This window comes from Notamacropus eugenii, chromosome 5 (assembly GCF_028372415.1).
Source record: "Notamacropus eugenii isolate mMacEug1 chromosome 5, mMacEug1.pri_v2, whole genome shotgun sequence".
Classification (NCBI taxonomy): domain Eukaryota; kingdom Metazoa; phylum Chordata; class Mammalia; order Diprotodontia; family Macropodidae; genus Notamacropus; species Notamacropus eugenii.
Window position 1 is genome coordinate 24,687,631 of NC_092876.1, and position 138,479 is coordinate 24,826,109.

At 45.0% G+C, this 138,479-nt stretch overlaps 10 protein-coding genes and 3 long non-coding RNA genes across 17 annotated transcripts in view; 5 read left to right on the forward strand and 8 right to left on the reverse strand.

Annotated features, from left to right (window-relative positions):
- Positions 1-6,986: 6,986 nt before the first annotated feature.
- On the forward strand, positions 6,987-8,305 carry LOC140507432 (myeloid cell surface antigen CD33-like). The gene is made up of 3 exons (XM_072615523.1): positions 6,987-7,035; positions 7,178-7,546; positions 7,998-8,305. Exons 1-3 carry the CDS (start codon positions 6,987-6,989, stop codon positions 8,303-8,305), a joined length of 726 nt encoding a protein of 241 aa, XP_072471624.1.
- Positions 8,306-9,284: 979 nt separating this feature from the next.
- On the forward strand, positions 9,285-13,532 carry LOC140508540 (uncharacterized). Its single transcript, XR_011968459.1, has 3 exons — positions 9,285-9,366; positions 9,727-9,820; positions 12,978-13,532. It is a non-coding gene; the product is annotated as an uncharacterized lncRNA (long non-coding RNA).
- A 7,378-nt stretch (positions 13,533-20,910) lies between these two features.
- IGLON5 (IgLON family member 5) lies at positions 20,911-35,885 on the forward strand. Its single transcript, XM_072607791.1, has 8 exons — positions 20,911-21,063; positions 27,325-27,403; positions 27,603-27,835; positions 29,071-29,190; positions 32,932-33,066; positions 33,276-33,396; positions 33,871-34,025; positions 34,616-35,885. Exons 1-8 carry the CDS (start codon positions 20,985-20,987, stop codon positions 34,705-34,707), a joined length of 1,014 nt encoding a protein of 337 aa, XP_072463892.1. The 5' UTR covers positions 20,911-20,984; the 3' UTR covers positions 34,708-35,885.
- A 225-nt stretch (positions 35,886-36,110) lies between these two features.
- VSIG10L (V-set and immunoglobulin domain containing 10 like) lies at positions 36,111-43,308 on the reverse strand. Of its 3 annotated transcripts, XM_072607788.1 has the most exons (10): positions 43,170-43,308; positions 42,075-42,653; positions 41,285-41,578; positions 40,715-40,999; positions 40,067-40,321; positions 39,286-39,564; positions 38,488-38,787; positions 38,291-38,404; positions 37,345-37,472; positions 36,111-36,674 (listed from the first exon to the last, which is right to left on the reverse strand). In XM_072607788.1, the coding sequence occupies exons 1-10, from the start codon at positions 43,219-43,221 to the stop codon at positions 36,597-36,599; spliced, it is 2,364 nt and encodes a 787-aa protein (XP_072463889.1). In that variant the 5' UTR covers positions 43,222-43,308; the 3' UTR covers positions 36,111-36,596. The 3 variants fall into 3 exon arrangements, with proteins under 3 accessions (XP_072463889.1, XP_072463890.1, XP_072463891.1); XM_072607789.1 differs by lacking the exon at positions 37,345-37,472; XM_072607790.1 differs by lacking the exons at positions 37,345-37,472; positions 38,291-38,404.
- On the reverse strand, positions 42,634-47,892 carry ETFB (electron transfer flavoprotein subunit beta). Its single transcript, XM_072607797.1, has 6 exons — positions 47,004-47,892; positions 46,325-46,483; positions 46,081-46,239; positions 45,601-45,663; positions 45,151-45,309; positions 42,634-43,946 (listed from the first exon to the last, which is right to left on the reverse strand). The coding sequence occupies exons 1-6, from the start codon at positions 47,058-47,060 to the stop codon at positions 43,776-43,778; spliced, it is 768 nt and encodes a 255-aa protein (XP_072463898.1). The 5' UTR covers positions 47,061-47,892; the 3' UTR covers positions 42,634-43,775.
- On the forward strand, positions 45,309-58,352 carry LOC140503649 (uncharacterized). Its single transcript, XR_011966840.1, has 3 exons — positions 45,309-45,703; positions 51,167-51,398; positions 56,547-58,352. It is a non-coding gene; the product is annotated as an uncharacterized lncRNA (long non-coding RNA).
- CLDND2 (claudin domain containing 2) lies at positions 47,765-49,341 on the reverse strand. The gene is made up of 4 exons (XM_072607799.1): positions 49,173-49,341; positions 48,739-48,891; positions 47,998-48,117; positions 47,765-47,892 (listed from the first exon to the last, which is right to left on the reverse strand). The coding sequence occupies exons 1-4, from the start codon at positions 49,339-49,341 to the stop codon at positions 47,819-47,821; spliced, it is 516 nt and encodes a 171-aa protein (XP_072463900.1). The 3' UTR covers positions 47,765-47,818.
- On the reverse strand, positions 50,641-51,828 carry LOC140503648 (protein NKG7-like). Its single transcript, XM_072607800.1, has 4 exons — positions 51,429-51,828; positions 51,197-51,352; positions 50,971-51,105; positions 50,641-50,732 (listed from the first exon to the last, which is right to left on the reverse strand). Exons 1-4 carry the CDS (start codon positions 51,580-51,582, stop codon positions 50,683-50,685), a joined length of 495 nt encoding a protein of 164 aa, XP_072463901.1. The 5' UTR covers positions 51,583-51,828; the 3' UTR covers positions 50,641-50,682.
- Positions 52,513-61,822, reverse strand: LOC140503643 (uncharacterized). Of its 3 annotated transcripts, XM_072607794.1 has the most exons (5): positions 56,468-56,551; positions 53,910-55,692; positions 53,419-53,565; positions 53,177-53,311; positions 52,513-53,006 (listed from the first exon to the last, which is right to left on the reverse strand). In XM_072607794.1, the coding sequence occupies exons 2-5, from the start codon at positions 54,112-54,114 to the stop codon at positions 52,909-52,911; spliced, it is 585 nt and encodes a 194-aa protein (XP_072463895.1). In that variant the 5' UTR covers positions 54,115-55,692; positions 56,468-56,551; the 3' UTR covers positions 52,513-52,908. The 3 variants fall into 3 exon arrangements, with proteins under 3 accessions (XP_072463895.1, XP_072463894.1, XP_072463893.1); XM_072607793.1 differs by lacking the exons at positions 52,513-53,006; positions 53,177-53,311; positions 53,419-53,565 and adding exons at positions 56,814-56,966; positions 61,555-61,822 and having other exon boundaries at positions 54,708-55,692; positions 56,376-56,605; XM_072607792.1 differs by lacking the exons at positions 52,513-53,006; positions 53,177-53,311; positions 53,419-53,565 and adding exons at positions 56,814-56,966; positions 61,555-61,821 and having other exon boundaries at positions 54,716-55,692; positions 56,468-56,605.
- Positions 61,823-62,094: 272 nt separating this feature from the next.
- On the reverse strand, positions 62,095-67,524 carry LIM2 (lens intrinsic membrane protein 2). Its single transcript, XM_072607798.1, has 4 exons — positions 67,350-67,524; positions 63,314-63,463; positions 62,672-62,806; positions 62,095-62,546 (listed from the first exon to the last, which is right to left on the reverse strand). The coding sequence occupies exons 1-4, from the start codon at positions 67,522-67,524 to the stop codon at positions 62,485-62,487; spliced, it is 522 nt and encodes a 173-aa protein (XP_072463899.1). The 3' UTR covers positions 62,095-62,484.
- Positions 63,816-69,142, forward strand: LOC140503650 (uncharacterized). Its single transcript, XR_011966841.1, has 2 exons — positions 63,816-65,071; positions 67,362-69,142. It is a non-coding gene; the product is annotated as an uncharacterized lncRNA (long non-coding RNA).
- On the reverse strand, positions 68,862-71,209 carry C5H19orf84 (chromosome 5 C19orf84 homolog). Its single transcript, XM_072607795.1, has 3 exons — positions 71,131-71,209; positions 69,499-70,202; positions 68,862-69,166 (listed from the first exon to the last, which is right to left on the reverse strand). The coding sequence occupies exons 1-3, from the start codon at positions 71,163-71,165 to the stop codon at positions 69,021-69,023; spliced, it is 885 nt and encodes a 294-aa protein (XP_072463896.1). The 5' UTR covers positions 71,166-71,209; the 3' UTR covers positions 68,862-69,020.
- A 53,122-nt stretch (positions 71,210-124,331) lies between these two features.
- LOC140503652 (transcription initiation factor TFIID subunit 1-like) overlaps positions 124,332-138,479 on the reverse strand; it is a 20,185-nt gene continuing 6,037 nt past the window's right edge. Inside the window, exons 8-24 of the mRNA XM_072607801.1 lie at positions 138,430-138,479; positions 136,740-136,913; positions 135,117-135,221; positions 134,386-134,586; positions 133,882-134,023; positions 133,511-133,641; positions 132,982-133,056; positions 132,081-132,209; positions 131,445-131,564; positions 130,471-130,652; positions 129,226-129,464; positions 128,790-128,946; positions 127,665-127,830; positions 127,004-127,209; positions 126,418-126,553; positions 124,887-125,474; positions 124,332-124,561 (exon numbers count right to left, since the gene is read on the reverse strand). The exon at positions 138,430-138,479 is cut by the window's right edge and continues 106 nt beyond it. Of these exons, the coding sequence (XP_072463902.1) occupies positions 124,418-124,561; positions 124,887-125,474; positions 126,418-126,553; positions 127,004-127,209; positions 127,665-127,830; positions 128,790-128,946; positions 129,226-129,464; positions 130,471-130,652; positions 131,445-131,564; positions 132,081-132,209; positions 132,982-133,056; positions 133,511-133,641; positions 133,882-134,023; positions 134,386-134,586; positions 135,117-135,221; positions 136,740-136,913; positions 138,430-138,479 (2,945 nt within the window). The 3' untranslated portion in view covers positions 124,332-124,417. The remainder of the gene's footprint in view (positions 124,562-124,886; positions 125,475-126,417; positions 126,554-127,003; positions 127,210-127,664; positions 127,831-128,789; positions 128,947-129,225; positions 129,465-130,470; positions 130,653-131,444; positions 131,565-132,080; positions 132,210-132,981; positions 133,057-133,510; positions 133,642-133,881; positions 134,024-134,385; positions 134,587-135,116; positions 135,222-136,739; positions 136,914-138,429) is intronic.

A 138,479-nucleotide genomic window follows, 5' to 3' on the forward strand; every position in this document is an offset into this window, starting at 1 on the left:
AGAAGAAATGGCAAAGTATTTTTGCTAAGAAAACCCCAAATGGGGTCATAAATAGTCTGACATGACTGAAAAACAACTTAACATTTTGTTAAATTCCTCCCTATGATAAACAAAACAACTTTCTGTTAAACTTAACGAAAAGTTCAGCTTACATACATGTCATATTACATTTCCACATACATGCATACTTTCTTTACTAATCAAATCAAACTCATTTAAAGATATTTCTGGATCAAAGTCACTTATTGCCATCTTTTCTCAATGGATAACAATTATGTGAGTCCCTGGGGTGGAAAAATTGAACATATAAATGTGGTACCAACTATTCCTGAAGTTTCATTTTCCAGGAAGGGAAACAAAAGCCCATAGAGGAAAAGTCAAGAAGTATTTATTAAGCACCTACTGTTTTCCAGACAGTGTTCCAGAGTTGGGGACACAAAAAAAAGGAGGAAAAAAGAAAAAAAAATTTTATTTTTACAAGTAGCTCAAAATCTAATAGTGAAGACAATATCTGATCAACAAGTTACATACAGGTTAAACTGGAGATAATGTCAGACAGAAGGCCCTACCTTTAAGGAGACCTGAGACAGATTTTTTCCGTTGGTGAGACCAAGGCTTGTCTGCACTGAGCTCCCACTCATAAATGTTCGGTCACCAGTGGGGTCTGGGCTACATGGTACTTACACTGGGCACAAATGGAGGGACAAAAGGGATCAAGAACCAACTGGCAAAGTGGAAGGAGTGGGAACAGTCAGGAGACTTGGTTTCAAGTCTGGTCTCTGATGTTCACACATTGGGCAGCCTTAGTTTAACCACTTTCACTCTATTAGAAGCTTATTTCTCTACCAGGTTATATGGGCATAATTGTGCCTGCTAGAGCAGCCTCAGACCCATGCACATACTTGGTAGGCCTCAAAGTACTACAGAAATGAGAGCTACTCTCATGTTTAGTGCATTGGCAATAAAGATTCCCCAACAAAGTAGAAATTGTCCTTGGGGAGGATTGTGGAATATTGTTAATGGAGCTGTTAATTAATACAGTCTATTGTAGAACAACAAATTACTTCTAGAAAGCAACTTGGAATTATGCACACATTAAGTGGCTAAAACACCCATACTTCCTAAGCCAGAGATTCTACTGGTAGGCACAGGACCCAAGGATGTCATTGATAAAAAGAAAGACCCCACATATATCAAAATATTGATTGCAACACATCCTGTGCTAACAAAAGACTGGGGAGAGGGGAGGAAAAAAGTGAGAGACAGTGCATTGAATGGCCAAAAAAATGGTGGTGCATGGATATAAGGAAATACTGTTGGGCTACAAGAAATGAAGAATATGATGAATACCAAAAAACATGAAAAGACTTACATAAACTGATGCAAAATGATGTAAAGCTAAGAAAAGTCAAGAAAATAATGCACAGAATGTCTCAATGGTCTTAGTGAAGTTTTGAGCTTCTTTTTTGCAGAAATTCTGTGCATGACAGCTGAAAAGATGACATGGAAAAAAAAACACCACCAAACAACTGAAAATTGTGTATTTTGTGCAATTTCTGAGAACAAGGTCCCTAGAGAAATTATGGAAGAAAAAAAATTGTCTCCTTTCTTTTGCAGAGGTAGGTTCACCACAGCCATAAAACAGTACAGAGAATGTCAAATTTTTTCAATGAATTGATTGATCTTTTTTAATTCTTTTTTTTTAATTTATGGAATAAAAAGGCATTTCCATAACATAAAAAGATAATTGCACATCAAACTGCAAATCTGTTACACACAACTTCCTATTGCTTTCAAATATACAATAAAATTATCATGCAAATTTTTTCTTTCCCTCTCCCCCACCCTAGAGATGGCTACCATTAGAAACAAAATAAATATGCAAAATTATTCTATACTTCAATTTATCAGTCATTTCTCTGGATGCAGATGGCATCCTTCTTCATATGTCCCTTATAGCTAGTTTGGGTATTAATAATAGTCAAAATAACCTACAGTCAGGATCACACAGGACCATACAGCTTCTACATTAAAAGACTGAAGGGATTGGAATATGAAATTCTGTAAGGCGAAGGAGCTAGGACTATAACCAACGATCAATTACCCAGCCAAATTGAGCATAATATTTCAGGTAAGGAGATGGATATTCAGTGAAATAAGAGATTTCCAGATCTTTCTAATGAAAAGGCCAGAGCTCGATAGAAAATTTGATTTTCAAAATACAAGGCTCAAAAGAGGCATAAAAAGATAAACAGGAGGAAAATAACTTGTTATTCAATATGAGCAAACAATTTATATCCCTATATGGGAGGACAATACTTGTTACTCTTGAGAATTGTATATTTATTATGAAATTTAAGAAGGATATACATAGATAGAAAGAATGGGTATAAATTAACTGATGTGATGATGAAAAAATGTGATTTAAGGGTGCGAAGGGATTGTAACAGGAGATGTGAAAAAGAGGAGGCAAAAAAGGTAAATTATATCACAGGAAGAGGTACAAAAATGTATTATAGTAGAGGGAGAGAGGGGAGGGAGATGAGCTCTGTTTGAGATTTACTCCCATCTGATTTGGTTCAAGGAGGGAACAACATATTCAGTTATGTAAAGAAATCTAACTTGCCCTATAGGCAGTGGGAGGGGAAAGGGGAATAAAAGGAAGGTGGGCTGATAGAAGGGAGGGAAGACTGAGGGAGGCTGTGGTCAAAAATTGAAATTCTATCGTGAATAGGAAGGGAGAATTAAAAGCATAAATGAGGGGAAATAGGATGGAGACAAAGACACAGATAGTAATCATACCTGTGAATGTGAATAGGATGAGCTCTCCCATAAAACTGATGTGGATAGCAGAATGAATTTAAAACCATAATCCAACAATATATTGTTTACAAGAAACACATTTGAAACAGGAAGATATATACAGTGTAAAGGTAAAAGATTGGAGAAGAATATATTATGTTTCAGCTGATATAAAAAAGCAGGGATAACAATCCTAATCTCAGGCAAACCAAAAGCAGAAATAGATCTAATCAAAAGAGATGAGGAAGGAAACTATATTCTTCTAAAAGGCACCATAGACAATGAAGCAACATCATTACTAAACATATATGTACCAATTGGTATAGCATCCAGATTCTTAGAGGAGAAGTTAAGGGAGTTACAGGAAAAAATAGACAGTGAAAGTATACTAGTGAGGGACCTCCTCCTCCCCCTCTCTGAAACTGATAAATCTAACCTCAAAATAAACAAGAAAGAAGTTAAGGAGGTGAATACAATTCTGGATAAGGTAGATATGATAGCTCTCTGGAAAAAATTGAATGAGGATAGAAAAGAATATACTTTTTTTAGCAGTATATGGCACATATACAAAAACTGAGCATGTATTAGGGCATAAAAACCTGACAATTCAGTGCACAAAGGCAGAGATAGTCAATGCATCCTTCTCAGATAATAATACTGTAAAAATTATATGTAAAAAAAAGCCAGGGATAGATAGACCAAAAATTAATTTGAAATTAAATAATCCAATCCTAAAGAATGAGTAGGTTAAACAACAAATCATAGAAACAATCAACAACTTCAATGAAGAGAATGACAATAATGAGACAACCTACCAAAACTTATGAGATGCTGCAAAAACAATTCTGAGGGGAAGATTTATATCATTGAATGCTAACATGAATAAAATAGAGAAAGAGGAGGTCAATGAATTGGGTATGCAGTTAAAAAGGCTAGAAAAAGAACAAATTGAAAAACCCCAAGTAAATACCAAATTAAAAATACCAAAAACCAAAAGAGAGATTAATAAAATTGAAATTAAGAAAACTATTGAACTAATAAATAAAATGAAGAGTTGGTTTTATGAAAAAACCAATAAAATTGATACACCACTTGATTAAAAAGAGAAAGAAGAAAATCAAATTACCAATGTCAAAAAAGAAAAGGATGAGCTCACCTTCAAAGAGGAGGAAATTAAAACAATAATTAGAAATTACTTTGTCCAATTGTATGCCCATAAATCTTACAATCCAAGAGAGATGAATGAATAGTTAAAAAATACAAATTGCCCAGATTAACAGAAGAGGAAATTAAATACTTAAATATCCCTATCTCAGATAAAGAAACTGAACAAGCCACCAATGAACTACCTAGGAAAAAATCTCCAGGGCCAGATGGATTTGCAAATGAATTCTATCAAGCACTATAGAACAGTTAATTCCAGTATTATATAGATTATTTGGTAAAATTGGCAAAGAAGGAGTCCTACCAAATTCTTTTTATGATACAAATATGGTTCTGATACCTAAACCAGGAAGAGACAAAACAGAAAAAGAAAATTGTAGACCAATTTCTCTAATGAATATAGGTGCATTAATTTTAAATAAGATGTTAGCAAAAAGAATACAGCAACTTATCATGAGAATAATACAGTGTGATCAGGTAGGATTTATACCAGGAATGCAGGGCTGGTTCAATATTAGGAAAACTATCAGTATTATTGATCATATCAACAACAAAACTATCAAAAACCATAGGATTATCTTAATAGATGCAGAAATAGTTTTTCACAAAATACAACTCTCATTCCTATTTAAAACATTGGAAAGCATAGGAATAAATGGAGTCTTCCTTAAAATAATAAGCTGTATCTACCTAAAACCATCAGCAAGCATTAATGTAATGGGGATAAGCTAGATGCATTTTCAATAAGATTAGGGATGAAACAAGGATGTCCATTATCACCACTGTTATTCATTATGGTATTAGAAATGTTAACTTTAGCAGTGAGAAGAAAAAGAAACTGAAGGAATCAGAATAGGCAAAGAAGAAACTAAGTTATCCCTCTATGCAGATGATATGACAGTGTACTTAGGGAATCCTAGAGAATCAAGTAAAAAACTACTTGAAATAATAAACAACTTTCACAAAGTTGCAACTTACAAAATAAACCCACATAAATCTGCTGCATTTCTATATATTACTAACAAAGCCCAACAGCAAGAGATAGAAGGAGAAATTCCATTTAGAGTTACAGTAGACATGATAAAATATCTGGGAGTCTACTTGCCAAAACAAACTCAGGGACTATATAACACAATTGACAAAACACTTTTTGCACAAATAAAATCAAACTTAAGCAATTGGAAAAGTATCAGTTGCTTGTGGGTAGGCCGATCTAATATAATAAAAATGACAATTCTACCTAAATTAATTTACTTATTCAGTGCCATACCAATCAAAATACCAGAAAATTATTTTCTAGAGCCAGAAATAATATCAAAATTCATCTGAAAGAACAAAATGTCCAGTATATCAAGGGAATTAATGAAAAGAAATGCTAGGGAAAATGGTGTTGCCTTATCAGATCTCAAATTGTATTATAAAACAGCAGTCATCAAAAACACTTGGTACTGGCTAAGAAATAGAGTAAATCATCTCACATAAAAGAGGCAAGAAAAAGCTTTTACAATGGAGGGGAAGAAGGGGGAGGTAAGAGGGAACGTGTGAACCTTACTCTCACTGGATTTGGCCTGTAGAGAGAATAACATACACACTTAACTGGGTATCTTACTCTATAGGAAAGTAGGAGGAAGGGGATAAGGGGGGGATGATAGAAGCAAGAACAGACTGGCAGGGGAGGTCATCAGAAGCAAACACTTTTGAAAACGGACAGGGTCAAAGGAGAGAATAGAATAAATAGGGAGTGGGATAGGATGGAGGGAAATATAGTCTTTCACAGCATGACTGTTATGGAAATGTTTTGTATAACTACATGTGTATAACCTGTTTTGAATGGCTTACCTTCTCATTGAGGGTGGGTAGAGAGGGAAGGGTGAGAATTTGGAACTCAAAGTTTTAAAAACAAATGTTAAAAATTGTGTTTACGTTCAACTGAGAAATAAGATACACAGGCAATGGAGTATAGAAATCTGTCTTGCCCTATAAGAAAGTGAGCAGGAGGGGGATAGAATGATAGAAGGGAGATCAGATTAGGGGAAAGAGTAATCAGAATGAAAGCCATCTTGGGGTGGGGGGAGGAGAGAGATGGGGAGAAAATCTGGAACTCAAAATCTTATGTTAATGTTGGCTAAAGTAAATAAATTAACACAAAAAATATCAAAAAGAAATGAGAATTACTGTCATCATCATAAAAAGACAATAATGAAGCTTTAGGGACATCAAGAAGGATCAAGAAGGACTGAGATTCTCACTGCAAGACAGATATTGAGTAGTGAGAACGTGTCAGGGGAAAGGGACTCAGCAAAAAAGACATATGGGGAGGGAATAGAATGGTGCAGTTAGGCACCAAGGGGCAGCTAGGTGGTATATGATAGAATGCTGGGTATGGAATCAGAAGTACATCAATTCAAATCCAGCCTCAGACATTTACTAGTTCTGTGACCGTGGGCAAGTCACCTAACTCTGTTTACCTCACTTTCATGATCTGTAAAATGAGCTGAAGAAGGAAATGGCAAAACAGTCCAGTATCTTTACCAAGAAAACCCCAAATGGAGTCACAGAGAGTCAGACATGATTGAAAAACGACTGAACAATGACAAGTTTGGTAACAGGGCTGAAGCAATGGAAAACTCACAGAAGTAGTGAGGGGCCTCTTGTCTAATGGTGATAAAGGAGTTTTTTTGACCTATCATTCAGTGAGCACAAGTAACAGGAGAAGGAGGAAGTGCTGGTCACTGCCCTCCTCCACCTGCATCCCTCATGCCATCTTCCATTTCTACACATCTGACTTCCCTCCTAGTGGGTTAGTGGTTTCTTTTGGGGCCCCTGCTCTGAGGATGAGCAGAAGGGAAAAACTGGTAGGACCAAACTCCCTGATGCTCTCAGAAGACCCCTCTCCTTTCCTCTGGCTCTGGTGTGTCTCTTCCCCTCTGCTTAGGATTCTTCCTCCCAGAAGTCTGTATGAATTGGTCTGAGGTTGCCCTCTAGATGGCTCTGGTCTCCTTTGATCTCTTCATCTCACCATGGACCTCCTCCTCCTCCTGTCACTGCTACTGCTCCAGTTCTGGGAAGGTAAGTGAGAATAGGACCAAAATAGAGGGTTCCTAAAGAAAGGCGAGAGGGTCTGGGGAATAAATTGGCTGTAAGGTCTGGAGGTGAGATCGAATGGAAAAACAAAGGAGGCTTTGGGCCGGGTCTTTCTTTTTTCCCATAGGATCCTTTTCTCAACAGAAGAAATTTGGGATTCGTGCCCAGAAGACAGTGATCGTTCAGGAGGGGCTGTGTGTCTCCATCCCCTGTTCTTTCTACTATCCCCCAGAATACAAGAATAATCACATAGGCCATGGATACTGGTACCACACGGAACTCTCAAACACACTAGTGGTCACCAATAACCCCCAAAAGGCTGTCCAGACCTGGACCAAGGGCCGGTTCTACTTTATTGGGAACCTTCAGATGGACAATTGCTCCCTAAGAATTACTGGGGTCAAAAGATGTGATCAGGGACATTATGAGTTCCGTATAGAGAAAGGAAATCTGAAATACAGTTTCAACGATGACAGAGTGTTCATCAAGGTAGAGGGTGAGTTCTCTGTCCCAGAGAATTGTTTGGGGTGATGAAAAGACAAGGACAGAAGGCAGTTTGAAATCCAGGGAAGGACATGCTGGTGATACATGAGGGAGTCTCGAGGACATAAGCTGGACTGTGACTCTTTCTGTAAAGAAACATGGTGCTAGGCAGGGGTGAGCATTCAGGATCTGGGTATCAAGGACAAAAGTGGGGAGGGGGTCTTCATAGCTGTATCAAAGGGACAGGCACACTAGTGAGAGGGCCTCTTCTTGAGGTACTAAAGCACTATGAACTGAGTATGATATGCAGCTACTGGGGATGGAGAGAGAAGAGACAGGAAATAAAAAGGAAAAGTCAGGGAAAGGACCTGCTAGCGACAAAACAGATTACCCCAAGGCCATCATTTGGCTGTACACTTTAAACCCCTCTTTCTTCCATCTAACTCACTCCCTCTGTCCTCTAGATCTGACCCAGAAGCCAGAGGTCCACATGCCAGAGATCTTGGAACCCAGGCAACAGGTGACCTTGACCTGCACGGCTCCTGGGGCCTGCAGAAATGAGACACCCATCACCTTTTTCTGGAATGGGACTGCCCTCTCTTCCCAGACATTGACCTCATCGAATACCAATTCCTCCAAACTCCTATTCACCCCCCAGCTACAGGATAATGGTACTAATCTCACCTGTTGGGTGACATTTCCAGAAGCCACAATGAGCACAGAGAGAACTGTGCAGCTCAGGGTTGCTGGTAAGTTTGAGGAGAGTGGGTGACTAGATGCTTGGTTTGCTCAGGGGAAGAAAAGTTAGGGAGAAGGTTAGAACCAGTGACACTGGATTCCTGGGTCATGAGACTATAGAGAGCAGAGCCCCTGAAAAAGTCATTCCTTGAGGATGTGGTATTGAAGGTCCCAGTCTCATTCAACTAATCTCACCTATCAGGTCAAGTCAGTTTGCAGTTGTTAAGGGCCTACTTTGTGCCAAATGCTATGCTAAGCTCTTGAGATACAAAAACAAGCAAGACCCTGTCTTCAAGAAAGTGATAGCATAAAGAGAGAGACAACAAGCTAACCATTATGTACAAAAAGATTTATATTGGATAAATGGGAGATAATTGATAAGGTAAAGGTAAAGACACTGAGAAGGCCTGAGAAAGACTTCCTGTAGAAGGTGGGACTTGAAGGAACCAGGGAAGTCAGTGGGTGGAAATGAGGAGGAAGAGAGTTCCAGACAGAGCAGACACCCATTGAAAATGGCCACAGTGTAGAGATGGAGTGTCTTGTTCATGGAGCAGCAATCACTGGATGGAGTGTATGGTGGAGAGTAAGGGGCAAGAAGATACTCTAGATGAAATATCATCATTCCTGGGGCCTTGGGAGAGTTGGGAGGGAGGGGTGAAGAACAAGAGAGTCTAGCTTCCTTCAGATTGTGTATATCCTCAGAGAGAGGCCCATGGAGTTCCAGTCTCTTTTTGGAAACTGTGATTCAAAGAGCCCCGGTTGTATTCATCTTGGCTGCTGTGCTCTTCCTCTGCCTGGTGGTTTGCCTGTGAGTTTTCAGCTTAGAAACCTGAGTGGGATACCTGAGAATATGGAACACTTAGAATAAGGAATGTCAGAGCTGAGAGGGCCCTTAGAACAAGGAATGTCAGAGCTGGAAGGGACCTTAGAACAGGGAACATCATAGCTAATAGTAATCTTAGAACACAGAATATAAGAGCTAGAAAAGTCCTTAGAATGGGAAAATATCAGAGCTGGGAGAGACTTAAGGACATGGACTGAGCTTAGAGGAAGAAAGGAAGAAAATGAATTTATTAAGTGCCTACTTTGTGACAGGTACTGTGCTAAGTGCTTTACAAATATTATCTCATCTCATCCTTCTAACAAATGGTGATGGGGATTAGGTAGTATCATTATTACCCCATTTTTCAATTGAGGAAGCTGAGGCAGGAAGAAGTTAAATGACTTGGTACATGGTAACACAGCAAGGAAGTATCTGAAGTCAGATTTGGACTCAGGCCTTTCTGACCCCAGGTCTTGTGCTTTATCCACTGTACCACTGAGTTGCCTCATATAGAACAGTGAACATAGACTGTAGGAAGTCAAATGTGAAAAGAAACCTAGAAGGTCACAGCTGGAAGGGATGTTAAATATCATGTAAAATGCTCATAACTGAACATGGCTGTTCTTCCTTAGAGTGAAAATGCTGAGAAGAAAACAGTCAGAAGGAGATGTGGGCACTTCAAGGTCTGGGATCAACACCAACCAGGTCTCCAATGGAATCCCACTGGTGAGTTATCCCAGACCCTTAACCTCCACCCCAATCAATATCACTTTACCAGACACTGGACAAATAGAAAGGATTGGGAAGAAGGAATTCTAATCCCCATCCACACCAACTTGGTGGGCTTCCAGGATGATGGGGGCTATCAACTTCCCTACTTTGAACAGTTCTGTCAAGTTGACAAGATAGTGCATTGCCCAGCAACATATGAAAGCTCATGATGTAGAGATATTGATGATTAACCCCACTAAGCTGACCCTAACTCATCCCTGGAGTGTTTATATGCAGAGGAAATTCCTCCTATGTGGAGTCAGGTTGTGAAAGACAGAGAGTACCTGACTTGGTAGAGAACCTGTAGTTTTGAAATATGGGGAAAAGGATCCTGAGTAGATTACTTTTCCTGGGACAAAGACTCATTTTCATTCATCAAATATTTGTTAACATCTGTGCACAATTATTTGGTCCAGTGCTAGAATCAATGGAAAGTTTAGATAAAACTGGATACCTGTCCTCATAATCCTTACAGTCTAACTGGAAGGAAGGAGAAGTAATACAGCTATGTATGTCAAATACCACTTTGAAACACATGGACATAGGGCTATGTGAGATAGGAGGATAAAGATTTTAAAAAAGGCACACCAACCAGCGTGCCTAGGAAAGATTTCTAGAGGATTGGCATTAGAGTGAGATTAAAAATGGAGTAGAAATTCATCAGATGGAGACTAGGATGAAGAGAGTGGGGGAGGGGAGCAGAAGCTGGGAACAAGCTGAAGAGGTCAAGGACAGGCTATATATCCTAGGGATAGCAAATCATGAAGTCTGGCTGGAGTTTAGAGTGCTTTGAGGAGAATAATAGGATTTGAAGCTGAAAAGATAGGATGATGGTAGACTGTGGATGACTGGAACTCCAGATAAACAAATTTGAACTTTACTGGAAAGACAATAGGGAGCTACTGAAAATTTTTTCAGCAAGGAAGTGATGTGTTCAAGTCTATGTATAATGGAACATTATCTAGTAGATTGTAGAGGATGAATTGGAGAAAAGAGAGAGATCCAAGGCTACAAAAGCTGTTAGACATTAGCAATGGTTAAAAGATTTGTAAACTTTGAGGTATAACAGAGACTTCAGTAGACATCTAGCTCAACTGGAGACTTCAATACAAGGCATCCTAAAATTCTTGGTGAAGTTCCAAGCTATTAAAGTTAACCCTGTATATATAACACACCCAAAAAATGGTTCTCTGTTCTCTGCTGGAACACACCAGTGAGGGAAAACCCACCTTCCAAAGAAACCCACTAAACTTTTAGATAGCTCTAATTGTTGGGATAAGTTTCCCAACGTTGGGTTTCATTTGGCCTCTTTGCGACTTCTACTCATTTCTCTTGGTTTTGCCCTCTAGGACTAATCTAGGCTCCATTGGACAGCCGTTTCCAAAACCTGAACACAGCTCTCATGCCCAAGTCACCCCCTGCTTCCAGTTCTCTTCTATAAGCTAAGCATCCCCACCTCCTTCAACCCATCCTCACATAACAAGAACCCAAACACTTGCACTAAAGTGATTGTCCATCTAGTGATGGTCCATTTCTTGTCAATGCATTTCCTCAACTGTGATGCCCAAACGTAAACACAAGGTGTGCTCAAACCCAATCACTGTAACAAAAAACTACTACATGGTTACTCTTGGAAACTCTTTCTCTTAGTGCAACCTAAAATATGATAGCTGTCTTGCCTACTATAGCATGTTATTGACTCAGTGAACTTGCAATCCATTCAGACACCAGGTCTTTTTCAGGAAAAGGCATTGTCATAGGATGCAGAGCTCATTTCATCTGATCCCCTTATTAACAGAGAAGGAAACTGAGGTCCCAAGGGACAAAGTGACTTTACCACCACTGTGGTGGTGGTAAATTAAAACAAGGATTTATGACTTGAAATCAAATGTTATTTATAACAGAGCAGCTCAGAGAGGAAGGGAAGGGAATAGTGTGAGATGCATCCAGAAAGGTAGCTTGAAGATAGATTATGGAGGGCCTCAAAAGCCAAGACAGAGAGTCCACCCTAAAGAAAGGATCACAGGGCTTAGAGCTAGCAGAGATATACCTTGGATCTATTCTATTCAGCCATCTCATTTGGCAGCTAAAGAAACAGAGGTTCAGAGAATGAAATTAATTTACCCAACGTCACACAGATAGTAAGTGGCTGAGCCCGGGTTTGAACACAGATTCTCTTGACTATAAATTGGTTTTTTTTCCACTACACCATGATGAATGGATATTGAATCAAGTGAGAGTTTTGTAAGGATGAGAAAACATAGGAGTGTTTGTAGGCAGTAGGGAAGCAGGCAAGCAGACAAGGAGAGATTGCAGAGTAACGAGGGTAGGAGATTATAGAGGGGGTTGTCTATTGGGGAAGACAAGATGGAATAGGATCTCTTGTGCACTTAGAAGAAGTTTTTCCTGGCAAGGAGAAGGACCATAAGACAAAGGTGAAGGAAAGAAAATGTCTGAATGATGTGAAATGAGGAAGGAAGATGAGGGAGATCTTGGCAAATGTCCTTAATTTCTTCAGCATAAAAATGAGACAAGATCATTCACTAACATGATGGAGGCAGGTTCCACAGGCGACTTGAAGAGAAAGTGAAAAAGTCTATGTTGTTTCACTACAGTTATAAGGGGAATAGTGACTTGATTAGAGAAGAAAAATAGGATTACCTTGCTATATAGTGAAAATCCAGATGAAATTATGTCATACAAATTTGCAGCGTCCCCAATCAGTTTGGTTCTTTGACTTCCTCCAGCTCTCTTCAGCAGCTCATGAGTAGAACTGAAGAAGGTAGATGATGACAGAATCCAAGGATGGGTCTTGACAAGGCGTGATTGGTGATAGGATAAACAGCTGAAAAATGTCAGGTTAGAGGATAATATTAAACTAGTTCACCCACATGGGTTAAGACCAGGGAAGGGAGGAGAAAGTAACCATTGGAAGGCCCAATAGAACATATGGCATGGAAGATTAGTGCTGGAAAGAATATTAGAACATGGAACCCAGAATGTCAGGGCAAAAAGGTAATGGAGAACAGTGACAGGCAGAGCTGAGACCTTAGGTATCTCCTAGTGATGCCATCTCTTCCTCAAACTCCCTTGACCTTTCTCTGCCTCACAGGATCAACATGAGAATTCTAGGCATCATGCCAGTTCAGAAATCACTCCCCAACTTCTGCTGACCCCCTGCTTACAAAAGACGGAGGATGAAGTACAATATGCCTCTATCTTCTTCCAAGCCCAGAGGTCCCAAAAGATCTTCAAATCTGAAGACACCAACACTGAGTACTCAGAGCTCAAGTTCCAATGAGGAAGCTAGAAGAAGGGGTTGAGAGGAGTGATGAAAAGTGTCTGGGATGAGAGATTGTCTGTAAGAAAGAAAATGATTAACAATGGTGCTGGATGTTATCTATTGAATCTATCAACAGATATTTACCCATATGAGGCATGATGGGGGGATGTAAGAAAAGGACAAGTCATGGTCTTCCATGGTCTTCTAAGATGAATTGGCACACAAAAAAAAACTAACAAGAGAACGGAGAATATAGAATGTAAAAGCTGGAAGGTTCTAGGCCACGGTCACACACATATTTATCTAAACTTGATCTTTCTCCTTGTGTCAGTCCCATATGACCAACTTTCTATTCGACATTTCTGCCTTGGTATTGCTTAGACATCTCAAACACAGAATGAATAAAACAGATGCTATTATCTATTTCCTGCCACGCCCCCAACCCGTCTTTCCTTCCGCCTCACCTAATTTGTTAGATCACACAGGTTCACAATTTGGGAGTCATCACCGACTCTTCACTCTCCTCCTTCCTCCTCCTCCTCCCCAATCCTCACTAAAATCCAATCAGTTGCCAAGTCTCACCCATTCTATTCCCATCTGTTCCCTGCTCTTCCCTCATATGGCCTCTTCCTTAATTCAGGCTCTAGCCCCTCTTGCCTAGATGGATATAATAACCTCCTTTTGAATTTCTTGCCCCCTCCAGTCCCCCCCTACACACACACACACCACTGCCAGCTTGATATTCCTAAAACACAAAACTGACTGTTCAAGAACCTTCTCTAGCTCTTTCTTCCCTCTAATGCAGAATATAGACTTCTTAACCTTGCATTTCAAGTCCTCCAATCCACCTCAGCCATCTCTCTTATCTTATCTCATATTGCTTCCTCTCACATACTGTCCATTTCTTTCAAATTGGTTTGAAAGTTGTTCTTCCACCACTCGCCCTTGGTACAAGCATTCTCTTACATCAGAAATGAAATATTTTCTCACTATTATCTTAGAGAATCTCTAATTTCTGTGAAGCAGAGATCAAAAAACACCATCTAAGGAAGACATTTCCTGACCTGCCCAGTATTAGCTTTTTCTGTCTCTTGAAATTACTTTGTATTATATTATATATCCATTGTGCTTACTTGAGTGTCCTTACCAAACAGAAAGACAGAAATTCCTTGAGAGGAGAAACTCTTGTTTTTGTCTTTGTATCACTAGTACCCAGCACACAGTAGGTCCTTAATAAACATTTATTGAATTAAACTGGATTGAATAGGACTTATAGGTGGAAGAGACCATGGAGATCATCTAATTCAATATTTTATTTTGGAGAAAAAGAAGCTAAAGCTCAGAGGCAAAGTCACTTCCATAAGGTCACACTCAATGTCAGACTCAGGCACTCTGACTCCAAATCCACAATACTCTCCAAATACTATGAAGTTTCTCATTGCTAGTTAGTTACCTCTTCACTTTGCCCTGTCGTTATTAGATCATAGCAAAATGACCAGGCCTTCTGGACTTGACCCATTCTATTTGGGTTTCCTAAGAACAGAGTACTAGAACTGGAGTGAGGTAGACCTGAACTCCAGTCCCACCCTGAACACTGGCTAGATACAAAATGCATCATTTCTCTAAGCATCTGTAAAACATGCATAACACTTCCAATAATTACCTCCAAGGAATACTATGTGCATGACATCTTATTTTAGTATGAATTTTTTCTTTATTTTATTTTCTATTTTATTTCTGTTCACTCTGGCAGGGGTAGGGGGTAGGGGAGAAGCATTAAAAATGACTATGTTCAAGTACCTGAGAATCAGTTGTTCTATTGATTATTCAGGACCAAGGAGAGCTTCTTAGATTCCCTCGTATCAGATGGTAAGGTTCTCGTTTTCCTCAGTCAATCAAGAGTCCTTGCCTAGAAGTAAGTAGACCTGGGTTTTATCAGTGCATACTATGCATTGATAGGTTGGAAGCTGCAATACATCATTTCAGGTTGCAAAAGAAGGACAAATTCAGGTGGCTGGAATTATATACCAAAGACTAGCTATCCTTTAGAAACTTATGTGGTTGTTGTTCAGTCATTTCAGTCGTGTCTGACTATTCATGACCCCATTTGAGGTTTTCTTGGTGAAGATACTGAAGTGGTTTGTATCCTCCAGTTCATTTTACAGATGAGGAAACTGAAGCAAACAGGGTGAAGTGACTTGCTCAGGATCGCACCTAATGATAGATACTCACACTATAAATACAAGTCTCAAAACATGCTTAGTTTATCCAGCAACTAAGATGACTGGCAAACTGGAGTAGCATTATTGACCATATTGTTCACCATAACTAGTCAAATATAACAAAGATCCATAATGTTTTCATTAGATGTTTCCCTACTCACATTCTCCAAAATATACAAAATGAAGAGTTTTCAAAATATAGTGTACTAGAAGGACAGGATAAGATAGATATAGTCCCCATTGGTGTTGGAACTGTTCTAAAAGATGCCAACAATAAGTCTATCACAAATGAGCTTACATGTTAATACTCACTTGATTACAAAAAGCAGGCGTTTTATTCACTTGTGAAATAGTCTTCAGAACATATAAAAACAATAACAGAAAGACAGAGACATTCTCAGGGTGATTCCTATCTAAATTCCATAAAAAAGCTGAAAAGAATGAGATATGACAACAATAATATATTTATAAGTCCAATGGTAACAAATGTAATTAGAAGTATAAGATTTCTAATTCATGGCAAGGAAAGAGACTAAAGTCTTCAAGACTGAAATGGAAGTCCCCATTAAACTAAAGAATAATGGCAGTATCTACTCATATTTTGATCTCTTTCAGTCAAGACATGTTGAGCATCAAGATGTCAAGAAGAAAGTTACTGTTCAATGTGCTAAGAGACTTACTGGCATCCTGAAATCAAAGTTGATTGGGAATGTGGGTGTGGAATATTACATGTACCAATTGATGTCAAGGTTTTTTTCTGCAAGAAAGGACCAAGTATGAAGAATTAACACCTATAAAATATCAGGCATCGTATGTATTTTGGGAACTGGTAAATGGAGATTTTGAAAGTATCATAATAATAAAAACCTATACGGTATTGATGAAACACAAATTCCATCATTCCTAGGCAACTACAGAAAAATAATATTTCATGTCCTCAAAAGGGAAACAGGATTGACAGTTATTCTTAATGCACAGAAAAAACTACAGAAATACTTTTGGAACAGACATCACTTCCCCCAAACAAAAGAGAAGAATAAAAGATGCATACCACTAGATTTATTAAATGTGCTTTATTTATGAATAGAAATTATGATGGCTGGGATCCAAGAATGGAGTTAAAGTGCTCCCCATTGGTAATAGTCACATGAATTCAGTCAGCAACATGGAGAGCAAAAGTGCCAAAAAAAAAAAAAAAGGTTATGTGGGGGAGGGGATGTTTATGAGAGAGAGAAAAGGGGTGGAATGTAAAGATTTACAATGACAATTCAGGAATAGGTCATTGCCACCACAAATTTTAAGTGTTACCCTTAAGCAGCCTTGTCTTAGTGATCACTGTAAATTATATAGAGGGGTAGAAACTGTGCGACACACCACCACAGGTTGTATAAATTTAGTGCCTACTGAACTCATAGCAATATATGATGAGCTGGCAAGAATCATGCATCAAAAGCTTACTATTTTTCATGGACTGATAGATATCAAATTCCCATACTATAAATGCATACCTCGGAATATTAATAAGAACTCTAGTACTGAACCAGACCATTATCCCAAATATAACATTGATCTATAAATACTTAAGAACCACAATTTAAACAGGTAGTGCCATACCAAAGTACTCATAACCACGAGGCTTTCTGGAACTAAAACGCCTTCAAAGTACAGAGACTTAGCAGAAGAAATCAAAATCGTGTGGAAACAGGATGAAGCCCACATTATACTTGCCATCATATCTGCAACTGCGGTTGCACAGAGAATGCTTTTAGTGAGCCTGCAGAAAATGAGCTCATTTCTTCATCCATTTATTCTACTACTAAACAGGTTTGCTTGGTTTTTTTAACCACTAGGTATAAAAGTATAATGGCAGGATGATGACTTGACCTAGGATTGTTTCTCTGTAAGACCAATTTTAAAAAATGAGAATGTCATTAATAAAGGTAATAAAAACATTCAGTACCACACCCTCAATGCTCATGGTCCATGTCATGAGGAAGGTTGCAATGACCAAGTAGGTGTATGGTAGCCTGGGTGATATCTATCAGGGGTTTTGTGTGCCTAGCAGCGATGCTCTTAAAAAAAAAAATCCACTCTGGCAACACAACTGATATATTATCATGGGGGTCAGAGGGATGCAAGTGCTCCCAAGAGACACAGAAATAGGCTGGTTCTACTCAGACCTGTCATACCGATCATCTTAATGTAGACAGTAGAGAAGTGAATGGCGCCCTTTCATTTTTCTAATACTACAAGAAGATAAGATACCCTGGGAAAAGGTGGTGCAGTAGATAGAGTGCTGGTTCTGTAGTCAGAAAGAGTTAACTTCAAATCCAGCCTCAGACACTTATTAGCTATGTGACCTTGGGAGAGTTATTTAGCCTCCGTCTGCCTCAGTTTCCTTAACTGTCAAATGGGGATAATAATAGCACCTCTCTCCTAGGATTATTGTGAGGATTGAATGAAATATTGCAAAGAACTTAGCATGGTGCCTGGAACATAGTAGGTACTATACAGGTAGCTATTATTATTATTATATACCTGTTAGATCACTAGAGCCAGCAAACCATAAGTGACTCCATGCCCTCTTTTGATCACCTGATACATGAGTGTTTTAGTATATGCCAGTACAAACTCATAACACAATTGGAAGCTGATCTTACCAACTATAGGCAAAGGCTTTATACTGCCTTTTGTCAACAGTACCTTGAGCCCTCGATTACACAACCATCAGTGAAGGGCAATCATATAAAAAAATTAGGGGAAAAACTTACTTCATTGGAGATGCTATTATTAAAATTAGAGACTAAAATCAAGTAGCTACAAAAATCAGGAGAGAAAGAAGCTAAAGACCCCCTAGTCCCTGAAAATCTTGACTTGAAGCAAATTCCAGAAATTCTATCTAATTATTTAACACAGGACAAAAACATCTTTCAAATGATTTTGAAATGGCAATAGGCATGCTTAGACTGAAATTTCAAAAAGCCTTTCCTGAGTTTTATGAAGCACTAGCAGATCAATCGTATGAAAAGAGTTACTAATTTTTAAAAAGCTGACACCTGCTATAACCCTCATGAATCATAACAGTTTCCTCTATAGCATTTTATCATTAAACAGAAACTTTTAAGACTGTTTCAAGAGACGCTCATAGCTGAAAATATCAGCCACTGCTGACTTAATAACCGCAGAAATGCGGGGCAGCTAGGTGGTGCAAAGGATACAGTTCTGAGACAAAACTAGAACTAGACACAGAGATAGAGGTGATAGGGATGTCTTATTGGGTCCAGATCCATGATTACTTCTGTGCAACCAACTTCCCAGTTAAAAAATTTCTCTATCAATGCAGATCAGCATCTCTGTTAAATTGCAAATCTTAAAGTTACTGGGAGCACTGAAAGGGTCAGGTAAGTGGCTTAGTGGATAGAGCCCTAGGCCTGTAGTTAGAAAGATCTGAGTTCAAATCCAGCTTCAGAGATGTGCTAGCTGTGTGACCTTTGATAAGTCACTTAACCTCAGACTGCCTCAGTTTCCCCAGCTGTAAAATGGGAATAATAATTGCACCTACTTATCAGGGTTATGATGAGGATCAAATGAGATAATATTTGTAAAGAAAAATAGGCAATTAGTGCCTTGCACATAGTAAACGTTCTATAAATGTTAGCTAGGGTCATGATTACTGTTGCTTGGCTATGGTCTCATAGCCAGTAGGTTTCAGAGGTGTCATCTTCCTGACTCCGATAGAGGTAAAGAGACAGAGCTAAAAATAGAGATAGACAGACAGACATACAGACATAGATAGATAGATAGATAGATAGATAGATAGATAGATAGATAGATGATAGATAGATAGATAGATAGATAGATAGATAGATAGATAGATAGATGTAACATAATACATAATTTTGATTTTCATTGGTAGAAAGGGATCCTGTATCAGGAGCTCTTTAGAATTAGAGATGCTTTCTGTATGAATATCTGTCTTTATATCAGAAAGCATTTCTCAAGACCCTACTATGCGCCAGGGACTGTGCAAAGCAGAAAGGTAGCCCAGTGGTTAAAGTTCTGGGCCTCAGAACCTGGAAGACCGGAGTTCCATTCTGACCTGAGACACTTACCAGATGTGTCACCCTAGGCAAGTCACCTGACTGCTGTCTGCCTCAGTTTACTCATCTGTAAAGTGGAGATAATAATAGCAACGACCTACAAAGTGTTCTATCAATGGTAGAACTATTATATATGCATATATGTGTGTAACTATTTACAGAGAGGCCCGAGACAGACAGTCTAGCAGCTAGTATCAGTTTCTAATTGCAAAGGCATCATGCCCAATTGCACTCTGACAAGTTCCTAAATGAACCTTTTATTCCCCAAATACTTCGGAGTAGCGTGTCACTTCACCATTCACAGAATCTTAGAATTTTAGAGAATTCTAGATCCAAGTCTTTGCTGAAACAACATAATAGTAAGTCAAATGACCTCAAGACTCCTTAGACTGTGTTGAAGGCAGAGAGGGCCATTCTGACAGACAGCCCTACCAGTTGTTGGCTGGCTTGCCAACGGGTCCGCGGGTCCTTAAGGGCTTTGTCTTATAGCCCAGGTAAAAGCCAACTAGCCTTGACTACAAAGACCAGAGACCCTTAAATAAGAATTCCTATCATCCCTTTTATCGCCAATAATTCCTGGTGGGGTTAGGGGATCTGGAGGCCAGGATACTCAAGGAAGTGAGGGGTGGAGAGTTCAGGTTGTCTGGGTCCCCAAATAAGTTGATGCTAGATGCCTGGATGCCTTCCGGGCAGGTTGGGGGACTATCAGGGCTCTTGTAGAAGAAGTGTGGGCTGAGGGATCCAAACCCCTGGGTCACTGGGTGAAGAGTCACACCTGGGTGTTTTAGGGGTAGGATACCTGCCTGGGAGCTTGCGTAGTGAAGCCCAGGGGTCACCTGAGAGCTGCAGGACTCGAGGGTTTCTGTGGAGAGTGGGGTGGGGCAGGGGCAGGGTGGGAGTCAGGATCCATGGCTCCTTGGGGGAGGTGATGGGGGGGCGAGGGGGACTAGAGGTCGAGTTTGGATCCTTGCCAGTGCGGGGTCTGGGACACCTGAACCCCTTGCCAGTGCAGGGCTCGCAGGTCGGGACTCCTGGGTCCTTGCCCGTGCGGGGCCTGCGAGTCAGGACACCTGAGTCCTTGCTGGAAGAAGAGGGGGGCAGGATGCTCGGGTCCCTGCGCGGTAGGCTTTAGGGCACTGGATGCTTGCCTTCTGGTACGGGCGGGGGCGGCTGGTGGGCAGGATGCCTGGGTCCCGATGGGGGCGGGGGTGAGGGAACTGGGGATTCGGAAGGGGGGTGGGCAGAGCCGCAGTAACAAAGGCCTCTCCATCCGTCAGGCAGCGCCCCCCCCTCCGCCCCGCCCCGCGGCCCCCCGCATCCCCTGATTGGCCGGTCCCCCTGCCCGTCAGCGCCGCCCCCTCCCCGGGTCTGCAGCAGGGCTCTCGCCGGCTCCTCGCGCCCCCCCCGCCCGGTGCCGCAGGCGGGGAGCCCCCCTCCCCCTCCCCCTTCCCCCCCGGGCCCCGCGCGCCCCGGACCGGCCCCCCCTTTCCCCCTCCCGCCCCCTGCGCGCCGCCATGCCCCCCCCCGCCCCCCGGGCCCGGCTCCGGCTCCTCGCCGCCGCCGCCCTGGCCGGGCTGGCCGTCATCAGCCGAGGTACTGCAGCGCTGGGGCCGGGGGCGGGGAGGCTGGAAGCTGGGATCCCTGCGGGGGGCGAGGAGCCAGGACGCCTGGGTCCTGGGCAGCGAAGAGGTTATCCTTGGGTTCGAGAGTTGGCAGTGACCTTAGGAATGTGTCTGGGAGGAAGGGAGGGACGGGTGCGGGAGCGGGGAGGGGCACTGGGGGATCGAGGCGCTGGGGTCCCCCTGGGGCTGGAGGCTGGACGCTGGGACAGCTGAGAGGAGGGCGCGGGGAGAAGGACTGCTGAGTCTCTAGGGGGTCCCAGCGATCCGACAAGGGGGTGACAGTCCCCAGGGGTCCTGGGGCCTCGGCTGCGTGCCTGGACCCCAGCCGGATGAGAGCAGTGGAGGGGACTGGCGGGAGTTGGGTGGAGTGGGGGTGGGGGGCAGAGACCTTAATCCTGAAGCTAGCTGGATGGGGGGGAAAGGGATGGGGGCAGGAGACTGAAGAAAACCGCTTCACCGGCCTGGGGAGGGGGAGGGATGGGGGTGGGGTCAAATCAATGGAAGAGTGTAGAGGTTTGGGGCGGAATAGGGGAGAAGGTGAAGTAGGTCACTTAGGGGTGTTTCAGGGGGACGGTGGGGCTTGGAGGCCAGACCTCGGCTCGGACGGGGCTGGGGAGGGGGGTTTCGGGGAGTAGACCTGTGTTGGAGGCTCAGGTGCCTGTGTCCCTGAGGAGGGTGGGTACTGAAGGATGGGGTCGTTTGGGTCATTGAGGAGGCAGAAGCTAAAGTGCCTGTGGGATAGGGAACAGGGGCAGGACAGTGGATCATCCAAGTGGCTGAAGGATTGGGGTGGCTATGGTGAAGAGGGGGGGATGGGAAGGAGGGCTAAAGCTGGCAGCGGTTTCTCCAGCTCCTGCCGGAAAGGTTAATGGACTAAAGAGATGCTGGACTAATTGTTTCCCTTGCCCAGGCCTATCTTGGGCCTCTCTAGCTTCTCCTAGCCAGAAATGGGTTAAGGGGGCCTAAGCCCAGTTCAACCTCTGACTCCCAGAGGAGATTGTCCCACAGTCAGGGACCCGGTCATCTCCTCCAGCCAGGCTGGGGGATAGGGGAAAGGTGGAGGGGACAGGGTTTGGAAAGGGCCAAAGCTCTCTCCTGCTCTGTCTGCCTGTCTGAACCTGTTCCTTTAACTTTGCCCTCCATAATGTCTTTCGGCTTTGTCTCTGACTCTTTCTGTGCCTCTGTTTCTCAGTTTTATTTAACTGTCTCTGTCTCTCTTTGAATCTTCTCCCTTTCCTGTAACTCTCCATCTCCCTTCTTTTATTCTTAATTTTCAATTTGTCTTCCCCTTTTGTCCATTTCTTCCCTATTCACTGTGTCTATATCTCATTCTCTCTCTTGATGGTCTCTCTATGTCTCTTCATGCCATCCTATTCTTTGTGTATGTTTCTGTCTGATGTCTTCTCTTTACCTGTCTCCATATCTGTCTCTGTCTCTGTCTCTCGTCTATTTCTGTCTCTCTGTGTCTCTGTCTCTGAATTTCTTCCTGTCTTTCTCTCTGTGTGTCTCCCTGTCCCTCTCTCTCTCTCTGTCTCTCTGTCTCTCTCTCTGTCTCTCTGTCTCTCTGTCTCTCTCTGTCTCTCTCTCTGTCTCTCTCTCTCTGTCTCTCTCTCTCTCTCTGTCTCTCTCTCTGTCTCTCTCTCTCTGTCTCTCTCTCTCTCTCTCTCTCTCTCTCTCTCTCTCTCTCTCTCTCTCTCTCTCTCTCTCTGCTCCTCTTTCTGTGTGTGTGTCTGTCTGTCTGTCTCTTTTTCTGTATGTGTGTGTCTCTTTCATGGTTTCTTTCTCTCCATGTTTGTCATTTGCCTGTTTCACAAAATCTCTCCAGGTCTCTCTCTTACTAAGTTTCCTTCGTGTAATTTCTAGCTCTTTTTTTCTGTTTCTCTCTGAATGGATTTCTGCTCCTGTTTCCCTCCTCATCTTCCCTCCTCTGCCCATCACTTCCAGTTCTAAGACCCTCCCTATGTATTTTCCTCCTCAAATACCTATCTTTTTTTCTTTTTAAACTCTGTTTCTACCTTGTCTCTGAGTGTCTGAATCTTTCCCTTTTTTTGTTATTCTGTCTGTATTTGGGGCTCTTTTATTTGTTTCCGTTTCAGTATTTTTCCGTGCCTGTCTCCTGATCTGCTTCCTTTATTTCTGTTGGTCTCTGCTTTTGCTTCCCTATCATTTCGTCCATTAACCAGAATAATGAAAATCTCTTAGCAATGGACTGGGAATCATTGACCTGGGTTTTAGTCCCAGCTTTTTCACTAATTTCATGTGACCTTTGGAGAGTCATTTCCCCTCTTTAAGTCTGTTTTGCAAGTATTCAATGAGAGAGTTAGACTATGTGGTTTCTAATATCTCTCCCAGTACTGACATTCTTTGTTTTAGGTTTTCAAATTCATTCAGTTCTTACATTCTGTTCTAAGTTCGCCTTCAACCTTAACATTCTCAGTTTTAGGCTCTAAAGTTACATATGAATCTGATATTCTATATTCTTTTCCTTCCAGGAAAAAAAAGGAATATATCACTTTCTGTTCTGAGTTCTCAGGGTACTAAGAAACTTCCTAATTTTGATATTTTGTTTTAACGTTTCTCTCAGCTCTGGTAATCTCCATCCTGTTTTCTTAAACCATTTCTATCCTAACATTATCTGTTCTAGTTCCAAAAGTTCCTTCTGGTTCTGACAGTCTTCATCCTGTTTCTTTAGATCAGTTCTACCCTAACATTCTCTGTTCTAGGTTCAAACGTTCCTTCTGGCTCTGACAATCTCCATTCATAAAGTCTGGTGCAACTTTGACATTCTCAAGTTCCTTCCAACTCTCACGTGTCAGTGTTATAGTGAACTTTTAAGGCCTCTTCCAGCTCTGACATTCCACATTTTAAGGGCACTCAAAGTTCTTAGATTTTATATTTAGTGATCATGTCTTCCTTTCATATTCTCTGTTCTAGATTCTAAAGTGCCTTCCAATTCTGCCTTTCTCCATTCAGAAAGTCCCTTTCTACTCTGACCTTCTCTGTTCTAAGTTCCAGGGACCCTCCCGTCTCTGCTGTTCTATCCTAAGGTCCCTCTCAGCTCTGGCATTCTCTGTTCTAAGTTCTAGGGACCCTCCCAGCTCTGATGTTCTATCCTAAGGTTCCTCTTATTCTGTTTTTAGGTTGATTCTTCCTTTCACACTATTCTTGAAGAAGGCAAGGGAGCAGGGCATTTTAGTTGCCACTGGGTTGAGGGCTAGCTCAGACACTTTATGTTCCCTGTCTGAAGAACCTTTACAACTCTGATTGAGATGTCCTCAGTTCCAATGGTTTTTGCAGCTCTCTGCCTCTGTGATTCTCAGACCCTTCCAGCTCCTTCCCCACAGCCTGAGCTTCTATCTGGGCAGCAGCTGCCCCAGCAAGAAGAAGCCCCTTCTACCCCTGGTCTCACCCCTTCTAGGGGAACTCATCTTTCCCTGGAAGAGCCAGGGCTGAAGTCTGAAAACAGACCACCTGACTCATGTCTGTTGGCAGACACAACTGAGGTGATAAGCTTTGTGCTTGTTTGTTTACTTGCCTGTTTGAGGGCTTCAGGTAGCAATGAAAGGACTGAGCTTCCTTCTGAAAAGCACTTGACTGGGGTAGACATGTGGGCTGCTGAGGCTGTGGGAGTCAGCCTTATTGCATGCACTTGAAGCAAGGGATGATGAGTACTTGATGAGAGAGATGAATGAGCTTCACCTAAACAACTGCCAGGTTCGTACTGAGGTGATAGATAACTTCTAAACCTGGTACCCCAAATAATCATTCTCCTCATTCAGGATGAAAAACCCAATATCTCATTCCCTTTCTCCCATGGAATAACCTACATCTCCTATCTCCTGTAAAAACAATTTCCATCACCATGTAATAATTCCAGCCAATAATTAACCCATGAGTTTGACTCTGGGGAGTCTGCACAACTGGGTCCCTCCAAGTACCTCTAGATCTGAAGAGCTAAGTCCCTGAAAGGGGTGTTCTGTGTGTGAATGTTTCCATGTCCCACACTCTTCTCCCAGTCCCTTGTGCTAACTCCTGCCAAGTCCTTGTAAAATGTTTTTTATACTGTCATTGTTCAATCATGGCCAACTCTACGTGACCCTGTGGACTTTTGTCCATGGAGTTTTCTTGGCGAAAGTACTGGAATGGTATTCCATTTCCTTCTCCAGCGTGGAGAGGAACTGAGGCAAAAATAGGGGTTAAGTGACTTGCCCAATGTCACACAGCTAGTAAATGTCTGAGGCCAGATTTGAATTCAGTTAATAAGAGTGAGAGCTGGAGTTTAGAATGGCAAAGCCAGGAGGAGCATTAGACCTCATTAGTCCAAGTTCCCTTCCCTCCCCTACCTCTCACAGCTTTCCTTCTGTGGTTCTCTCCAAACATCTTCTTGCCTAAGGAATTACAGATAGGAAGGGAAAGTCCTTTATTTCTTCATCTCTATTATTTCACTTTGTAGTCCCACCTGTTGGCTTGCTTCCATCCCTCCCATTGTATTGTACTGTAGTATCCTTCCCCAAGGAAGGACATTTAGTGATTATACCTGGTGATGGAAGTGGGACTTTAAATCAGGTGTGTGTGAAAGAGAGAACAGGGCGGGGGGCGGGGTGGAGACGTAGGGAGACAGAGATATACAGACAGGGAGGGAGGGAGAGACAGAGAGTGAAAAAGAGAAAGGAGGGGGAAAGAGAGAGAGACAGAAAAAGAGAGAGAGAGAGACTGGAAGAAAACTTCATTTCAAATAGTTTATGGTTACTGATTCACATGTATATGTATCTAAAGATCTGTGTCTCTATATGAAACAGTGTGTCTGTGATTTTGTATTTATATATCCATTATTGGTCTTATGTTTTGCATGTTTTTGTAAGAGACCGCACATCTTTAGGACTGTCTGTCTTTTTAGATAGCTGTGGATTTGTCTGTGGAGCTCTATGTTATTTGAATGTCTGCTTATCTGCATGTCTTTTCCATGTCTATCTCTATCCATGTGTCTGATTCTGTGGGTTCTTTTCCTTCCTGGAAGTGTGTGACTTTGTATCTCTATATTTGTGTGTGTGTGTGTGTGTGTGTGTGTGTGTGTATCCTTGAGATTACATGTCTGCCTGTTTGTGTATTGGTACATGGGAGATTGTTCAGTATGTGTCTCTCTGCTTCCTTCTGGTGTGTGTGTGTCCTTGGGAGTGCCCCTGCCCGGGTGTCTCCATCTGTGTTTCTCTTTCTGTGTGAGAGTGCGTGAGTGTCAGCATGTTGCATTCAAAGCTCTGTAGGGTCTATACTGGCAAAGCTGGAGGGATCATTGCTCCAGGGTCTGGGGAGGGGGGAGGGAAGGAGTTGGAGCTTAGAGTGGAGAGGTGCCCCCACCTTCCTATGTCACTGATTTGTGTGCCTCAAAGTTACCCCGATTCTCAGTGGGTCTTGCTCTCCCTGACCCTGTGTCTATTTTGACAAGATAGAATATTCTGAAAGTGGAGAAAGCCATAAGGACAAGATAGAATATTCTGAAAGTGGAGAAAGCCATAAGGAAGGGGGTGAGGAAAAGCTGCCTGTCCTGGTGGATGGGCGTGTCCTGTTATTTTGTGGTGGTTTGCCCCGTGTGTCTCAGTCTATCATAGGAACAGTAATTTCTCCACTAAATTTCTTTCCCTGGTGTTCCTTAATACAGGAAAAACTTGGGGAGGAGAGGGGAGCAGGGTGCCCAGAAGCAGGAGAATGGATGTGATCTCAGATAAGCTCTAGGGAGGCACCTGTTCCCCATCCATCCACTGCACACACATACACATATACCCAGAGTTTGGGGACAGAGATTCTGAGCAGGTCTTGGAGTAGCAATTGTCCCAGGATTAAAAAGGGACCTAGGTGAATTAGCCTTTCCCCTCCCTCTCCTCCTCATATTGCCTTGTGGGAGATTTGGGCAGAATCTTTTCTCACTTCGTCCCATCAGGGGTATTTGTAATCCAGTTTAGTCCCTCCCTGTCTCAACATTTTTGTCTCTTGATGTCACATTGTGTCTGTGTTCCTGGCTCTCTGTCTCTCTGCCCCATCCTTTCTGAATCTCTCTTTGCTGGGGGAGTTTACCAACCATAACCCACTAGAAAAAGGGATGACAAAGGCTGGCTTGTGTTTACAATGTCGCAGGGTGCCACAGATTGTGTGGGTGACATGCCAGCCCTGCCCCAGGTTTTGTGCCTGTGGGGGATGGGATGGAGATCATGTGTCCTACCCCCTCCCCCTCTCGCAGGGTTGCTATCCCAGAGCCTGGAGTTCAGCTCTCTGGCAGACAACTACACCGTATGCGAGGGAGACAACGCCACACTCAGGTACAGCCAATACCCCACCTTATGCACCCCTATACTTCTCCATGATGGTCCCTCCCCACAAGGTGCCCCTTCGTTCTCACTCAAGGTAGGTGCCCCATTCCCTCCCCCAGGGAGTTCCCTCCCCCAGGGTCCCCAGCCCCCTCCCCCTGGGGCCCGGTGCCCAGGCCGGTGCCAGCCAGAGCCTCCCCCGTGGCCGCAGCTGCTCCATCGACGAGCACGTGACCCGCGTGGCCTGGCTGAATCGCTCCAACATCCTGTATGCGGGCAATGACCGCTGGACCAGCGACCCGCGGGTGCGGCTGCTCACCAACTCTCCCGCCGAGTTCTCCATCCTCATCACCCGCGTGGGCCTGGGCGACGAGGGTCTCTACACTTGCTCCTTCCAGACCCGGCAGCAGCCGCACACAGCCCAGGTCTACCTCATCGTGCACGGTAAGAAACACAGGCCAGCTGCCCTAGTGAGAAGCAGGCACTGGGCACGGATAGGGGACCCAGAGAGGGGCCAAGGCAGAGAACTGGGGGAGGAGGAGGACATAGGCTCAGAGGGGTGGAGACGGAAACAGAGACCCAGGCAGAGACACCAAAAGGAGCAGGGACCTCGAGAGTGGCAGAAACAGGGGCACAGGGAGAGAGGAAAGGAGAAGAGAGAAAGAGAAGAGAGGGGAAGGAAAGGGAAAGAGAGGAGAGGAGGGGAGGGTAGAAATGAAAGAGAAAAAAGGGAGGAAGGGAGAGAGGGAGTGGAAGAGAGGCAGAGAGACAAAGTTAAAGGAAGGTGGAGGTGGAGAGATGGAGACCCAAACACTGAGGAAGGAACAGGAACAGGCCACGGAGAAACACAGAAGCAGGAACACGCACAGCTGTAGCAATCAAGGAGTGAAAGGCATGGCCCCAGAGACCCAGAGACAAACCTAAGGATGAAGAGACCCAGAGTGCTGACCTGCTCCTGAAGTCTGCAGTGCCACCAAAAGCCCCCAAGGGAGTGAGGAACATAGAAGAGACAGAAATGGAGACAGAGGAGAACATATTCAGGGAGAGACAAAAAAAGGGCATAAGAGTCAGAACCATACAAAGGGAAAAGCAGAGGAAGACAGACAGGACAGAGCCAGACAGGGACAGAGAGCAGAGAAAGAGTCAAAGAAAGGTATACAGATGCCCAAAGAAAATGCTGAGGCAGGCTTTTCTGCCCCAGCCCTGCCTCCTCCGTGCCCAATGGAAGCTAATATAATGGACTACCCCCATTTTAGGAGTCAGGAATCAGAAAGATCTGAAGCCTGAGTCCCTGAGGGATAAGGCTAGGGAGGACACCTGAGTCTCTAGGGGGCAGGGATTGAAAACTGGGATACTGGGGTTCTTCTGAATGAGGCAGGAGGCTCAGAGTGCTTAGCCTACTTCAGTAGGCAAGGCTAGGTGCCTGGATTACTGAAGGAAGAAGACACTGGAAGATAAAAATGCCTGGGTCCCTGGTGGGCACTGGGGGGAGGGTATTGAAAGGGGGTAGAAGTCCAAGATTCCCAGAATCCCCCCAGGGTCGGAGGGTGCTAGGGGATCAAGTTGTCTAAAGAGGGTCAGAGAAGTGGGATCAAGAAAGCTGGGACCCTCAGAGGGAAGAGCTGAAGGATTCTGACCTCTGGGTCACCTTCTGCCCCCCTTCCCCCATCTCTCTTCAGTCCCTGCCCGAATCGTGAACATCTCCTCTGCTGTGACAGTGAATGAGGGTGGGAATGTGAACCTGCTATGCCTGGCTGTAGGAAGACCAGAGCCCACAGTCACCTGGAGACAGCTCCGAGGTGAGGGCCCCCACTCCGACCTGCCACCCTGGGCCCTATGTTCCCATCTCAGCCCCCAGTCTCTCTTCCCAGACCCTGCACTGCTGCACTTGCTCTACTCCAGACCCTCCCCAAATTCCTTAAATCCTAACTCCCAGACCATGAAAGATCCCTATGGCTCCAGATCATATCATGGGTGGGGAAACTCCTCTTTTACCCCAAGACCACAGTTGTAAGATTTAAACTCCCAGAGTTAGAGTGCATTGAGTTTCAGGAGACATCCAGTCCAACCATTGCTTCTGCAGGAATTCAGCACCTCTTGGAACATCTCCAGTGATGGGGAGGTCACTGCCTTTCTCTTCCTTAATAGCAGAATCTCAGAGATAATAGGGATCTCAGAGTCTACCTTAGAGGCAGCTGGTGGCTCTAGATAGAGCACTGGGCTTGAGTCAAGAAGATCCAAACTCAAATTTGGCCTCAGATACTTCCTAACTGTGTGATCCTGGGCAAATCACATAACCTCTGTTGTCCTCAGTTTCCTCAATGAGAATCAAATGAGATAATCCTTTTAAGAGTGCTTAGCACAGTACCTGGCACATGGTAGGTACTATATAAATATTCATTCTGTTCCCTTTCCTGCCCATCTAATCCAACACACAACTGAATGGGAATCCCCTCTCCAACATCCCCAGCAAGTGGCCATATTGCTGTTGCTTGGAGACTTCAAATGATGGGGAACTCATTATAGTACTGTCCCAAATAGTCATTCATCATTTTAACAATCTTGGAAGTCATAAATGGGAGAGACTATGAAATATATAATGCCAGAACTGGGAAAGGCTTTACAACATAAAATGTCAAAGCTAACAGAGAGTTCAAATCCCATCTCTGACACTATCTTATGATCTTGGTCAATTTCTTAGCTTCTCTTGGCCTTAAAATTAAGGGACTGGACTCAGCAGCTTCTGAGGCCCCTTTGAGCTCTAGATCCATGAACTTTTGAGCACTCAGGAGGTTCAAAGCCCTATGTTAGGTATTAGTATTATGTGTAATAATAAATAAGACATGGTCCCTGCCCTCCAAAACCTGGCGGTCCAATAGAAGAGAGAGATGTGCATACCAATAAGTGATACAAAGGAAAATGAGGTGAGGGCAAAGGGACAGATCCGAAGCATATTGTAAGAAATTTGAGGGGAGAGAAATACATTTCATTGTGGGAGAGGGGTGTTTAAAAAAAGGTTTCATGGAGGAGATGCTATCTGACCTGGAACTTTAAGGAAAGGACTCCAACAAGGAACTGGGAAAAGACCTTCCAGGTATGGATGCACATGGAGGAAGTGGGATGGGATAAATTGGGCAAGGTATGCTTGCAACCTGTATTGTGGAGGGCAGTTGAATGCCAATATTGAGAGTCTACTCAAAAGACAATAGCAACCCCTGAAGGCTTTTGAGTAGGGGAGCGGCAGTATTACCACAGGAATTAGGAAGATGAGTCAGTACCAGTGTAGAGGATGGATTGGAGGGAGGGGAGGAAGGAGATTGGATACAGGAAGATGACTTTGCATGCTATTACAGAAGTCTGAACAAGGGGCAAAGAGGGCCTTCACCTTCTAGGACAGTGACCAGGTAAGTGGAGACATGGGGACAAATGCAAGTGATGTGATTGTGGTATGATGGGCAATACTTGGCAACTGATGAGATCTGGGAAGTCAAGGAAGAGGAAGGTACCCAGTATGACCCTAAGGTTATCCACCTTGGAGAGTAGGAGAATGGGGTGCCCTGGATAAAAAAGTATCATAGATGCACAGAGTTGGAAAGGACACATTAATTCAACACATACTTAAAAAGGAATTGTCTCTGCAATATCCCTGATATATGGTCCATAGGGTAATTCTCACCCCTACCTGTGGGTCTCAAGTTCATTACCTAAGGGCCTTCTCAGATCCACCAGTGTGTGATTCTAGGGTGAACTTGCTATAGTCTTCTCTAGCCTATCAGTCAAGCATTAAATATTTACTGGATAGGATCATGGAATAAAGGTACCTCTGAGCTACTGGGAACCTCAGAAGCCATCAAATCCCTCCTGTACCTGAGCATAAATCCCTCTGTCCACATCCAACCAGTGCCTAGCAAAAAGCCTGGCACTTAGACACAATACATTTTTGTAGAATCAAAGATCCCAGGATAATGGTGGCCATCCACTCTTCATTTGAAGTCCTCTGATGAGGAAGAGGAACTCATCCTATTCTCTTTGGGAGAGCTCCAATTGTTAGGAAACACACTCTTATGTCAAGCCAAAATTCGATCTCTGATCACTAGGCCTTCCATCTATGGTGGGAGAGACCCAGGACCCAATATACTGGATTCAATTCAGCAAAATTTGATTAAGCAGAGACTGTCCTATGTGATCCACACTGAAAGAGAAAGGAGAGCTTCAATATAAACTGTTCTCTCAAGTAGCTTATAATCTAATAGTTGCAAGGTAATTGTCTGGACTCACTTTGGACCTTAAGACAGAGGATGCTAGATCCTTAGAACATGGTCCCATATTCCTGAGGTAGAAAGAACCATGGAACATAGAAGAAACTAAACTTGGAATATCAGACCATGGAAGAATCTTAGGGGAAAAAGGAGAATAAAACCCCACCAATAATTGCAGTGACAACAGAACACTCCAGGGACCTGTGATTTCACTTAGCTGGCTAGGACTAACAGCCATGATGACCGCTAGCATTTGCATGACCCTTTTAAGGTTTTTAAAGCATTTTACAAATATGATCCTGACAGCAACTCTGGTGGGCGGTAGGCTCTATTATTAGTCCCATTTTACAGATGAGGAAACTGAGGCAGGCAATAGTGAAATGACTTGTCCAGGATCTCACAGCAAAGAATGTCTAGGGTTATATTTGACTTGGCTCTTCCTGACTCCTGACTCCAAGTCATTCTATCGGTGTATCACCCAGGTGCCTCAAAGGTTAAGTGACTTTTGTATGGTCATGAAGCCAGTCTGGGTCCAAGGCAAGACTTAAACCCAGATCTTTCCCACTCTAAGGAGCTGGCTCTCTCTATTCATTGTGGTGTACTGCATATCACATGAAACCATAAGGTTTGTAAGATACTGCACAACTTTTCCCATTTGATTCTTAGAACAGAGAATGTCGGAACTAGAAAGCTCCTTAAAGTATAGAATGTCAGAACTGAGAGGGTCCTTACAGCACCGAATATCAAAAGTAGAAGGGACCCTGCAATATGGAAGAGTTCTTAGAACAGACTGTGAGATCTGGGAGAGAGCTTAGAACAGAGACTGTCGGATCCAGTAGGTGCTTTGCACTTGGAACGCAGCCCACTGAATGCGCGGCTGAGAGGACCTTCACAGATCAATGTTCTAAGAGCGCATAGCTCCAATAAGTCTGAGTCATCTGGCTGTGATACTTTGTTACTAGGCCCAGAGCCCCTTGAAATCTCTCCAAGGCTAGCCTCCGGATCCCACTTCCCCATCACCGTATGCTCCAGGTTCCCAGGCATACTCTCCCTGGGTCTTCAGACCCCGTGTCTCCCCCCCCAGGCGATTACCTAGGTCTCTGACCCCGGTACCTCAATTGGTAGACGACGGCCTCCCACCCAATGATCCCCGGCCCCCAGGGTCCTGAGCCCCTGTTTGCCCCCTCCCCGCACTGTGCCCCTGCTGATGTGTGTCCGTGTTGTGCCCGTGTCGTCCCGTGTTTAAGTGTGTTTGTGTCCGCCCCACCCCTCCTCCCTCAGACGGCTTCACGTCGGAGGGTGAGATCCTGGAAATCTCGGACATCAGGCGAAGTCAGGCGGGGGACTACGAGTGCGTGACCCACAATGGCGTGGCGTCGGCCCCCGACAGCCGCCGCGTGCCAGTCACTGTCAACTGTGAGCCCCTTGTCGCCCTGGTCCCCGAAGAGGAAGGGCTAGGGGGAAGGCAAGACGCCTGAGTCCCCACGGGGGAGGGTCCCTGAGGAGGGAGGGACCCTTGGGTCCCTGAACTAGCAGGTCTGGGGCTGTGGAGAACAGCTAGGCTGGGAGTGGGGAGGGACGACGTCAGAACTGCATCTCCAGCCCCGTCCCCTACTCTGCCGCAGACCCTCCGACCATCACCGATGTGACGAGCGCCCGGACTGCAGTGGGGCGCACTGCGCTGCTCCGCTGCGAGGCTATGGCCGTGCCCCCCGCAGACTTCCAGTGGTTCAAAGACGACAAACAGTAAGGAAGGACGGAAGGGGGCGAGGCCTTCTAGGGGGCGGGCCCCAAAGTGATGAAGGGAGCGGCGGGCAGGTGAGGGGAGCGGAGTGAGTAGCACTGAGCGCTGAGCCTGTATCTTGGGTCAGAATGCGAGGGATGCGGCCTTCCTCTAAGGCTCAGAGAGAGGAATGGGGGCGGGGAAGAGGACGAGGACAGGGCCGGGGGGATGCCCCTGGTGGGCTGTGAACTGCCAGGCTGCGGGAGATTAAAGATACGGCCGCCAGTCCCTCCGCCCCACCCCACAGACGGAGTGCAGAGGCGGTGGGGTACCCAGTCCTGTGTCAGTGGGGGGTAATTCTCCAGGAACTGAACACGCACGCACACACACACACACACACACACACACACACACACACACACACACACACACACACACACACACGCCTGTGGGAGGCACAGAAGGAAGGAGAGAGGGACTGACCACCTTGTCCGCAGGCTGGGGGGTGGCGCGGCCGAGGGCCTGAAGGTGCAGACCGAGAGGACCCGATCCATGCTGCTATTCGCCAACGTGAGCGGCCGGCACTACGGGAACTACACCTGCCGAGCCGCTAACCGGCTTGGGGCCGCCAGCGCCTCCATGCGCCTTCTGCGTGAGTTCGCCCGGACTAGAGCTGGGGACATGGGGCCGCAATCCGGGAAGGAGAGCGCCAGACTTAAGGGGCAGAGGGGGGAGCCATGGGACCTGGAGAGAGCAAGCGAGGGGCACGGACAATGGGGGCAGAGGCGAAGGAACAAAAGTATGCAGGGCCGAGGACAGAAGGAGAAACACTGGGTGAGACGCAGAGACAGAGACGAGAAGCCACCGGTAAAGAAAAAGAAACTTGAGGGAAGAGACAGAGAATCAGAGAGAGTCCCACAGAGCCAGGCAAAGACGAGAGAAATGGCAAGGCATGAAGAGACCGCACAAGTGAAGAATCTGGGGTCAGAGAGGCTCCAGCTCGTGCAAACACAGGCAGGGGGCTGGGAGCCAGAGGGAGAACGGTCAGAGAAGGGCAAGAAACAGCGACCAAAAAGCAGAGACATTGGTAGGGGGGACAGAGATATGGAAAATCACACCTGGGGAAGAGAGAAGATTGAAGGTGTGATTGCAGACAAAGATGCTGAGGATGGGGGTGGGGGGCAGGGCAGAAGCACCTTCCTTCCTCCTGACTCTGTTTCTCCTCCTTCCTTCCGCCTCCAGGCCCAGGCTCCCTGGAGAATGCAGCCTCGAGGCCCCCTGGGCCCCTGGCTCTACTCTCTGCCCTGGGCTGGCTGTGGTGGGGAGGCATGTAGACGCCAAGGCTGACAGAGACCGAACCCTAGCAAGGGCGTGAGCCAGCAGCCTGGAGAGAGTGAGAGCCAGCGAGGAAGGCCCAGCGTCCTGGGCAGAGGAGGAGGAGGAGAAATCCTTAGAGAACCCATCACTGTGAGGGATAAACGCAAAATTATGCATCGTTTCTACAGCCATCGTCGTCACCCTTTCACGTGTCTGACTGTACCCCAGTTGCCCCTGACCCCCTCAGCCCTGGCCTCGACCCACTCTGGGTACCCCATCACCCCTGCCAGCCACAGGCTGCCTGTCACCTCTGCATGCCAGCTTTAGGTGGTTGCATTGGCTGCAGGAGTCCCTGGCCCCCACCACCAGGCTTAGCTGTAGCTTTCTCACGGTTGGGAGTGGCCCCATCCCCTTTTGTGGTGGATTTTGGCCTCCGTGAAGGGGAAAGTTGAGGGAGGCACTGTGTCATCTCTGGGCCTCTCCCAACCAAGGCTGCCTGTCACATTTCTGGGTGTCCTCCTGCCCTCCCTCCCCACCCCCCCACTTTCTGGCCTTTCCCCCAGGCCGACTGGTGCTTCCATCCTACTGTCAGGCTGGTGGCTGTGGCTTCCCCCTGCTTCAGCTGTCTGCCTCAGTGCTATGCCCCCACCCCTCTGCCACCCTTAGCTGCTTGCCTGTGTCCCTGGCCCCATCTACTGGCTGCCGGCTGTCTTAGCTCTCGCCACTCCAGTCTTGGCCTGAAGCCCAGTCAGCTGACTATACCTCACCCACATGTACCTGCACCCACCAGCGACTGTGATCAGCAATAGTCCCCCCTACCCCTACCCCGGCTCTATCTATCTTCTGCTCTGGGTTTGGCTCCCCTGGGGCCCAACCATAGTTTCTACCCCAGAGGTGGTGGTTTTGCAAAGGGACAGAAAGGATCTAACAGAAGGCCTGCTGCTATCTAGTCCCACTAGAGACCCCCAAACCCACCACTCAGACAGAGGGAGGGTGAGTCCTGGGCCCAGATACTTGTCCACTACATTAACATTTCCTCAGTGTCCATATCACTCAGAGCTGGCCAGGGCTAAGGAGGGTCTGGGGGGTGGGCTGGATCAGGGAGGGACAGGGACTGTACCTCAGAGGGGGGCATGGGCCCCATCCACATCGTCTTCCATTCCCAGGGTCCTGAGGGGAGTGGGGAGGGGAGGAGAGGTAGGGTGGGGGTGGGGGGAAGGACCCTGGGACCCAGTGTGTCCCAAACCATGGGGAGTGTTGAAACCGCCACACCAATAAACACCTTTTTCCAAAACTCTGTCTGTGGCATCCCTGTCCCAGATAACTGGGCTCCTGAGAGACCTTGGCATCTGGTCTCCTACCCTGTTTTGGTTGGGGATCCCCCATCCTTATCCCCAATTTCTCCCAAAACACCAAGAGGTCCATAAAGCTATTTTATTTGTCATTGGTGTCCACCAGAGGTACACTCACACACACCCAGCCCAGCTGAACCTCCAGAAAATTCCCACCAACTTAGAAGCAGTCACATGGGAAGTCCTACCCCTCCACCAGTCAAGTTAGGAAGTCCCACCCCACCATAGGCAATCTGCATGAGAAAGGCCTCTTCCTGCTCCAGCCAGGAACAAGACAAAATCTTGCCCTGTCAGATCCCTAAGCCAGTTCTTCAAGAAGGAAAAGGCAGAAAGCCCCACCCCCCCAGCTGGGCCAGGATAGGAAGTCTCCCCTATTGGGTTCTGGGTAGAATGATGAGACTTGAGATCCTGACTTTTTAACTGTGTAAACCAGAGTTCCAAGCTTGGTCATGCAAAGTTAAGACCCTTCATCCTCTGCTGGGGTCAAAGAGGAATTCCTACGCCCCCAGGGGTTTGGGCAATTTAATGTCCTCAGGGCTCACTGGCTGCTCTGTTCATACTTGTGTGGCTGACCGAACTGTTCCGTGGACTTCCTTGGGGCTGGCAGGAGTGACTTGGCTAGGAACTGAAACCTGGAAGGAAAGAAGTAAGAGGGGAGGGAGGCTGAACTCCAGGGTCTAGGGCAGGAAGAGGAGGTCATCTTATAGTCCATCAACCACCTGTCTACATCTCCATAGCGCACCTCTCCCCAAGTGTGTCCTGGCAGAGAGGGAGAGAAGAGACCATTCCAGCCCCATATGGGTAAACACAAATAGGAATTCTCCCTAAAGTCTTGTAAAGAAGGGGGAAACAGGAAGTCCCACCTCCACCTGGTGGGAAAAAGGAAGTCCTTCTCCTATCTTGTTAAAGTATGACTTCTCCCATCTTGTGAGAAAAAAAATGGCCACGCCTCCCTGAACTGAAAAGAAAATTCTTCCCTATCATGGGAAGAAACAACAAGTCCCATCTCATGCTGCTATTGTTTTTAAGGGAGCCTTAAAATCATGTGGGTTCATCAGTTCAACCCTCAAAACCCAGGGGAAGTGACTGGACCAAGGTCACACAGGTAGCAGAGTTGCCATTTGAATTCAGGTCCCATAACGGTAAATACCACCATCACCCCCTTTTTTTATGTCAGACAGTTCCCACCTTAACATACTTTTATGGTGGGGAGTCTTAGCCTTCCACCTTGTGCAGGGGAAATAATCCATCTCACTGTCCCCTTCTGAATAGTCAAGCACCTCTCACTGTATATCTACTCACAGGAGAAGCCCAGGTTGGACTGGGTTCTGTGGCAAAACCATGGAGGGAAGGTTGTGAGGCTCCCACAGAGGGGACACTCTGTGTCCTCTTCTCTGGGGGGAAATTCAGGGGCTTCTTTATTCTGTTTCCTACATTGAAAAAAGGAAAGGAGAGAGTATGTGACTGGCTAGCTGGACCTCCCACACCTTCTCCTCTCTGTCCATGAGTAAGTCTGACCTCACACTGGCCAAGAGAGGTCAAGAAATGGGGGGGATTGGGGAGTGAGACCAGGATCTTCAATGGCTCCCTTTTGGGTCCAACTGGCTTCCATATCCCATATCCCATATAGCATATCCATATGCCATAAGATATCCATTCCCTCTGTTCCTATTGGTGGGAAATCTCAGGTCCCTTTTAATCTTCCATATTCTTCTCTGTTCCTACTGTCCAAAAGTATGATCTAATCCAGGGGTGGGGAACTTGCTGCCTCAAAGCCACATGTGGCTTTCTAGGTCTTTGGATGCAGCCTTTTGACTGAGTTCAAGTTTTACAGAACAAATCTTTTTATTAAGGGAACTTGTTCTGTAAAGTTTGGATTCAGTCAAAGGGCTGCACTTGAAGATCTAGAGGGTCACATGTGGCCTCCCAGCCACAGGTTTCCCACCCCTGATCTAATCCAATCCTGATGGGCCCTAGTTCTGCTCTCCTTCTTTCCCAGTGGTCATCCTTCTTGCTACCTAAGGTTGTTACCTTCTCCTCTGCTCCCAGTCAAGAATTTTGTCCGTTCAGTCCCCACTGGCCATGGTTCTGCTCCCTCTTCATTAAACAAGCTTCTTATCTGTTTTCTCACTCTGGGCAGAGTTCTCATCTGCTCCCGCCCCATTGGCCTCTGCCCCCTCATTGCCTCACTGGTCACCATGACTTGTTCATCGTCAATTCAAAAGCTACGGACCCATCCCTGGCTCACCCCATAACCGACAGGCGCAGCATCCAAGCAGTACCAGCAGAGCTGCAAGGAGGGCCAAAGCCAGCAAGGAGCCAAGCACAATACCCGCAATGGCCCCGGGGCCCAGGACAGGACCTGGTTTAGAGAGGGAAACAGGACTAAGGAGGGTCTCCAGGCATCTGTGTTGTCCCCAGCCCCTCGTAGACTCCCAATCTCACCTGCCCTGTAGCTCCGGCTGGAGGAAGGAGTCCCAGGCTGACTGCCCAGAGTGGGCAGCACACGAAGCTTCCAAGGTCCTGGGGGCTGGGAGGGCAGGAGGACCACAGCCGAGCGTTCCTCAGGCCCCAGGCGCAGCAAGGACGTCCAGGCCCCTCCTCTCAGGCCTGCGGCCCCCGCTTCTGGCTTCTCTGTCCGTGCCTGCACCTCAAAGCCACTGACCACGCAGCCACGCTCCACGTCCCAGGTCAAGACAGCCGCCCCATCGGCAGGCTGCAGGCGCCAAGAGGAGATGGAAGGCCCTGTGTGAGGAGGGAGGGAGAAGGAAGGGATGGACCCAAGGGAGCAGGGCAGGGACGGGGATGAGGACCCTCCAAGGGCCTGGGCAGCGTGGGGACGAGGACCCTCCAAGGGCCTGGGCAGCGTGGGGACGAGGACCCTCCAAGGGCCTGGGCAGCGTGGGGACCAGGACCCTCCAAGGGCCTGGGCAGCGTGGGGACGAGGACCCTCCAAGGGCCTGGGCAGCGTGGGGACGAGGACCCTCCAAGGGCCTGGGCAGCGTGGTGGGGACGAGGACCCTCCAAGGGCCTGGGCAGCGTGGGGACCAGGACCCTCCAAGGGCCTGGGCAGCGTGGGGACCAGGACCCTCCAAGAGCCTGGGCAGCGTGGGGACCAGGACCCTCCAAGGGCCTGGGCAGCGTGGGGACGAGGACCCTCCAAGGGCCTGGGCAGCGTGGGGACGAGGACCCTCCAAGGGCCTGGGCAGCGTGGGGCAGGACGCTGGGTCACTCGGGACTGACCCGTCAGGGTGATCCGGCTCCCACCGGCCCCCAGCGCCCCGCTGCACAGCACAGAGTAGTTGCCCACGTCGCGCTCCAGGCTGAAGTTGCCGAGGTGCAGCTTGTGGCCGTCGGGGCTCAGCTTCAGGCGGCCCCCGCCCCCGGGGGCCAGCGGCCGTCCCTCCCGAGCCCAGGCCACCCTGGCCGGCGGGGGGCAGCCCGTGGCCTCCAGGGTCACCAGGGCCTCCCCCGACGCCGACGTCTCCGTGTCCAGCCTCAGCAGCACTTCCCGGGGGGCCTCTGAGGAGACAGGGCGGGGTCTAGAGAACTGCTCCCCGACAGCGAGCCTTTCAGCTTGGCAAAGCGGGGAGACCACCCCACTTCACACTTGGGGAAACTGAGGCACACAACTGGGCGGCGTCTGGGGCAGAATCTGACGTCAGGCCCGCAGTCCTATCCAGGCCAAGGGGAGAGGAAGTCCCAGCCTTCCTCCTGCGGTAGAAAGAAGGGCACCCCAAGGGGGAAGCCACCCCCTGTGGGGGGAAAGGCTGGTCCTGTCCCCCAGGGCCTAGCACCTGACTTATCCAAAGGAGGACGGAGGAGGTGCCCCCCCAGGCGGGGAAAACGGGGAACCCTCTAAGACTGGGAGGAAATCCTCCTCGACACAAGAGGACTTTTCCTCGCACTTGGGACGAGGCCCGCTCAGCTCATCCCAGACCCCGGGTCCTCCCGCCCCGCTTCCCAAAAGCGGAAGTCCCGCCCCTCCCGGGTCCCCCGCGCCACAAGTCCCGCCCCCGCTCACTGGGCGTGACGCTACAGCTCCTCGTGGCCGCGAGGTGGCGCCCGAGGCACGTGAAGGTGACTCCGCTGAGCTGCGGCCGCGCAGGGACCGAGACGAAATGCGAGGAGGACGCGGGGCCGGCGACGACGTCCGGGGGCAGCCCCGTCCACTGCACTGAGGCTGCGGGGACGCCCCCGGGCCACGTGCAGCCCAGGAGCAGGCTGCGGTCACCCGGGGAGCCTTGCAGGGAGCAGCGCGGGGAGCCAGGAGGCGGGGCTGCAGGATGGGCGGAGTCAGGACGGAGCTCCGCCCCTCCACCAACAGCCCAGCGCCAGCCCCGCCCCTCCGCACCACCACCCCCCCCCCCAGCTCAAGCCCCGCCCCTCCGCACCTCCCCCAGCGCCAGCCCCGCCCCTCCGCACCACCCCCAGCGCCAGCCCCGCCCCTCCACACCACCCCCAGCGCCAGCCCCGCCCCTCCACCCCACCACCTCCAGCGCCAGCCCCGCCCCTCCACCCCACCCCCAGCTCCAGCCCCGCCCCAGCCATCTTCTGCCCTGAGCTCCGAACTTCTCCCGCCTTTTGCACTTCCCTGCTCCTCTAGCTGAGAACCCCGCCCCCCCCCACCTCGGACCTCCCATCAGACCCCCCATCGGACCCGAGCCCGCACCGGCCACGGTGAGGTTGAGGAGCCCGCGGCGCCGGAGTCCTGTGCGTGGATTGGCCGCGAGGCAGGCGTAGGCTCCCGCGTGGGCTGGCCCCACGCGGGGCAGGAGGAGTCGAGGTCCCGCGGGCACAGCGGCCTCTCGTGGGTCCGCCAGGCTCCAGGAGAGCTCAGCGGGTGGCCTGGAAGCGGCCTGGCAGCGCAGGGTCACATTGCTGCCCACCGAGACATAGCGAACAGGGCTTGCGTCGCGGTCCGACGAGACTGTGATGACCGGAGGATCCGGGCCGTCTGCGGGCGGGCGAGGCATCAGCGTCCTCTCCGAAGCCACAACCCCCGTATCTAGGCGTCAGGACCCCCGACCCGGGCGGCTCAGTCCCCTGAACCGCACGCCACCTCCGGAGACCCCGGGCACCTGCCCTTCCTACTCCAAGTGTCCTCCGCCCCGCCCCCCGCCAGAGATCCAGGCACTCCCTCCCCTTCAGCTCCCACCTCTCTCTTCACCCTCTCCTTCCCTTTCGCCTTCCATTCCTCGGGAATCTAGATGTCAGATCCCCAGCTGTGCCCTCTGCTTACACAGGACGGTGACGGCCGCAGTGGCCTCACTGGCCCCGAAGGGGCTCTGCACGCGGCACGTGTAGTTGGCCTGGTCTGTCCTTTGCGGACGCGCGATGACCAGGTAGACTCCATCGGTCCTCAGCCGGGCCGGCCCGTCACCATCTCCGGGCCCCGCTTTCAGGAGCCGCCCTCCCTGGCTCCAACTCAGTTGGCCCTGACCCGGCCGGGCTCCCACGCAGCGCAGCCGCAGCTCTGGCGCCCCCTCCTCCGTCACTAGGTCCGTGGGTGCCACCGCTAATTGTGGCAGGGGTTCTGCGGAGGTTTGGCAGAGGGCGACCGGACTTAAGACGCCCCAGTCCTCCTCCCCTTCTCCCCCCATTCCCAGGGAGTCCTGATGTCGCCCCTCCTCCCTACTCAGGGTGACCGGGCCTAAGGGACAATCCTAGCACACTTGATAAATGTTTGTCGTTGATAAAAGGAAGATTTGGACTCATCTCCTGCCCTGCTCAATTACTGGGCAAGCTCAGAGTGTTTCTTCATGTGTAAGATTCTGATGAGAGCCTACCGTCACAAGGTTGAGGACCAAATGAAACAATGCGTATAAAGAGCTACGTAGAAGTGCCGGCTATTAGTAATCGGTAGAGCTGGAATAGGCCTTTGACAGCGTCTAGTCCGATGCTCTCCTTTTACACATAAGTCACCTGAAACCCAGCACCGGGAAGGCACCGAGGTCAGCTCCCCTTATCCCAAACTGTATCCACTACAGCCCACCAGGCCATTGGATCTCTGGACTCCTCTGCCCCCTCACCATATACGTAGACTGTGACCTCCCGGAGCTCCCGTTCCTGCCCTGCGTGAATCAGCTCCGCAGTATAGTGCCCACTGTCCGCCAGTTCTGCCTGCTCCAGATCCAGACCACCCGTCGCCTGGTCAAAGTGGAGCCGGTTCCGGTAGCCTGGGGCTAGGCTCGGTGGGGCGGCTTCGCTCCCCAGGGTGCCAGCCGCAAGCACTGTGGTTCCCCGACGCCAAACCACGACCAGACTTGGTGGGCCCAAGACTGGAGCCGGGGATAAGCGTAGGGAAATGGGAGAACCCACGAGCACGGACAAGGGACCCCCGGTAACCCTCGGGCTGGACCACCCAGAAGGGACTTGGAGAGACGACTCATTCAAATCTTTAAGTATAGGAGAGGGCGTTCTCTCTCCGGGGGCTCCAGGAGAGGAGGCATTCCCACCCATGGCTGGGGTAGGGAAAGCTTTTCCACTCAGAACTGTTGAGTTATCCCTGCTACCAAAGCTGCTGGGAAAGGAGACTCTCACGCCAAGAGAGGACACTGAAGGTGAAATTCTGCCAAGAGCTGCAGGAGATGATGTTCCCACGCCTGAAACTTTTATTTGAGAGAGACAGACAGAGACAAAGAGAGATGGGTGGTAGAAGAGATGGGTGATGATACTTTGAGGAAGCTGCCTAGGGATTGGGGAGAAGGCACTCCATGATTAGTAAGTCTGTAGAGAGGGGACTTCGGAAATGAGGACAAAGATCTTTCAAAGGCAAAAGAGAAAAAAGGACTAGGATAGGATCTCTAGGCTTCCCAACTCCTTTTCCCAAAGGATTGGAGAAAAAGCCTAAGGTTATGAAACCCTTACAGAAAAGGTTCAACTCAAGCCCTCCAGACGAAAGGTCTACCCAACTCTCTCACAGAGGTGCACTGAGTTGCCACAAAGTAGAGATGTCTTAGAGACAAGGGTCCTGGAAACAGGTACCTTGAAACAATTCCCCCAACAGTGAGGCCACCTCAAGAAAAATTCAAGTCTCCCATAGTGAAGGGTCACCCACAAGGGCCTAGGTAAAAGCTTTCCCATTTGCCAAGGAATTTAGGAGGTAGGTATGGAGGAATGCTCACCCAGAAATAGGAGTAGCAGCTGCTGGAGAGGCTGAGGCCCCTGGGTGGCCATGTTGTCAAAGGCAAAAAGCCAGAGGCAGGTCCCCTCCCAACCCTCCTAGAGGCAAGACGGGTCTGACAAGCCCAGTGGCTTCCAGGGTGGGGAGCCTGCACAGAAATGGGACACAGCCCATGGATTTATGAATAGAACCATGACGGATTCTCCTCTACAACCTTCCCTCTCCACACTCCCTCCATCCCATCTGAAAGCCTTCATGAGCCTGAAGGCATCAGTCCTGGCAACCTTGGAGGGTGGGGGGGTCCAGCCTTGGAAGAGGAAGCAGCTCTGGCTTCAGGGATTTCCCAGCTATTGAACAAAGCCCTAGTCTCCGGGAAGCCCTAGGGCCTTCTGGGAATTTTTAGTCCAAGAGATTGAGGGAGAAGAGAGTCACCCCTCTAGACGCTTATGAATCAGAGGCAAGATATGTGTAGAGGATGGAGTCAGGTTGAATTTCGAAGACTTCCTGAACCAAGTGTTTCCAAAGGGCAAGTCCACAGAGGCGGCAGAGAGAAGGTAAAGGGGAGGGGGGGAAGGGTGCCACGAATTTATTGGGGGGCAGGGGGAGTTCAAATATGCCCTGCCTCTTTCAATTTGGCTATGAGGTCCTCCGTGGTTTCCACCTTCACCCCTGCTGTGCGCTGTGCAGGATCCTCAACACTGATCACAGAAATGCGGGAGGACGTGTCCACCCCAAGGTCCCCAGGCTTCATCACTTCAATTTTCTTCTTTTTGGCTTTCTGGAGGAAAGTTCAGAGGGAAAGTCTTGGTTCTGCCATTCTGGGAGGGGCACAGCTGATGTTTCCACTCCCACCAAGGGGGCTCCCAACACCACCACCCCCAAAACCCGACCTTTGAAGGACCCTTTCCCAATGGCAGAAGGGCCCTAATATGTTGAGATAAGCACTACAGGGGCTCCCAGAAAGTGTGACCAGAGACCCTTGGAAGCTGGCAGGGCCACAGGAAACCCTGAGCCAACAGACTGGGAACCAGTAATCATTAGTCTAAGATTCACATTTTACAGATGATCAACAAGGCAGAGAAGGACAAGAGGAAATGCTCCAGGACCCTCTGGCTTAGCACAGAGACAGGCCCAAGGCTCCAGTGCATACTTCCTGATGCCATCTTCAGGGCTACCCAGTCAATCATTTTTTAACATCATATCCCTCCTCAGAGCATAAACATCGACAATGCATCCAGCAGAAATGGACCCACCTCACATTAGGAGGTGGTAGGAAGGGCAAGGAGAGGAGAGCAGTCAATGAGGGCTGACTTTAAGCAGGTGGTTGGATAGAATGTGTAGAGTACAGAATCTGGAGTCCCAGACTCAAGCTGTACCTTGGACATTTATCCTGCTGGGACTCCATGTGCTCATTTTAAAACAGGAATATAAACAGCCCTGACCTCAGAGAGCTGCTCTGAGGCTCAAACAAGATAATGAATCTAAAGTGCTTTGTAACCTTTGGTTGATAGGCCTGCAAATATGAGCTACTGCTAAATGTCTGAAGAACATAGAGATGAGACCTCTTCTGTTTGAGGGAGGGCAGCAAAGGGGGACAGCTGAAAAGAGGAGGATTCACAAGGATTCCAGAAACATGTTTTAAAAAATCCACACATCGCTATGTTGGGAGGCTTGAGGAGGCAAAAGCTGGATGACCACAGACAGGATGATGGAGGTTGGGTTTCATGGCTTCTTGGTCCCCTCTCTCAGGAGACGGAAGTGCATGCAAGTCTGAAAGGGCTGAGAAGGGAGGGAGTGTGTGAGTGTGTGTGAGTGTGTGTGAGTGTGTGTGAGTGTGTGTGAGTGGTGTGTGAGTGGTGTGTGTGTGTGTGTGTGTGTGTGTGTGTGTGTGTGTGTAAATCTGAAAAGGCTGAAAAGGATGGGTGTGGGTAGGGTGGCTCAGACTGGCCCAACCTGATTGGGAGTTGCCTGCCCCAGCTTACCATGATGTTGGGCAGAGTAGCATATCGGGGCTCATTCAGCCGAAGATCAGCAGTCACCACAGCAGGCAGCTTGAGGCGAACTGTCTCAAGCCCACCATCAATCTCTCGCTCCACTGTCAACTTGTCCCCCTCTAGTGAAACTTTTGAGGCAAATGTGCCCTGAAGAGTAGGAGGCAACATATGTTGAGACAGCTAAGGTATGAGTGTGTCTGGCGGGGCAGGGGGATTACAGGAGTCTGGAGGGAGCTGGGAGGAGGGAAGTCACAGGGATCGAGGAGCTGCCTGGAGTCAGGAAGAAGGGGACCAGGGTAGCAGAATGTACCCATAGTGTCCCAAAGAACTCAGACCGGGCTTCGATGCTCCTGAAGTGGAGGGCACCACACAGAGGTATAAAGGATGCTTCAGGGAATTTCACTCTTCCACATCTGCACTGTATTCCCAGAGGCTCACCTGAGGCCAGTCCAGCATGGCTGCGGTCATCTGTCCAGTCTGATTACAGTCATCATCGATAGCCTAGGAGGAGAGGAGATGTAGGAAGTTGCCAGGATATAAGGTAATACTAGAACATGGAACCTAAGGGTTGGGAGGGTCCTTAGAAGTCACTTTCTCCAACTTCCTTTTACAAATAGGGAAACTGAGGGACCAAGAGGGGAAGGAACTTGGCCAAGCCTACGCCACTCCTTCCCTCCACCCAGGGGTGAGCTCCCTGGAGTGCAAAGACTGAGGCTCCTCCATCCGCTACTCTAACGAGGGGGGTGCTGCACAGGACGGGCCCCACCTCAGACACTCGACCTGGGACTCTGGATGATTCCTAAGCCTGCAGAACTTGGCCTTGAAAGGGGGAGGGAAGAAAGAGACGGAGAGAAAGGAAGGGAAACTTGGGGCAAAGGCAGTGAGGGGAGAAGAGAAAGGCGGGGGAGGCTCTCCCACCTGCTTCCCCAGCAGAACCAGCCCGACTTTCTCTCTCTGGGCCAAAGCACTGAGCACCCGAGACACCTGGAGGGGCCCCAGGCGCTCCGCTTCCTGCTCCGGCACCTCCACGTGGATGCCTCGGTCAGCGCCCATGGCCAGGGCCGTGCGAAGGGTCTCCTGCGGGGAGATCACGGGGGACATCACGGGTCACGGCCAGCGCCCTCCGGCTCCCCCCCCGGGGTCAGAGGTCAGGGGTCGTCACCTGGCACTGCTTGGGGCCGCAGCTGACCGCGATCACCTCCTTGAGCAGCTTCTTCTCCTTGAGGCGCACGGCCTCCTCCACCGCGATCTCGCAGAAGGGGTTCATGGAGTGCTTCACCCCATCCGTCACCACGCCGGTCCGGTCCGGCTTCACTCGGATCTAGGAGGGTCAGGGGACGGGCAGCAGCCTGGCCACGGCCCCTCCCGCGGCCCCGCTCCCCAGCCCTCCTGCGGGGGCCCTCTCGGGGCCTCAGTTTACTCCCCTGTCATACCCCAGGATCTCTAAGCACGCCCCCTGGCGGCACGCCCCCTGGCGGCACGCCCCCTGGCGGCACGCCCCCTGGCGGCACGCCCCCTGGCGGCACGCCCCCTGGCGGCACGTCCCTCCCCGGCCCCACTGTGGGGGGAGGGGCGCACAATCTCTGGCCCGTGGCTCACTCACGCTGAGCCTCAGTGTTCTAGCCAGGGAAGGGGGTACAGGTCGCCCTCGTCTCACTCTAACCAGGTGTCAGGGGGTCAACCCCGGAAACCGAACGGGAAAGGGAGAGGTCGAGGTCAAAGGTCAGCCGCTCGACCTTTGCCCTGGCTTGGCCGTAAGGCCACCCTGCGCGTTCGCGCTCCTGCGTCTCTCAGGTACAGTCCAATAGAGGGGAGGGGATGAGGTCAGAGGTCGCGCTCACCTTCACAGCATAATCTATGACCCGTTTGACTCCAACCAGCGCGCGCAGCTCCGCCATCTTGACGCCGCCGCTGCTTCCGGGCCTAACGCTGCGGCTGCTTGGTGGGTGCGAGCTCGGGGGCTCGAGCGCTCCGCCCTCACAGCTCTCCACCAACCAGCAACCCTAGCCTCCGCCCCTTGACTTCGGCCTTCTCCAATCACTAGCCACTAACACGTCGTCTCTTTTCTCCCCGCCTCCGAAACTCAGCTCATTTTTACCCAACGCTCCTCCCCACACTGCCCCGCCCTCCACCAATCAGAAAAATGTCGGGAATTCGTCCCGCCCCCTCACAAGCCTCTGTCCTCCAATCAGCCACCCAATGCCTTGGAAGCTTGGGGAGGGGCGCGCGACCACGAGCCAATGAAGGGGGTGGGTGTGTGCGGGAAGCGAGGCTGGGACGCCAACGGCGGGCAAAGGGCACGCAGCTGATCGAGTGGACCTCCACGACAGAAACGAGGTCCGAGGACTGGAACCTCGCCCGTCTTTCCTCCCCCCTGTGCATTCGTTGCGCATGTGCGAAAGCGAGTCTAGAAGGATGTGCACGGGGGCGGAGCCAAAGGGCGGGCAGGGGTGGGACCGTGGGGAGAAGGCGGGGCCACAGAGAGGGGAGGGGCCTCCGTCTTTTCCTTCCCCTCCTTCCCTCTGTCTTTCCATCCCGACTGGCCCCCTCCCACCTGGGGTTTTGCTGGAAGGCTTCCAGGAGGAGGAAAATGCAGCAAGAGTGGGGGAGGGAAGCCCCTTTATTAGCCTAGGTCCTCGGCTCAGCCGCGCTGGGCTCACAGGCACACGGGGAAGCCGCTGATGGCGTCTGTGCTCTGCAGGATCATGTCCGCGAAGAGGAAGCAGAAACCTGGGGGACCAGGGAGCGGGGCTGAGGGCAGGGGCGCTGGGGCCCCAAGAGAAGGGAGGAGGGCCCCGAGTGGCTCAGGGTAGGACCCGAAGCGGGCCTCACTACCTGCGAGGATGGAGAAGGGCAGGGCTAGCCAGGCGGTGAAGTAGGACCAGGAGAAGAAGCTGTCCACCTTCCACGCGTCCCGCGCAGTGTAGCCCACCATGCCTGCCAGCAGGAGCAGCGCTGGCCGCACCAGACCCCCAGGGTTAGCGCAGGGAGCGGGCCGAAGTGTACACCGACTCCCCCAGGAAAGCTGCCGGCCCGCCCGCTCCCCTGAGCCCGGCCCCCTTCTCCGGCTCCGCCTCACCCTTGTGCCCCTGGCCCTACCGCATCCCCCGGGAATCTCTGTCCCGCTTAGGCTCAGCTCGGCCCGGCCCTCCCTGCGCGCTCCTCCTTCAGCCCTGGCTGGCCCCGCCTCACCCTTCCCTCTCCTCTCCAGGCTTCCACCTGCCCCTAGTTCCAGGCCAGCTCCTGCCCCTGGCCAGCCCTGGCTGGCCCCGCCTCACCCTTCCCTCTCCTCTGCAGGTTTCCACCTGCCCCTTGTTGCAGCCTTCCACCTGCCCCTTGTTCCAGGCCGGCTACTGCCCCTGGCCAGCCCTGGCTGGCCCCGCCTCACCCTTCCCTCTCCTCTGCAGGCTTCCACCTGCCCCTTGTTGCAGCCTTCCACCTGCCCCTTGTTCCAGGCTTCCACCTGCCCCTTGTTCCAGGCCGGCTCCTGCCCCTGGCCAGCCCTGGCCTGGCCCCCGAGCTCTGTTCCCCGCTCCCGCCCCGCCCGTGCCCGCGTCTTCTCCTCGGTCCTCTCACCGCTCAGGAAGAAGACTAGGCAGGCGTTCCGGCCCCGGGGTGGGATGAGGGTGCCGTCCCGGGACGCGTGCAGGACTCGGACGCCCAGCACCCAGGCCAACAGGCCCGCGCCTGCAGCCAAGACCAGGCAGGCCGCCGTCACCGCCAGCATGGCTGGGGAAGGGGGGGGGGGGGTGTCAGCAGACACACCTCCCCCAAGAGGCCCCGCGTCCCTAAGAGGCGGGGAGGGGAGGACATGGGATGCTGGGCGGACACTGCGGTCCGTCAGGGCCAGTGCCCAGCCCGGGACCTCTGCCCGGCAGGCAGTGCAGGGCGTGGTGGTGACCAGGGCTCAAAGACTTAGCGCTGGAAGGGACCCTGGTTAAGGAAGCTGGGCACGGGGCGCGGGCTGACGGGGCAGTGTGGACCCCGAGCAGGGCTGGGGGGCGCCTCACTCTCGCAGGGCGAGTTGGTGCAGTTGTTCTTTCGACACAGCCGCCACAGGCCGTTGTGGCCGTCCGAGAAGCGGCTCCAAAAGTCGGTGGAGGCGGCCAGCACGACCAGGACGTTGGCCAAGACGCCCAGGAACAGGCCGGCGCTCTGCAGGCTCCTCTTCACCCCCATCCAGGGGCTGCTGCAGGCCAGGGGGGGCGGCAAGGCATGGAGACCCTTCCCCTTGAGGGGAGCCCTCCCGCCACCTGCATGGCCCGCACCCAGCTCCGCCAGCCTGCTCAGGAGACCCTTCCCTTTGAGGGGAGCCCTCCCGCCACCTGCATGGCCCGCACCCAGCTCCGCCAGCCTGCTCAGGACACCCTTCCCTTTGAGGGGGGCCCCACCTGCCTGGCTCACTCCCAGCTCCGCCAGCCTGCTCAGGAGACCCTTCCCCTTGAGGGGAGCCCTCCCGCCACCTGCATGGCCCGCACCCAGCTCCGCCAGCCTGCTCAGGAGTCCCTTCCCTTTGAGGGGGGCCCCACCTGCCTGGCTCACTCCCAGCTCCGCCAGCCTGCTCAGGAGACCCTTCCCCTTGAGGGGAGCCCTCCCGCCACCTGCATGGCCCGCACCCAGCTCCGCCAGCCTGCTCAGGACACCCTTCCCTTTGAGGGGGGCCCCACCTGCCTGGCTCACTCCCAGCTCAGCCGTCCTGCTTCAGCACCTCCCGCCTGGGGTGGGGAGATGTCGGGTTAGTGGGGGAGGGGGACCAAGGTCTCTATGAGGAAGGAGTTCCAGAACCCCCCTACATCTCATTAAAGGGACACACACACACATCCCATTCCTTGAGGAATTTCATCCTAGATCATCATCAGGACAGAAGGAGGTTGGACGCAAGGACTCCTGGTTGGGAGGAGAGAAGGAGGGGAACAAGAGGGTTCTGGGAGCAGAGACAAAAGAAGGGGAAGGCTGGAGAAATGGAATAGGGAGAACTTTGGAAACAGTAGCCTGAGAAACTGGGAGGAGAGATGGGGAGAATGGAACGATGAAGAGGACAGACAGAAGGGAAAGGAGATGATGGGGGGACACTATGAAACAGGATGAGTGATGGTGGAGAAAAAAGGGTATCTGGGGAAGACTGGAAGAGGTGTGTTGGCATCAACAACATTGGGGGAAGACTAGGACATAGGGAGTACTGGGAAATTGGGAGGATGGATGACTGGAAAACTGACTAGAAGCAGAGGCTAGGAGATGGAGAGAAGGTGAAAGGCTGGGTGGCACTGGAAGGTGGGTATTCATGGGACACTAGATAACAGTGTTCTAGAGGGCAAGGAGTCAAGGGAGAGTGGGAAAGGATGTGTGGTTGGGAGGAGTGTTACTGGGAGAGGGTGAGAGATGGAAGGGGAAAGGAGACAGAGATGCAGGGTTCAGAGAGCCAAGCAGAGTGGGGACTCAGGGTTAGTTCTGGGAGTAATGAGACACAAATCAACCCGATGGGCAACTTTTGATTTATTCAGTGAATCTAGGACCGCTTTCTCAAGCTAAGGTCTCATAGTTGGGATGGTGTACAGCAAGACTCAGGACTCCTGTTGTGGTAAAGAGAGGCAGGCTTCAGAGAAGATTCATTTTGATCCCCTCTCCAGAAGCCCCCAGGTCTCATCATGTACCCCTCCCCACCCCATTCCTGCCATGTTCTCCGTCCTGATCTGGGGCTTCTCTAGAGGCTCAAGAGGTAAGGGCCACTTTGGTCAATCTGTCTCTCTTCCTGGGACAGGAGGCCTCTAGTCCTCCACACATTCCCCATACCTCACTTCCCCCACTCACCAGTAAAAAAGAAGAGGATGACAGAAATCCATCCCATGTAGAAGGACCAGCCAAAGGTGGTCTGAATCTGAGAATCACTTGGCTCATTCCATCGCTCTCCAGTGTAGACAGCCATTCCCACAGTGTTGCAGAGGGCTGTGAATGGAAGCTGTGAGGCCCTTCTCTCTTCTCCAATCTGCCAATTCTCCCCACTCAGCTTCTCTCCTTCCCCTGCCATGAGTCTTACCTGCAGCAAAGGCTGTGATGCAAGAAATCAAAGAGGCCAGGTGACTGAGGCTGAAGGTGAAGAGAGATGAAGTGATGACGAGGATCAGACAGGAGATAGACAGCAGACCCGCCAGTGCAGCCAGGATGATGAAGGCCCGGGTGGCCTGGATGAAATCTGCAATATGGGTGCTAGCAGCTCAGCCCAAACTGGATGTTCCAAGGTGAGCAAATCCCAGGGGCTGCCCTCTTACCTTTCACAGAATCCTTATCCGGATGCCAGAGGCCAGAGTGGGCCTGGTGTTTAGGGCCTACAGCTGTGATCCAGTTATCAGTACTCAGTGCAACTAGCAGGAGGGTCAGAGCAAGGCTCTCAGAGAGCAGGGCAAGCACCCAACGGAGGTGCATTCTTGACCCAGGTCCTCAGGAACTAAGGGTGCCTTCTTAGAAGTGGGCAGTAGCTGGAAGGCCAGTCACCTGGGTCCTTGGGCAGTGGAAGCCAGAGAAGAACAGAGAGCTGGGATCTTGTAAGCAGGGTAGGGAGAATTTGGGGGGCAGCCTGAATTCCTAGAAATTCTTACTGGTGTACCTGGGGACTGAGAAGTTACAGAGGACTGGAAGTCAAATGCTTGGGTTTCAGGGGCCTGGGAGGGGACTGACACCTGGCCAAGCGAGCAATAGGTTGGGGGCTCCAAATGTGGGTCCCGGAAAGGGAAGCGGTGGGGGATTTCACACCAGATTGATGACGCAGACCATCTTTATACTCCTTTTCTCAAGCCCTGAAGTCACTGTGGTCTGTGTGGGGCTGGTCAGGGCTGGGTGTAGGGAAAGACAAGTAAGGCTGACATAACACCAGGTAGTGAGGATTCTATGGGATATTAGGGGGAGAGGCTTCTCCCTCCTGTTGCCTGAAAGAGGAGGAAGTATCCTGGCGGTGGTATGAAGTTACTCTAGAGCATGCGAACACCCACACACACACACACACACACACACACACACACAGTGGTACTCACCAGGATGTGGGGAGGAGGGGATGTGGCTAGTAACAATGGCTTGGTAAAGCTGACTCACTAAGATTCTGTTCTGGGAAGGGGATGGTGTGACTAGATCCCTGAAGAGAATAGAGGCTGGAGGCAGGCACTTGGCTCCCCAAAGGGCTTGGCACTGGGAAGCCTAAGGCAATGTGGAACAGATACACAGTGGGGAACTTGGGAACTAGGACTCCTGGGGCCAAAGGTATTGTAAGATCCCAAGGAGCTGAGGAGGTTGAGATCCTGGAGACTTCATGGCTTTGGGACATGACATGTCTAGGATGCCAACCAAAGGTTCCGTTCATTTCCCAAAGATGCCACTGGTCAGACTCTATGTTTATCTGTTTACTTGGTTATTCACTGTTTTGGTTTATACAAATGATTTCTTAGCTGGAAATCTGGGGTGGCTTAGACACTGCTTCAGGACACTATTTCCTCCTTCCTCCCCGAGCATACACAGAGTGTAGAGCCAAGGGGATTCTGAGGGGAAGAGTGACAACAAAGAGGAAGAGGTCCTGAAAACAAAAATGTTAGAATGGATGAAAGGGGTCTGCAGAGACAAGCTCAGAGCCAAGACCTGAGAGGCTTTACACACACACATACACACACACACACACACACACACACACACACACTCTCTCACACACACACTCACACACACTCACACACACCCCTGCCCAGGTCCAGCCCAGAAAAGCAGCCTTCAGCTCATGGTTGACTTGGGTTCTTGGGTTGACGTGGTTGTAATTCTGCTTCTTGGCTTCACCTTTTTGGAGTGCCTCCTCACCAGTGTCAGAGAGCCTTTGAGAAGGGAGGCCTCTTACTTCCCATTCTCATCCCCTTCTCCAAACCCACCTCACCCATACCCCATCCGCATTCCCATGCTCATCTCCAGCCTCACCCTTATCTCGTTCTCCCTTCCCAATACTATCCCTATCCCCGGCCCTTTTCAGCCCCTATCACCAACTCACCACTCAGGAGGTACAGTGTGGAAGTACCCCAGCCTAGATAGAAGACCCATTCGAAGAAAAAGTGATTGGTGCTATGGATAGATATTACGTGCATGCTGACCATGAAGATGCTCTGGCCAACAAGGCACAGTAAGGCTGCAGGAAGAATTAGATGGTGTCATCACCCCCGAACAGCAAGTGTCCAGTCTCCCATCACCTCCTGACCAAGCCCTATAGGGATCCTTGGAGTCTAGATTTCTTACCAGTGACAAAGCTACACAGGGCAGAGAAAATGTAGAAGAATGTTCTATCATTCACTACATTGATCAATATCAGGAAGATGTCCAGAAAAGCCAGGAAGCCTGTTACAATGGCCATGCCCATCAGCACTTGGACTACCTTAATTAAGACTGGAGAAAGGCAGTGATAGTAATGGCTAATCACACACACATGCACACGCACGCACACACACACACACACACACACACACACACACACACACACACAGCCCTAGGTCCCCAAGATCAGTTTCTTGTGACTACATACCCACCCACAAGAAGAAACCTTCTAATGGACACCAAGCTTAAATCAGGTTCAGTAGACTTGGAGATCCCCTTTTCCCCTATCCTCTATCTTTAGCCCCATGTTCACCTTCTCTAGCCTCCATATTTATCCCTTCCCCATACATATTCACTACCTCCTTCCGTATGCTCATCCCCACTTTCTGTCCTTCCTTCTCCTTATCCCCATGTACCTGACTTCTGAATATCCTCACACATTTTATCCCCACAGGGCTTCCATAGGCCCAGGTAGAAATGGGTATGAGACACTTGAATCTTCAGCCAGTAGGGCAAGAACACGGTGAGAAGGAGAAGCATAAAGCAGAGGGTGTTTAGGGCCACTTTGAAGGTCACCAGGCCCGCAGAGTGGCTGAGTGAATTCCATTCCCGTTTCTTCATTTTCTCCTGAAGGCTGAAAGGCTTTGGAGTACAAGGAAGGCAAAGCCTAGCCCAGGCTTGTTCTGGGAGCCTGGCCTTGTCCTGCTTTGCTTTCTCCAGTCCCTAATGTTTGACCCCAGTTTCCCTTAATTTCTGCCGACCCCTCTGCTTTCATTCAGATGTCTCACTGTCCTCCACAGTTATTTTCCATCTTTTTAGTTCTTGATCTCTTCTCTTCTCCCATCAGGTTCCTCCCAGTCTCTTCAGTTCATTCCTTATCCCTTCAGTTCCCTCCTAGTCCCCTCAGATTTTCCCCTGGGAACAATAGTTGAGTTTCCCCTCCCCAGGCTTCTCTTATCTTCCCCACCCACTCAGGGACCCCAACTGCCATAGAACTTTCCACGACCCCACCACTGACATCTTCACCCCCTCCAGTTCACGGCAGACCAAGGGGGATGAAGTGAAGCTTGGGGTTAGGAGTGAAGATAAAGATAGGGAATGGGTATGGATTTAGGGGTGGGGTGACTTGGAGGTGGCCTGGGGAGGGTGGTGGAGTTGAAGTTGGGGGAAAGGCTAGAGGATGGGTTTAGGGTTGGGGTTAAAATAAGTGGATTTCGGAACGGAGTTGGGATGGACATCAGTGATCTTAGTGGGTTTAGAGATAGGGATGGTGGAGGAGGGGGTACAGATGAGGAGTGGGGTTAGAGATGGGGATTACAGGGACCAAAATGGGATTAAGTTGGTCATTGAGATGATGATGCAATACTGGGTTGGGGAAGAAATCCCAAACTTTCTTTAATGATAGCAACTCCATTAGGGAAATTGACATTCATCTCTCTTCATCCTTCCGTTGATATTCCTTGTTCTCCGGCTTTCCGTTTCTGCTGAACTTGGCTTCACCACACTCAATATGCAGGTTCCTGTCTACACCCTCATTTTCTCCAAGGACCCCAAGGGGTGGAGACAAATCTCACAGAGAGGGCAAATCTTACTTTGCTGGGAGAAGGGAAGTTATGATGTAGGAAAGGAGGAAATTGAAACACCTCCAACAGCATCAGGACCAGGGAAATGTTCCTGAAAGTCAATATTTTTTACCATCCAGAAGGAGAATTCTGACCATGGGGAGGGGGTAGTGGAGGGTGGGTGTCTTTGAGATATTGGGAGCAAAACTTTAGACATTTGTAGAAGTAGAAGAACTCTGACTATCAGAGTGGTCGTGATTTAAGGTACTCATAAAGAATGATTGAACCCTAAAGCCCAAAGGGTATGAGGAGGTTTTTAAATTTTGGGAGACCCAAGGCTGCTCAGTGACCCAGGATCTGTTAGACATCTGGGAAAAGGAGGCTCTAAATTTCTGGGGCTTTGGGGGACTCTCAGAAAGCTCTGGAAGTAAAGAAGCTTTTGGGGGCTTTGGGACCCAGAAGACCTCAAGTGCTCTGGGAGACACTGATGTTTGGGTCTGTAAGGTGTCAGGTTGCTTGGAGACCAGGGGAGCTGGATAAATCTGTGAGATTATTGGGTTTGGGGAAGGTGACTGCTTCTCCAAGGGATGTATCAGAGAGTTGGAGAGATGAAGATGATGATAGAAGATGAGGGACCCTGGGGAAAGCAGAGGTACCAGCTGTACTCCCAGGAGTAGGAGGCTCATGATCTTTATTTTCTTACATTGGCCTCCATGCTCCACCCCAAGATCTAGCCCACTCAGTATGACCACTCCATATCCCTTTTCCTTCTCTCCTCTTCCCCCATCACTATTGTTTGTCTGGTTCCTCCACCTCAGACTATATGACTAATACTCTTGCCTCAACACACTTCCCTATTTTCTCTTTCCCATCTGCCCTTCATAAAATAATAATAGTATTTACATGGTGCTTTTAAATTGGCAAAGCAGTTTATAAATATCTCATATGATCCTCACAACAACCCTGGGAGGAGGTGCTATTAATCCCCGTTTCACAGATGGGGAAACACTTAGAAAGGTAGTGACTTGCCTCAGGATTACACAGCTAGTAAGCGCCTGAAGTGAAATTTGAACTCAGGTCTTCCTAGCTTCCAGTCTACTGCACCAGCTAGCTGCCCCTGGGCGGTCCATACCTATCCCCTCTCCCCTCCTCTTTACTTCCGCCCACTCTACAAATGCTTTCTCTGCTTACCCCTCCACAGCTCCCTCTCTCCCTTCCCCCATTTCCCCCACATCCCTTTCCAACAGCTCTCTCCCTGGAGTACCTTCCCTGCCTACTGTAATTCCCTTTCCCACCTCTTCCCTCCCTCCACATCCTCACCTTCCCTCTCTCTCCTCCTTGTGGTCTCACCCTCTGCCCGCCCCCTTCCATCCCCTTCTTTCTCCTCCAGTCTCCCAGTTCCAGGGCCGCACCAGCCATGAAGTAGACGACTGAGGAGAACATGAGAAAATAGACCGGCCAGTTGAGCCACATACTGAATTCCCTTAATAGGAACTTGAGCTGGATCAGCAAGAGGCGGAAGAATAGGAAAGCGAGCAATTCAGTGCTACCTGCCGAGGGAGAGGATGGAGAGTCAAGGCTTGCCAGAGCTGGGGACCTGGGCCAGGAGCATGGAGGTGGGAGGGGACACCCGGCCTGGAGAGAGGATGGGACCAAGGATCCACCGAGGGAGGTTGGACAGACACCACGCTCAGAGCTTGCTCCACGCCCCCACCACCATCTTCCCCGCCCCCCCAGGGACCCCGACAGACCGCGCACCGATAATCAGGCACATGAGGCTTGTGTAGAAAGGCATGAGCCGTGCCAGGGGAGCGGACAGGATGCCAACGCACTGTGCAGGCACACTTAGCCCCAGCGGCAAGGACAGCAGCATCGACAGCAGCATCGTGACTTGACAGGCTTCTGCTTGTCCTGAACCCGAGGGGAAAGCGGGAGGGAGAGAGCCTCGTGAGAGTGTGACTGCAGAGGAGGGATAGCAGCCCCACCTGTGTATGGTGGGGTGCTTACTGTTACATTCACTCTTAGTGGAACTATGAACCGATTCAACCATTTTGGAGAGCAATCTGGAATTATGCCCAACGAGTTATAAAACTGTATATACTCTTTGACCCAACAATACCATTTTAGCTCTCTTTCCCAAGGTGATTGGGGGGAAAGGAAAGAACCTATATGTTCTAAAATATTGATAGTAATTGTCTTTGTGGTGGCAAAGAACTGTAAATTAAGGGGATGCCCATCAGTTGGGCAATGGCCAAACAAGTTGTGGTATATAATTGTGATGGAATACTACTGTGCTATAAGAAATGATGACCAGGTTGGTTTTAGGAAAATATTGGAAAGACTTGCATGAAATTATGAAGAGTGAAATGAACAAAACCAAAAGAACATTGTATACAGTAACAGCAAATTGTTTGAAGAACATCTATGGATGTTATTCTGAGTATAATAAATCCACTACAAAGGACCTATGAAGGAAGATTTTCTCCACCTCCAAAGAAAGAAGTGATAAATTGAAGTATGAATAGTATGTTTTTTTAATACGTCCTCTGGATAGACTTTATGCACAAAGAAAACTTTCCCTAATGAATATTGATACAAAAAATTAAGTAAAATACTAGCCAGGAGATTGTAGCCATATATCATAAGAATCATACACTATGACCAGATAGGATTTATACCAGGAATGCAAGATTCATTGAGTATTAGGAAAACTATCAGCATAATTGATTATATCAGTAATGAAACCAACAAAAAATATCATATGATGGTCTCAGTAAGTGCATAAAATGCTTTTGACAAAATATGGCACCTTTTCCTACTTAAAAACACTAGAGAACATAGGAATAAATGGAGCTTTCCTTAAAATGATAAGTAGCATAATGGAGTTAAGCTAGAAGCCTTCCCAATAAAATCAGTGATGAAGCAAGGATGTCCATTATTACCACTATTATTCAATATTGTACTAGAAATGTTAGCTATAAACAATAAGAAAACAAAAAGAAATGGAAGGAATTAAAATAGCCAATGAGGAAATAAAATTATCACTATTTGCAGATGATATGATTACATACTTAGAAGAATCAAAAATGTTTCCAGATATAAAATAAACTCATATAAATTATCAGCACTTCTCTATACTATCAACAAAGTTCATCAGCAAGAAATAGAAAAATTTCATTTAAAGTAAAAGTAGGCAATATAAAATACTTGGGGATCTACCTGCCAAGACAAACTCAGGGAATATGTAAACACAACTACAAAATGCTTTTCACACAAATAAAGTCAGATCTAAACAATTTGGAAAATATTAATGGCTTATGGATGGGCTGAGGCAATATAATAAAAATGACAATTCTACCCAAATTAATTTACTTATTCAGTGTCACATCAATCAAACTACCAAAAATTATTTCATAAAGTCAGAAAAAAATAATAACAAAATTCATCTGGAAGGACAAAAAGTGAAGAATATCTAGGGAATTAATTTTAAAAATATGAAGGTGGCCTACCCAAATCAGATCTCCAAATTGTATTATAAAGCAGTAATCATCATAACAATCTGGTATTGGCTAAGAAATAGTGTGGTGGATCAGTGGAATAGATTAGGTACAGAATACACAGTAGTCAATGACCACAGTAATCTTTGTTTGATAAACAGAAAGATCCAAACTTTGGGGACAAAAACTCACTATTTGACAAAAATAGTGTAAAGTAGTAAAAAAACTGTAAAGCAGTTTGACAGAAACTAGGTATAGACCAACATGCCATACCCTGTACCAAGATAAAGTCAAAATAGGTACATGACTTAGACATAGAGGGTGATATCACAGGCAAATAAGAGGAGCATGGAATAGTTTACTAGTCAGATCAATGGATAAGGGAAGAATTTATGGCTAAATGAGATAGAGAGCATTATGAGATGTAAAGTGAATAACTTTTATAATTTAAAAGTGTTTGCACAAACAAAACCAGTGCAGCCAAGATTAAAAGTAAAGCAGAAAGCTGGGGGGAAATTTTTATAGCAAGTGACTGATAAAGGCCTCATTTCTCAAATACATAGAGAATGGAGTCAAGTGTATGACAAGTCATTTCCCAATGGATAAATGGTTAAAGAATATGAACAGTCAGTATCAGAGGACAAAACTAAGGCTGTCTATAATCATTGAAACAATTCTCCAAATCACTATTGATTAGAGAAATGTAACTTAAAACAACTCTGAGTACCACCTCACATCTGTCATATTGGCTAACAGGACAGAAAAGGACACTGATAAATGTTGGGAGATATGGGAAAATTGGCACTCTGTTAGTGGAATTATGAACTTATCCAACCATTCTGGAGAGTTGGAACTATGCACAACAGACTGTTAAACTGTGCATACCCTTTGACTCAGCAATACCACTAGTAGGTCTATATCCCAAAGATATTTTTTAAAAAAGGGAAAATGACCAATTTATACATGAAATAATTATAACAGCTTTTATATGGTGGCAAAGAAATGGAAGTTGAGGAGATATTCAACTGGGGAATGGCTGGGCAACTTTTGGTATACAAATGCAATAAAACACTATTGTTTCATAAGAAATACTGGGCAGGAATGGAATACTATTGTGCTATAAGATGAGCTCATACGTATACATACATACATACACATATATATCTATATACACACACACAATACACACATACATATATGTGTTCAGAAAAACCTGGAAAGACTTACACAAACTGATGCAAAGTGAAGTGAGCACAACCAGGAGAGCATTGTATACAGTAACAGCAACATTTGTGTGATGATTGATCAACTAGGATTGACTTAGCTCTTCTCAACAAAACGATGTTCCAAAACAATCCCAACAGACCCAAGACGAAAAATGCTCTACACATCCAGAGAAACAACCGATAGAGTCTGAATGTGGATCAAAGCATACTATTTTTCACTTTGATTTTTTCATTTTTTTGTCTGTTTTCTTTCACAAACATGACCAATATGGATATGTGTTTTCCAGGATTGCACATGTCTAACTTATATTTAATTGCTTTTCATCTCAGGGAGGGGGCAGGAGGGAGGAGAAAGTGAATGAGAGTATTTGGAATTCAAAATTTTTAAAAATGTTAAAAATGTTTTACATGCAATTGAGAAAAAATAAAATATTATCTAAAATATAAAATTAAAAAAAGAAATAAAACTTGGTTTGGGGTCTAAAGATCTGGGTTCATATATTAGCTCTGCTACTTGTTACCTGTGTGACCTTAAGCATGTTACTTGATGGTACTATATAATTCACTTCTAGCTCAAAATCCTATATTCCTCTGCTCAGAAGCCTTCAGTGACTCCCATATGCTTCTAGGATAAGATATAAGCTGTTCAGCCTGGTCTTGAAAATCCTTTACAACAAGTTCCCACCTGACTTATTTCATACTCTTCTCCTTCATAAGTTCATCATTGTTCCTTGATCTTTTCCTGTGCTTGCTACATCCATGTAGTCCATCTCCTACAACAAAAATGTGTTCCCTTCCCATCTTTAAGTAACCCTTCCCCCTATCTCCCCATCTCCCCTCAATCAGAAGTATCCTTTTCTTCCTCAAATTTCCCCCAGAGCATTTAATTTTAATATCTCTTTTGGTGTTATTACTTTAGCTGCTAGAATTAAGCACTGGATAGAGAGCTGGACATAGAGTGAGGAAGAGCTGAATATAGATTTGACCCAGCACTCATTGGCTATGTGGCTTTGACCTAATCTTTCAGCCTCATAACCGCACTTCCCTTCAAAGTTATTGTGAGGTTCAAATAAAATTATATTTAGAAAATAATAAACACAGTGCCTGTCACTTAGTAGGTACTTAAGTGCTTGCTTCCCTCTTTTGTCTTCCCTTATATGTACTTAAACCTGGTCATGACAAGGAGATAACCCTGGATTCTTCAAAAGGCTGTAGTGACAGAACGAAAGCTCTCAGTTAGTGACTAGAGTTGGTGGGGAGTGGGGTGTGTCTCGGAGTTAGGAAGACTTGAGTTGGAAACTTGCCTCAACACTCCTCATCAAGGATCAACCCACCTCACCAATTACCTTTAGTTTTTCTTAGTACAATTAACCTTCATTTCATCCACTAACTCCTAGCTGATCCTCATCAATCCACCCGGCCACCTCTTTGGGCAAGGAAGATATGAATCAGGGGCCATTTGGGTCAATTATTGGAAGAAGTTATTGGAGAGGCATTAGACAATCAGCAGTCAGATAAGAAAGGCAAAGGGTCAGTCTGGAAGGGCAAGGATTAGCGCCTATCGCATACCACTTGTTGCAGGTTGGAAGCCACTCCTCATAGGTGAGATATTGAAAGTTGGAAGACATGTCTTCCAAGACATATATCAAGACTAGAGATTGCTCACACATGAGGGGAAGGGGAGGAAGGGAGTCATAGATCCAAGGTGACAGATTCAGAGGCAGAAGGAGGAGACTGAGAATGCAGACGTGAAGATGGGAGTCTGAGAGGCCTTACCGAGGTCCTTGATGAGTTTACACTGTTTTCTTAAACACAAGACCCATGGGCTGGCAAACATCAAATACTCATAGTGGTGGTGATAGAAAAGAGCCCAGTATGGGTAGAAGAACATTACGGCAAGGAGGGCCATACTCTTGAGGAAAAGGATAGCAGGCATGCTGGCCAGCAAGCTGAGATTCATCTTGGATGGCCTGGATCAGCACCACTTTGATAGTGTTCATGACCTCGAGGACACTTCCCTCAACTGCCACGGAACTCTTTTCCCCAGCCCCCACCCTTTCAGTGACCTGCGCAGCTCAGTCCCTCAATCCACCCCATCCTCATTCAGAGGCACAGATATCTTGATCCTCAGACCCCCTCTCAGAGACTCAGGCATCCTGAACCATATGCCTGCCCTGTCTGGCATCCAGATGTCCTGACTCCCAGATGCTAGCTCTCCTAGGGATTGGGGAATCTTCATCTTCTCAGCCTCACTTCCTCAGGGACCCCAATAGTCGCTGGTATAAATATTGACTCAGAGACCACAAGCCGGCTTCACAGTTGTTTTATTAGAGGTCAGAACAATCCTTTCCATCCTTCCCTCCCCCCTGCCTCAATCTAGCTCCCAGACATTCAGACTTCCATCCCAAAATTCTTTGGGAGCCCAGATATCCAGCTTCTGTGACTGGCCCATGGGGGGCTCAGATGTCTGAGCCCCAGCTCTCACCCCCTCCCAGAGATCCAGGTATCCTGACTCTGCTAGACCCAGCTCTACCCCCCTCAGAGTCTCAAGCATCTGGACCACCCTACCCCCACCCCCTCAGGGACCCAGACTTCCTGTTCCTTCAGCCTTCATTGAGGTCAGATCCCAGTGTGAATGGGAGAGGGAGGGGTGTTATTGGGGTCAAGGACAGGGAGTATCCAGGGCTCCATGGAGGATGTCAGGACTCAGCGAGGCCCAGATAGGCGGCGACATTCATGCATTCGGTAGGCACACATGTAAAATATTCCTACAAAAACAGAGGGGCTGAGGGAAGCCAGGCCAAGGATGTAAGGTCTCATCCCCACCAATTCACCACCGTGTCTCCCACAAACCCTGACTGATACCACCCCTTTCAGCCTGGTCTATCATTACCTGCAAAGAAGGTCATGAGTAGAGACACCCAACCCAGGATATAGGACCAGGAAAAACGCCAGTCACCAAAGCGCCGGCCCAGGAAGCTGACAGTGACTCCAGTATAAATGGCCATGGCAAGAAGGACGAAGAGAGCTGGGACATAAGACAGAGGCCCAGGGAAGGATGCAAACAGGAAATGTGAGGGTAGAAAGAGGGGTGGGAAAGGAGAATGAGGGCAGATATGGCCATAGGGACTGCGCTGGATTTGGGGATGTAGTTGGGATATAGTAAGGATGGGGTAGGGTAGGAGGTGAAGATGGAGATGGAGATGGGGATAGAGGATGAGGGCATGGACCTAGAGTCACTGACTCTATATCCATTGAGTTGGAGTTGGTGATTAAGAATGGGTATGGCAATGGGATTGGAGATAGGTTTATGGATAATGATAAAGGATGAAGAGTCGGGGCTACGATCTTGATTCTAGATTCAGGGATGGACTGGGGTGAGAGCTGGTGGAGGGCGATGGCATGTGAATTTAGGGTCATTGTTGTTCTTAGGGTTCCAACTGTTTTGAGTGGGTCCAGGCCCAGTTGGGGGAGGTCCTGAGTCCAGGCAAAGGCCAGGTGGGAAAGGGGAGGAGGGAGGAGGCTGGTCACTTACTGGAAATAAAGAACATGATGCCTGCTGAGAAGGGGCGTGTAAGGCGGTGGAAGGTGGGCAGCTGGGCAAAGGCCAGGATCCCAATGATGATACCCGCAAAGCAGCAGAGAGCAGCCAGTATCATGAAGGCTCGAGTCGCATTCCAATATGCTATTGAAGAGTTAACAGCTGCTCACTTCTTCCATTCTTGGGCTCCAGCAATAGAATGTTGGGGTCTTGCTGGGATGATATACAGACACTCTACTCCCCTACTCCCATATCTCTATCTCCCATCTTTTGTCTTGCTGTAATCCCCACTCTCCCGTGTACCCTATTGTGTCTTTAAGTCATTGATTCCTTCCTGCCATTGTCCATTTGTAACCTCTCTCCGCGCCCTCATACTCTTTCTCCTTCCCCTAGCATGATCTCCCCACCATCCATTCCCAACCTCAAATATAAATCTCGACTCACTCTGGCATCAGCAATCTGCATCCATTCCTACCAGCTCCTAAAATGACCTTTTTCCATGGTTACCAATGACCTCATTACTAAATCTAGTGGCTTTTTCTCTGCCCTCAGTCTCCAGAGCATTTGACAGAGCCTCTGTCCTCTCTTTTCTTCTTTCTTCACACATTTGTCAAAGTAATCTTCCTGATCTTTCCTCCCCTGCTCATAATCCTCCAGTGGCTCTTGTTACCTACAGGATAAAACACCGACTGCCCAGCCCAGTGCTTAATAAAGACAACAAAAAGTTAAAATCCTACAGAGTGCTCTCCATACACAAGACCATTTGATTTTCCCAGCAGCAGCAGGCGTGGGAATATACTTCAGAGGACTTCAAGTCCAACCCTCTCATTTTACAAATGAGGAAACTGAAGCCGAGAGAGGTTTCATGAATTCCTTGAAGTCTCATGTGGTTAAATGGCAGATCTGGAGTTCAAACCCAAGTCCTTTGGACTCTAGATTCTGTGTTCTTTCCCCAAGTCCCTGAGTTTTCCAGAGAAGCTATGTGATCTGTGTAGGGTCACACTGCTGGTCTGTGGCTCAGGCATGATAGGAATCCAGGTCCAGCTGCTTCCCTGCAGAACCAGCTTGGAGGGCTGCCCTTTTCTGCCTTTTTCCCCAATGCCCCTCCTACATTTCTATCTCCTTTGGGTGGGGAGAGCTTTCTTAACTTCTTCCAGATCATTACAAACCCATAGGTCATCCCCCAGGTCCTTGTGTGTGCCCTGCAGAAGCCTTCTCTTCCTTCCAAGCTCTGCATAGGCATAGCCTGTGGGGAAACCCTCCCCACTCCAGGATCAGTATTCTCTCCCTCTTCCAGTTTTCCCAAAGAACTTGGCCCCTTCTGGCCAACCTTTTGGTGACAAGCCTCTCAACACTCAGCCAAGTTGCTGCTGGGCTTGGGCTCAAGGCTTCAAAACCTGGCAGGATTGGTCAGATATTTTTTCAATCTCCTTTCATAGTCTCTTAGAAGACAAGGTCTTAAATGATTTTTAACTGCTATTCTCATTCCTGGCTCTGACACTAAATGGATGTGTGGCCTTTGTGAAGTCATATTTTTCTCAACAAATCAGATTAAAGGCAAAGATGACATGCATGTTGAATTTTCAGGGAAGGTATGGCCAGCACACAGCATGACACAGACAGCATCTAAAAAGATATTGACCAACTGGATCAATGTGGTTGAATCTCTACACTTGGGTTCAAGAAGCCAACTTCACCAGTAGAAGACAGAAGACGTTTGACTGAGTGAAAGTTTGTTTGAGAAGGATCCAGGTTGGATTTTTTTTTTATCATTTTCTCTGTCTCCATCTCAGTTTCCCTACGGTTGTTTTTTTCTGCCCTCCTCATCTCTGTCTCTATCTGTCTCTGTTTCTCTTTTCCCTCCTTCTTTTCCTTCCTCACCTCCCACCTCCCATTCCTCTCTCTCCCTCCTTTCCTCCTCCTTTCTTTTCTTCTTCTTCTCTTCCCTTTTTTCTCTCTCTCTCCCCCTTTCTTCCCTTTCTCTCTCTGTCTCTGTTTTTCCTGTCTCTTTCTCTTTTTTCTTCTCTCTGTCTCTCTTTCTGTGTCTGTCTCTCTGTCCCTCTCTGTCTCTGTCTCTCTTTCTGTCTCTGTCTCTCTCTTCCTGTCTCTCTGTCTCTGTCTCTCTGTCTCTGTCTCTGTCTCTCTCTCTCTCTCTCTCTCTCTCTCTCTCTCTCTCCCCCTCCCTCCTTCTCTCCCTCCCTCCCTCCCCATTACTTGATTTCTCTGTTTGTGTCTGCAGCCTGTCTTGGTTACTTCTCCCTCTCTCTCTCCCTATCTCTCTGTCTCTGTTTCTCTGAGTCTCTGTCTGTCTCTCTGTCTCCCTACCCTGCCTCCCTCCTGTCTGTTTCTATAGCTCTGTTTCCCTATCTCTACCTCGATGTTCTGGTTTCTGTTGCTATCTCTAATCTCTTCCTTTTTTATATCATTCTATCCCTCTTTCTATTTCTCTTTGGCTCTCACTCTTCCTATATCTTTTTCTCATGTTTTATTTCTTCTTCCTGGTTTTTATCTGCATCTCCATCTTTCAATAAATTCCAGTAGCATTCCTTAATTTAATGTACATGGATAAGCAGGCTACAAAGTAGATTGTGATGGTGGTAGATATGTAAGCAGAGATATATCCCAAATGTTTCAGGAAAATTTGAGAATGGATTTAATTTAATGGATTGTTGGGAAGAAAGAAAAAAGAAGGAAGGAAGGGAAGAAAGGAAGGGAAAGAAAGAAAGAGGAAGGGAGAGGGAAAGAGAAGGAATGAAGAAAAGAAAGGAAGGGAAAGAAGGAAGGAAGATCTCATCTTTTTAAAGAAGCTTTTCCCATTTCCCTTAATGCTAGGAAAGAAGGGATGAGAAAGGAAATAAGAATTTATTAAGCACCTACTATGTGCCTAGTACTATGCTATATGCTTTACAAATATCTTATCACTGCAACACTGTAGTTCACTATTATTATCTCCATTTTATAGATGAGGAAACCGAGGTAGACAGAAGTTGAGTGACTTGCCCAGGGTCACACAGCTAGCAAGTGTTTTAGTACAGTGAGCTCAGGTCTTCCTGACTCTGGGCTGAGCGTTCTTTCCACTGTACTACTAGACCCTAAGTTTGAGGGGTGGGAGAGAGGCAGCGATTTGAGGAGGCTCCATAAGGAGTTTCCAGATAAGGAGGGCATGTTCTCAAGGCATCGGGGGCAGCTTGTGCCATTTGCAGAGATGAAGGTTGGAACATCCTGGATGGCCATAGCTAGACTTGCCATTTGGCTGGAATGGCCAGCATGTGCGGTAGAATAGTGTAAAATTATCTGGGAAAGGTGGGTTGGTCGCAGGTTGCAGAGGGCTGTAAGGGGCAAATGGAGGAATTCATTTTGCCTTTTATGGACAATGGTGGAGATGGCAGCTGTGTGGGCAGGGGAGCAGTCGCCAGGTCACATCTGTGTTTGAAGAGGACTGGTCGACAGCTGGGGGACTGATCTACCCAATGCATGGGCATTAGTAGGGATGAGCAAGGCTTGCAGAGCCTTTGCCTCACAGGGCGGTGGGGATGGGAGCAGTTTTACAGAGAAAGAAACTGAGGCCCTGAGGACTAAAGTACTTTTCTGAGGCTGCACAGCCAGTGAATGTCTGAGTCAGGACTCGGTTTGCTACATCATTGCTTCAGGTTAAAAGACAGGACTGATAAATCTCTGAGTCTTCTCTCAGTTCTAGGTTTCATTCTCTGTTCTAAGGCCCCTCCTAGCCCTGACACTCCCTGTTCTAAGGTTCCTCTCATTCCTGGCATTTTCTCTTTTAAGGGTATTGCCCACTTTGACATTCTGTTCCGAGATTCCTCCTAGCTGAGATTCTCTAAGACCTGCCCAGTTCTGACAATCTGCACATCTCTGAATCTCCCCAGCCTGTGTGCCTGTCCACCCGTTCTGGTCTCTGGTGCCTGTCTTGCCTGCTCTATCCAGTCAGGGCCAAATGTCTGATGCCCCAGCAGGCTTCTGTGTGAGTCCCACAGGGGGATGCCCCCCACCTTACCAACCCCAACCCTCTTACCGATACTCTCAGTCTGCAGGTAACATTTGTTGCTGAGGCAATAGCGCCACAGCCCCTGATGAGCGAAGGCCCCAGACAGCCGATACTGCATCCAATGGTCTGTAGCAGTGGCAACCACGAGGAGGATGTTCCCCACCCAGGCACAGAAGAGGCCCCCACCCATGAAGCTGTACATGGTGTCCTGGGAGAGGTGGGAGCAGGAGGGGAAGAGGAAGAAAAGAGATGAGCTTGCCACAGAGATCAAGTGTTTGGCTGTGGGACTAGACTCACAACTTTGGGGACCTAAGAGGTCCGGATCCTCCAAAGGGCAGAGGCTGCATACCTGAGTCTTTGAGACTTGTTTGGAAGGTGGGAGATGGGAATTTTATGTCATAAGAATGCCAGGGTCCTTGTAGACCTGATTTGAGGGAGGCTGGGGTCTGGGGATAGACTCTGTGTCTCTGACAGTTTAGTGGCAGAGATCTGGGATGTCTGAGTCCTTCAGAGAGGTGAGAATGGAAAAGACAGGGAAACATCTAGTTCACCAAAACTTGAATGTTCTGGCTTGGGAGGAGGTGGGGTTGGCCACCTGAGTGTCCCAGAAGGTATAAAGACACATATCCTGGAGAGGATCTGATTTTCTAAGTCCTTGACAGGGTGGGAGTGGTGGAACCTGTGTATTTGGGTCCCTAGAGGGGCAGAGGCAGGGTCGGGGCAGAGTTTGGGGCATCAGGATGCCTGGTTTCTCAGGGAAAATGGGCTGGGTTCTAAGTCCCCTGGGCACATGAGCTATCAAGGTAGAGACCTTGGTGTCTCTGGGAGTCCAAAGATGTAAGACACCCAAATCTCCAAGTGAGGATGTTGGATACCTACAGTGGGTGGGGCTAGGGGGGTGCAGACACTCAAGTGCCTAGGGTTGAATTGTCAGGAGAATTGGTTATCTTGGCAGCCACCAGGGGAGCTGGACAGACTAGATGCTTGGGTCCCCAAGATGGTGGTGGTGGTGGGATTGGGGATATGAGTCTCTGAAGGAGCAGGAGCTGGGCATACTGGGAATTCAGGATCCTTGGACCCTCGATAGGGGTTGGGGCTGGGCTCTTAGTTGCCTATGTCTCCTAGTATAGGAGCTGATGCCTGGCTCCATACCTTGGTCGCAGAGATGGTGCTGAACCCTCCGATGATCACGTCCCCCTGGCACAGACTGAGTCCCAGTCCAGCCCCAGCCCTTCCTGAATGCCCTCCCCTGGGTGCCCCCAAATCCCTTAACCCCTCAGGACAATAGGCCCAGGCACCAGTAGCTTCTAGTGCCTATAGCTGCTGAGTTGACAAAGCAGGCCCTAAATAGGAATTGCTGAGACAAGTGATTTGGGGGGAAGGGTAGGCCCCCACACCCTGCTCCTCAGGGCTTCCCCCTGCCTTCCTTTGATCTTCCTCAGCTCATTTGTGAACCTCATAGTTACCTGGCCCCTCCCAGCTCCAAAATATTCTCCTCTCTTGGTTAACCCTCTGCTGCCAAGACTCAGGACAGAAAAATTATTGATCAGAACATTTTTATTAATGGACTGGGAGACCAGGATGCTTGGGTTTCTAGAGGCTCAAGAACTAAGGAATTAGGGTGCAGGGATCCCTGATGGGGATTAAAATGCTCGGGTCCTTTACTGGGAGCCAGAATAGGTATTAGAGTTCCTAAGGTCAGGTCCCCATTAAGTGTAAATTGTGAAGAGAGACAGGGCAAAGAAGAACTACCAGATACCTGGACCTGCCAGACAAATGGAAGATGGAGACCCATTCTTTGTTGGGAGAAGACCTCCAGCCAGGGTGAGAGTCACCGATGGGACCTAGTGTGGGAAATGGGAGTAAAGGTAGGAAAAGGGTTGTGGCTGTGTGGGTGGGAGTGTGATTGGAGATGGGAATGGATTTAGGACTAGGGATGTCCAGGTCTGCTTCAGAGTTGGGCCTCTGGAGGAGAGCAACTCCAGCCTTCATAGTCCAACTACAAAGCTGGGAAAGCACTCCAGATGCTGAGGGAAGGTGTCCCCTTAGGGCTGAGGGGCCTGAGCATCTGGGCTGCTCTCCTTATTCCCAGGGTCCGGGAGCACATTCTCAGAGCAGACTTTGGTGGCATCCTGGGGGCCTGGTGTGGTGGGACTGTGGGCTCCCTGGTACTCACTCTCCCAGTCCTCAGCAGGTGGGGTGGTGCCTGGAGTTGGGTCCCTTTGATGGTGGTACCTGCCCTCATAGTCCTCCTTCGGCTGAGGGGGAGGGGCAGAAGGCCTGCAGGGCTGGTATTCTCTCTCCCACTCATCTAGGGGTGTTGTGGTGGAGGTGGCAATGGCTTTTCGTTGGTGGTACTTGCTTACTCGCTCCTCCTTAGGCTTTGACAGAGGAGCAGAGGGTCTTCGGCGCTGGTATTCACTGCCCTGGTCCTTGATAGGAGGTCGCATGGGTGAAGGGCGCACCCTCTGGCTCTGCTTGGTGGTGCCCATAGGGACTCCCAGCCCTCTGCCACCCGTGCGCCCCACTTCCCCTGGCCAAAGAGCTTCCCTCTGGCTCTGGCCTCTGGCCCACTGCTGTTTGGGGGGATCCTGGGCTGCAGGCTGATCTGAGGCTAGTGGCCGGGCACAGCAAGGGTTAGGGTAGCAAGGACAAAGGGCTGGGCCAGGTCTGAGGCTGTAGGCTCCAAGCAGGGCACTGTGGAGAAGGTAGGAGAGGGCATCCAGTCGAATGGGGATGGTGAGAGCAGCCAGACCCTCAGGGAGCTGAGGCAGCACAGGCCCTGGTGCCATCACCAGCCCAGGTCCTGCCTGACTCGGGGCCAGGGTCTGGGGGGTAGGGATGGAGCCTGGTGACTTCTGGGGTTCAGAGACACCATTCCTGCAATAAGAGAAGGCCAGAGGTCATACTATTGCCATAAGGGAAAGGAACAAGTCATTATGGCTCCCTTCTGGGTGCTCCCCCAGCTAGGGCCCACTCATCCTGTCCTTGTCTGAGTCTCCTATCTTTAATCAGGTTCCTAGAACAGGGTATGTCAGAGATGGGAGGAGCCTTAGAACATGGGATGTCAGAGCTGGGAGGGGTCGTACAACAGGGAATGTCAGAGTTAGAGGGCACCTTAGAACCACAGTTCTCCATCTTTTTGGTCTTAGAACACCTTTTCACTCTAAAAAATTACGGAGGACACCCCCTCCACACACAAGAGCTTTTATTTATGTGGGTTATCTGCATCAATATCTACCATGCTAAAAATTACACAGTATCAATTAATATGTATTATATAATTAAGAATTAATTAAGCATTATTATGAAAATCATTTCCACCTTTCAGACTCTTTGAATGGATCTGGAGAACCACAATCTTAAGACACAGAAAATGGAATATCAGGGCTGGAAGGGTCCTTAGACAGTATTGAATTCAGCCTGCACCCTTCTCCCCACCCCCATTTTACAAATGGGAACACTGAAGTCCGGACAGAAGGAACAGTCAGTAGGGACTGTTTCATTCAGCTTATTCCTATCTCCAGCCTCTGGCTCAGTGCCTGGCACATAGTAGGCACTTAATCAGTGTGTGTTGATTTACTGATTAAGTTAATGACCCTGAGGGAGCTGAGGGCAGCACAGAACTGGAACCCAGGTCCCAGGGACCCAATCCAGGTCTCAGTTCTATATACCCCACCCCTATCCTTTACAAGCCTGTCTCTCAGAGCCCCTCTTTGTCGCTTATAGGTCATTCTGTTTCGGGGAATCTCTGACTCTCATGTCTGACCCTTTAAGTCTCCAGGTCTTTTTCTCGGGTTTCACTCACCCTCCGGACTCCACTCTCTCTCTCCACTGATCCATCTTGGGAAACAGGTCTCTTCTCCACCTCCAGCCCTGAACTGAAGAAAGGCGTAGACTGTAATCCCTCCGCGGGCACGTTGTGAGCAGGTCCCGAAGTAGGGACAGGGGTGCCGCCCATGGAAGATTTAGTCCCCCCATCCCCACCCCGCCTCCCAGATTCTCAGTCAGTCTCAATGAGGAACGCAGGCTTCAATCAACAGACGTCCATAAGTGCCTTTTGTTGGAGGATAGACAGGCAAAGACTTATGTGAAACCTTCCTTCAAAAAGCTTCCATTGTGAGGGGGAGACGCGTCCACATATTAGCACTATCCCTGGACTCTGCGCAATCGGAGAGCGCGGACTCTGTCTTTGCCTTTCTTTGCATGCGTAGGGTTTATTTAGCACAATGCTTGGCTCATACCGGGAGTTTAGTAAACTGAATATGTCCTAAAAACATATACAAGGTAATGGAGTTGAAAGGCCACATGTAGGCAGTGGTCGGTGATGTGAACTGGGAAGGAAGCTGGGATTCTGAAAGGTGGAGGTGAGGAAGGAGAGGATGCTAGACATGCAACATCACGAAAGAAAGGAGATGGAATTTTGGGGCCAAAGCACAGCAAGGAGTGCGGTTCGGCCGCCCTCTAGAATTTGGGGAGAGTAGCTTGTATTCATTAAGCAGGAAAGGGCATGAATGCCGAACAGATCAATTCAATGGCATTTGTCGAGGCTGTGCCTTCTAGGTAAGATACCATGTCAAAGCACTGAATATAGAAATTCAAAAATAAAACGTCCTTTTCCACGGATATCTTCAGATCTCTCAAGGGATACAAGTAACACAAATCAGTAGAAGATGATTTGACAAAGAATGAAACAGTTAACACCTAGGTGGATCTGGGAAGCCTTCCCAGAGAAGGTGGTACTTGAGCTTGTGTTCTGAAAAAAGATCACAATGTTGAGCAGTGGAGAGGAGTGGAAGAGGGATCCCCCTTTCCCCTTTCCAGCAACAAACTCCTTACAAAAACAGCAGGGTCCTGATTCTTCAACTCCTCACTTCCCCCATCAGGAGCTTGGGTTTCTGGGTTCCTGTACCCAGAATCCCTTCCACATGACCTCCTCTTCCTCCTCTTCCCTGACCCATAACCCAGAAGATTGAGAGGCTAGATGATGGATGAACTTCCTGATTTTTCCTGCTCATCACACCTCAAAACCTTTCCTGTCTCAGAGAATGAAATGACTCCTCCATTATCTTTGCCCAACCAAAGGTCTCTGTACCTTTCATACCATTCACTTTATCCAGTTCTGAGACTTTGGTCTATTCACCATCACTTCTGCTTTCCTTTCTATTGGCCCCTTTCATGGGCCCAAAGTGCCAACATGTTCAAGGCTGTCCTAATCTTAAGAAGTTATATTTTAGTGGTGGGAATTTTCAGAATTGTTACTAGCTAGTAGTACCCAAATAAACAGCACAGGATACAGATAGGACAACTGCAGTTAATTCTCTCAAGAATGTGACACATTCCATCAGAAGGTGATGGACACATGTCACATCATTCCACAAATGACACATAGGTATATATACATTATACACATATGCATGTATTTTATATATATATACGTATATACATATACGTATATATATATTCTTTCTTCCTGAGCTACCTGACCCAGAGAGAGTAGCAAAAGAGATGTGTTTCTTACAAAGTATTTTTCAGAAGAGAAGGTACTTATTACAACAAACACACAAGATGCTCAAATTGTGACAGGGAGAATGTCCTTGTTATCATAGTCATGTACACTAGTTCAAAGAAAAGAGGACCTTCTTTATCAGTTAGTCACCTAGCATTTGTCAAGAGCCTTGCTTATCAGATAGGAGATACTTCAATCAGATAGGATAAAGAGAAAGGGTAAAGATGACTTCCTTGAACTATGGAAATCCTCTGAGTTTTCTTTTTTAGTGTGGTGGAAGGGAGGTATTAAAGGAGATGGTATGTGCCAAAGAAGTATCACAGGGGAAGAAAAGAAACAAAGCAAATATAGGACAAAATAGCACAAAATCTATTTTCAAAACCCCTTCAACCTCCTCAAGTGACCCTCCCATCTCTCATCTCCCCTTCACTACTGCAGCACCTGGAGAGATACCCTCAACTTGTAAGTGGATGCCTCAGACAAGGCTACACCAGGTTTAAGATAGTTTTTGATATCTAATCCACTAAAAACCATAACTCATGAGCCCCTACCCATGCATGTATCTTGTTAGTCAGCCAGAGGACACAATTAATTCAAAGCAAAAGCATTTATTTAGTTGTAATAAAACATTTCCCCTAGAAGCCTAGGGTCCCCAGTCCCACAAATACACACACACACACACACACACACACACACACACACACACACACACACCGTCTGTGGACAGGAGTCAACCAAGATAAGAAATATCAGTATAGAGGTGTAGAGGCCCATATATAGGAAGCATTGGAGACCCAGGCACAAGAATGGTAGGGCAACTCCTGCCTCCAGTGCTTTGGGGCAGCCAATTCCTTCTTTTGAGGTCATTTTGCAGCCCTTCATCAGTCTTAGGCAGACCTGTATCCTTAGAAGGCCTTTGATCCCTGTTGCTTTAAAGTACCATGCAGTTTCTACCAAACATCCAGTATAGACCAGGCATTGCTCCCTGCTGGTCTTCCATGACTCCTCTTCAGCAGTACTTTGCTGACCCTGGAGTCATTTCTGGTCACTACTAGACAATACCTCACTGGGAATAAAACTGTAGAGCATTTCTGGGCTTCCAGATTGTAACTCAGTAGGAATCTTTGGCTGAGGGCTTCCTCATGGAAGGATGAGGAGACTCAACCATCAATCTTGTGGCTTAACACTTAAAGTCTTCACAATCTACTTATAAATTTCCTCCATTCTTTCAGGAAACTTAAGTCTGAAAGCACTCAAGTATCAGAATTCGTAGAGAAGGAACCCCCTGCTCAGTGCTTTTTTCCCTTAAGAAGAAGTCAGTCTAGAGGACTATAATAAATGGTACAATGAATAGAATGCTGGACTTATAGTTGGGAATTGCTGAGTTCCAATCCTATTTGACTTTTTGTTCTTACTGATGAATTTTGTTTTTTATCTGGTTCTATAAAATAGTCCTTTGGTGGTTTAGTTGATATGGCACTGATAAAACTGAGGGTTATATTAATTATCAATATATAATAATTAATTATATAATTAATATCCATTAATATTATAATTTTATTGTCTTGGCAATTAATATTTCTCTAATTATTTAGGCCTATTTTTATTTATAAAAGTTGGTGTTTTAAAATTGTGTGCCTGTAGTTTCTCTGTGTGTCTTGGCCATAGGCTCCCAAGTATTTTATGTCTCCTGGAGTTATTTTAAATGGAATTTCTCTTACTATCTCTTCCTGCTGGGTTTTACTGGTCATATGCAGAAATACTAATGAATTTCATATTTTGGAGCTTTGTTGAAGTTATTGTCTGTGTTCAATTTTTTTAGCTGATTCTTTAGGATCTTCTAAGTATACTATCATATCACCTGCATGCAAGCAGAAATAGTCTTATTTCCTCATTACCTTTGCTTACTCCTCCAATTTCTTTTTTTTTTTGTCTAATTACTGTCACCAGAATTTCTAGTGCAATATTGAATAGTAACAGTAATAATGAACATCTTTGTTTTAGTCCTGATCTTATTGGAAAAGTTTCTAGCTTATCTTCATTACATATAATGCTGGCTTTTGATTTTAAGTACTTAAGGAAAGCTCCATCTATCCCTATGCTTTCTAATGTGTTTTTTTTTTTAAAACAAGAATAGGTATTGCATTTTGTGGAAAGCTTTTTTGCTACATCTACTGAAATAATCATATGATATTTTGTGGGTTTTGTTTTAATGTGGCCTTTATTTTCATAATATGGTTTTCCTAATATTGCTGGGGGGGCGGCAGAAATAACCCACTTAACAGGGAGAAGTGGAGGTTTGCCTCTTACTACAAAGAAGCAGAGATGCAAAACTCAGAAGCAGTGGGCAAAATGGAAAGCAGCCAATGTGATGACATAACTAGGAAATATTAGTAGCTCTACGCTGTAAGAATCATGAGTCACCTCTCCATGCTTGTCTACTGGCTACTCATAGGCTCCGTGTGTGCATCCTCACCCCATAATTCCTGTACATATCCACTCCTCTCACTGGTATATTTGTGGAAAGAGGCCCATTTTGGGTTTGGGTGGCAGGCTGTGTGTGTTAGGAGGAGTGGTTAAAGAATTTAAATTGTAACTTTCTTACTATATTATTTCATTGAATGTTTTTGCTTCAAATTAGTCTTGCCTTCTGGCAAACTAGTAAAAGGAAGCACATCACTTGGGGCTCATAAGCTATGACTTCATTTGGATGAGGACCCCTAGAATAATTTCAGCCCCTGGTAATTTTTCTGGTGGGCCCTTGTGAGAGAGCTCTCACACGTATAATCTGTCTCTTGCCACTCTCCTGATACTTCTTTCTGAGGTCACCAGAGTCTTTCTGATCACCAAAGGTGATATTTTCCAACCTGTTTGCCTCAACTAATGAATTGCCTCAGTAATCATTTTATTTTATTTTTAAAAGGTAAAGGAAGCTATAAGGAGACTAGTGCTTTGGATCAGATATTAGCCAATAAGAAGGAAATGGTAGCTCATGTAGAAATTATGGAAACTTGGGAAGAAGTAGACACTTCCACTTAGAATTTGTAGTATTGGAGAGGAAATTGGGGCAGAGTGTGACGTGCACACAAAATATGTGGAAAGCAAATTCACAAGGCAGGTGAGAAATTTGTGACCTAAAATTCAAGAAGGGAAGTTGGTTTAGGAAAGAGAAGGATCTCAAAAATTAGAGAGAAACAGTGTTTACATGGTGGAAAAGGAAGAGTTGTCCAAAGTGGTGCAGATGAACAAAGAACTCATCAACTAATTAAGATTTTTGAATGACACAGACCGAGCCGGAAACAAGAGCAGGTAGAGGAGAACCATAGCAGTAACTGATATCGATTTACCATTTATTTAATAATTAATTAATTAATATGAATTTAATAAATATTACCATGTTTATTTATTTATCTGTAATTTTTCTAGAGCATCTCACATTTATTCTCTCATTTGAGCCTCACAACAAAACTGGAAGGAAACATAGGTATTAATATACAGACTGGAAATTGAGATTAAGTGGCTCGCCCTTGCTCACACGGACTTGAACCCAGTCAGATCTGAAGGCTTTATTATTATTAATATATTAATTATTATTAAGGAAATTACAAACTAGAGAAGGAAATGATAAATTACTCCAATATCTTTGCCAAAAAAAACCCAAATGGGGTCACAATGAGTTTACAGACTGAAATGACACCACCACACCTGCCAGGTTCCATGCTAAGTGCAGGGGAGTGGGGGGCAGGTGTACAAAAAAAGGCAAAAATATGGCAAGTACTGTACCCTGTTGTAGTTCACTAAGATCAGATGCATGGCATGGTCCTGTAAAGAATCTCAGAATGAGAATAAGCTGAAACCATTGAAGCACATGTATTACAGCAATATGTTGGGGTTTTTTAATCTGTTGATTACAACAGTAAAGGCCACATGAACCTGTATGGAGAATTGAAGGGAGGTGAAGGTGATGATGGACAAATGAGAGAAGGGAAATCCATTCATTACTTTTTTTAAGTCTGTTTTCTCTGTCCAGGACAATACTCTTTGGACTGGTAAAGAGAAAATAGATATAGAGGACAAAGTATCTGAGCAAAGCCTAGATGACTGCTGATTATATTATGTGTCAAGGAGATTCTCAGGCAGCCGATGACTGGACTGGGTGGCCTCTGTGGTCAATACCGACATTTTGGTATTCTGTGAGTGTTAAACCCAGCCAGACAAGTGAGAAAATGATGAGAAAACCACAACTTCCTTAGAGGATTTCAAGCCTAGACCTAGAAAAACATCCTAGGACAACTGAAAGAACGGGCCATTGTCTATGGGGAAACCAAAGTGCAGGATTGCATCTGCTCCTGATGTAGGGAATGCAAGGAAAGAATCACACAAAGACTGAGTGATCAGTCCAAGCTTTATTAGGGAATTGACTTATAGGAGCCTCTGTAACAGCACCTTGAGATGGACAGCAAGCATCAGTGGATATGTTTTTTTGCTTTCGTTTTGTTCTTGTTTTACTGAAGCTGCTTGGGGAGGGGAGTAGGGGATGGGTTGGAGCATGTAGGATATCGCCAAAGTAGCAGAACTTGTGAATGTTCAACCAAGATGGAACTGGCTGATAGTATATATGAGTTTCTTGCCCCTAATAGCTACCATGATCCATTTAATCCATAATGCTCCTAACTATGACTGTCATCCACTTAACCCACAATCCACCGCTTCACAGTTGGCCCCAATAATTGCTGACCTGTTCTGCAATGCCCCTTGGGTGAGGGAAGATGTAATAGAGGCATGAGGGCTTTGGTTACCATGCTATTTGTAAATCAGAAGCATAGAGCACACCTTATGCATGGCATACAGGAAAAACTTTAGTTAGAGCGTATTGCATGTTCTGAATTTCATTAACAAAAATCTCTAGGTCACAAGAGTCATTGCCTCTCAGTGGTTCTACCTCTCCAAGATGCTCCTCCATGACCACGGGCAGACACAGCCATGCAGATCCAGTGGGAGCAATGTTCTTCACTGGCCACATGGTACAACTAATCTATGGACTGGTTCTCATGTTCCCAATGGGGTCAGATGACAATAAATGCAATAGCCAGGATGACAAACTGAATATTCAAGAGCAAAAAGAGTGTGGTTAGTGACCATTCTGCACTTAAAGAGTTATTTGACAGAAGGCTCCCTTTCACCAACTTTTAATTTATGCCATTTAATTAGGGTCCAACTTTGTGCCAGAGAGGAAGTGGGTTTTGGCAAACAATTATCAATCCACCCCTTTATGGGTGACCAGAACCCAAAGGGCTACTGTATTTTAGGTTGGGGTGCTGGCACGGGATCCAACCAAATCCCTTATTAGATGGACCAGCATCTCATTATTATGGGAGACTGCAGTCTGCAGAACAATCTCATGCCACTAATGCCTAGGTTTTAGTGAAGGCAGATTGTTGGTTATCACCCTACTCTCACTCTGTTTCTTTCCTAACAATGGCATACAGTGGCTATGAGCATCAGGCAAGCTGGAAGATAAAGTCTCTCCAATATCCCTATGAGCCCCAATAGTAGGGAGATTTTCTTCAACAGGAGGAATAGATCAAGCTGGAATTTTGCTCATTACAGCCTTGGGAATAACCCATGTTTTACCTTACCATATCACACCCAGGAACTTAACTTTGCTAGGGTTTACTGTTCATCCCCTTATGAAGAGAATATTTTGAAGTTGCCAAAATATTGCTGTAGTAAAGGCAAATCATCAGATGTTAACATAATATCATCAATCTGATGTTCAGGGGCTGAGATGGCATCCAACTCACTGTTGTCCATCCTGCATGAGCACAGTATGTTTTTGCGATTCCTCCGCTACATCCAGTACAACGTGTCATTGCCCCACTTTTCTGGTCAGTTTTTCTAAAATAGCAACTGTGTCTGGGACAGCAGCATATAATGGGGGACAGACTTTATATAATTCACCATAACCTACGGTCATTCTCCAAGTAAAGTTGGATTTTCTTCATAGACCACACTAGGTTACCAGAAGGGCTCTGGGTTTTCCTTAACATTTATTTTAGCCAATTCCAGAATGGTTTCTTATCTTTCTTGGGGTCTTCCTTGCAGCATGTATAGTCTAATACTCATCATCCTCTGTGGTAGAGAGGGAGAAAAGCAAAGGGAGGTTTGGCAAAACCCCAAAAGCTTGATTACTGGCACCCATAACTGGAATTCCCCCACAGTAAGACTACCCTATAATTAGAATTTTATTCCTTTAATATTTGTAGTGATTGGTGAAATATGCACAGTGTTTTCTTAGGTTGGAAAATGCCTAATTTATAACACAACCTTGGTACTTTTTCCTGGAACTGCAGTACCCCTATAACCATCAAAGTAACCATGGAGCCAAGGAATCTATGTGGATTTCCATGAATAAGAATGCATTCAACCCCAGTATCTACCAAGGTGAGGACTGTCTAATTATTATGTCATGACTAATGTCAGATTACCTCCACATGTGACCTATGGGCTCCTTCAATTCACCTTACTCTTGGGGAGGTTCCCCACCTCTATCTCCTTATAGATTTGGGTGACTTTCAGGCAGTGGGGTTTTTGTCTCCTTCCTCATGTCTAGGGTTTTCTTTTCTTCAAGAGGAACTGATAGGGTCTTTAATTTATGTGGCTATAAGGTTTGACCATCCTCCACCTCTTTAATACTGCTTCATCGGGTTGCCTATCTATTTCTTCTTGTGGCCTGTATCAAATCAAGCCACATTTGCTTCCCTCTTTGGCCCATTGATTGTGGGAGTCTCTCTATGACTTCCCTTGTGTGGGTCTTACTCTGATGAGCTTTAGGTCTTGGATCTCAGTTAAATCAGTCAATCCTTCCTCCTAATCATTGACTGATGCCCCTTCCAGGGATGCTAAAACAGCTAACAGAGGTACCTTCCAATGAGCAGGAGTTAACCTTAAAAGTTTGCTCCTCCTCTCAGCTGTATCCAAGTTGCATCAGGCCAGCGTAACTCAGGGCCACAGACAACAGATTACGTGACCATTTACCTAATGGTGGCCTACATTTCCTCCACACTCCTGCAGGCAGTCCATTCTACTGGTATATGAGTGGGGCCCAGCCAAGAATCCCTACAGGTTCTAATAATCTATATAATCTAATAATCTATTCTAAAATGGTTTCCCTGAATCCATCTTGAGTGCAATCTCTGTCATAAGGCTGAGTGTGTGGTAATAACCCTTATTTTCTCAGTTTTGGACCCAAATAACTTCATTCCACTTGCTCCACTCTCCCATAACCAAACTATTCACCCAGGAATGGATTCCTTTTGTTTCTAGTGGGATCTGGCTACCAAATCTATTGGCTCTCCTGGAATATAGTCTCTGAGCCTCAGGATGGATTGTGCTGGAGGTAAAGGGCCTTGGTCATTCCCAATACTCCCCTGCTTTGTCTGGCTAATACCAGTCTAACTTGATGTGATTGCAAAGGACCTGCATCCTCTATCTCCCCCTCAAACCTCCCACCCTCATCTGAATACATTTTCTCAAGGGGCTCATGTCCTAGGGTCCCAATTCTTAGCTGTTAGCAGAGCTCTACTATTAACTCCTGATAACTGACATTCTCTAACCCTTGAAAAATGACATTCTAAAGTAGAGAGGTATTTTTCTCCTCTTTCATTCTATTGAGAGATTGTGATCTTCATACTTTTTTTTCTAATTCACACAGCTGAGCCTCAGCAGCTAACCGTCACTTGGTGATATAACGCAAAGCAATGAACAATAACCATGCTTCTCTTTAAATTGCTGGCCTAGCTCTTTTTCAACCTCTGGCGATTTCATCTTGGCTAGCAGAGTACTCTGCCCTTGTTGGTCTTGGGGGCATTCTCCCTCCCCTTACTGCCTAAGGGGCCCTCACGAATCTATCATTCATATGACTGATAGCCACATTGCTGTAGATGGCCATTGGGCATCTTCTTGGAATATTTCTCCCTTCCCCAGTCCATTTCCTGGGAATCCTGCTGACTATACCAAACGTTATGGACCAGGACACTGAGTTGCCCAATTATATCTGGTTTGGGTACAGGTGTTCCAAGGGAAAAGCAAGGCAGCAGGTGACAGGAGATTTGTTCATGCCATGGCTTTCTTCATTAGGCTTTTACATATCTTCTACTGAAACTGCTTGGGGGGAGGTGGTAATGGACTAAAATATGCAGGATGTGGCCAAAGTAGCAAGACAGAGTTAGTTGCTGGCCTGCCGCACACCATTTTCAACTTAGTAAGAATATGGATGAGTTTTATTCCCCTGACTGCACCAAGACTGCATTTAGCTCCTAATCTTGCCTAGAGTAACCATGATCCAATTGACTCCACACTGTCATTGTTGGTCATCTTTAGGACTTCTATCTTGAGAGGGACCCAAGCCATATCACCTCACTCTACTCTTGACTCAGCTCTCTGTCCCTCCACATTGATGCCCTATCCCACCCCACCCACTTTTCAGCAGCCTATTCTAGTGGAGAAGACAGTAGTTACCTGGAGACTAAATATTCGACTGTGATACTAGAAATGTTCACTATAAACCTATCACATCCTTTGGGATGACTGTCCTGATTCTCCCTCACACAGAGAAGCAGTCTCAAGAGCAAAGTTTATATATCCCTCCTAAAAGTTTTAGGGATAACTCTTAGGGCTTGGGATGGTTTTTAGTATTTTATGACTTAGGGGCTCCACTGATGTGTTTTCCCTCTACGATCTGAGGTTGATTATCAATTAGTCAGCCAGATTTAATCAGCTTTTAGAAAGAAATATTTACTAAACTTGTATAGTAGATACACTTGATAAAAAAATAACCTCCTTCAAACAAGGCAGATTCTCTCAACCATACTCACAGAATCCTGGGGAAAGTGGATTCAGGTTTAGACAAGTGTGGCAGAGGATAACTCACAGCTTCTGGAAAATTGTCTTTCTTTCTCAAAGCAGATGTCACTGTCGGGTGTTTCAGAGACACTACTGTTATTTACAAAGGAAGATGGGGAGTACTCAGGCCCCCTAATAGTGTGGAATGGAAAGTGATCTCCACTGAGGGTTAAGGTGAGGTACTCTCCTTCCCCTCTCATGGATTTCCTTACCCTCCCACACCCCTTTTCCATTTCATCCCATCTTATCCCCAAATAATTCCTTCTGGTTTGAGCTCACTCTCAATTCTCAGGCCTGAAACTGATATTTTATAGAAAACCTCTGGAGTTTGAGTATGTTTACTCCCTCAGTTGGAACACTCAGTGCAATATCACTTACTTGATCAAAGATTAATTTCAAATTTATCCTCAAGACTTAGATTGATTGGTTGTTGTGCTGAGACATGTTCTCTCCTTGTTAAGCTGTGACTTTAAGTGGGGGAGGGTGATTTGATTCTTTCATTCGATTGAGCTCCCATCTTTGCATAGCAATACATTTTTTAAAAAAGGAAAATAAGGCAATAAGCACCTGAAAGACAATGCAAAATGATTTCTATTTGAGGGAGAATGGTTTATTTAGAAAACTTTAGAAAATCAATGAAAACATCTAGTTGAGACAATTTTTTTTAAAGTTGCAGGACACACATATCTCTAGCAGATCTTTCTAGCAATGACATTTCATCTCTGTGGGAGCTGAGATGACTCAGAAATTTCCCTTAAAAGGAAACAAATTATGAGACCCTAGAATGTGATGAAAAATGTAAGCATGTGTAGAGAATTTAGCCTCCTTATTCCCTCTTACTTTGCCCTTGAGAGAGATTTCTTGTCAGCTATTCAGAGTCAGAGTGAGACTTCCTGCCCTGCATCAGGATGAGGAAGGCATAGATTGTGGAAGGACGGTTGGATTGTTGGCTACTGTTGCTTGGAACCTTATCTAAGGCAATGGGACTGGAAGCCAGAGAGCCGATGGGAAGGGCTAAGCACTTTTTCTAAATATTATTTTATATTTTTATATTTTTCTAAATATTATTTCATTTGATCTGAGACTGATAATGGACTTAAGGCCAGGAGGCCATAGACCAACCCTCTACTGACTGTGACCAATATTATGAATGATTCAAGATCTGGAACAGAAACAGGGACCAAATATGAGGAGGGTCTGAAAACCATCACTGTCAGCTGCCTCCAAGTCCAGTAGATCTGTAAGTCAGACATATGGAAATAGACTTGGTTCTCCATGCCTCCAAAGTCTTCCTTGTTTAAACTCTGAGATATAGAACTGGGACCATGGATGTCCCTTCCCTCCTCTTCACACGCGCACACACACACACACACACACACACACACACACACACACACACACACACACACACACACCCCTTATTCTCGCTCTGCGATCTTTAGGCAACTACATTTTGGAAATGGTCTCCAGTCCACCTGAGAGAGGGGAAGGCAGATATAAGGAATCCAAGGAGATCCCCTAGAGAGAGAGTTACATGTGGTCATAGTTTAGTTTCTGTTTCTTTTCTTTTTGCTACATCTAATGAACTTTGTAGCTTATGATGTACTGATTACCTGAGTCCAGTGAGTGTAGGTTTTGTTTGGAAATAACAATATGGGGTGGAAATGGAAATGGGATGGAAGCAGATGTGGGGTGGAGGTAGAAATGAGAATTTCTAATCAATATGAGTGTGAGATGGAGGAAGAAATAGGAATTCCTAATCCATATAAACCATGCTCTCTATTCAAAATTCAGAATCTGAACAGCATGAGTTTTAACTTTCCAAAGCACTCAGAACTGAGCTGTGTATCCTCCTAGGAGATCCTGAAGCACACTGCTTGACACATAGTAGGCATATTTTAAATCATCTAGCAACATCTGAGACTGATGAAATACTTAGCTGGTGACTTGATCATAATGCCATCTAGTGGATAATTCAAATAATACACCTTCTTACTGAACAATTCATTGGCAAACAAGAGTTTTTCTCTGAGTTTAAAATCTTTATATTGTCCATAGAGTCCTAAATTCCAAAAATCGTCAGCATTTCTTATGATTACTAACAAGAGGTAGAAAGAAAAAAAGAAATTCTATTAGGAGTAACCATGAGACACAAATAGCATTTGGAATTTTACATAATGGTGTTCAAAGAATTGAAACCATCAGATATGATATAACATACCATTATAAGGATATCCAATGTCCATGTCCAGACTGTGTCATATAATAAAAATTAGGACATTGTCCAAATTATTCTGCCAACTTCATGCTATCTCAATCCAATTACCAGGGAGTTAAGAGGAAAAATAATAACTCAATTTTTTTGGAGGAACAAAAGGTAAGGACTAGGGAAAGTGGAAAAGATGGAAGACATCAAAGAATCAGCAGATCTCAAATCACATTATAAAGTTATGATGATCAAAAACATGTGGTACTGGTTAAAAATTATACAATAGGAGAAAAATGAGGGCTGACTCCGTATTCTGATCAAACTAGAGAAATAAACAAGCATAGCAGAAAATTATCAACCAAACGCAAAGCAGAAACTAGAGGCGAGAGAAGAGACTCTTTCTTTGGTGTTTTATAAAACCAGACCTGTGATTTTATCAGCATAAGAAGTTTTTAGGGAGGAGCTTCCTCTACCAAGGCAAATTAGACCATTTCTTCTGGGGAAACTAAGCAGCAACCTCATAGAAATTAGGGTAAAGACCAGCTAGTAAGTGTCTAAGGATGAGGTTGAAGCTACTCCATTTGGCTCTTATTCTTTAACTAGGAACAAACCTTTTTGGGACTGAATCAACCAAACAGAACTTACACTTCCTGAAATTAATCAAATCCGTTGTGTGAGAAGCTGGATCATTCTCTAAGCACTTTGTGTATCACAGAATTGAGGAAGTAGAGATTCTGAGTACCCAGATTCCATCAGTCAAAGCAGAATGAATCAAAGGGAGAATTGAGAAGTGAGTTGTCCAGGTAAATGCTTGGCCGGGATGAGCATGGAAGAAAGGAGGGTACAGGCTGAGAGAAGTCTCAAGGAAAGATTGACTCTCCCTAATTTCCTCTCCAGACGCCTATCTGCAACACTATAATACAATCTACTTTTTCTCTACTCAAATTTTTCCCATCAGCTAAATTTTGCCTCAGCTACAGAGGTTAGTGCATACAATTCCTGTCCAGGTGTTAGGAATTTTTCTTAATGGGGGGCTCAGAACAGTAGTGACTGAACTCAAAACTTTTCATCTAAAATAAGCTCTCTAAAGCCAAAAAAGGAAAAGAAGAGGATGTTAGGGGCCATTATATTTCCCCTTAGACTTAAAATAATCTAATTATTTTAAATGAAATATTTAAAATGTAAATTTTAATATTTTTAAATTAAATTTAAAATAATCAAGTTATTTTATCAGAGTATTACATTTACAGAGGAAGTATCAGGTAATTTCAGGGATGATAGACTCTAATGGCTGTAGGTATCAAGAAACGCCTCATGTAGTAGAATGTTGTTGAATTTGGCACTGAAAAAAGTTAGGGATTCTAAGAGATCCAGGTAAAGAGAGTTCATTCCAGGCATAGGAGGCATTCCCTACCCTACAATATATTTCATACTCACATCTGCCATATAGAATCCTTCTTTTATCATGGTAATGGCTAGCATTTATATAGTAATATATTGTAAAGCACTTTACAAATATTATCTCCTTTGATCCTCACTACAATAATGTATAAGTATATAATACAAATATAGAAAATAGAAAATAGAAACGTAATAATATAAATGCTATAATAATAGCATTTTGCAGGTAAGGATACTGAGGCAAAGAGAGATTAAGTGACCTGCCCAGGGTCGGACAGATAAGTGTCTGGAGCTCAATACTTCTCAACTTCACGTTCAGCTTTCTATCCCCTGTATAATCTCTACATCTTGTTCATTATTTGTTTTGGAAGAAAACCAAAATAGCACCATGGGTGATATCTTGACTTTCATGCGAATTAGATTCAAATGAAGCAGAAATGCACAAAGCGGTCAACCTCACTCTGCCTTCTAGATAACATCAAAGTCAAGTGGTAAGACAAAAGTGAAGATGTCTGGCAATGGCCAGGATGCTGTGGGTGACCTTGGCATCATCAGTGTCTAAGTTCTAAGTGCTCCAGAACATCTGCTTTAGCTGCCTTCATGGTTATTGAAACAAATTGTTTTCATCCTCTCATTCTATGGAGAGAAGTCTTCACGTGCTTGGAGTAGACAAATCCCTAACTTACCGACAGATTTGGGACCCTTCAATTACCCTCATCCTGGTTTAACCCGTCTGCTGAGATGGTTTTACTAGGGTGTGGTCACTGCATATGCCATGGCATGGTGAGAGTTGGATGACAAGTGGGTACCAAGGGTGGAGAAACAACCCCGAAAAGGGCTTGGCAGCCCTCACACCAGAGGTGCCAGTCCCCCTGAACACCCCATACACCCCACTTTCTACGTAAAGCCATTCCTGATTCTCCAAACTACAAGGGCTCTCCATAGTTACCTTGTGTTTACTGTCTTTACTGTGTAGCTACAACTTGTCTCCCTTGTGATGTAAGCTTAGAGCAAGTAGGGATTATTTCATTCTTTGTATGGAAGTCCTCTGGGAGATGATAATACACCAAGATAGCAAGAGAAAGATCAATTGAATTCAAAATGATTCCCTACACCAAATATCCGAATCAATCTGACATGACACACTCAAGACATTAAAAATAGAATTTTTAAAAACACTCTATAGAAATAAAGGAAGACAAGTAATTGGAGACATATCAATTACTTACACTGAGAAGGAGGCAATTTAATGAAAAAATAATGATACTTCCTAAGTTAATTTGAAGATTTATTGTTGAACAATCAACTACCAATGGCTTACTTTATAGAGAAGGACAACATGTTAACAAAAGTCAGTTAGGGAAACAACAGCCTCTAGAATCTCAAGTAAAATTAGGTTTAATAACAAGAATGAAAGGGCCTCAAAGTATATTATAAAACATTAATTATCAACCCTATTTGGTACTGATTTTTTTTAAATGGAAAAGTATATCAGTGCCTCAAAGCAGTAATTTCTATTTATGTCAGCAAATTCCACCTCATATTGCCACCCCAATCTCCCCTTTGGAGTATAAAAAAACCTTTAGTACAAGAGGAACAACCTTCCCTTTGACCTGAAGTCTTCTGTCTCCTGCTGCACTTGCTCCAAAAGGGAAGAAGTAGAAGAAGAGGAAAATTGTTGGGGAGCAGGGGAATTAATTATTTTACTATGTAGGTTTGATGTCCAATCCCTATTATTTCTTTTCTACATGCTCTCCATCATTCAGAGAGAAGAGAAATAGTGAAGCAGGGCCTCCAAGCTAACCATCCAACCATGTGCCTCTCATCTTGGCTCCAGAATGAACTCCAATATCCTTCGGGAAAAGAAATGGCACCTCCATGCAACGATGAACATTCTCATCCCTGGTCATACTCTTCACATCCTGATACTTCTTAATTCCTATAGATCATCATTCCAAACTCAATCTACACTCCCATTATCTGATTCCTCATTCACATCTCCCCAACCTCCCCACCCCAAAGTTTCAACAAAACACAACCCAGCCCTACCACTGTGCCCTCTGGAATGCCTGTTCCATAGGCAACAAACTTTGTTTTGTGCTAAATCTTTTCCTCATCCGCTCTTTCCATCTACTAGCTGTTGCTGAAACCTGGTTCCTCATGTGACACAGTCTTCCTGGCCACCTTTTACAGGATTGGCTATACTTTGACTAATTCCTCTTGGTTCACTGGTCAAGGCAGGGAAGTTAGAATATGACTTGCTTCTCATTGCCGCTTTCAAGTTCACTACCTTCCTCACACAGTAGCTTTTCCTCCTTTGAGGTTCATGATGGTCAAATCTATCCCAGTGACAATTCTGGTAACAATTATCTATAAATCTCCCCTTTCTTTCTCAATGAGTTCAAGACATGACTAATTTTTTCTCTCTTCCCCAACTCCTGCTTCTCATATGAGGGTATGTTGAAGCATATATATTGACTCTGCCTCAAACACCCTAACTCAGTTGCTCAACCAACTCACTTCCCATGATCTACTTCTCCATTTCACTTCAGTCAAACACTTAACACAGTATCAGGCATATAGTAGAACCTTAATAAATCCTTATTTACTGACTGTCTTACTAAATAAATAGTTTGTAAGGCACAGGAAGTTAAAAGAAAAAACAGTCTAAAAGTTAAGAAAAAAAATTGACCATAAAATAAGTTGGTAAAGTGAATTAATCAATGTGCCAAGAGTTTGTAGTCCCAATGTCCATGTTACCTACTCGTTACCAAATTAATTCTCAACATCTCAAGTTCTAAGGTAATCAATGGCCATGCTTGAATATTTCCCTATTTTTAAAGAAAATTGCTATATCTTTCTCATCAAATGGTCAGTTATATAATAAATTGTTTATATTTTTATAATATACATATTATACATATAATTATGTAATAAGCCTCCTCAGTTTATTAAAAATGAACATTACCTATTCTATTAAATGTAGAAATATTTTAAAATTACCTGTTTTTAAAACTGAACATATCTCTTTTCTCATAAGTAGTTGTTCGTATCTTTTATGTATCAAAGTCCCTAATCACCGAGGCTTGAATAAACATCAAAATCACTGACTATACAATTTAACAATATTCAAGTAATTATTCAAAATTAAGTCAAGTAATTATTCAAAACTAAGCCAAGATAGATAATAATTTCCATAACAACTCCTAGCCACCACTTCTATTTTCACTTCTCTTTTCTGAAACAAAGTTTCATCGCTCCACTTCGCCAGATAGCTACCAAGTCTCTCAAGAATTCTTTTCTTATTAATTTGCAATCTGAGGATTAAACTAATTTTCCATAAGGAATCAGTTTTTCTTTTGTCTTCTCACCTTTTCTCTGAAGATATCACTCTTAAGTCTCTCCCAAACATGAGTTACACCTAGATTTCCTACATATAATAGTTAAAAGTCATTCTCTTTACAAGTGATAATCAAAACTTTTTTTTAATAAAGGACAGTTCCAACTTAAACCCTTTATACATGGCAGTTAAAAGTCATCATATCCTCACAAATCATATTCTCACAAATTCCTTATAGATCAAAGTTAAGACTCATACATACATGCATCGTTGACTTCTCAAGGAATGGTAGTTAAACTGGTCCAAAGTCTTGTAATGATAAATGGTTTACCATCCCTGAGGGAAAGACTATTGAAGTTGGTACTACATTGAAAAAAATGAGTCAAATTAAAAGAGTTAACGGGGAGAACGGGAAGGATAAAAAATCTAGCTCTAAAGTCTTTAAGAGAAAGACAAGGAAGCAGAGATTTTCTAGGTGATAAGAAATGATAAAAGCCTGCAAATACCATAATTGGTGTTTAAAAAAGGGATATATGAATTATCAACAGTTTTTTTTTAAAGGCTGAGAATTTCCATTGGTCTGGAGTGTAAAGTCCATTTTGCAGTGTAGTTTGGTATTTGTGCCAGGGACGAGTGACTGCTGTCTTCTAAGCAGAGATTTTCTTTATCGGAAAGGAGACAAAGTGACTCCCAGTTAAATCTCCCTGCACTCCAGATTAGAGGCAAGAAGAATCTTTCTACTTTCATTGCCTGAATTTTATCTGATATTTCTTTACCTCCCCCTCCCAGAGATCCATTCAATATATCAAATAGTATTTGTTTCAAGAAAAAGGGAAAACCAGTGAGCAAAACTGATACATTTGGTGTGCAAACCCTGTCCAGTCTTCTTATGTCTTACACACACACACACACACACACACACACACACATACACACACACACATACACACACACACGCACACACACACATACACACACACACACGCACACACACACACATACACACACACGCACACACACACACACACACACACACACACACACACACACCCCTTCATGATCCACTGATGCTGCCCTCTTTGCTGCTACTCAAACAAGACACTCTCTTCCAAAACCAGGCATCCTCACTGGCTACTCCCTATCAAGGGAATATTCTCCTTCCTTATCTTTGCCTCTTGTCTTCTTTCAAGTCCTAGTTTAAATTCAGTCTTCTACCAGGAATAATTTCCTGATCTCTCTTAATTTGAGTGCCATCTGTCTATTGATTATTTCTAATTTATTTTATGTAAAGCCTATTTGTCCATAGCTGTTTGCATGTTGCTTCTCCCATTAGACTGTGCACTCCTTGAGCGCTTGGACCATCTTTTAGTTTTCTTTGTATTGTCATTACTTAACACAGTGTCTGGCAGGTAGTGAATGCTTAATAAGTGTTGGTTGACTGATTCATCAATACACTGAAAGAAATTTGAAAATATCGGCAATGTTATATGTCTCCACACCTCCCATCTCTGCAAGGGGTCCAGGGCAGGGGAGTGTATATTCTCGTTTGTCTTGTTGGGGACATGGCTGCTCTTTGCCACAGTGAAACATTCGCTTTCCATTATTTTGTGATGGTTCTTCCATTTACAGGTTTACAGTCATTGTGTATGTTGTATTCTTGGTTCTACATGCTTCATTCTGCATGAGATCATGTAAATCTTCCCATGCTTCACGGTATTTATATCTGTCATTTCTAATAGCACAGGAATATTCCACTGGAATATTCCCATACCACAATTTATTTAGCCATTCTCTATTCAATGGGCATCTACTTTGTTTCCAGTTCTTTGGTATCACAAATGTGTTGTTATCAATATTATAGAGTATATGGTGACTTTCTCCTTTTCAAGAATTCCTTGGGATATAAGCCTAGCAGTGGAATCTCTGGGTCAAAATGTATGGACATTTATGTTACAGTTCAATTCAATTCAGTAAACATTTATTAAGTACCTACTATGTGCCAAGCACTGTGCTAAGCACTGGTGACACAAATAAGAGATGGTTCTCACCTTTACAGAGCTTTCAAGTTAATGGGGGATAAGAGAACAAAGCTGAGACACTAGGAAATGACTGGAGGGAGAGATGAGATGGGGCACATCTTGTTCTGAGGAACTGAAATCAAGCAGAGCTGCAGATGGAAAGTAGAGGGAACTGGAAGTACAAATTCTGCTCTCTATAAAAGAAACTTTTGAGAATAACTTAGTGCTCCACGCTCCAGCCCTCCAATCAGAGAAGAGCTGAGGCTGAAGGAAGTAAAGTCTTGTGTGTCCAAGGCTGAGTTAGCAGCAGGGTGATGAGATTCGAAGTGATCAAATTTTTAAATCACTTTATCTACATAATTTCAAATAGCTTTCCAAAATGGTTACACTGTTTCACAGCTCCACCAACAATGCACTAGTATTACAGTATTCTCGCAACTTCTCCAACATTAACTATTCCCACCATTTATCTTCAACAGTTTTCTGGATATGAGGTACAACCTCTGGGTTGCTTTGATTTGAATTTCTCTCATTATTTGTGATTCGGTGCATTCTTGAATATGCTTGTATTTGTTGATAGCTGGCAATTCTTTTTTGAGAACTGTTTGCTCATAACCTTTTTCCTCCTGGGGAATGACTTTGAGTGTGTGTGTGTGTGTGTGTGTGTGTGTGCGCGCACGCGTTGTCTAGATGGATACCATATCCTTGTCTGAAAAATTCCAATTAAAGATTTTTTTCATTCAAATTACCTCCTTCTTATGCTAGATGCATTAATTTTGTTTGTGCAGAGCTTTTCACTCTCACATAATCAAAACTGTGTATTTTACCTTTTGTACTTGACACTTATCTATCCCTCATTTGGCTAAAAGCATATCTCCCACAAATGGCTACATCATGAAAGATGTATGATTTCTTTATGATTTTTTAATGGTTTGATCTTTAAAATTCAGGTGATGAATACATTTTAAATGTATTGCTGGGTATGGTACAATACAATGATGTCAGCACGACTGAGTGGTCTAAAATATCAGACTCCAAGTTCTGCCTTCCTTTTGGGTGTTCTGATCTCCATATGGAGGTGGGGTTCAAAGATCACTTCTGAAGCATCACATCAACTTGGGGGCAGGTAGGTGGTACAGTGGATAGAATACTGGTCCTAGAGTCAGGAAGATCCATCTGATTCAGTTCAAATCTGGTCTCAGACACTTACTAGCTACTTACCCTAGGGTAAGCCATTTTACTTTGTTCGCCCATTTTTCTCATCTGTAAAATGAGCTGGAGAAGGAAAGGGCAAACCCCTGCAGTATCTCTGCCAAGAAAACCCCAAATGGGATCACAAAGAGATGCACACAACTGAAAATGACTGAATAACAACAAAATTGGTTAAAGCCTAATTTCTGCAGATTTAGATTTTCCAATAATACTTGCTTAATCACATTCCTACATGACCCTAAAGATTTTTTTCTTTTTTTGAATAATATTTTATTTTTCTAAATTATATGTAAAAATGATTTTTTACATTTGTATTTTTTTTAATTTTGAGTTCCAAATTCTCTCCCTCCCTCCTTCCTCTCTCTCCCTTATCTGAGATGGCAAGCAATTTGATGTGGGTTATACATGCGTTGGTTGCAAAACATATTTCCATATCAGTCATGTTTTAAAACAAAACAGACCAATTTTTAAACAGCACAAAAAAATTAAGTGAAAAATAGTATGCTTTGAGCTACATTCAGACTCCATCAGTTATTTTTCTGGAGGCAGATAGCATTTTTCATCATGAGTGCTTTGGGATTCTCGCAGATTATTATATTACTGAGAATAGTTAAGTCATTGATCATTATACAATATTGCAGTTGCTGTGTACATACAATGTTCTCCTGGTGCTGCTCACTTCACTCTGCATCAGTTCATGTAAGTCTTTCAGATTTTTCTGAAATCATCCTACTTATCATTTCTTAGAGCACAATAGTATTCCTTCACAATCATTTACCCTAATTTGTTCAGCCAGTCCCCAACTGATAGACATCTCCTTGATTTCCAATTCTTTGCCACCACAAAAAGAGCTGCTATAATATAGGACCAAACAAGATATAGAAAGCATAAAGAAATGTAAAACTGATATTTTTATTATATTATAATTTTTGTACAAACCAATGCTATCAAGATTAGGAGCGAAGCAGAAAACTGAGGAGAAATTTTTACAGCCAGTGTCTCTGATAAAAATCTCATTTCTCAAATATATGGAGAACTAAGCCAAATTTACTTGAGTACGTCATTCCCCAATTGATAAATGGTCAAAGGATATGAACAGGCAGTTTTCAGAAAAAGAAATCAAAGGTATCTATTGTCAAGTGAAAAAATTCTCTAAATCACTGTTGATTAGAGAAATGCAAATTAAAGCAACTCTGAGGTACCATTTTACACCCATAAGACTAGTTAGAATAACAAAAAAGGAAAATGATAAATATTGGAAGTAATGGTTGGTTGTTGTCCTTCATTTTCAAAGAGGACCAAAATGACATCACCATAATAAAGTGAAGTTTCAGTGTGTCCGATTGTGGCTGATCAGACCAATATGATCTCGGAATGCTCTACCACAGGCTGGGCACAGATAGTCCGTGTGAATTTTGGGGGTGCATACTCCAAATTTGCACATCCTATGTTTACTTTCTGCTATCTCAATTCTGCTTTGCTTATAGAGCACAGAACCCTTTCTGATATGGGCACGTCATGCTGAGCGGTCCTGTGCCAGTGTCTCCCATGTTTCACAGTCAAATCCAAAGTCCTTGAGAGAGACCTTGAGAATGTCCTTGTATCACTTCTTCTGACCACCATGTGATCACCTGCCCCATATGAGTTCTCTGTAAAATAATCATTTTGGCAAGCATATATTTTGCATTCAAACAACGTGGCCAACCCATTGGAGTTGTGCTCTCTGAAGCATAGGTTGAATGCTTGGCAGTTCAGCTCAAGCAAGGACTTCAGTGTCTGGTACCTTATCCTGCCAGGTGATCCTCAGAATCTTCCTAAGACGGTTCAAATGGGAGCGGTTCAGTTTCCTGGCATGGTACTGGTAGACTGTCCATGTTTCACAGGCATACAACAATGAGGTCAGCACAATGGCTCTGTAGAACCTCAGTTTGATAGTCTTCTCTCCCAAACTTTTTTTGGAGCCTCCCAAACACTGAGCTAGCTCTGGCAATGCTTGCATCAACCTCATTGTCAATGTGTACATCCCTGGAAAGCACATTACCAAGGGAAGTTAACTTATCCAAAGCATTCAGAACTTCTCCATTTGTTATAACTAATGGTTCCAAGTATGGATGTTATGGTGATGGCTGATGGAGCACCTGTGTTTTCTAGGTGTTAATTATTAGCCAAAATTAGCACAGGCAGCAGAGAATAGATCCATATTTTGTTGCATCTCAACTTCAGAGGCAGCATTGAGTACACAATCATCTGCAAACAGAAAATCCTGCACCAACACTCCTTCCACTTTGGTCTTGGCTTGTAGCCTTTTTCAAATTGAAGAACTTACCATCAGTACAGTAGTTGACCTTGATGCTATGTTCAACTTCTTTGAAAGTATTTGACAACATGACTGAAAACATCATGCTAAAAAGCATGGGAGCAAGCACATAGCCTTGTTTGACTGCATTAGTGACTGGGAAGGCACTTCCATTGTCCACTATCCAAAACCCGGGCAAACATGCCATCATGAAATTGATGTACAATACTGATAAACTTCTCAGAGCAACAAAATTTTGACATAATTTTCCATAAGCCCTCATGACTAACAGTGTCAAAGACCTTGGTCAGATCTACAAATGCTGTGTACAGACCTCTGTTCTGCTCCTGGCATTTCTGCTGGAGTTGTTGGATATCAAACACCATATCAACACCATGCCACTGCTCGTACAAAAGCTGACTGAAATTTTCCAGGTTATATGGCAAGAGGAAGTTATCCCCCAGGAATTCAAGGATGCCTCCATTGTCCATCTCTATAAAAGTAAAGGGAATAGATTGTCCTGAGACAATCACGGGGGGGGGGGGGGTCTCTCTCTTAGTCATTTCTGACAAAATTCTTGCTAGAGGCCTCCTTAATAGGCTGATCCTTCACCTGGAAGATGGTCATATACCTGAGAGCCAGTGTGACTTCAGAAAGGCCGAGGAACAGTCGATTGGAGGGGATATGGGAAAACTGGAACACTAACACACTGTTGGTGGAGTTGTGAACTGATCCAACCGTTCTGGACAACAATTTGAAATTCTGTCCAATGAGTAATCAAACTGTGCATACCCTTTGATGCAGTGATACAACTCCTAGGTCTGTATCCCTCCCAAAAATAATTTTAAAGTGAAAAAACCTATTTGTACAAAAATATTTATAGCAATTCTTTTTGTGGTGGCTTATTTGGAAATTAAGGGGATGCCCCTCAGTTAGGAAATGGCTGAAAGAGAAGTGGTATATGATTATAAAGGAATACTATTACAGTGTAAGAAATGATGAATACAATGATTTTAGAAAAATCTGGAAAGACTTACATGAGCTGAAAACAAAGTGAAGCAAGCATAATCAGGAGACCATTGCACACAGTAACAGCAGAATAATATGATGAACAACCGTGAATGACTTAGCTATTCTCAGTAATACAATGAGCCAAGACAATTCCAAAGGACTTATGATGGATAAATGCTATCCACATCCAGAGAGAGAATTGACGGAGTCTGAATATAGACTGAAGTATACTGTTTTCTCTTTCTTAGCTTCCTTCCTTTCTTTCTGTCTTTCTTCCTTGATTTTTCTAACACAAAATGACTAATGTGGAAATGTTTTACATGACTGAACATGTATAACCTATATCAGATTGCTTACTATCTCAGGGAGAAGGAAGGCAAGTGAGGAAGGAATAGATTTGAAACTTAAAACTTACTAAAAAAATAAATATTAAAAAAATTTTTACATGTAATTTAGGGAAAAAATAAAAATATTATTTTTTTAAAGCTACTATAAATATTTTCATACAAATAGGTCTTTTCCCATTTTTTGTATGTCTTTGGTATATAGACTTAGCAGTGGTATTGCTGGGTCAATGGGTATACAGAGTTTTATAGCCCTTTGGGCATAGTTCCAAATTGCTATCCAGATGGGTGGATTAGCTCACAGGAAGTGTTTTTTCTAAGTAATTTAGGTTTTCTGGTTTATTCAACACTGGGTTATTGAACTCTGATTCTCCTTTGTCTAGGCTATTCCTTTGATCTTCTCTATTTTAAAAAAAAATACCAGTTTTAATGACTACTGCTGTATAGTATAGTTTGACATATGGAAATACTGCTCTTGGTGGAAAGAGGTTAGAGAATGGGAATATGTCATCAAGAGGAGGATGGTAAAGAAACAAAAAATTGTACAATTGAAGTCAATAAGCAAATTTTTCTCCTTCCATCCACCCAAGCTAGGTAGTTGGGTGAACATTTTTTCCTCCCTTTTATTCTTTGTCATTATAATGGATCGCTGAATGGGGAGGATTGGGGAAAATACTGAGACATCTAAATGTTGATTTAAAAAAAGATAGGAATACAAATTTGGTTTTTAAATCATAATGGTGGACTAGAATGGCCCATAAGTGGTCTCAGGTGTTTGCTGAGTGATTTTGGCTTTGTCCTTAGCCTGTATGATTTCCGCTGCAAGAAAAGATTTGAATGGATAGGCAGAAGGACCTTCCATGAATTCTGAATGAGTTCTCAATCCTGAGAATTAGAGATGATACTTTTCTCATTAGCCTCAAGCTTATTCGCATTGCTGTAGAGGTGTGATTCTGCCTTGGTGAGAAGGTATAAAATTGAACTTTAGAGAAAAGACTGACTGAATGCAGCCATTTTCTTTTCAGACCTTCCTCAAAACAGAAAGGCTTCTGAATTATTCCTCTTCAACTTCTATGTAAGGAGAGAGTAGTATTGAAGTTCCTCAAACCTCTCTGGAAGAAGAGAGGGAGAAAAATTCAAGACACCATAATCCAAAGTCTCCTGTCTCTCCAACTGAGAGTCCAAGGGTTAAGAACCTCAATTAGCTAGGCAGGGTCATGAAAGGGGAAGGGCAACCTGGAATAAGAGCTCTTTCAGAACTACTAGAAAGCAATCCAGCTTTCCCTTTGACCTTCCCCCAGAACCAGTCAGGAAGACCCTCTGGATCTCTTTGTTGATCTACTGACCTGATTTTGCCCTTTCCAAGTCCTAGAACCATAGACTGGAATTTGAGATGTGATGACAGCTTCTGGGCTCCATTCTGAGGAGAGTAGGAAGGGAACTGAGTCCTGAGGGTCAGAAAGAGAGAAGAGAAGGTGTCTGACCTAAGGGAGCTCTTTGTTTTGATGTGGAACAGAGAAATAGTCTAGGATTGGCACAAATAAGGACAGCTCAGGACACAAGATCAGAAGATTTGGAAATGGAAGGGATCTTTGAGAAGTGAATTCTATCCCAGACCTAATACGTGACCATTTACTTCTCTAAGCATCAGTTTCCACATCTTCAAAATTATGAAGTTTGTCATCTCTAAGATGTGCCTCCACTCTGACAAGCTCCATTTTTAAGTCCCTCTCAGCCCTGACATCCCCTGTTCTAAGGCCCCTCCCAACTCTTCTATGTTCAAAGATCCCTTTAGGCTTAGATCCTCTAGTACAATATGAAAGTTAATACCCACAAGTAGCAATCTCATCTCACTTGCCTAGTGATATCAAAGCCTCTGATCTTCCTAACTTGTCATCTATCCCTTCTGAGGGCAAGGGGTAGATAACAATCCTGAGATCCTTCTAACTCTGAGATTCTATAATCCATGCCAAAAGGATGATAAGTGTTTGCTGAATGAATGTGAAAGCCCTTTTCTAGTCACTGGCTTTCACCTTGACATAATGGACTGTCCACCTCCCAGAGAGTAAAAGAAGTACCAAGCCATCTCCATCAGTGTCCACATGACTCCATACGGATGATAAGAAGCTAAGTAAGGGAGTCAGGGGTGTGAATGAACATCAAAGGGTTCAGAATCCTAAAGTTCATTTCCACATCTTAGGCAGATGGGAGAACTGAGACTGAGACTCAAGATCTCAAGAGATCTGGTCCTCCCTCCCCTAAGTCCCCAGTCCTGCACCTCGAGTACTGTGTCTTTTACTGCAAATGTTACAGTTAAAGAAACTGAGGCATAGGAAATAGAAGTCAGGCCTAGAGTCAGGAAGACTCATCTTCCTGAGTTCCAATCCGGCCTCAGACGCTTACTTAGCTGTATGACCCTGGGTGAGTCACTTAACCCTGTTTGCTTCAGTTTCCTCTTCTGTAAAATGGAGACACTGGAGAAGGAATGACAAACCACTCCAATATCTCTAACGAGGAAAATCCAAATGGGATCACAAAGAATCAGATGTGACAGAAAAATAACTGAACAACGACAGGGAATTAAAAGGCTTGAAAAGTGGGCAGGGCCCATGGAAACTCTTCTGTTTTCCCAAACAGAGTCCTGAGCACCAAGGTGGGTCTTTAGACACTCAGTGTGGGCCCAGATCTGATCTCAGCTTCTAAGGAATGGGAGCTGGTCATGAATGTCCTCAGAGGGACTGGTGCTATGACTGTTCGAGGAGAAACGTTCGAGCCTGAGGAGGTTTTCAAGGAGCCTTGGGGACTAGGGAAAGCAAAGGGAGCTTCCCACAGGAGGACTCACCTGCTAGGCCCTGGTGCACAGAGCAAGGGGAGGAGAGCTGGGAGCAAACTCCCCATCTCTATCCCTGTTTGTCCATCCCACCATGGCCTGCCCCCAAAGTCTTGTCTTCCCAAATCTTTGTCAACTCCTGTGTGACCTTGGGCAAATCATTTCCCATTCCTCAGTTTCCTCATGCTGTAAAATGATGAGGATTTCTAATCCTTTCTGGTTGAAAGTCTATGATCCCATAATCAAACCCAGCCACAAGGGCTTTAAGATCCACCTTGCTGAAGAGCAGACGTTCAAAAGGAAAATTAGGTGACCCAGGGCAGACCCCAGGACATTTGGGAAGGGCAGGGGTGATAAATGTTTGCTGACTGACTAGATGTGAAGGTCTATTTCAGGGGCTCCTTCTTTGGGGCTGAGTCAGTGCTGACTTGCCCCACCCTCACTGAGGGTAGTGACCTTCTGTGGTTTGAGAGCCACCTCCAGGACTCAGGCTCTCATAGTAGACAGGGATGAGTGAGCAGGGAATCTGAGGAGAGGTGGGAATACAGTTGCATTCTCCCATCATTCATTGAAGTCACCGTCATCTCAGAGATCCTATCTCTGAGGATAAAGAGGAAGCTGAAACAATCCCTGCCTTCATGGTGCTTCTTTTCTACTAAATTGGGAAAGGAACACTCCGAACCTGTCTCCTTGGTAAAGGCCAGGGTAGTGGATGGGGAACCCCAGTCCAAGATCTTTCTTTTTTATTATCATATACAACTTGCTTTTCCTTTTATCTTTTATAATTTTTTTTCAAAATTAGTTATTTGTTTTCAGTTTTCAACAATTACTTTCATAAGTTTTAAATTTTATTTCCCTCCCACCTCCCTCCCCAAGAAGGCATACAGTCTTATATGAGCTCTACACATACATTCTTATTAAGCACATTTTCACATTAGTCTTGTTGCATAGAAGAATTTAAATGAATGGGAGAAACCACGAGATAAAAAACATAACAGGAGAAAATAGAAAATAGTCTGCTTCATTCTATGTTCCAATTCCTTTCTTTCTCTTGATGTGGATGGCATTTTGCATCATGAGTCCTTTCTTTAATGCAGGATCCCAAATGGAGAAAGAAGACACAGCCCTCCTCTCCAGAGACAGAGATACCTCTTCCCTGGAGGTCTCGCCTGTGGATTTCAGCAGCTCTGATGATGGAGACACACAAGCAGGATGGACAGGAGCATGGGGAACCCTGGGGAGTCAGCCCAAGGGGCAGCAACATACCTACAGTCACAGAGCTCTGGTCACAATTTAGGCATGGAAAGGTAGGTGGGACCACATTCTGGGAAGGGGAGGAGAAGGGACAGAGGCAGACATTCAAACAGAAGCGAGCACCAAGACATTGAGATAGCCCCAAAGAGGATGCCAGAGTTGCAGATATTCTGAGACAGACAGAAAGTCTAGAGCTGGGTAAATAGAAGGACCCTGGGTTAGGAAAATAGAGACAGGGACAGAGACTCCAAAGACGATCAGTTTTCTTGAGGGACCTTGCAGACATCTGAAGTCCTGGTGAATTTTTGCAGCAACAGGAGCCAAGGGAGCATGCGAATTGCCTTTCTTCACCCTAGAGAGAAGGCAGCTGTCTACCTGAAGAATTAACCAATAAGAAAGTGTAGTTTATGAGTTGTCCACAAGGCGACAACATATTCAAACCACCAGCCAAGTGATACAGTCTCCAGTTGAGTCCTGGGAGCCTCCCAGGTGACTCTGCAGCATCACTCTAAGTACCTTGGAAAGTTAAAGTCCATTCTGGCTGAGTTGTGAATTTAGACTGGGGGCAGTTTGTACTTTCCCCTCCCCTCTAATGTACATGGCTCCAGCAAGGCAGCAGCCATGTCTGCGGGTGGAAGCTGCATCCAGATGCCCAGCTGGGTCATCCAGGTCACCTGGAGGGTGGCACTCAGTAACGGGGCACAGGTGTTCCATGAAAATTACAGCACCACCCCAGGAGACAGTGTCGTCCGCATCATTCCCAGGAGGCACCAGGATTGTCTATGACCGAAAGTTTTCGTTGCAATGTTGCCATTCTCCTGTGGCTAAAACACTTTCTTGGGGTCACTATTCCCTCTTCCTCAGGGATGAGCCCACCTGAAAGGAAACCAAACCATCTGCCCAACATGCATGAGGACGAGCCAGGAAGTGATGAGGAATCACAGTTAGAGGTGGACTTTTAAAGGGCTGGCCACTAGAAGCAAGGGTAGTGGATTTCAAGATCCACCAGTCCCACTCAGGTAAGGAGACACACCAGCCAATTACTTACAGAGGTGGCTTTTTTCCAGAGCAAGTGCTGGGGACCAGGCTACACATTTCACTCCCTTTCCACCAGTTGAAACAATTCCTTTCTCCCAGAGCCAACACCAGTATATACTTCCAATAATACTAAAAGCTGCTACAAAAACCAAGACCCCTGCTTCAGAGGGGTCTAAGGAAAGGGCGAGACAACTCTTGTGAACTTGTCCAGGTCTTCAGGTCTCATCCTCGGTGAATGGGCCCACCCCTTTTATATTTCAGCCCTGTGACCCACATATAAAATCAAAGTAATGTCCCTTTGGAAAGAAAGTAAAAGTTGATTGGCCAACTCTAGACCCAGGGCTAAGAACTGGGAGGAAAATGCATATATATGTGCTACCATCCCACATTAGGAATTTCCAAACAATCCCTACATTCATTGGATTCAGATACTTAGCACACCGTGACATCATAGTCTGTTAGACACAACAGCAAAAAAAAAAGTGTGATCATATGCTGCTCTCTGCCCATCTGTCTCCTGAGACTCCTTCCAACTGTCCTTTCCTCCCTCAGATGGGACTTGGGGTGATTTCCAAACTTTACCTCCTCACAGGTCATGGAGAAGAAGAAATGGGTGGAAGGTGTGTGTGTGTGTGTGTGTGTGTGTGTGTGTGTGTGTGTGTGTGTGTGTGTGTGTGTGTGTGCAGGGCCCTAGTTTCGTACTTGAGATTGTAAACTGAAGAAACATGGAGAGCAATTTCTCTATCTCTGCCCTGACTTGGCAGTCTTGTTCTCGATTCGTTTCAGTCATAGCTGACTCTCCATGACCCCATTTGGGATTTTCTTGGCAGAGATACTGGAGTGGTTTGACATTTCCTTCTCCAGTCCATTTTACAGATGGGGAAACTGACACAAACTGCCCAGGATCACACAGCTAAAAACTGTGAGATCAGACTTGAACTCAGGAAGATGAGTCTTCCTGATTTCAAGCCCAGTGCTCTACCCACTGTATAACCTAGCTGCCTGGTTGTCAGTCTCCATAGCAAATAATCAATATGTTTTATTCTCAGAGTTTGAAGTAACTGTTGAGGTCATGTAGCTGCCACAAGCTTTCCTAGAATATCAGAGGTGGCAGGGGGCTCAGAACATAGACTATCAGCTCTGTGAGGCTCCTAAAGATGGACCATGGTAGAGATGGAAGGAACCATAGACTGACAAGATAAGAAGGAAGGGCCTTAATACATAAAATATAACATTTGAGAGGACATTAAAATATAGAACATCGGAGCTGGGAAGGATTTCTGAACACAGAACATGCCGCTAGGAAGGGACCTAAAAGACAATTCTAGTCTAACACCATCTTTTCTTTTTTGTTTAGCAGACTTTTTTTCATTAAATTTTATGTAGAATGAGTAGCATTGGACCAAATGTTTATACTCCTCTTCCCGTTTTCTGGTGGGCTTTACTACCATGAGCTCATGGATGCACAATAGTAAGAGTGAGAAAAAGGACAAGCTTCCCTTTCCGCCTCTCCAGTAGGATGGCCAGGGGATGGGAAGTGCAGGTAGTCATGGGGATACTCTGAGGATATGACTCTTACTGCCTAGTTTTATAGCAGGAGGAAAAGGCATCCCCAGAAGAAAGGAGAGAGGTGGGTGGGTATAAGGACCTATTTTACCTCTCCCTGAAGAAATTCCAGCAGGTGGTGTGATGATGTGCAAGATCTCAGGTGAGGGAGTGAGTGAGGGCTTAGGCTGGGAGGAGCTGTGAACTCAGGGGTTATCCCTCTCAGCCTTAGTTCATACAGACTCTTCTGTCCTCACTTATAGGTACTTAGCATGTTCTGTTGGGCAGATCAGGAGTAGCCTTGGGGAACTGGTTCTTCCACTTATGCTGAAAAATGCTATCCATTTCCAGAGAAAGAACTCATGGAATTAAATGCAGATTGAAGCACAGTTTTTCCTTATTTTTTTTTTCATTTTTTGTTTTTGTTTTCTTCCACAGCAGGACTAATGTGGAAATGTTTTACATGACTGTATAAGTATAACGTATATCAAATTCTTTACCTTCTCCATGAGGAGGAGATGGTAGAGAGAGTGGGAGAGAATTTGGAATTCAAGACTTTTTTTTAAAAGAATGTTAAAAAGTGTTTGTACAATGTAATTGGAAATTAAAATACTAATTTTAAAAGAGAAGTGATCCTTTCTGACACAAAATACTATGGTATTTTGGAGACATGGTCCTTATCTATTGTTCCCTACATGCAAATGAAACCCCAGAAATCAGCATTTTACCTTCCCTACCAACAACTCCCCCTGTAAGGATTCCGACACTCAAAACTTCAGGAAGTTTATGTGTTATTTATACAAGCCAAAAGAACACAGAAAGTGCTGGTCTAAAGAGTCAAGACTCTTGCACAGAGATATCTGCAGACCCTGGTACTGCTCCTTCCTCAAAAGAAAAGGGGAAGCAATGCCCCTGCATCATTACTGGACCCCAAAGAGGTGGGACATGGATATTTGGAGAACTGAAATGAACAGGACCCTTTCCTGGGCCCTCTGGGCCACCTGGAGATGAGAGACTAGGGACTGATTCTGACCTTGAGAATAGTTTCCTTCTTCCCTCATCCCCAGCATCTCCCACCCTAACCTTTGTTAAAGAGACTTCAAACCCAGGTTGGAACCTAATCCACAAAATATGGAAAATTAGAAAAAAGCCTGCAGGTGCAGAGAGAAAGGGGGAAAGCATCTTCCACGGTTCCATTCTCTCTCGGTGAGGCTGGGTGAAGCATGGGAAAAATAGGGTCCTAGGAGATCTTGGGGAAATAAGAGTCAGAGACAGAAAGTAAATCTATGGCACTGCCTCTTTCAGAAAGCCCTCCGAGTTGGTCCTTCCTTATTATCAACCCCTCCCCTTCCTTCTTCAACTCTAAAGTTCTAAGGGACATCAGAGTTCCCCTTGTTCAAACCTCCCTTCCCTTAGCACAGAAGGTCACCAAGGTCTTGAGAGTCCAAATATTCTGTCCAATTCCATAGAGTTAGGGATGGCTAAGGATGCACAGAGTACCAGGCTGGGATTCAGGAAGACCTGAGTTCAAACCCTGCCTCAGACACTTACTAGCTAGGCGACCCTGTTTGCCTCAGTTTCCTCATCTGTAAAATGGGGATAACAGCACCCACTTCCCAGGGTAGTTGTGAGAATAAAACGAGATAGTAACTGTAAAATGCCTGGCACATAGTAAGCATTATATAAAATGAGTTTTTATTGCTGTTACTGTTATGCAGATAGCCTGGATCTGACGCCAGATCTTTGGATTCTGAAGACAAGATATGTTGATGGCAGACCCCTGACCACGTTGACTTTCCAGAATTATTTCTTGTCCCCTTTTTCTCGCTGCTCCAAAACTTTCTGTCCCATTATCCCCTAAGGAAAAGGAAAGGGCCCCCATGGCTAGGGCTGGTTCACGCTGTCCTTGTTTGGTTGAAAGTGTCCCACCTGAGGCCTGCGACTCCTCTCCTGGAGAAAAAAGCTCATTCTCCTTGCTTTTTTCATTAGGGGTGCAAATGGTGTCTTTGGAGCCCGATGAGCTGACTTTACTGGTTGCGTTCCCACTGGGTGACGGCGAGCAGCTTTTACAGGAGGCATTGTGACAGTAGTATTCGATATAACTTGCGAAGACTGGGCTGGCAGAGAGGGCGATTTCAAAGGTATCTTCCTGGTTGGCTGGTGGGGAAGATCAGACCAACAAGGACGCTGGAAGCAAATCAAACATAACATCAGTTCTTCTGAAAGACAGATCCCTATCCCACTCTCCTCCCTCTCTTGACCACTGGGAGTGGAGACAGATATATTTAGGAGCTAGGGCTCTGCACCTGGAGAGGTGTGGAGCCAGGACCCCTCTCCTCCCAAAGTCAATGAAGATACCCAGCCCAATGCCAGAACCACAAATTGGATCATCTCAGCTCATAGAACCAAGAGCCTGAGCTTTCAGAACTGGGCTGAAGCAGATATGCAGATGTCCCTGCTCTTTCTCCAGTTGAGTTAACAGAAAAGGAGTGATAGAATCATTCTCATGAATGAGAACATCTCTGTAGAATTGTGAAGTTAGATCTAAAGTAAATGACTGTGAGATGTAGACTGAATGATCAGGGCTGCGGTTTCCTAGTCCAAGAAAGCATTTCTAAGGGCACTTCTGACAACGATTGCCCATGTGCAAAGGGTCCTCCCCAAATCCCTAGCTTCTGATTCTCTGGTCATACTTACCCTGATACATGCAGAGGAGTCATTGATTTGGATACAATCGAGTTCTTTTTTCCCGGGTGAGCATTGTTCTTCCTCTTTCTCTTCCGGAACCTCCTTTTGCACCCCCAAAGGGCTGTAAAAGAGAATACCATGTCAATACCAGCCAAACACACAATGTTTTCCATCTCCCCATCCCAAAGCCTCTCACCTTTCTCCCGCTTTCAGTTACAACCCCCCTCCAATAAACAGTTGTTAGGGAACTCTACTAAGTCACCCTGAAGACAGAGTGGATAGGGCGTTGGACCTGGAGTCAGGAAAACCTCAATTCAAATCCAACCTCAGGAATTTATTTGACATGTGACCCTGCCCTAGTCAATTTTCCTCTGCCTGCCTCAGTTTCCTCAACTGTAAAAATGGGGCAACAATTATACCTATCTCAATAGGTTTATTATATATGAAAAACATTCTATAAACAATAGAAAAAGAAAGTGTAAGAATCAAAGACCATAGTCAAGATCACATAAGACTTAGTAGCAATAACTTTAAAATAGGGGGAGAGATGAAATACCATGTTCCAAAAGGCAAAAAATAAAGGTCTATAACCAAGAATAACTCTCTGCCAAATTGAATATAATCATGCATGAGGAAAATTAGACCTTTAACTTTCAAACGCTGCTGAAGAAAAGTCCAGAGCTCAGTAGAAACTTAGAAATGTAAACACAGGAATCAAGAGAAACATAGAAAAGAAAATACATTTTAGAAGAAAATACATTAGACCTGGAAAGGTCTAAACAATAAATTATATGTTTACATATGGAAAAAATAAAGAAAAAAGAAAAGAAGGTATCCCTAGCACCAAGGCCTCTTTCCCCATGGTTTGGGTTTTTGGGGGGTTTTTTTGTATTCATCTCTCCCTCCTGGGAAAAACCCCAACCTTTGTTTACAAGGGATGCCTGGTGACTGATAGCAACACCAGGCTCCCTTGCCAGTTTTATCTAGGTTCTTTCTTACCTAATTTTTGACCTCTTAAGTGTGACTTTGAGTTCCTCTATTCTGACCACACTATACTGGTAGATGATTGCCTGAAGATCCATCTTCTAGAAACCTTAGTCCACAAAGGAGGTAGAAGCCAAAGCACCTGAATGAAAGAAAATGTCATTGGTCATCGTATTCAGAGCTTCATGGGACCTGGGAATCACCCCAAACTACCCCTTTCTTGGACAGATTTAGGAATTTCTATCCTTGAAAGACAAAATAAGTTCCACATGGGCACACAACCAATCATTTCAATGAAGTGGGACTCAGACAAAGTAATTCTGATGTTCAGTCCAGTGTTCTTTCCACTAGATAAGTATTCCTTGGATTGAAAGAGAAATGTCAGAACCAGCTTATCCCCGGGGATCCAGGGCTTCCCACTGGGAACAATGGCTATTCATACCCTACTGGAATGAGGAGCTCCCCTTTATTTCATCTTGATCTTCATGGCCTAACATGGGCTCTGTCTTTCATGTTTTCACAAAGACTTCACAATTCCCTTGGGCTGTGCCAGGATCCCAATCTTTTTGGGTCTGAATGTTTGCCCTCCACAGCCTATCAATGACCCTTCTAAATGAATCTTTCATACTCAACATTTCTCCCTCCTTTTAAATCCCCCACTTTATTCCATGAGCGCCTCTTCTAGGGAGGCTTGAGGAACACTCAAGGATCCTTGCACCCCCAATATTGTTCCATAAGCACTTACCTGTAAGTAAGGGGGTCAAGTCAGGAGGAGAAGTCAGATAGGTCTGTCCTGGAGAGAGCTGTAAGTGGAACTGTTATTCCACAGTTGGACTCATATATACCTGTCAGATCCAGGGTTGACACCTGTTCCCAGAGAGGATTCACACCTCAAGAGAGGTATGAACTTGACACCTGCCCGGTCAGCTGACCCCTCTGAGACTTAGGATTTTCCTAGGTCACTCAGATAGTGATGGCAAGAGTAGAGTCTTTATTTCACTTCTGAAGTTTCCAGGTTTTATCTGCACCTTTATCCCTCAAAACCTCACTATGGTGTTGAGAAAAAGAGGTTCTGAATTCCCCAACTGCTCTATTTCCCTACTCTGAGATCTTGATTACATTACTCCAAAGGTCAGTGTTTCCAAATGCTATCTTGATACCATAATCAGGAATAGGTTAAAAAAGAGAGATAAAACTGTGCACCAACATCCCTAATGAGAATGTATATGAAAATTTCAAATAAAATATTATCGAGTAAGTAATGGCAACATGTAAAACATGTTTGACCAAAAAGGAGGGTTGATTCAACATCAGGAACCCTATGATAATCATTTGTAACACAGAAAAATAAAACTGTATGATTATATAATAAAGGTTGAAAAGTCTTTGACAAATCTAAGGCAGCTAGATGGTGCAATGGATAGAGTACCAGGCCTAAAGTCAGGAAGAGCCATCCTCATGAATTCAAATCTAGCCTCAGGTTCTTACTAGTTGTGTGACACAATCTCTGCTGCCTCACTTTCCTCTACTATAGACTGGGGAGTCATAATAGCACCTACACCTCAGGGTTGTTGTTAGGATCAAAAGACATAATATTTGTAAAGTCCTTAGAGCAGAGTCCGGCATGTAATAAATGCTTGTTTCATTCCTTCTTAAACTCAAACTGTCCAGCAGCCTCAACCCCTTGAGAGAAACTATTATTATACTATTATGTTAATAACTAATTATTAAGTTGTGATCCACCCTTTTCCTCTCATTTCTGTTAATACTGAACTCCTAAAAAGATCAGTCTCTGAAGGGTATGATTGAGTGATTAGAATGTCATTTCTAGCCCTTAAGGCACATACTCATTAAGCAGGTTGGTCTCACCTAACTGGGAAACCTGATTTCTGTTTAGAGTATAAACAGAATCCAGAGGAAGCAAGCCTCCTGACAGAAGAAACCCCTCTCCTTCCAATAGAATTTAGGGCCACCTAGCTCATGAAGGAAAAAACTAGCTACGGAGATCTGGATGGAATCGGCTTACCCAGTCCAGATGCTTTGAAACCACTGGGTCTCATTAATCAAGCCCACTTCCTCATTGACATATCCACAGTTAGGGTTGAGTTTCATTTGTCAGGGGAGTTCCCAGTCAGACGGTACATGATGTAACATAACTCAGGGCCTCCCTTTGGTTATGGAAGAAATCATTGATCATTAATTTATTGATTACAGACTAGTCTAATTAATAAATTGGTTATTAATTATCCAGAAACTGGGGGTGGGGGAGGAGTATATTATGCACCACAGTTGTCAACCTACACCAGATTCTCATCAGAACACTCCCCCATATCTTTTTGGAGCCAAGTGGAAACCGTGTCCACACACAGGAACTTTCTGTTAGCAACTGGCTATGGATTGACTTTCTTCCTACTATCAACAATTAAATCTTCTCCAGGTAAGAACATGTTCTGTGTCTGTTCTGAACATTCTCTATGTGCTGCTGTTTCAGTCTAGGGGTCTTGGGAACCCCAAAATGCGTGGACAAAGGGCTTGGGTCTGCCTTGAAAGAATTGGACCACTCAAGCTTTCTTTCAGTCAAGTAGTTTATTAAAACACTGCCTGGGGTAAATGAGATTCCTAGTGAGTCTGTGCTATTTGTGACACCAACAAGCAGAATCTGAACAATTTAACGAGGGAAAGATTGACACTTTAATACAGAAGGACTATGGGAAGATCTGGGTGGGATCTAGGGATGACAAGTAGTCTGACAAGTAGACAAGCAGACAATGAGGGTAGTTAAAAGGATTATTGAGTGAGAAGGCCTGGGTACCCCAACAAACGCCAGAGATCTGGGTTCAGGGGCTTTGGGGTCCCGGTGCTAAAGACATGGTCTTTTCCTTTGAGGGGTCCAGTTCAAATCTCATCCCCATCACTACAGCTTTTAATAATTGGTCACTCTCACAGTGGGACTGTCAATAGAATGTGTTCTAGTTGATAGAAGTCTCCTAAAGTATACTAGGGAGATAAAAGTGCAATTTTTGGCTATCTCAGGATGTAAGGTGTCATGGGTCTCTATCTACAAATTCCAAGCTACTTAATAGTGTATCCCAAATCTTTGCAGGACATTGGGCTTGAAAAGTGAAGTCTAGGCCAAAGATTTTGAGAGAATAAAGTTGAAAATTACTTTAAACCAATAAGTCTGAGTCAGGTCTCTGTGTAGAGACAGATTAAGTGCTTCAGCACAGAACTTAAAAAAAAATACCAGTTACCAGCTAGGCATCAGTGTGCAAACAAAAATTTCCTTGAGCAGAGGAAATAATTTTTAAAAGCAGTTTTTATTTCTAGTCATCTAGACTATCCCCTGGGTGGTTTTTTTCTGTCTTTGTGTCTTTTTATCTTTGTGTCTATAGTGTAATACATGAAGATCTGCACCTATTTTTTTCTGATGGGCAAAAGGAGAGAGAAAACTTTTTTTTTTTAAATCTCTGTCTTGTTTGTGGCCAAAATTGAGAGAGAAAGGGATCTTTTCCTCAATTTATCATAAACTAATTGGAAATTAGTGAGGTTTCTCTAAAGTGTGGCTTATACGCTAAAATTGTTGTGAAATTCAAAATGGCATTCTTTGAAATTCGTTTTAAGAAAGTAAAAACATATAGGCAGATTTGAAAGTAGTATGAAAGAATTTCAAGGGATTTTTCGTCTCCTCTGTAAAGAAAAACCAAGCCACTTTTCCGCTCTTCTGCACGATCAGTGAAGGAGAGAAGTGCTAACAGCAGCACCCTTGTCTATGGCTCTAAAGATGCTCAGTGTCGCTAGCAGGACAGCACCCTTTAATTCGTTTGGAGAAGCTCTCCAGGGGCACCTCCCCCTGTTCTTCTTTCCCATTAGTTCATGAACTGGTGTCCCTTTGGAAGAGTTGATGACGTGAACCCAGTCATAGAATGCAAGTGCTGATGAGGGCAATCTCCGTTTCCTGGGGAGGTTTGTTGGGTCTCAAAATTCTTAAAGATCACAGGTCTCAACTGGGATTAATTGATGGTCTCCCAGGTGCACTCAGTTACGTGACCCGAAGGGGGGAGAGGGGCTGTTATTCCAAAAGACTGAGTTAGAAGTTAAACTGAAAGATTTAAGAATAACAAAAACCGTATGGCCAAAGAAATTCCCTCAAATGGGTCAGAAAAAAAAAAAGCAGAAAATGTATCCAACAACTCTCTTTTGTCTAATCTGAGTAATACTGTCTTAAGAGACAGAGGGATGTTAGAAGTCAAAAGTGGAATGTCTGTAAGGGTTCCCTAAGGAACAATAATGCTCAAAGGGGGAGGGGTAAGGGCTGTGGATCTCAAAGATAGGTTTTCTTTTCTTCCAGACCCCAAGATCCCAGCCCTTACTTTTCTACAAGTGTTCCCTTCACCCCCTTCCCCCTACAAATCTTAGAAGTTGAATAACTACTTTTTCTATTGATAAGGTATCCAGTAGAGACATAACTGACTAACTAAAGCTGAGTATGGAAAGAAATATGTTGTGTTAACTCTGAAGCAGCCTCTAGAAGGTAAGTTTTTCTCCTACTTTTAATGCTAAAATTATCATTGGAAAAAATGATCTTGAATTCTAAAAGTTTGTAAACCCAAGTCTAATTGTATCCCCAAATCAAAGTTTATAGATAATGTTCAGTTTAAATTCTGGAAACTGTCTGACTGTAACACTCTGTTCCCTATGATTGCCCACCTAATATTTCACACCCCAGTGATGTGTTTAAAACTACAAAAGGAGAGGAGGGAGGAGAGAGGGTGGTCCTTTAAGGTACACTTTACTTTTTTTTTTACTTATTTATTTTTTAATTTTCATATTAGTCATGTTGTAAAGAAGAATTAGTGATGAGGACTGGAAGGGGAGTAAGACCCCCACAAAGACTGGAGAACCAGGGGCAGGTTGCCTGGAAGGAATTTGAGGACTCAAGCATTGTTGAGGTCAAGGTAAAGATTTATTATGTTTTTCAGCAGGCTACAGTTCTTAGGGAACCTGCACCTTTAGAGGGGTACAGGTAAAGTTTATATAGGATATTCTATAGTAAAATATGTGCCAAATATGCTAGCTAGGTGTTTTGGGCTGGGATTAGGGAGTGGTTATTTCTTAAAGGAACACACACTTTTGGTATCTACTGTGCAGGTGTTTTACCCAGAGTTCATCAGCAAATAGCCCAAGGTGGGATGCTATGTGGAGGTATGATTTTAGGTCTGAAACATCACTAAGTCAACTACCAGTCAGGACTGGCTCAGTAATATCAGGTTGCTCTCATCAATGTCTTGTTAGACAAAATAAATGTAAGGGAGTATATGTATATCTCAGTCTAGAATACATATGATTGATCAGTGAGTAGTAACTATCGTTATGACCCAGTGCACAGCCTGTTCAGTCAATTCACAGCTGGTTCAGACTAATAAGTTCTATAGGTACAGCTGGCTTACTGTAGCAAGAAAGGAGATAATGGTTGTTGCTGGGGCAGGCTGTGTCTTTGGGCTGGGGAGAAACTGCCAAGTATAGTGTTTTGAGGCTAGGGAGAAATGTGATTTTTAGAGAGAAATGTAATTTTAGAATTGTGGTTCAAGCACCCTATCATTAGGACCAATGGGAGGAGCACAAGAAAGGAGAAACAAAGCCACAAAAAGAGAGCAAATAATATGCTTTCATCTTCATTCAGACTCTATAGGTCTTTCTCTGAATGTGGACAGAATGTTCCATTATGAGTCTTTTGGAATTGTCTTAGATCCTTGTATTGCTAAGAAGAGCCAAGTTTGTGAAAGTTGGTCACCGTACAATGTTGCTGTTACTGTGTACAATGTTCTCCTGGTTCTACTTACTTCATTCAACATCAGTTCATGTAAGTCTTTCCAGGTTTTTTTGAAGTCCACAAAACACACTTTAACCAAGGTTTCTTATGATTTTAAATGCAATCAATTTAGAATTTTTAGCAATTAATGTTTAGAAATTTAGTTACCCTTGTTAAACTGTATAAGGAATATTGTTAAGAATTGAAACATACAACTCTCTTGACTTGTGAATTGTAAAATATTAACTCTTTCCAGATCTTGATAAAAAAGGTCTGGGGTAGTTATAGGTCACCTGGAACACATTCAAGCCATCTTCCAGTCAAGACACAGTTTACTGTAATGCCAATATAATTGGGTAAAGTCCTTTGGGGGAATTTGAAACCTGATGGGGGTGGGGAGATTTAGAGCTTATACAGAAAAGGGGAATAGGAAAGGAATGCCAGGGATGCAAATTGGGTACTGCAAAAGGTACTGGTGTCTTGGGAGCTATGGATGGGAAAGTGTAGGGCATTTGCAGATATAATTTTGTTAATACTAGACATTGAGGGGGTATCAGAGGCATAGACTTGGGGATCTGGCTAAGGGAGAGTCCTTGGGCCAGCCAGGGACAAAAATCCTTGGACCAGTATCCCTGTATCTGCTCTGATAAAGGAATTACAGAGTTAGACTGCAACAAGGGAAACTTTCTCACAGGGTGAGAGGGTTAGGTTACTTTCAGAGATATGGTCTTAGGTATTTTGGGGGGTACAGTTCCCCACCACTCCATCACTGAAAAGTGAAGAATAAGTAAGCAGAAAATTTGAAATTTTTATTTGAAATAAGCTTTGAGATGTGTTTTGTAGACAACATAACAAACTTTAATGGTTAATTGGGCAGTCTATGGTTTTAGAGGCTGTTAACAAGAGCTGGGACAACCCAAAACCCTATTGGTGTATTTCAACAGTGTGAGGAATGATTAAAATTTTTTTCCTACAAAAATTATGTAATACATGACTTATGAAATTTAGAGGATCCATATATACCAGAAGGTTTTCTGACTTGCAGCAAATGCAGGAAAATAAATTGATTGTACAAGATAGCAGTGGGAGATGTTGATTAAACATTTTCACCCACCAGGCTAATAAGTGTATCTAAGAGCAAGCATTCTATCCTTTGTTCTCTAAATATATCCAAGAGTTGCCTCTCTTTTGTCAACAATAAGGGCCAGATGCAGCTAAGAGCATTTCTCTGCCTGTGGCTATTAAGGATGAGGCCAGGGACACTATCAGCATAGATTAGTACTAGATTATCTTCTAGCAGAAAAAGAGGGAAATTGAAAGATATAATGGAGAAATTTGTTTCCATAAGTACAGAATAACAATTAGTAAAATAAGGAAGGAGTTATGTCTCACACAGAAGATAACAGATAAAGCAAGCATCCAACTGGTCTTATCTTGTTTTGAGATTAGAAGTCAGCTAAGTAGAGTAGAAGTTAAGTCTTGCTTGGATGGCTTGTGCATGATAAGCTTATGAATATTAACTTCTTTTCTGGGAGGACTAAAGTTTCATTTTAATGGCCTTATAATGCATGTAGCTGAAGGTGGAGCATATCAAGAGGAACTGTGTAGTAGGCATATCAGAAAATTGGGGAGACAGGGGAGGGACTTTTTGGTCGGGCATAGGTTTTTAAGGTTTACTTTTGTTTCTGGGGGATGTGTCTATTTTTTGAGACACCCACCACTGCTGTCGTGTAATAAACTTATTTCTTTTATCCTCACCCCTCCCAAGCCTAAATGAGTTATTTCTCACAACAGGAACATATAAACCATGTAGGCTTTGTAAAAGTTTTTGTAGTTACTAAGAACATCTAAATTGGGTTTTTAAAAATAATTTGTCCCACAAATTTCTCCTGGGACTAGGAATAAACAGTGCAGATTTCTAGCTTCTTTTTGAGAGAATGAGAGAGATTTGGAGCTCTTTGATCTGTCACAGAATACTTGGGTTGTAATTAATCAAGCAACAGAGTACAATTGTGATAGGTAAATTAATGAGAAAATCACCTGGGCTAAAATTACTTGTATGGCTTGGGAAAGCAAGGTTGTAATAAGTTGTTGGGTTTAACAACTAAATAACTAAAATTATGAAGGAAATTATCAGTGGAATAAATATAGTCTGGGACATAGTTGAAATGTAGGATTTTAGTAAGCAAAGGAAGATTGGGTAGTCTGAATAAAGGGTTTTGAGAATTGAGAGAAATAAAGTCTTGAAGGAAGAAAGAGCAAGGTAGTACATAAGGTTTGGGTTTTCATACCACAAAGAGATGTATAAAAATGAAAAGGAGGTTTAAGCATGTTGAACAGGTTTGAGGAAGTTTGGTTTTGTTTAAGCGGAAAGGTTATGAGATATGGTAGTAAGAAAAATTGTTGTTTGTCCTTCATTTATAAAGGGGACCGATGACATTTAGGGGTGATGACTTGTGTGTGAAGTGCATTTCAGTGAGGCAGAGTTGCACTAACTTGTCAACCTCGCTCTCTTTTTCTGAGTCATCAAATTCCAATGACAGGACAAAAGTCAAGATGTCTGGCAATGACCTGGGATACAGTGGATGACTTTGGCATCCTCCATGTCTGACTGAGGTCTAATTATTTTACAGTACCAGCTTCAGCCAGCTTTGTAACTATTGAAATACGTTGCTCTCATACTCCTATCTCATTGACAGTTTACTCAGGTGTGGCCACTGCACATGCTACAGTCTCTTGGAGTCTCAGGCTAGAGTTGAGTGAAAGATAGACACCAAAAATGTTGGAGCAGCCCTGAAAAGAGCCTGACAGCCCTCACATCAGAGATGCTAGCTCTTCTGAATACCCCATACCCCAGTAATAAAGATTACAACTTGACTTGAAAGCTAATAGATAAAGTTATAGAGAGAGAGGAGTAAATTGATAAGAAAGGGGTTCTTTTTGAGATTGTAGAACCCAGTTTTTAGCTAAATTATGGTGTGTTCTTAAGTGTGATAATTGGGATAAATTAAAACCAAATATCAAGCTACCACTTTTAAAATCTTTGGCAGTGGATTGGCAGGAAATAGTGGACCCTATAATATTAAATGCTTAGAATAAATATCCCTTGTATAAAATATAATACTAAATTATTGAAATTATAAATTGAGATTCTTTATGATATCATTTGGAAATATAGTTCCTGATAGTCCTGATGGAACAGTTGTGATCAATCAGACTTTATTTTGTTATTTGACATTAAGACAAAATATTGGGAAAATAAATGGATATGAAAATTTGCTAGCTATATGATCTTAAGCCAAGTTACCACTGATGATCAATTATTAACTGTACGAAAATAGTGCCTAACATAAATGTGATTAGAAGTACAGTTTAGAGGGGTAGCATCAAGATGGTGGAGTAGAAGCACATACTTGCCCTGACTCTTCCCCCAAAGCCCTTAAATTAACTGTAAAAATGACTTGAAACAAATTCTAGTGCATCAGAAGCCACAAAATGACAAAGTGAAATAGATTTCCAGCCCAAGACAGCCTGGAAGGGTCTGTCACACCCAGCTTGGAGGGGAACACAGCCCAGCACGGGCCACACTGGCACAGATGGGACTGGAGCAGGTACCATGGCACTGAATGGCAGGCAGCTGCTGTGATTTCCAGATTTCTCAACCTATAAACACCAAAGACAGCTTCAAAAATCAGTAAGAAAGCTCTTTCTTCTAGATGAGAGGAGGGTATGGTCCAACTCTGATCTCAGGGCTGTGGCAGCTACTGTGGCAGCAGCATCCACTTTTGGAACTCTCAGCCTAAAGACCCTGGGGGAATCAAGGGGCTGATCTGGGATTCAGTCCTGACTGGCATTCATAGAGTGAGGAGGAGTACTGGCATTGTGGAGCTGGTGGTGGCTGTGGAGAGGGAATCCTACTTGCAGTTCCAGGGCATAAAAGAGTGCTTGTGGTTGCTCACAGATCAGAGTGAAGGCCAGGAGAGGAGTAAACACCTCCCCCTTGACTATGCCACTTTGGAGGAACTGAAAACTCACAGGTCTCTAGAGATATCTCAAAGAACAACTTCACAAAACCACTGAAACCTGGGGTAGTATACCTTCCACTTGACAGAAGACTCAAGAGTCAAGTAATTGGCTGGGAAAATGACCCAAAAGGGAAAAAATAAGACTATAGAAGGTTACTTTCTTGGTGAAAAGGTATTTTCTTTCTTCCTTTTGGATGAGGAAGAGCAAAGAATACAATCAGAGGAAGACCAAAGCATACAACTGCAGGAAGACAGCAAGGTCAAGGCTCCTATATCCAAAGTCTCCAAAAAAAAATACGAAATGGTCTCAGGCCATGGAGAAGCTCAAAAGGGATTTTGAAAGTCAAGTATGAGAGGTGGAGGAAAAATTGGGAAAAGAAATGAGAGCAATGCAAGAAAATCATGAAAACAAGTCAACAACTTGCTGGAGACCCCCAAAATACTGAAGAAAATAACACCTTTAATAATAGACTAACTCAAATGGCAAAAAGAGGTCCAAAAAGCCAATGAGGAGAGCTGGCCAAACAGAAAAGGAAATCCAAAAGCTCACTGAATAAAATAATTCTTTAAAAATTAGAATGGAGCAAGTGGAAGCTAATGATTTCATGAGAAATCAAGAAATTATAAAGCAAAAGAAAGAAAAAATAGAAGACAATGAGAAATATCTCATTGGAAGAACAACTGACCTGGAAAATAGATCCAGGAGAGAGAGAGGCTAGACATCATCTTCCAAGAAATTATCAAGGAAAACTGCCCTGATATCCTAGAACCAGAGGGTAAAATAGAAATGGAAAGAATTCACTGATCTTCTCCTCAAAGAGATCCCCAAAGGAAAATTCCTAGGAATATTGTAGTCAAATTCCAGCCAGAAAGAAACAATTCAAGCATTTGGAAATATAATCAAAATAACACAGGATTTAGCAGCTTCTACACTAAGGGATAGAAGGACTTAGAATATGATATTGCAGAGGTCAAAGGAGATAGAATCACCTACCCAGAAAAACTGAGTGTAATAATTCAGGGAAAAAATAGAATTTCAATGAAATAGAGGACTTCCAAACATTCTTGTTGAAAAGAATATTTTCTTTTCAACTGAATAGAACTGAATAGAAAATTTGACTTTCAAATACATGAATCAAGACAAAGATGTAAAAGTAAACAGGAAAGAGAAGAGAAGCCATAAGGGTCTTATTAAAGTTGAACTGTTTATATTCCTACATGGAAAGATGATATTTATAACTTTTGAGATCTTTTTCAGTATTGGAGTAGTTAAAGGGAATACACACACACACACATATAATCTTTATATATATGTAGGTGTGTGTGGGTATGTATGTGTGTGCATGTGTGTGTGTGTGTGTGTGTGTATACATATATATACATATATATATATATATATATAAAATGTATATACACATAGAAGGCATAAGGTAAACCAAATATGAAGGGAAAATACCTAAAAAATAAAATTTACTGTTGAGTGGAATGTGCTAGGAGTAACAGGAAGGGAAAGGTAGAATGTAGCAAATCTCACATAAAAGAGGCAAGAAAGAGCTTTTACAATGGAGGGGAAGAGGGGGGAGATGAAAGGAAATAAGTGAGCCTTACTCTCATTGGATTTGGCTTAAGGAGGGAAAAACACACTCAATTGGATATGGAAATCTATTTTACCCTGCAGGAAGGCAGGGGAAGGGGATAGCAGAGGGAAGATAATAGAAGGGACAGCAAATTGGGGAAACAGATAATCAGAAGCAAACACTGTTGTGGGAGGACTGGTCAAGGCAGAGAATGGAATAAATGTAGGACAGGACAGGACAGAGGGAAAAGTGGTTAGTCTTTTGCAGCTTAACTATCATCGAAGTGCTTTGCATGGCTACAGATATATGACCTCTACTGCTTGCTCTCTCAATGAGGATGGTTGGGGAGGGAGGAAGGGAGAGAATATGGAATTCAAAGCTTTAATGATGAATGTTAAAAATTGTTTTTGCAACTGAGAAATAACATGAACAGACAATGGGGTATAGAAATCTATTTTGCCTTACAGGAAAAGAGGGGAGGGTAATAGAAGGATAAAAGAAGGGGGGTAATAGAAGGGAGGACAGGCTGAAAGAAGGGATAGATGGGGTGCATACTGTCCTGGAGTGGAGGTGGGGAGTCATAGGGAGAAAATTGTGAATTCAAATTCTTGTGGGAGTGAATGTTGAAAACTGAAAAATAAACAAATTGTATATTTAAAAAGAAATATGGTTTCGAAAAAATAAGTTTTTCTTTGTTGGGAGGGTTACAGATTTAATTATTAAAAGACTGGTGTAAATATAGTTTTTAAAACCCTTTATAAATATAGAAGATAGTAATAATGGTTTTCTGTGAAGTTGACATAGCAAGGACCCCTTAAAACATCCTTATCTATGAGAAGCAGAATGCTAAGATCATACCAACTTTATGAACAATTTGAAGTAATTAGGTCTGAGATTTAATTTTAGTTGAGACATAGAAATTACAAAAGGAAAGGATTCAATCCCTACCCATTGCACCACACAATTCAGAAATTTTTTGAAGCTTTGCCTTTTTAGTCTCTTGCAAGTGAAGTCAAATAAGTGTATGGTGGTCATGCCCACCAACCTTTCAGGATGGTTTGTAGGAACCTCTTGTTCATAGAGTGGCTAGTCTCAGACCTTGTCCATATTATACATTGAACACTATAAAAATATTGATTATTGTGATCTGTGACTCTTATATAGGACCTTAAATGTTTCCTATATTGTTCAAATGGAGGTTTATTTAATTAACTCCTATGAAAACGTTTTGTGGTTCTGTCTAGGCACTTTAGGAGACAGTAGAGGACAGAAGGTCCCAATGTCCTAATTTCTCCTTTTCACCCCCGGGTTACCCATGCCCAATTAAGAATTGTAACTCCCAAAAGATCTTCAACTGGTTGTGAGTGAGGACTCACACTCATCTTTCTATCCCACAGTTCATGAGAACTTTATTATACTCTTATGTAATATTTCCAAGGAAATATCAAAGAGGGGAACTCTGGAAAACTATTTGACTGTAGATCTCAACTTGTAATGCCAAGACAATTCAAGCAGTTGCTATGAATATACATATATATTTCAAGGATTGAACCACAAAGTATAATAAGCTCTCTTTATTCAAAACCAAACTAGCACAACATTTATGCTGAGGCAAATATGTGTGTGTGTGTTCGTCCTTCATTGTCAAAGAAGACCATGCCATCAGAGAAATGATGACATGACTTGCACTTGACTTGGTTTTGAGTGAGGGAGGACTGTGTAGGTCACCAGCCTCACTTCTCCTCCAGAGTCATCTGAATCCAGTGACCAGATATTTGTCAGGATGACTCGAGATGACTCAGGATGTGGCAATTGGGGTTAAGTGACATGTCCAAGGTCACACAGCTAGTGAGTGTCAAGTGTCTGAGGTGAGATTTGAACTCAGGTCCTCCTAACTCCTGCACTGGTGCTCTATCCACTGCACCACCTAGTTGCCCCTCTGAGGCAAAACATCATTATTGAAATACAAAAAGGCAAAATTTAATAAAATAACAGAAATATTTATACACATCAACAGATAAGGAGCACTGACATCTTAAGCACACTTCCCATAAGAAAGCCTCCCCTTAGGCAAGTTCCTCCCCAAGGCAATATATATCTCCCTGAACACACATGTGTGTATATGTGTGTGTATGTCTGTATGCACATATAGAGTTTTCAAACAAAGACTTAGCACCAAAAAGCTTGATTGCCTACATACTTATTGCCTAACTGACTCAGCACCTGATGAACTCTATGTGACTCAGCATGGAATGTATCACAGCTGTGAACTGGGCCAGACTTCAAAGAAGCAAGACACCTGTGATTGAAATACCTGTGCCTCTGTTCCAAGGAGAAACAGGAACACATGTGGTCACATAGGCCTATAAATGAACAGGGAAGATCTTATATTCTCTTAACCTTTCACAGCTGTGGAGGTTACTCTTGTTATTCTACATTCAATACGTTGAAAAATGTACACATCCTCTTTCTTTGGTGTGGCAAGATAGCTTGTTTTAGAAACATTTCCTTGAGTTTAATCGCATCTACCTATTTCTGATTTTCTCTGATATACTCTTAAATTATTCTTGCTAACACTAAAAAATGCTGCCTGGAAGTGGTGTATAGGAAAAAAGTATATTTTCCCTCCGATCAGTGTATAGGATTTATCTAAGTGTCTCTCTCAGGCTAAACGAATAAGTATCTTTTTTTTGCTTTATCTCTGGACTCATGCTTACCAAACCTCATTCTCACCAATCCAATGAGATTCGTGAGCAATGACTCCTTTGGGTCAACTTCTAATTGAATTCCACCACGACTGTTTTGATTTTTAATTTTTAATAATGTAACAATCTTTACTTTGAAAAAAGCAACAAGATTAGACCGTTATCATTTGAGAATTAAGTTACATGTGATTGACTTCATGTGCTTTCCATTAAAAGCAATGTCAAAAGGTTAAGTAAACAAGATAGTTCTTGATTATTTTAATTTTGATCCTTCCAATAATAATAAATATCAAGAATGAAAAATAGAACAAAGTAATGAATTTCCTTCAGGTCTATTTGTATATACACTGATGAATTTTATTTACACAATGCCTAAATATGCAAACTTTTATTATGTTTTATTAATTGCCCATAAATTCCCAAATTGGATTAAGGAGTTTACATGAAATATTATTTTAATCACTGTAAGGAAATGCTTTAATCATGCTTCTCCCTATTTGAAACTTCTCTGAAAATCATGACAGATGGACTCATTTTACAAATCACTTGCTCAAGGATTCTTTTCAATATTTTTTCCTCTAGCACGTAAATCACATTATCCATAGCATACGGAGTATCTAGGCAAATTAGAAAGAACAAATAGTATATGACTATTAAGAACCCTCCAAACTTCCAATTAAATTACTAAGCTAATACTCTTCCTATAGCCTCGATGTTTAAAGGTTAATTCCATAAGATATTGACTTTCTCCATGTAACTAATTGCTTGAAGGCCAATATAATTAGATTTTGTCAGATTCTACTAAACTGTATTGTCTTACCCACTAGCCAGTTAAAGACAACTTCCTAGTAATCTTCCCCCATGACCTGGAACCTAGGAAGGAATCAAGGAAATACCTCTGCCTACTTTCCCTAGAAAAAAGGGGGGAAATTACCAATCCAGGTATTGGTAACAGCTAACGTCTTATTTGAAAATATCAAGTCCCTGAGTTCTCTCAAACTGTATAATTTGTGGACAGTGGGCAAGGACATGCCTTTTAACACAAAATTTCCAAGAGAAATCATTTACAAGAAGGAGATGACTTCATGAAGCAGGCATTCAAAATAAAGATAATAAAGAAACCTGTTTAAAGATGGATATTAAGAGGCATTTCCTTTATGTTTGCCCCCTCATTAGTTGTTTCAATTGTTCACTTCGTTGATGAAGAAGACCATGCCATCAGAGAAATAATGACATGACTTGCACTTGACTTTGTTTTGAGTGAGGGAGGGCTTTGCAGGTCACCAGCCTCGCTTCTCCTCCACAGCCCTCTGAATCCAGTGACCAGATATACGTCAGGATGACTGGAGATGACCCAGGATGAGACAGCTGAGGTTAAGTTTAGAGTATTCTAACCTTTGGGGAAGTTATTATGATGTTCCAACCGTACTAAGAGGTTTTGTTTCAACTATTTAAAAAATTGTATTACTTATCCCCCCTCAGATTTATAGTAGTACAATTGATTGATTTTATTGATTGATGTTTGATACTTAGTTTTAGGGAGAATATTCTAAATTTGTGTGCTTTGTTAGTATCATATTTTTGTTTTATAACAGCAAGAATCCAACTTTCAGCTAAATTGTCTCATTTGTCATATAAATAACTGACTTATTGTCTTATCCTTAAATTAGATGGCCCAAGATAATAGCTTCATGTAATGCAAAAGGAAAATTTTCAAAAGTTACTCCATTTTGTCCTGTATTCCTCATTTTGCTGTGTATTATAACTGCATGAATTGCAGAACTAGACGCTGTGTATTATAACTGCAATAGCGTCTCCCCTAATTGGCACAAAACATTCAAGTGCTTAAAAAAATGAGGGCTCCATGAGCCACTTGAATGCTCCCTCCCTTATCTACCCTGACAGGTAGTTCCTTTTGATTTAGTACAAATAGCTACACTAATAAAGACATCCTTTCTCGATCTTGTATATGCATTCTCTTTAACACACATTTTTTTCCCTTGAATGACCAACTGCATTATGAAGATCAATCCATTTTTGTCATATGTAATATGAAAATATTACTAGCTAAATTATGAATGAAACATATCTTTACCAAATGCTGATGTGGTGTGTCACACTCTGAATGTAATAAACTACAGTAAAAACCCATTTCTGAATCATTCTGGTTTATTGGCATCAACTAATTAAATGAATAAGAAAATTCAATACAAATAAAATCCTTTAATGAACACTGAAATACATAAAGCTTCAGAAATAGAACAGTTTTATTTATACTTTAAAAGATTTTACAGATACCAAGGGGTCATGCCTTCAGAGCCATTGTTTTATTGTTTACCATTCATTCCTGAAGAGGACCCAGGATGTCAGGAGGATGATGTCTTGACTTGCAAGTGAATTAGATTAAAGTGAGGTAGGGCTTTACAAAGACATCAGCCTCACTTTCTCCTGCAGTCACCACAGTCCAGCTGCAAGACATAGGTCAAGATGACTAACAATGGCCCCAGATGTAGCGGGAGACCTTGGCCTTTTTAAGCTGAGGTCTTTTTCAGGTCTCAGTTTTGTCTGAGGCAACACCCATTCAGTAATTAAAGGCTAGGTAACAAACAACTGAGGAAAAAAAGATAATCTGTATAACAACTGAGGTTCCCAAAAAAAAACAGTCTGAGAGGGGAAGACTTTTAGAATTTCTGGCCAGAAAAGAAACAGTAGCTATTTACACACACTTGGAGCCATCAAAACCCAAACAATAATCAAATGAGGCTTGTGCTGGGACCTATTACTGGCAATCAGTGAGAGCCAGAGAGATTTGGGTTTAAAAGCATAGTCAGTTAGCTCCATTTGAATTTCAAAGGACTTTATCAAAGCCTGGTTTTCCAGAGCTATACTTCAAGAAATCATAAATGAAAACTACATGAGAAGAGAGTTAATTGTCACAGTTTTGGGGAAAAAAACAATCAGAGGTATGAAGTAACAAGGTGATGCCTCCTCCCTATCCCATAAACTCTTTCAGGAGAATATATACGACTAGGGACTGCTCCTGGTACAGGCTAATCTTGAGTAGAACAGCCCCTTCTATATTAATTTCCCCTAAGCCCCAAGAACAGAGTAACTTCTCAGTCCGCAATTGTACACAATTTAACTGAGTAGAATGAAATCATCCCCTGAATGATAAGTGACAGAATCATAAGAAACCATTTGTAGTCTTGGCTCTGGATCTAGTCATATCCCCTCCCATTTTCCATTTCCTGCTCACAGGACCTATCCCCCCACAACACTAAGAATGGGGGTTAGAGACCAGGTGGTACAAAGGAGGGAGGCAAGGGTAACTTCTCCCCTGCAGTTCTCTCTATGGTCTCCCTGGGATGCAGTCTTGATCTTGGTCATCTTCTTTCTAGTGACCCAGTCCCTAATCTGTCTGAGGAAAATGCTGATCTTGGTGGGGCAGAGCCAAGATGGTGGAGTTAAAGCAGGGAATTGCTTGAGCTCTCCCCCAAATGCCTCCAAAAACCTGTATGCAAAATCTAGAGCAGCAGGGACAGAGTTGAAGAAGAGAATAGAATAAATGGAGGGTGGCACAGGATGGAGGGAAATATAGTTAGTCTTCTACAACATGACTGTTATGGAAGTGTTTTGCATGACTACCCATGTATACCAATTTGCTTCCCTTCTCAATGAGTGTGGGTGGGGAGGGAGGAAGGGAGAGGATATGGAACTCAGTTTTAAAAACAAATGTTAAAAATAGTTTTCACTTGCAAATGGAAAATAAGATATACAGACAATGGGGTATAGAAATTTATCTTACCCTACAGAAAGTAGAAGGGAAAGGCATAAGAGAACTGGGGGGGGGGGGGGGCAGGGGGGAGGGAATGATAGAAGAGAAGGCAAGTCTTGGAATGGGGGAAGGGAAGAAATGGGGAGAAAATTTGGAACTCAAAATCTTGTGGAAATGAACGTTGAAAACTAAAAATAAATTAACAAAGTCAAAAAAGTGCTGATCTTGATTCCATACAGCTCCTGAGAAAAAATAAAATTAACAGAGACCTCCCTCCTATAGGAAGACCTCAAGGGCTGACTCTAACTTATCTATAACCCCTCACCCCTCACCATTCCTCTAGTCTAGAACTAGAAGACCCTTAGAGAACATGTTACCCAATGCCACTGTCTTAGAGATGGATAGGAAAACTGAAGATCAGAACTGTTTAAAAGTCTAAGGCTTCATGTGTGGAAGATCCAGAACTTAAAATCAGATCCCATGGTCCTAAATAAAATGCTTTTTCCAATACAGCAGGGCTACAAGGTCTCTTCAAAATTACATCTTATCTGCCCTCCACCTGTCAGCATCCTTACATCCCTATATTTCGAGAGGGCAAAACCTTATACTCTTCGCGTTTCTTCATTTATGCAATACTTCCTCTTCCTCTTCCTCTTCATCCTCTTCATCTGTGTCAGAAACTTGGAGATCCTCATACAGAACACTAGCCTGATGCTTCTGGGTCAGGCCTTTTGGGGTTCTGTCCTGAGAAGGAGCCTGGTGTACCTGGGTTGTTGGAAGGGATGATAAAGATTCTATTAGTGATTAGGGACAGGGCACAATCACCAGTTGGATATTTTGGGGGAGGTGAGGCCCAACATGGGGAGGCTTGGGATTTCCCTTCCTCCTCCTATGAATGGGGTTATGGTCTTGGTAATAATCTTCCAATGTTCTTGATTTCCACAACATTCCCTCCCTTTCCAGTTGGGGCCCACTATCTCCATTCCACACTAGAGACAACACTAGGTTCTCCCTCCCACCTAACCCTGAGGAATTTTCCACTTTAAGCCCATGACCCCCAGTGACCATGTTCCTGACCCATGCTACTTACCCCTGTACCTGATTTCCATAGGAGGGCTGGCTGTTTATCTTTGTCCAATGGTGGTCTCTGAAGTGATGTGTCTAGTCCATTCTGAGGAATTTGTTTGGAAACAACTTTGGATTCCTGGGTCAATTCCTGGCCAGACTGGCACAGAGGGTTTTTGAACCTCTTGGACTGATGGCCTGATGAATCTTCAAACAGTGGCTTTGAACATGTTGGGGGATCTTGAGACTGTCTAGCAGGATGGGTCGGATGGCTTGGAAGAACTAAGCCTGCCTTGGGTGGAGGGATTGCTGGTTTCTGAGTCTGGGCCATGAACTCTGGCCTTTTTTGGCAGGGTTCAGTTAAATTTCTGTCTTTCTGCTTGAGACAGTTTTGGAGATTCCAATCTTTATGTTTGGGATATGAGAGGGTTTCAGTTTCGCTCTGAGCTAACTGGACTGGAGGTAGCAGAGTTTTCTGAGGGGATTTGGCTATGAATGGCACAGAAGGACTCTCAGTCTTTTCCAAAGGAACCTGGGGAGACATCATTGAATGAGAAGAAGATGTTGAATGTCCCCTGGATGGAGGGCAAGGAGCAGCAGGCTGGCATGGATGCTGCAGAGAAAATAAATATCACTTGGTTAGGTCTATGAGATGTGACCCATGCCCTATCTCCTTTCTGTTTCCTAGACTATTTGAAGGCTTGGAGGTGGGGAGGGAAGGTTCAGAGTTTGAGTCTCTGGACCAGGTCAGGAATGGAGAAAAGACGCCCTCCCATCTATCAAACGGAATCATGGAATCACTTGACATATTAAGCTACCCAGCACAATTACAGACATTAGCCTAGCTTGGTTTAATCTAGAACACTGGTTTTCAGCGCTGAGTAAAAAGACAAAAAATCCACTTCATTCTTCCCAGCGCTATCATTTCGAACATGGAGAAAAGAAAATGCTGAGAAGGAGCAGCCAATGAATTAGAGCATCTCTATGGAAACTTGTCAACCTCAGATTTGGAATAGGAGACTTACTCCTAAAGATGGGCCAGAAAGTGACAGTCCAGGGTCCCTAGAACCAGCTGATACATTCATCTTACTGTTTATGCTGAGATTTCTTAGAACCTGTTGATTTGGCAGCACTCAAGGACTAAAGGCACTGTGGATGATGTTCCACAAGTGTGAAGGACCTAGCCTGATGAGGGAGGAAAGTGAGTAAAGGCTGGGATCCAACAATGAGGAAGGGTCACACTGTGAGAACTACCTCACCTTATCCTTTCTGGTTCTTAACTGTCAGGGACTCAGTGAGCTCCTCCAGGAGACAGTGAGGAGAAACATGGGGGAATAGGCAGCATTTACATTTCTATAGTGGAACTCAGGAATTTGGGTCAGAATCCTGACCCAATCTCCAAATTTCTCATTTGGGGATCTTGGGTAAATCAATTCCCTCTTCTGGACCTTAGTTCTTCATCTAATAAATGCTCCCAAAGGCACTCCAAGCACAGATAGCTTATGTTCTAAGGAGCCTTCTAGTTCTCCAGCCCCTGGTTCTATGATCAGTCTTACCCGGACACAGCTTAAACTTTCATCAGAATCCACATGCACAGATGGTCTCTTCTGGGGAGGGCTGGACCAGCTCTTCCGGGGCAGGGTCCTTTTCTCAATTCTCACCTTCAGTGTCTCCCTTTGGACCTCACTCATGCTGCAAAAAGCATAGTCATGAGACCCCTTGACCACCCTGAGCTCCCCTCTTGTTCCAAATTTTCCCCCACCCCAACATGATTTCTCCAACTAATTCTGGGTCACTAAACTTCTCCACTATCAACAGTCTGGTATTAAGCCTCTGAGGGGAAGGAGACTGACCTTCATATCCACATTCCAAGCAACACTACACCTTCCCTTCCCATCTAGGATTCTCCTCACCATGCTTTGATGGTCCTTATTCCCAAGTGATTGGAGAGTAGCCCTAGGTCTCTCACAAAGAGACTCAAGCTCCCTGAACTCATGTCCCAGAATCCCATTCCTCTTGTTTGTACTCATGCCCCCCTCCCCCTCACCTTGTGCCCTGATATCTATCTTTAGGTAAACCATTAGGGAGGCCCACAGATGGATTCTAGCCACTTCTCCACTCCCTCTCCCTTGTCCTACTTACGTTTCAAATAGCTTTTTCTTCATGAACAGTTTGGTTTCTTGGACTTTGATAAGAGATTCCTGAGGGAGTCTTTTCGCCAGTTCCTTCTCCTCTTGCTCTTGGGTCATGACTCTGAGCCTGGGGGCCAGGCCCTTGGGTGGACGGTACTTAGGACACATCTTGTTTGTCTTAATGTGTCCATGAGATCCACAGGAACCACATATTAGCTGCAGAAAAAGGTATCAGAGATTGGACCACTTTGATATGTTGCCCTCTCGGAGGTCACAGGTCAGATTAAACTGGTTCATTAGCATCACCCATCATAGATATAAAATTTGGGGGCATTAGAAGTCAGGCTGCTACATAGTAGGTCGAAGTTTAGGCTTGGGAAATGTGGCTTATACCAAGACTCCAACTCCCAGGTAAAATCAGAATTCATGGTGCAAGACCAAGAAGAATAAGTGTAGACCAAGGCTTAGGAGAAAGGCCCAGTGCAGCTGGTCACTTCAATCAGATGTGACCTTCCTACTAAAATAGGGAGAACCCATTCTCCCTCACTGCCTCTGGAAGGGTGATGGTTGAGGACACCCCGGGGGGACCTCTTGAACCTTCATCCTGATATCTGACTCTCACCCAGAATTTTCTGCATTCCCAGAGGACCCAGGACAGTTCCTTTACTTACATTCAATTTGGAGGCCTCTGGCTTGGAAAGCTTCTTTGAGGAAAGGTGTCCCTTCTGCTCCTTCCTTTCCTTCGCTATGCGGATTCGGCGGAGTCTGTCTTGAAGTCTTTTCTTCTCTTTTCGCAATTCCTGCCGCTTCTTCTCATCAGACTGAAAGAACTGCCGGCTGTCCCAGCAAAGAGCCCAGAGGAGGCCCTTCAGAACCTATGTTCCAGGCTTAGCCTAGAGGCTACCTTCTAGGATGCAAGACCTGCCCATAACGCATCTTCAGAACCCGGCAGAGCTATATTCCTTGGGTACCTCCATACCTACCAGACCCATGTGCCTTGTAGCCAGACCTCATGGAACCACAGACCCCTTGGCCTCCCACCCAATCCCTAGACTGCCCCTTCCCTCAAGACTCTAAACCTCCTTATGACCAGTTCAGAGAGGCACAGTGAGCAAAGACTCTCACCCCCTTTTATGAGAAATAAAAGCAAAAAAAATTGGAGTAACTTGCAACAGTTGTGGCCACCCTTCCACTATAATTAACCCCATTATCTCCCCCCATTTTTATTATCATTTCAGTGACGTCCAACTCTCTGTGACCCCATTTGGGGTTTTCTTGGCAAAGATACTGGAGTGGTTTGTCATTTTCTTCTCCCATTCATTTTGCAGATGAGGAAATTGAGGTAAATAGAGTGAAGTGACTTGCCCAGGGTCACACAGCTAGGAAGTGTCTGAGGCCGGATTGGAATTCAGGTCTTCCTGACTCCAGACCCAGAGCTCCATCCACTGAGTCACGCAGTGGCCCTGAATTTTACAGAGGCAGAAATTAAGGTCCAGAGAGGAAACGATTTGCCCAACATTATATAGCAGACCAAAGGTTGCTGTGGAATCCTCTCCCCAAACCATAAAGTCTGGGGTCTTTTGATAACTGAGGATATAACCCTCCTGGGTAAACCTGTAGTCACTCTTGATAAATCTTTTGCTCAAATCAATAAGACTCTCTCCTCCTGACCTCTCCTTTAACATTAGTCAAACCCCCTCTCCCCACACAGCCCCGGCCTACTCTCAGGTGCCTCTCAACACCACCCACCCCCACCTCCATCCTCACCCTACCCTCAGTCATTCCCTTGACCTTACATGGAGTCCTCATCTTTGGTGGTCTTCACATGGATGTATGCTTTGATCACTGCTGGTTCCCGGACTATCTCACTCCGCACGTACTCCTTGCCAGACTCATCAACATACGTTCGATGGATAACCAGTGTTACAGGATTCGAGGTGGCCGAGCCCCGATCTGTGAGCAACAGAAAGAAAGTGAAACATGGAAACAGGTAGAAAATAAAGGATAATGAAGGTGAAAGACAGACAGACAAACAAAGAAAAACGTAGAGAAAAGGAGAGAGAAAAAAGGAAACGCGATGACATTTCAGAGGTGGTTGTAACAAGCTGTGGAATGTTGAACTTTCTATGCAGGAACCTTGTCCTGCTGCAACAAAAGATTTTAGCCATCCCACTTCCCACTTCCCCCATGGACATGGCCCCCTGGCATCCCACGTTTCCCTTTATCACATACCCTGCTTCTCTGTCTTGCCTTTTTCTGGGAGATGAGCACCTCCATCTCTTCTGAGCATCAGCTGCTGAAGTTCCCGACACTCTCGCTTTTCCTTCTGTCTCTTCAGCTTCTGAGGATTAGTCTTACCCTCCAGCAGGTCCTCAATATCACGACACATGCTGTCCATCATGTGCTTATTTTCTTCATCTGATGTGCTGCTGTCTGTATCTGTGGACAGCACATCAGTAGAAGACAGGACCCTGACAGGGACAGAGAAGGGTGGTTGGGTGGACTTGAGAAAGTAGCTTGAGCATCATGCCCCAAATCTGTCCTCCACCCATAAGCAATATACCTTCAGGTCAGATTTTCTGAAAAGCTTTCATCCAGAGGGGAAGATGGAGCAGGCTATAGCATTAGTCAGGCCATCACAGACACACCACAGAAGTATTACAGACTCTAGTGGGGTCCTGTGAGGGCCAAAGCCTAACTCCTAGATATCAGTCTGATCAGTGCCCTTGGGCCCTAGGACCAATCTCTCCCAGCAGGGAACAAAGGCACCTTGGGTCATGCAGGATCCAATGACATAGGTGGGTGGGGGAGAGGGAGAGACAGCCACCCAGAGATGTGCAGAGGGGAGGGAGCAGAAGCTGTGTCACATATGTGATCTTCTGGAACTCTGGGGACACTCAGAGAGACATTCATATTCACAGACACACTTCAGGAACCCCAGAGACCCAGAACTCTCCCCAAAAGAAACAGAGTCACACTCAGTTATCTTCAGAGAGACAGAGGGGAGGCACAGACACTGAGGCATGGGGAGACACAGAAGTCCACCGAGACCCTCCCTAGAGAGATACTGAAATTTTCATTGAGACAGATGCACCCAAAGAGTGCTAGAGACTCAGAAACACAGAAAAACAGTCTGGAAAACACAGCCATAGAGGTATACATAGAAACACACACACACACACAGATGCATCTGGAAAGTCCTGGAGACTTGCGACCACAGAAAAACAGGCTGGGAAACACATGCCGCCATGGAGATATATACAGAAATCCACAGAGACACAGACTCAAGAGATCCTCCCAGGGAGTCATAGAGACACAGCAAGACAAGGCTTGGCGGAAACCCAGAGGTCTTCCCATGAAGGTATGCAGAAAGAGACATGCATTGAGAGGCTCTTCATTTATAGTCCCTTCCTCCGGATCCCCTCCATAGCCCTAGACTCCATCCAGAATTGCTGCCTCCCAACAAATCCCCCATACCTGTTCTGGAGGTCAAAAATTGTTTGGACCTCTTGCTCAAAGCGTCTCTGCTGTTCTGCTGCTAAGGACTGGGACACTCTTGCAAATTTGGTAAGGTCTCTGGAATTGGTCCCTGAGTTTAGCTCCTTAGTAGACAGGGTTCGAACAGCTGCAATCACCTCCCAGCGAGAGAGCTTCTTAATCTGATGGAGAGACATGGGAGAAGACACTCATTCTGAGGTTACCCTGGGAGGGGACCTGCTTGGTGGCGGGTGGCTCCCAATCTTTCCTGAATGCCTCTGGCCCTCTTCTACCTCCTTAACCTCATTCAGACTGCCTGTCCCCTGACCCTTTCATGACTGGAATGGAATCTGGCCACATCTCTAGAGGTGGGAATAATTCTCTTCCCTCAAGCAAGGCATCATCACCACTTTAGACACTAAAGTCTTCATCTCCTCCACCATCTCCCACCTGCCTCTCGCCCACAACTAGAGGCAAGTCATCCCAGGCTCCCAAAATCCACCCATAGCCTTTCCTCCTCACTCTTAACATTTCTTAGAACCGATATGAATGGATGTCCTGGATGCCATTAGAATTTCAGCCACTGGCCCTATAGGATATGGTCATACCTGAGCTGAGATTGGAAGACAGCTCCTTGAATTAGACAGGTGGAAAGGCCTTGAAGACCACATGGCACAGAGGAGGAATGGAGAGTAAAGGAAAGGGGTGCTAAGACATCGGGCCTGACAGGGAGCTGGGGGCCAGATTGTGGAGACCTATAAATGCTTCATCTGAAATTCTGATGAGTGTAGAGGAGTCTTTCCCTGGGTCTGTAGCCCACCAAGAACCTGTAAACGCTAGGTGGCCTGGGCCAGAGACAAGGGGAAAGGGCCTGGCTGAGCCAAGCAGCCTCCTTGCTCCTTACCTCACCAAGGAACAGAGAGAGCCATGGCCCCTATGCCAATGCCTCTCTGACACCAGAGAGACCTACTCACCTCCTCCTCTGAGATCCCAAGTATCCTTAGCAACTTCTGGGCTTTCTTTAGGGTGAGACGTCGAAGGTCTGCATCAGTACCCATTAGCCTCCCTCCTTCCAAGCGGGTTTTGTTCTCCTGCTACAATATCAGACAGTGAGATCCAGACATCTGGGGTATGCCTCAACCACCTGAGGTACCTCCACATCCCCACTAAGTCTCCTTGCATCCTCCTCCAACTCACACCTTCCACACTCACCAGCCCAATAACTCAACATGGCACCATAGCCCACCAGACCCTCTCTACCACTTCAGTTGTTCATCTCTACATGCCTCTCCCCCAAATCCTTCATCCTTCACCCTCTAGTATTTTCTTTCTCAATCTCTTTTCATTCCTCCATCTCCTACCCCCAATCAGTTCATCCTTGATCTCTAGTACCTACCAGTGTCTTTGTTCCATCATCCATACACACCATATTTCTACATCTTCCTCAACCCATCATTCCTCTATTCCAAAGATTTGCTGTGTCCCCTGCCCCCAATCCCACCACCCTTACACCCAATGTCTTCTTCATTCTCTTCACATCTCTCTATCCCTTCCAACTTGATATCTCCCCCTGGCCCATCTTTCCTCTGCCCAAGGCCCATTGAGCTCACCTTGAGTTTGACATAGGAAATGGCCTCCCCACAGCCTGTGGGGTCAGCTGTTCCTCTCACCTCCAGCAGACACTGTCCCTTGGTGGCTGCCAGGAAGGCCCTAGTTGTATTCCATGGGGCAGCCTGGACCTAGTGTTCAAGGTAGAGGAGCCAAGTTAGTCTGAGTGGAGGGCTCAGCGTTGAGTCTCTCCCTTCCCCATCCCTCCAAATTCCCTGCTTTCTCCAAAATGGTGACTTTTCCCAATGTCAACAACCAGTGGCACTTGGCTCAGTGCATGTGTAATGGTAAGGGAAATGGAAGATCTTCCCTACCCCTTAATAACACCATGTGACCTACTTGGAGCTCTGGCCCAGCCCACAACTTGAGTCACATGGAGCTGATGGTGGAAGGAGCTTGCTGAATGGGTAGGGCAGGAAAGGCAGAGCTGGGAGACAGCAGATAGGGCAGAGCAGAGCAGCTAGTAGGAGTGAGAGATGGAGTGATTTTTGTCTAAGGGAGTTTGTGGGGAGGTCTAATGGAGGGAAAGCTTAGGGATGGGCGTGCTCCTTGTATTGATAATGTGTACAGATTTCTTTATTACTATGGTGGATTTGGCTTTCTGGTGTTTGAATAAATGACTTGGTTTCATCTTTGAGGAAGAGAGTTTATATTTTGTGAATTCACCCTGGAAATAGTGGCTGCTGTGGGTATTGCACTGATGTTACAGCATGCCAGACTACTGAAAGCAAGGAGCAGTATTTGAGAGGAAACGGTACTTAGGAATTTAATCTTTATCTCTTCATAGATTCAGTCTTCCTTTGGGAATATCCCAGGATAGAACCTCCCCTCTCCCTCTCAGACCAACAGTTCCAGAAGGTCAGAGTTAAGTCTCCCACTCCAGACCAGGTGACTCATAGTTACCTCATCTTCTAGACACATGCAGTCATCACTGGTCTCCTCTGTGTCCAAGAGAGATACCTCCCCATAGCCAGCATCCTAGAGAAATAAATCCTGTCACAATTCAGTAATTCAATCATTCCATAAGCATTTCAGGCAGTGTGCTTAGCCAAAGACAGATCCGTTCCTTCAAGGAGCTCACAATCACAAAATGGGAGGGTCCTAGGAGTGATGGAGTAGAGAAGGAGGTCCCGTTTGAGCAGGGCTATATTCTCCCCACCCTCAAGATAAAGGGCTACTGAGAGAATCTAAAATGATAGGATCTCAGAGCAGGAAATGTCCCCAGAGGCCAGCCAGTCTGACCTCCTCTTTATACATTAGAGGAAACTGACTCCCATGATTTGTCCAACATCCCAAAGTTATGACACAGTAGAATCAGTCTTCAAACTTAGGGGCCCTGATGCCCAGATCAGCATCATTCCATGACCTCACATTACTTCTCTCAGCTCCTCTCACTCCATGCCCCATTCACCAAGCAAGTGGACATACTCACCTTGAGACGCTGCTGGGCGGCCATCATGCTATATAAAGCGCAGCATTTCTCTGGCGTCAGCATGACCCTCAGCTCGTCTTCACTTGGCAAGCGGAATCCAGCCTTCAGCACCCACCAATTAAAATACATTCCTGAAAGATACAAACACTCACTCTGGGGAGACAGCAGGGACCTTGCTAAGCTTCTATCCTACCTTCATGCCCCCTTCATCATCCTGGCATTTGAGGTCCATCAACATTCCCTCCCTTATCCTCCTGTCTCCCTTGATAGGCCACTTCTAAAGCCTGCCATCTGTCACCTTGCAGCCCTTCTTCTTCTACCCCTGACCATCCCTTCTACCATTCCTGGTCCCTCTGAGTTTGGCCCCTCACCTGTCCGATGGAAATCAGAACACTTAGCGAGCCTCCTTCGAATGCTGCTCTCAGCTAGTCTGGGGAAGGCCTTTCGGATGTACTCCATTCGAATCCTCCGAGGCCTGTGAGGGCTTCTCCAAAACTGCCTATATATAAACACCTGGAGGAGAAAAGAGGAGGGAAAATGAAAGCGGACCTCTGGTCCTCTTGTCCCTTATCCCTGAGGTCAACCCCTAATCTTTAACCCTTGCCTTGCCTTCCTAGCCTGACTTCCTAGGAGCCCACCTCCTTCTCACACCCTAGCCTCTGTGACCTGATTCTGCACTCATGTTCCCATGGCTCCCAGGAATCAGAGTCAGAGCAGGAAAACCCTGAGTCTCACAGACTTTCCAATGTTGAGCCACTGATATTTCTTTGAAAGAACAGAACTGCATGTTGAACCCAGTCCTATACCTGAGACCTCCCTCCTTGTCCAACTCCATACCTCCCACCCACCACCACACACATACATATGCATACTACCTGGAGAAATCCATGGATGTAATTCTTTGCCATTTTTGAGTTGGGGGCTGGAACTTCATCCAGTGGACACTGCTGCCCAACAGTAAACACATCCTTCACTTCCCTCAGAAAGTAACCTGCTTTGGTCACCACAATCAGGAAGTCTGTGTCTGGCATGTGATGGAGGTAGATGGGAGCCCGAAAAAGTTTGTTCTCCAGAGCCTATTGAGAAATGAAAAAGTGTCTTCCACCCACTTTTACAGATTGGCTAACTGATACTCTCATTCACACAATGGACTTTCCAGCCAAACTGGTCCCCTTACAATTCCCCAAAAGGGACCTCCTTTCACTTCCATTCATTTGTATTGTCTGTTGAAGACAGACACAGAGATAGATAGAAACAAAGAAAAGGAAGAGGAATCAGCGGAGACAGGAGAAAGAGAGAAAAAAAACAAAGAAAGAAAGGATGGAAGAAAAAAAGGAAAAGAGATAGAGAGCTACTTTGAGAGATATAGAGTGAGAAGAGAGACAAAAGGAGAGGGAGAGGAAGGGAGGGAGGGAGAAGGGGAAGGAAGAAAGGGGGAGAGAGAGGGAGAAGAGAGAGAGTGAAGGAAAGATAAGCAAAGATAACAGAATTGCAGGAAGAAAGAGGAGAGACAGGAGAGTGGAGATGATGATACAAGACTCAATTCATCTAGCTGCTGGAGTCCTGATTCAGATAGATCTAGGATCAAAAGGGGAAGACATTTTACCTGCAAGAACTGTCCAGCATGGAGTTTCCCCAGGAAGGGTGAGGATGAACAGAATACAAGGTTTCCATATTTGCAGGCAGGAGGCCCAGGGTCCTTCCCAATTTTCTGGAGAAGAGAAAGGAGAAAGTTTCAGCAGGGAACTAGCCCCAGACACTAAGGTGGATGCCCAACTGCCAGGATCCCCTCAAGTCTGCTAATCAATGCTCCACTCAATTCATGTGTCCATTTGTGGTATCTCTTCCAGCATTTCAGTTGAGTCCAACTCTTCATGACCCAATCTGGGGTTTTCTTGGCAAGGATACTGGAGTGGCTTGCCATTTCCTTCTCCAGTTCATTTTACAGATGAGGAAACTGAGGCAAACAGGCTTAAGTGACCTGCCCAACGCCACATAGCTGCTTAAGAGTCTGAGGCCAGATTTGAACTCGGAAAATGAGTCTTCCTGACTCCAGGCCTGGCATTCTATTCACTGCACCTCTTAGCTAGCCATCCCACTTGAGCATTACTGATTATAAAGACATAAGGAGGTCTCTCTGGGAGGGATGAGCCTTGAGGTATGGAAGCATGGGAAAGGAGAGATGCAGAGGAAAGAGAGAGAAATCTGCTCAAAGGAAAGGAGAAGCATTAGGGAGGAGGATGATATCGGACATGGTGATGGTCTGGCTGACTCTAAAGATCTATTCTAGGGAAGTGCGGCAAGGTACCTTGAGAGAAAAGTCAGTGCTGATCTGTGGAGTCCCTGAAGTGCAGGGTACAATAATCACTATGGAATTCAGAGGAGAAACAGTAAACCTTTTCTCCACAAAGTACCAGTAAGTCACTGAGAAGAAATGCCTTCAGAGTTACTACCAGATTAAGAAAATAATAGAATCAGTTTGGACATGGTTGGTGAAGAGGTAAGTTTACATATCATTCTATTCATCTACCTATAATATTTAGAGCACAGAAAATCCAGCTCCATTTAGGACTCAAGGCTTGGGATGAAAATTATGATTCATAAAATTGTGACCAGAAAAGGGAGGGAGGGACAGAGGAAGAAAGTGAGCTAGAGAGGCTGAGGAAGAATGAGAGGGAGACAGAGAGAGAGGGAGGGAGGGAGGGAAAGGAAAGAATGGAAGGAGACAGAGAGGGACTTGAGACAGAGAAGAAAGAGGGAGCATATAGAGAGATAACCAAGAAACAACAAAGGAAAAGAAAAGAAAAAGTAAAAGAACTGATGAGATAACAAGAAGGACTAAGGAAGAAAAAAAGCAGAGAAATGGGAGGCAGAGTCAAGACAGAGGGACAGAGAAAGGGGAATAAGGTACAGAAAGATTGAAATGCATAGAGGGAAGCCAACAGAAAAATATGAACATAGCAACATACCTCCAGAAATGGTTAGACACATTACCTTGGAGAAACACAAAGACAGAGACAGAGAGGAAGGCCCTGCCAGAGCATCTACTGAGCATGGCTACTGAAGTTATCTAAAATACTGAGCCATTTCTGTACTACTGGGCAAAGAAAGAGCATCTCCTCCTACTCTGTGCTTAGGGAGTAAGTAGCCCTGTGTGTCTCCTTCATGACCTGGCAGGGGGCAGACTCACCTTCCCAACCCATCTCCCTGATTGGTAGTTAGGACTTACCCTTTTGTAATAGCTCTGGATCTGGGAGGCCATTCCAACCTGGTTCAAGAATGGTGGATTTTCCTCACTCCACTCAACCAGAATAAGATGTCCATCTAGCCCACTCAAGTCCCGGATTGTTTTCATAAAAAACATGTGACCTCCCCCGGAAGCCTGCAGCTTCTGCTGCCGTTCCTGGGGGAAGAGGCAGGAATACATTAATGCCAGGCAGGTGGCCCCACCTCAAGGTCCTTTCCATAACTTAGAACTCAAAACATGATACTTCAAGGGAAAAAATGGTCATTCGATGATGGAGAGGACTTTCAAGCATTCATGATGAAAAGGCCAGAACTGAATAGAAAATTCGACTTTCAAACGCAAGAATCAAGAGAAACATGAAAAGGTAAACAGGAAATAGAAATCATAAAGGACTTTCTAAAGCTGAACTGTTCACATTCCTACATGGAAAGATAATATTTGTAACTCTTGAGACTTTTCTCAGTATTTGGGTAGGTGGAGAGATTACACACACACACACACACACACACACACACACACACACACACACACACACAGTACAGGTTGAGTTGAATCAGAAGAGATGATATCCATAAAAAAGAATAAAATTAAGGTGTGAGAGAGGAAAATATTGGGAGAAGAAAGGGAGAAATGGAATGGCACAGACTATCACTCATAAAAGAGATAAAAAAATCTTTTTCAATGGAGGACAAAAGGGAGGAGGTGAGAGGGGAAAAGTGAAGCTTACTCTCTTCACATATGGCTTAAGGAGGAAATAACACGCTTACTAAATTTGGTATGAAAATCTATCTTACACTACAGGACAGTAGGGGAGAAGGGGACAAAGTAGGGTGAGGGGGATGATAAAAGGGAGGGCAAATGGGAGACATAGTTACTAGAAGTAAACACTTTTGGGAAGGGATAAAGTCTAATGAGAGAATAGAAAAAAAGGGGGGGAACAGGGTAGGATGGAAGGCAAAACAGTTAGTCTTACAAAACATGCCTATTATGGAAGTCTTTTTCAAAACGACACATGTATAGCATGTACTGAATTGCTTGCCTTCTCAGTGGTGACGGGTGGGGAGGGAGGGAGGGAGAGAAGTTGGAATTCAAAGTATTAGAAACGAATGTTGAGAATTGTCACTGCATAGTACTGGGAAATAAGAGATACAGGTGATGGGTATAGAAATTTATCTTGCCCTACAAGAAAAGAGAGAAGATGGGGATAAGGGAAAGGTGGGGTGTGATAGAAGGGAGGGCACACTGAGGGAAGGGGTAATCAGAATGCAAGGTGTTATGGGGTGGAGGAAGGGGAGAGATGGGGAGAAAAATTGGAACTCAAAATTTTGTGGAAATGTATGTTGAAATCTAAAAATAAATAAATAAATAAAACAAAAAAAAAGTACTCAAAGCATGGAACCATACAAGTTTATCAATATAACATTGCCTTGAGACCACCAAGTCCACGCCCCCTTAATATATGCTATTTTACATATAAGAAACCTGTGGACCAGGGTGGCCCAAGGGGATTGTCCCAAGTCCCACAATAAAACAGGGACAGAGCTAGGTATCCTGACTTCCACCTTCTCACTCAGGGCAGGGCATCTCCTCTGCCTTTCTACCTAGCATTTTTGACCCCAAAATGAGATCTCAGAAAAATATGAGGACAGATCAGAGGACTTACAGGTCTTACCTGGGCTTTCTTTCGGATGTGATGGATTGAATCGTGAATAGGGTAGGGCC

What these genes read in the sequence shown, in the direction of transcription:
- LOC140503648 (XM_072607800.1), bottom strand. Translation starts at nt 51,582, where the DNA reads ATGCACCTCCGTTGGGTGCTTGCCCTGCTCTCTGAGAGCCTTGCTCTG. An exon ending in GGATAAGGATTCTGTGAAAG is followed by an intron (nt 51,353 to 51,428) that starts GTAAGAGGGCAG and finishes CCCATATTGCAG; the next exon opens with ATTTCATCCAGGCCACCCGG. An exon ending in CATCCTCTTCTTTTTTACTG is followed by an intron (nt 50,733 to 50,970) that starts GTGAGTGGGGGA and finishes TTACCACAACAG; the next exon opens with GAGTCCTGAGTCTTGCTGTA.
- ETFB (XM_072607797.1), bottom strand. Translation starts at nt 47,060, where the DNA reads ATGGCGGAGCTGCGCGCGCTGGTTGGAGTCAAACGGGTCATAGATTAT. An exon ending in GCGGCCCCAAGCAGTGCCAG is followed by an intron (nt 46,240 to 46,324) that starts GTGACGACCCCT and finishes ATCTCCCCGCAG; the next exon opens with GAGACCCTTCGCACGGCCCT. An exon ending in CCATGCTGGACTGGCCTCAG is followed by an intron (nt 45,310 to 45,600) that starts GTGAGCCTCTGG and finishes CCTACTCTTCAG; the next exon opens with GGCACATTTGCCTCAAAAGT.
- IGLON5 (XM_072607791.1), top strand. Translation starts at nt 20,985, where the DNA reads ATGCCCCCCCCCGCCCCCCGGGCCCGGCTCCGGCTCCTCGCCGCCGCC. An exon ending in GCTGGCCGTCATCAGCCGAG is followed by an intron (nt 21,064 to 27,324) that starts GTACTGCAGCGC and finishes CCCCTCTCGCAG; the next exon opens with GGTTGCTATCCCAGAGCCTG. An exon ending in GGAGACAACGCCACACTCAG is followed by an intron (nt 27,404 to 27,602) that starts GTACAGCCAATA and finishes CCGTGGCCGCAG; the next exon opens with CTGCTCCATCGACGAGCACG.
- LOC140503643 (XM_072607792.1), bottom strand. Translation starts at nt 61,738, where the DNA reads ATGAATCTCAGCTTGCTGGCCAGCATGCCTGCTATCCTTTTCCTCAAG. An exon ending in TAAACTCATCAAGGACCTCG is followed by an intron (nt 56,967 to 61,554) that starts GTAAGGCCTCTC and finishes CCTCGGGTTCAG; the next exon opens with GACAAGCAGAAGCCTGTCAA. An exon ending in AGTCGTCTACTTCATGGCTG is followed by an intron (nt 55,693 to 56,467) that starts GTGCGGCCCTGG and finishes TGCTTTCCCCAG; the next exon opens with GGTCCCTCATCTTCTATCAT.
- C5H19orf84 (XM_072607795.1), bottom strand. Translation starts at nt 71,165, where the DNA reads ATGGATCAGTGGAGAGAGAGAGTGGAGTCCGGAGG. An exon ending in GAGAGAGTGGAGTCCGGAGG is followed by an intron (nt 70,203 to 71,130) that starts GTGAGTGAAACC and finishes CTCTTATTGCAG; the next exon opens with GAATGGTGTCTCTGAACCCC. An exon ending in ACCTGCTGAGGACTGGGAGA is followed by an intron (nt 69,167 to 69,498) that starts GTGAGTACCAGG and finishes TTCCCACACTAG; the next exon opens with GTCCCATCGGTGACTCTCAC.
- LIM2 (XM_072607798.1), bottom strand. Translation starts at nt 67,524, where the DNA reads ATGTACAGCTTCATGGGTGGGGGCCTCTTCTGTGCCTGGGTGGGGAAC. An exon ending in CCTGCAGACTGAGAGTATCG is followed by an intron (nt 63,464 to 67,349) that starts GTAAGAGGGTTG and finishes ACTCTTCAATAG; the next exon opens with CATATTGGAATGCGACTCGA. An exon ending in ACTCATGACCTTCTTTGCAG is followed by an intron (nt 62,547 to 62,671) that starts GTAATGATAGAC and finishes CTGTTTTTGTAG; the next exon opens with GAATATTTTACATGTGTGCC.
- LOC140507432 (XM_072615523.1), top strand. Translation starts at nt 6,987, where the DNA reads ATGGACCTCCTCCTCCTCCTGTCACTGCTACTGCTCCAGTTCTGGGAA. An exon ending in ACTGCTCCAGTTCTGGGAAG is followed by an intron (nt 7,036 to 7,177) that starts GTAAGTGAGAAT and finishes TTTTTCCCATAG; the next exon opens with GATCCTTTTCTCAACAGAAG. An exon ending in AGTGTTCATCAAGGTAGAGG is followed by an intron (nt 7,547 to 7,997) that starts GTGAGTTCTCTG and finishes TCTGTCCTCTAG; the next exon opens with ATCTGACCCAGAAGCCAGAG.
- VSIG10L (XM_072607788.1), bottom strand. Translation starts at nt 43,221, where the DNA reads ATGGCCACCCAGGGGCCTCAGCCTCTCCAGCAGCTGCTACTCCTATTT. An exon ending in GCTGCTACTCCTATTTCTGG is followed by an intron (nt 42,654 to 43,169) that starts GTGAGCATTCCT and finishes CTCAAATAAAAG; the next exon opens with TTTCAGGCGTGGGAACATCA. An exon ending in CTGCGCCTGTCGGTTATGGG is followed by an intron (nt 37,473 to 38,290) that starts GTGAGCCAGGGA and finishes TTTTCAATGTAG; the next exon opens with GAAACAGAATAAAGAAGCCC.
- CLDND2 (XM_072607799.1), bottom strand. Translation starts at nt 49,341, where the DNA reads ATGGGGGTGAAGAGGAGCCTGCAGAGCGCCGGCCTGTTCCTGGGCGTC. An exon ending in CACCAACTCGCCCTGCGAGA is followed by an intron (nt 48,892 to 49,172) that starts GTGAGGCGCCCC and finishes CCCCTTCCCCAG; the next exon opens with CCATGCTGGCGGTGACGGCG. An exon ending in CCTAGTCTTCTTCCTGAGCG is followed by an intron (nt 48,118 to 48,738) that starts GTGAGAGGACCG and finishes TGGTGCGGCCAG; the next exon opens with CGCTGCTCCTGCTGGCAGGC.